At 44.6% G+C, this 144,179-nt stretch overlaps 1 protein-coding gene across 2 annotated transcripts; it reads right to left on the minus strand.

Annotated features, from left to right (window-relative positions):
- Nucleotides 1-27,670: 27,670 nt before the first annotated feature.
- Nucleotides 27,671-84,313, minus strand: PDZD4 (PDZ domain containing 4). Of its 2 annotated transcripts, XM_030192421.1 has the most exons (9): nt 84,228-84,313; nt 62,429-62,519; nt 59,908-60,006; nt 55,547-55,609; nt 55,296-55,397; nt 54,832-54,942; nt 35,785-35,826; nt 30,674-30,687; nt 27,671-29,210 (listed from the first exon to the last, which is right to left on the minus strand). In XM_030192421.1, exons 1-9 carry the CDS (start codon nt 84,299-84,301, stop codon nt 27,671-27,673), a joined length of 2,136 nt encoding a protein of 711 aa, XP_030048281.1. In that variant the 5' UTR covers nt 84,302-84,313. The 2 variants fall into 2 exon arrangements, with proteins under 2 accessions (XP_030048281.1, XP_030048280.1); XM_030192420.1 differs by lacking the exons at nt 30,674-30,687; nt 35,785-35,826 and adding an exon at nt 35,285-35,290 and having other exon boundaries at nt 27,671-29,254.
- Between the last annotated feature and the right edge of the window lie 59,866 nt (nt 84,314-144,179).

Raw genomic sequence — 144,179 nt, forward strand, 5'->3', positions numbered from 1 at the left:
CTGGAAGAAAGTGTGTGAAAAAAGACTGAAAAACAAATGTGGACTAGCAACAGATGAGCAAGTAGGAAGAGTACAGCTCCCTGACAAGCACCCAAGTTGGGGAGGAAAGAGGGGCAAGAGTGAAAAGGGAATGGGGATCAGAATGGAAGTGCTAAACTCTGCGTGCCAGCCAACAACATTTACTGAATGTTCCCTCAGTCTGGAACGTACCTCGATGTTCATTGTGGTAGGACCCACATTATGGAACACCCTCCCTCTCATTATGTAGGAAGCCTCCCTTTATTTAAAGTTTTGTTAAAGACACATTTATTTTGACTAGTTTTTAATACATAAAACAATGTCTTGTTTGGTCGAGTGGACCTCTGTTAATTGCAGGGTTCTGTGGAGCACAACAAGCTTGATGTATCTTTAATCTTCCTTCAACATATTGTATATCTAGTTTCTCCTTTGGGTACTATTGTAATGTTAACCGTTGTGATGGCTTGGCTTTAGGTGGTTAATCAAATAAATGCAACCTTGAATCTTGTATATGACTTTGTGTTTTATACTTATGTATGTATTTTGTAATTCACTCTGGACAGTACAACTGCTGTTGTTACAATTAATGTTACAGTTCTAATATAATATTTAAGAATAGAGGGAATTGCTCAGAGCATGTGGTCGCAACATGTGCTGTTTCTAAGTTTTAAGATATATTTTGATTCTATTCTCCACCAATTACCTATAGGGTAATAAGGTTTACAATTGCAAGAATAAGGGGGAATTAAATATTATATTTGTGAAATTACATTAACCTGCACTGCAAGGTTTAAAAACATGTGCTCGGAACATAAAAGACCATATATTCAACTTTAAAAAGGTTTATTTACAATACAGGTAATGTAATAATGTTACAAACGAGATGCAGCATTAAAGGATCTTGGTACAGGAGAAATTTGCTACAAGATAACAGATCTGAATCATAAATCATAAGTTAACTTACAAAATCTTTGTTGCAGAAGGTCACAGTTTAGGAATTCTTACAGCAGCCATTGATGGAGGAGGGGAAGAGAAGAGCAGAGCGAAGTGTCTCTAGAGGAGCATGCTCCTGGCTTTTATAATGTCTCTAGGAGCACTGAGCAGGGTTGCCAGGTGGAAAACTTTTTCCCCAACCAAAACCAGCCCAAAACCCGCCCAAAGTCAAACCCCGCCCCTGACCCCCCCACCCCCATCAACCCCGCCCCCGCTGTCATGAACCCCACCCCTGCCGTCATCGGCCCCGCCTCCCCGTCACCGGCCCCGCCCAGAACATCACTAACCCCGCCCAAAATGTCACTAACCCCGCCCAAAATGCCACTAGCCCCGCCCCCGTGGCCCGAAAAACCACTAAAAAAACCGCCGAAAGACCCCAAAACAAGCCCAAAAAACCGCAACCTGCCGCGGGCAAAAATTTCCCACGGCGGGTCGCGGAAAACCGCCCAATTGAGCGGGAAAACCGCCCACCTGGCAACACTGGCACTGAGTCCTGAGTGATTTGCAAAGGATCATGGTCCTGGGGGCACTGAATCCTGGGTAACTTGCAAAGGAGCATGGTCCTAGGTGCACTGAATCCTGGGTAACTTGCAAAGGATCATGGTCCTATGTCTGCTGACAAATGGTTTATTGTAGCAAAAGGCTTCCTGTTTATGTTTCATTCTGAGTCTTTTGTCTTTAATAGGTGGAGTTTCACAAACCCAGTCTCTGTGTCTGCTGCTCACTCTTTGATCTTTTGTTGTGTTGATATTCACACCCAGCCAGGATCTTTTAGAAGGATCTTTCAGGTGGGAGGAGAAGAGGAACTCTCTCTTTGAAGCAGTTTTCTTATTTGTGTCTGAATGGTCTTTTGTTAGGGGGGAAAGGGGGAGGTGGAAGCCAGACCAGTTGATCTGCTTCTGTCTCAATAAGTCTTTAAACCTGTATTTTTATATTGGTATCTGATCCAGCAAAATAAACTGATATCCTGCTACATATTTCAATAATTCTGACAGTTAAACTCATATCATGCTACACTGTAACAGAATAATAATTTTTTTATATATAATCTCTATTAGGCATACTTTTGTAAATAAATACATTTGCCTGCCTTAAGTGCTAAAATGTCTTGCTGTTGCTCTGGCTCTAAACAAGAACAGCCAAATAGTTCCATGCCAGGAAAAGGAAAAGGGATTTTATTCTTAGAATTTCCTAAGCCCTTCCAAAACTAGGGGCCTTTGACCTATATCAGACCTCAGAGCCCTAAACCAGTGTTTCCCAAGATAGTCCTGGAGTAAGTACCCCATTACTTGTTGGGTTTTCAGGATACCCTCCATGAATATGAATAAAAAAAAATTGTATACAATGGAGGCAGTGCATGTGCATCAATTTCATGCAAATTCTTGTGGATGTCCTGAAAACCTGACTGGCAAGATTGTACTACAGGACCGACTTGTGAAACATTGCCCTAAACAAGTTTCTACACAAAGGAAAACAAATTCAAAATGGTCCATGATACTGCAACCGCTAGACAAAGCACTGGCTTTGCTCTCCTGACCCTTAAGGATGCAAATACACACATAATGATATACCCAGTTCCTGAGATCATTTTCATATCTCACTACTGACAGAATAAAGGATCTATTATCTTTGGTGGGCAAAGTATTCCACAGTCAAACAATCACAACTCATTGTGACTTCAGAATGCTGGAGTGCATGTTGTCTCTATGACACAGTTGCACATAAGACAATCCCAGTGGAACCAGTCTTTCCAAAGCAACTTTGCTTTACTGGAAGCTTGAAAATTGACAAGGAATTCTCTATTGTATGTAGGACCCTCAGCTTTTTCCTGTTGTGTTTTTAAAGATCCCAGGTGTGCTTGTTGCCAGTCAAGGTATGCATAAGCAAGGGTGTGTTATTTTTGCTTAAATAAAATTGGAATTAGTTTTGGAGATTATTTGGCTTTTTCTATAGAATCATACGGGTCTATATTCAGCCTGTTGTAGTCAGATTTTTGGAAATGCTGTGGAAATCTTTGGGCAGATTTAGGGCCAATATTACTACTGCTGAATATCTGGGTCTTTGGCGGGCCTTGGAGGGTACCGCCGATATTAAGTTGCGGTACCCAGATACCTATCCAGATGAGTTAGGACTGCTTTTTATATGGTCCTGCTTGCCCAGGGAGTTACCCAGACACTGGCACTGAATATCAACAATGCCTAGATAACTACTGGGACTGCTTATACCAGATGTGTCCAACCTCAGTCCTTGAGGGACACAACCCAACTGGACTTTCAGGTTTTCCCCAATGAATATGTATCCAATCCATAAACACTGGGCTAATCATTCAAAGAAATTATTCTAAATAACATACAATCCACAAAAGAGCATTGAACAATTATTAATTGAAGAATTATTAATAAAAATGTTATTTGTTATTTTATTAAGCAATAAAAACCCTAATCAAACAGTCAGCAAACTAGCTGGATCATCTGATTCCCCTGTTGCAAATGTAGCTCCGTGCACAGTAGTCCTAACTAATAAAGAAGCTAACAATCCATATGCAACGCTCAGATGGAGTTAGATCAATGTCCCATAACCTGACAAGCTGCTAAACAGTGAACCTTCCAAATGCAGTTGTATGCTATATGTAGTTCACCATCTCTGCTGAGTATAGTGGTTCACGTTCTTACCAAATACTATTTCAAGACGAGTTTTTTTCTCAATTTTAAGGTTTAAGGTTAAGGTCAGTGTGCCATATAGAATTGAATGCCTTTTAAAGTCAGTAAAATATAGAAATATTCTCCCCAAGGGGATGCAGTATTTTTTTTTTAACGTTTGTTAATCGTCATCTGTAAGTTAAAGATGTGGGCAGATGTGGTTTAGTGCTTGGAGAAGAATCCAATTTGACTTCTGTGCAGGCTTTTGATTTTAGAAACTGTAGGACCGTTGAAGAATATTACTTTTTTATTATCTTGATTTCACTGATATTTACCGTTAACACAAATCTCTCTCCCATTATTCAGGTTAATGGTATCCTTATGTAATAAATCTCTCTAACCATGTTTTAGGGAAATAGCCAGAATTAGGTTAAATAGTTTTATGAGTGCTTCCTGCTGTATTTGAGTATTTCATTTAGAATCCCATTAGGTTAATGTGCTTTCTGACGCTGTTTTTCTGAAGGCGCTCCTTTATTTCCTTTATTATTACAGAAGCATCATAGCAGTGTTTTATAATTTTTAGTATTCTTTCTGATGCTTAATTTCCCTTGGGTGTGTTTTTGATCTTGTGTGAAATCTTCAGGTTTGACCACTGTATAGAGGTGCTGGATTTTACCAACCAGATTGCTAAATCAGGCTTGGGTTTGGTTTAAGCCTCTTCCACATGTTCCAGAAGGAATTATTTTCTATGACCTCCTCAACAGCATCTTCCACCTCCCCCCCCCCCCCCCCACCAACCATGTATTCTATCTTATCCCCTGTCATGTGGTCTCATGGAGGGTTAATATTATAAAGGGTGTCTAGGCTGTATGTTGCCCTTATTTTATAAAGGTAACATATGCGCCTATGTGCCTTTATGCATTAATCCCACAGGAAACAGGAAAACACATTTAGATCTGCTCAGAAGCAGGGGCAAATGGCCTCACTTTGCACACATGGGTATGTTTTTTAATAACATATGCACCTATCTCACAACACTACACAAGCTCCATCTGACCTTTCCCCCCAAGTATTTCTGTAAAAGTACACACTACACCTCAGTAGCATACTTTTATGTGTTTATGCATCTGAGCAATTTTATAAGTGTCCATTTATGCACATAAAACACTGTTTTATATGCAAAAAATGACTTAAAAATTATCCCCTAAGAATATAAAAATAGGTGCTTCCTAAATCTTCCTTAAGGGGCTCTGGCTTCAGGCAAATTAAAGAATTTCCCCACTTTTACGCTTAGGCTTTTAGCCTATTTTCTAAAGGAAAATGTTTTTATAGCTGCTCAAACGTTTTCTGGACGTGACCCCCATGTTTGTGGCAGCAGTGACACCTGTGGCCCTGCCAAGGTGCATCATATATAGTGCTCGCTCATTGACCCACAGATAGGGAAGCGTTGGCATATCAGAGGGAAAAAAATCAGTGCATGCATTTGTCTCCTTTAGTTCAGGATGGAACTTCTTACTCCATTCATTATCAAATCAGGATCTTTTAGATGTGTTAGGTTTGCTGATTTTGTAGTTAGAGGTTCTCTTGATGCTCTTTGAAGATTGCATTTATGTTTATTACTTCTCAGTGCCCTCTGGAGGGTGAGTATAGCGTTTCATTAGGAAAGTGGCTATTTTGTTGTGTCCATATATACTTTGTGGGCTGTTTGTGAAGATTTGGAGGTAGGAACTTGAGTGCTGGTATTTGCTTTGATTTATTGAAGTATGAAATCATTTTGCTGGGGGTCACTGTTTGATAGGTAAGATTGGGGTCTGATAGTCAAAGCATTCTTTCTTTGATATCTAGGTGCGTTATAGCAAACTTGGTGTACTCAGGTAGAAGTAGATCTGCCCAGGGAATCCCCTGTGCTCTGCCTTTGATGATATACAGTCCTAGGCTGCCTAGGCATTAGGGCTGTCCTACCATTTGAAACAGGGAATGTCAAAAACCTGGGTGATATTCAGCCTTTGGCAGTCAGCCCTTTTTTAATACTGACTAGCGCAGGCCATCCCCAGATACTGATGCTAAATATTTGGGAAATTGGGCAACCACTGGCACTTATTCAGTTTATGGTGATAGACCAGTACCTGGATAACTGCCTGACTAGCAGACTGAAAATCTCTGCTATCTTGGATAACTCCAGCTGTGCCCATACTCCACCCCCGAACTGCCCTGGCACTAACTGGATAGCAGATATTCGGCAGCACTAGCTCCTGCCCAGTTAACTCATTCTGAATACTGACCCCAGAATACCTAATTTTATTTCATTTTTGAAAGTAAGTGAAAGAACAATGAACAAAATGGTTGTTTAATGTTTTGTTTCATGTGGCTTCCGTTTTAAATAAAATGTGGCTGCACCCTGCAGGTTTTCCCTGCCCCTACCTCTCTACATACTCTGTATCCTGTATAGTGTGGCCCATGGGCCTTCTATGGGTAAGGAATGGGAGAATAGCCTAGTGATCAGAGCAGCGGGTTGAGAACCAGGCAAGTCAGCATTAAATTGTGACCTTGGGCAAGTCACTTAACCCTCCATTGCCTTAGGTACAAAATTAGATTGTGAGCCCTATGGGGACAAAAAAAAAATACCTACTGTACCTGAATGTAACTTGCCTTGAACTACAACTGAAAAAGGCATAAGCCAATGCAAATAAAGGAAAGACACTTACCTGTAGAGATGGTGTTCTCTGAGGACAGCAGACCGCTTATTCACACATGTGGGTGACATCATCCGACACATCCTCGGTGCGGACGCTGATTCGCTAGCACTAATCTAGCAGTGTCCCACCATGCATGCATTGGTGCTTTCCTGCCTAACGTCGAGCGCAGGTCCTTCAGTCAGGTGAAAAGCATAAAAAGTACAATTAAAAACAACTCCTTGAGGAGGTGGGAGGGTATGTGTGAATAAACGGCCTGTTGTCCTTGGAAAATACCAGCTACAGACAAGTATCTTTGCTTTCTCCAAGGACAAACAGGCCATGCTATTCCCACATGTGAGAATCCCTAGCTACCAGGCTCACCGAACACAAGAAAGCTAGGATAATGGAGTCTTGAAATGTCGAGACTGTAATGTCAATAAACCTGAAACTATATACATACTAGCTGTAGGTGCAGCCTGGAACAGAACAAAACAGGGCCTTGGAGGCTGGAGTTGGATTCTAGACACCGGACAAATTCTGCAGAACTGCCTGTCCAAACCGACTGTCACGTCAGGTGTCCTGATCCAAATAGTAGTGGAATGTGAACATATGGACCGAAGACTATGTTGCAGCCTTGCAAATTTCCTCTATGGAGGCTGATCTCAAGTGAGCAACTGACATAGCCAGGGCTCTGACATTGTGAGCCATGACATGACCCTCAAGAGTCAGCCCAGCCTGGGCATAAGCAAAGGAGATGCAGTCTGCTATCCAATTTGAAAATGTGCATTTGTCGATGGCCAACCCCAATTTGTTGGGGTCAAAAGAAACAAAAGCTGGGTGGACTGTATGGGCTGTAGTCCGCTTCAGATAGAAAGCTAAGGCACGCTTGCAGTCTAAAGTATGTAGTACACTTTTGCCAGGATGGGCATGAGGTCTGGGGGGAAAATGTTGGAAGAAAACTGAATAGTTAAGATGAAATTCCGACACAATCTTAGGAAGGAACACGGGTGCATGCACAGAACTACTCTGTTGTGATGGAACTTAACGTATGGTGGGTGAGCTGAAGTGACTGCCACCAGAAACACAACTTTCCAGGTCAAAAACTTCAGATGGCAGGTATCCAGAGACTCAAAAAGAGCTTTCATCAGCTGGATAAGGACTTTGTTGAGATCCCATGGCATAACCAAAGGTCTAGTAGGGGGCTTTATCAACAACAAACCTCTCATGAAGTGAACAATTAATGGCTGCACAGAGATAGACTCACCCCCTACACACTGATGATATTTGCCAACTGCACTAAGATGAATCCTTATAGAGTTGGTTTTCAAGCCAGACTCAGAGGTGCAGGAGGTATTCAAGTGGATTTATGTAGGTCAAGAGAAGGGATTGGCCAGAGAAGGGCTTGAGCCAACTTCGGTGGGATGCGAATGACATCAGGTTCCCCATGGCTTGAGACCATTGGGAAATTGAGGTCCACTGGTCCGCTCTCAAATGCAGCCGTGACATGGGAGTGACATGCACTGTGGAAGCCATTTGGCCCATCAACCTCAACAGTTGCCGAGTTGAAACCTGCTGGCTGCTGCAGATCTGTGAGGCAAGCGCTACCTAGGTATCTGCTCTCGCTAGAGGAAGGAAGGCCCAAGCCTCTGCCATGTTTAGCAGAGCTCCTATGTACTCCAATTGTCATACTGGATGAAAATGGGACGGGATAATTTATAACAAACCTCAGTAGTTCTAGCACCTGAATAGACATCCGCACTGACTCATTTGCCTCCTCCTCAACTATGTTCTTGACAAGCCAATCATCCAGGTAAGGAAACACATACATTCCCAGTCTGCGTAAATACGCTGCGACTACTGCCAGGCACTTGGTGAAAACTCTGAGGGCATATGCTAGGCAAAATGGCAGAATGCGATACTGAAAGTGGCTTTTTCCTATTCGAAATTTGAGATACCTTCTGTGACTGGGAAGTATCAGATTGTGGGTAAAAGCACTGAGAGCATAGCCAATCGTTTCATGAATGAGAAACAGGAGGGTGCCCAGGGAAATCATCCTGAACTTCTCTTTTACCAGAAATTTGTTCAGGGTCCTTAGGTCTAAGATGGGTGGGATGCCCCCTGTTTTCTTGGTCACAAGGAAGTACCTGGAATAGAACCCCTGCTCTTCTTCCCATGGTGAAATGATTTCAACCAATCTGGCCTGCAGAAGGGCAGAGATTTCCTCTACAAGTACTTGCTTGTGCAGAGAGCTGATGTAAGACACTCTCGGTGGGCAATTTAGAGGTCATTGATGCCAATTCAGGGCGTACCAGCGACAGACTATTTGAAGAACCCACTGTTCGGAGGTTATAAAGGGCCATGTGTTGGTAAAAAGTTAGCCTCTTTCTGACTGGTAGACCATCCAGTACAGATACACTTTAGGTGGCTATGCTCAAAACTCATGCACTGCTTTGACTGGGAAACCGGCTGGGACTTCTGAGGGCAGGGCTGGCGAGGTCTGGGACGCTGGCCCTGAGTCACCTGAGTGGACCGGGCTGAGGGCTGGTATCTACTCCTTTGAGAGTAGTAGGACCTGCGTTTCTGCCAGTCAAAAATCTTTTTGTGGAAGAAGATGCAGATGCAGGCTGCTGAGAGGGAGTGTGGATTGTGTCCGTATGTTTCTTAATGAGGTCAGTGACCTCGTCGACTTTCTCTCTAACTAAGTGGTCTCCTTAGCATGGCACATCCACTAACCTCTCTTGAACAGCTTGTTCCAGGTCAGAGACATGCAGCCATGAGAGTCTGCGCTCTACCCCCATACCAGAGAGTTTGGATGCAACATCAAAGCTGTCATAAGCACCCCTGGCCAAATAATGCCTACACTCCATCTCTTTATTGGCCAACTGGCGAAGCTCGGCGGCCTGCTCCACAGGGAGAGAATCCTCCAGACTTAGTGTACCATTAACCAAAGACTCGTGTAGAGCTGGTAGGACTGGATGCGAGCAATGAGCATCGAGGCCTGAAAAGTTTTCCTCCCAAATGAGTCCAAGGTTCTGGCCTCTCACCTGTGGGTGCCGAGACATAAGACCAAGAGCTCTTGGCTCGTTTGAGAGTGGATTCAACTACCAAAGAGTGGTGAGGCAGCTGGGTCATCTTGAATCTGGGAGCCTTCTGGATACGGTACTGTGTATCCACCTTCTCAGGTTCTACCTGCACTGAGAGGGGAGATTCCCAATTCCTCATCAGTGCATCCTTAAGGATAGGGTGCAATGGTACGGTGACCTCTTGCTTAGGAGGAGACATAGCCGCAGCCATCTCCCGTACAAAAACAGTGAAAGACAGCACCTTTGGAGATTTTCATCTCTCTTGAGGAGGTGAAGGATCAGATGGTATTACTACTACTTAGCATTTCTATAGCGCTACAAGGCGTACACAGCGCTGCACAAACATAGAAGAAAGACAGTCCCTGCTCAAAGAGCTTACAATCTTTATTCCATATGACTCCTCCAAGAAGTAATGTGGATCTGCATCTGATTCCCTTGAGCAGTCCCAGACTCTTCTTTCTGTTGAGGTTCAGGAGACTGGGTCTGCACCGGCCTCGATCGTGGAAAGGCGTCCATGCTCCAAGGAGTGTCGAGGGAAGCTTCCTCCCCTATGTCAGAGGGTGTTCTGCCTGTTCAGGGCATGGCTCCGGCACCCTGCAAGGTACCAGTGTCTATGATCTGGGCACCGGCATCGATGGAGCCTTGGAGAGGGCCTGGGGCTGCTTTGCTGCGGATGCAAGCACCCTTGATGCCAAAGCAATTGCGCCAGCTCTTCTCGGAGAATGCTCCGGAACCACTCATCTAGGGCAGACCTGAGCAAAGGCATGGGAGCTGGGACAGAGACAGTCTGCGAAGTCATCAATGTCAAACAGGGGGTGGGGACCTGGCCACTCAATGACTGGCACACCAGCACCAGTTCTACAGAGAGGGAGCGCTCCTCTTGATGCCAGAGCTTCTCGGGTATTGGAGTATCCGATGCCCTAGTACTCCTGGCACCGTGCATTGAGGAAGACCAATGCTTATGCTTCTTGGGCTTCCCCCGATGCATAGTCTCGATCCCCCGGTGCTGAAGAGGATGACGCCGAATCTGAGTGTCTTCCTGGTGTCGGGTCCAATGCTGACTGGTTCTGGAGCCTGGTGTCCAGGCAAGTTGAGATCCACTCGATGCCATGTGTTTTCTGGTGTTGAGGCTGCCATGGAGGTCGATGCTGGTGCCAAAGATGATGGTCTGGCCTTCGAAGAGCCAAAAAGTCATTCCTTTTGAGCCAGTCGCACTCTCTGTGTTCTAGCCTGCATATTAACACAAAGATCACATTTCTTGGACATTAAAAAAGAATTGCGGCTAACAATACAGCCACTTGCAAAAAATAAAGGAAACCAAAAAAATGCCAAAAAACTAAGGGAACTATGAGGAAAAAGAAAAAAAAAAAATATATATAAAGAATTACCCACACAGGAAGGCACTCGCAAAAGTGAAGAGAGGACCACATGAACACGTCCTTTCAGCTCCGCAGGAAAAAAGAGACTATGGGATCCGCACTCGACCGTTGGGCGGGAAGGCACCAACTCATGCACAGTGGGACGCTGTTAGAATTTTCCCTAGTGCTAGTGAGTCTCATCCACCCAGCTCTCCCTGTTTCTCACCTAAACTACCCCTCCCTCTTCTTGTGAGACTTCCATTGGAATGCTTTTGTACTTATATATTCTGATATTTGTCAACATTTGCTTGTTTACGTTCTGAAGAATGGTTACCTTCGAAAGCTAATCAAAAGATGTATTAAGTTAGTCCAATAAAAAAGGTATCATCTTATCTTCTTTTCTATGTTTTGATTCATTTCTATTTACTACCATTAAAAGTGGACTACCACACCACTTTACTCTAATGCTAGTGAATCAGCGTCCACACCGGGGTGCCACTGGATGACATCACCAACATGTGGGAATAGCATGGCCTGCTTGTCCTCAGGGAAATACATAAATAAATAAAATGGTATTTCTTGTATGGCAGAATATGCCATATACAATCCGCTATATAAGAAAATTGCACTGGCCACTAGTGCCATTTTGAAAACTAGAAACAAATATTCAACAACATATCTGGTTACGTCCCTAGCACTGAATATACTACTACTACTGCTACTTGACATTTCTAGAGTGCTACTAGGGTTACGCAGCGCTGTACAGTTTAACAAAAAGGACAGTCCCTGCTCAAAGGAGCTTACAATCTAAAGGACAAAATGACAAGTTGGTGTAGCCTGTTAAAATTGTCCTATGACTTACCCAGCTAATTTTAGGCCAATTTTTCTGATCAAACTTAATTTAATAACTTTAGCTGGATAGCTGTAAACATCAGAGCTATGTGGTTAAAATTTGACCACATTCCCAGTATATCTATCGTTCTTCTCAGATTTAACCAGTTAACTTTTGTCTGGGTAACAAGCTGTCTGGACAAAAGGTAACCATTGTGCAGGGCAGGAAATTCAAACTGTATCCATTCAGACTTGGGATAACTCCTGAAGTTACTCAAACAAATCTTTTGAATGTTGGGCCTTATTTTATGTGTTTTCTAGATTCATCTGTAGGGCCTGTGATTTCAGTAAGGGTCTAAAAGATTTAGGTTCTCTAGCAAACCTCCTGGGGTAGGAGGTAAAGGGGGTAATTCTATCTAAGTGCCCCTATTCTAAAAAGGAGAGAAATGCTAGTATTTTATCAACGAAAGTAAGCACCCACATGTGAAATATTTGCCTATAATTTAGACACCTCGTATGAGGAAAGGCTAAAGAGGTTAGGACTCTTCAGCTTGGAAAAGAGACAGATGTGGGCGGATATGATTGAGGTCTACAAAATCCTGAGCGGTGTAGAATGAGTAAATCAAATTTTTACTCGTTCCAAAAGTACAAAGACTAGGGGACACTCAAGGAAGTTACACGGAAATACTTTTAAAACAAATAGGAGGAAATATTTTTCACTCAATGAATAGTTAAGTTCTGGAGCTCTTTGCCAGAGGATGTAGTAACAGCGGTTAGTGTATCTGGGTTTAAAAAATGTTTGGACAGATTCCTGGAGGAAACGTCCATAGTCTGCTATTGAGACAGACATTAGAAGCAACTGCTTGCCCTGGGATTTGTAGTGTGGAGTGTTGTCACAATTTGGATTTCTGCCATGTACTTGTGACCTGGCTTGGCCACTGTTTGGAAAACAGGATACTGGGCTAGATGGACCATTGGTCCGACCCGGTATGGCTACTCTTATGTTCTTATGCCTAAATGCCAGAAATATGCACATAACTTATAGTATCCTCTGCCTATATGTATGCCCATCTGTCAAATACATGTTATGTACATAAGTATTGCCATACTGTCACAGACCAAAGGTCCATCAAGCCCAGCATCCTGTTTCCAACAGTGGCCAATCCAGGTCACAAATACCAGGCAAAATCCCCAAAAGTACAAGACATTTTATTTTGCTTATCCCAGAAATAAGCAGTGGATTTTCCCCAAGTCCATTTTAATAATGGTCTATGGACTTTTCCTTTAGGAAGCCGTCCAAACCGTTTTAAAATCCCGTTCAGCTAACCGCCAAATATCACATTTGTCTAAAACCTCCTTTCTCCTGTTTTGTCAGCTTCGAGCCATCCATCACTTTTTCAGCCACAGTGATTACCATGCTCTTCTCTCATTCTTTAGTTCGTCTTTGACTATTGTAACATCCTTTATACAGGTCTACCCCTGTCATCACTGAAAAAACTACACTCTTCAATTCACTGCAATTAGGTTACTATCAGGCTCATTTTCGAAAGAGATGGCCATCCATCTTCCGACATAAATCGGAACATGGACGTCCATCTCTCAGACACGTGCAAATTGGTATAATCGAAACCCGATTTTGGACATCTCCAACTGCAGTCGCAAGGATGTTCAAATCTTTGGGGTGCGTATCGGAGGCATGGTGAAGGTGGGACTTGGGCGTGCCTAAGACTTGGACGTCTTTGAGCCATAATAAAAAAAAGCAGGGACGTCCTAAAGTAAAACTTGGATGTTTTCACCCGGACGTGTTTTTTTTACGAATAAGGCACAAAAAGGTGCCCAAAATAACCAAATGACCACCGAAGGGAATCGGGGATGACCTCCCGTTACTTCCTCAGTGGTCACTAACCCCCTCCCACCCTCAAAAAACATCTTTCAAAAATATTTTGTGCCAGCCTCAGATGTCATACTCAGGTCCATGACAGCACATGCAGGTCCCTGGAGCAGTTTTAGTGGGTGCAGTGCACTTCAGACAGGCGGACCCAGGCCCATCCCCCCTACCTATTACACTTGTGGTGGTAAATGTGAGCCCTCCAAAACCCACCACAAACCACTGTACCCACATCTAGGTGCCCCCCTTCATCCCTAAGGACTATGGTAGTGGTGTACAGTTGTGGGGAGTGGGTTTTGGGGGGGTCAGCACATAAGGTAAGGGAGCTATGCACCTGGGAGCTTCTTCTGAAGTCCACTGCAGTGCCCCCTAGGGTGCCCAGTTGGTGTCCTGGCATGTCAGGGGGACCAGTGCACTACTGTTGGCTCCTCCCACGTCCAAATGGCTTGCATTTGGATGTTTCAGACATGGACGTCTTTGGTTTCGAAAATCGCCGAAAGTCAAAGACGTCCATGTCTAAGGATCTCCAAATCCAAGGAATTCATTGGTATTTTCAAAACGAAAGATGGACGCCCATCTTTTTTCGAAAATACGGTTTCCCCGCCCCCGGATTTGGACGTTTTACAAAGACGTCCAAATCCCAACTTGGACGTTTCTTTCGAAAATGCCCCCTATGTCATGCTTGCTGTTCAGACCACACCACCTCCCTCCTAAAACAACATCACTGGTTACCCTTTGAACAATGTATAATCTTCAAAATAGCTACCCTAACATTTAAGGCCCTTCGATTTGGCCTTCCTATCTTGCCTGCCTTACTATCCCTTATTCTCCCGTTCAGACACTCTAAATGACTACCGCTTGGTCCTTCCCGGTCCTAAAGTAGCACACTATCAGGCTTTTTTTCGAAAGAGATGAGCACCCATATTTCGACACAAATCGGAAGATGGGCATCCTCACAGGGTCGCCCAAATCGGCATAATCGAAAGCCAATTTTGGGCGTCCTCAACTGCTTTCCGTTGCGGGGACGACCAAAGTTCACGGGGGTTTTGTCGGAAGCATAGCGAAGGCGGGACTGGGGCGTGCTCAACACATGGGCGTCCTCGGACGATAATGGAAAAAAGAAGTGCGTCCCTGACAAACACTTGGACGATTTTACTTGGTCCTTTTTTTTTCATGACCAAGCCACAAAAATGTGCCTTAAATGACCAGATGACCACCAGAGGGAATCAGGGATGACCTCCCCTTACTCCTCCAGTGGTCACTAACCCCCTCCCACCCTAAAAAAATTAAAAAAAATTTTTTTTTCCAGCCTCAAATATCATACCCAGCTCCATGACAGCAGTATGCAGGTCCCTGGAGCAGTTTTAGTGGGTACTGCAGTGCACTTCAGGCAGGCGGACCCAGGCCCATCCCCCCTACCTATTACACGTGGTGGTAAATGTGAGCCCTCCAAAACCCACCACAAACCACTGTATCCACATCTAGGTGCCCCCCGTCATCCCTAAGGACTATGGTAGTGGTGTACAGTTGTGTGGAGTGGGTTTTGGGGGGGTCAGCACACAAGGTAAGGGAGCTTTGCACCTGGGAGCTTCTTCTGAAGTCCACTGCAGTGCCCCCTAGGGTGCCTGGTTGGTGACCTGGCATGTCAGGGGGACCAGTGCACTACGAATGCTGGCTCCTCCCATGACCAAATGGCTTGGATTTGGTCATTTCCGAGATGGGTGTCCTCGGTTTCCATTATCGCCGAAAATCGGACAAAGGGGAGTCGGTTGATATTGTGTATCTGGATTTTCAAAAGGCGTTTGACAAAGTACCTCATGAATGGCTACAGAGGAAATTGGAGGGTCATGGGATAGGAGGAAATGTCCTATTGTGGATTAAAAACTGGTTTAAAGATAGGAAATAGAGAGTGGGGTTAAATGGGCAGTATTCACAATGGAGAAGGGTAGTTAGTGGGGTTCCTCAGGGGTCTGTGCTAGGACCGCTGCTTTTTAACATATTTATAAATGATCTAGAGATGGGAGTAATTAGCGAGGTAATTAAATTTGCTGATGACACAAAGTTATTCAAAGTCATTAACTCGCGACAGGATTGTGAAAAATTACAGAAGGACCTTATGAGACTGGGAGACTAAATGGCAGATGACATTTAATGTGAGCAAGTGCAAGGTGATGCATGTGGGAAAAAAGAACCCGAATTATAGCTACGTCATGCAAGGATCCACGTTAGGAGTTACAGACCAAGAAAGGGATCTTGGTGTCGTCGTCGATAATACACTGAAACCTTCTGCTCAGTGTGCTGCTGCAGCTAGGAAAGCGAATAGAATGTTGGGTATTATTAGGAAAGGTATGGAAAACAGGTGTGAGGATGTTCTGCCGTTGTATCGCTCCATGGTGCGACCGCACGTTGAGTACTGTGTTCAATTATTTATTACATTTGTACCCTACGCTTTCCCACACAATGCAGGCTCAATGCGGCTTACATAGTAATTTGAAATACAAAGTTAAGAATAGAATTTTCAATAAAACAGTAGTAAAACAATGTAAAGTCGGGCTTAATAGTGTATGATAAGTTGAGCTAGATAATATATGACTAGGATAAAAGAGGGTAGACAGGATAGGATAGTGTAATTTGGGAGAAAAGGGGTACAGATGGATAAAATTAAGGAGAGATGGAAAGAGAAGAATGGGAGGTTGGTATTTAAGTCAGAATAGAATTGGGAGTGGAGGTTGGCGAGATTAGGTTGGGGCATTAGGGTAGGCTTGCTTAAAGAGAGGAGCTTTCAGCATTTTTCTAGGGCAAGAAGTCGTTTATTAATCGGATTGGTCTGGGTAGAGCGTTCCAAAGCTGGCTGCCCAAAAAGGAGAAACTGGATGCGTAGTAGGTCTTGTATTTAATTCCTCTACAATTGAGAAGGTGTAGGTTAAGATAAGTCTATGAAGAAATAGATCTGCTTCTAGCAGGGAGGTCATGTATAGAATGTTTGTACATTTGGGAAGCTTGCCAGGTGCCCTTGGCCTGGATTGGCCGCTGTCATGGACTGGATGCTGGGCTCGATGGACCTTTGGTCTTTTCCCAGTGTGGCATTACTTATGTACTTATGACCTAAATGTTGAGATTTGGGTGTCCCCCCCTCTTCGCGGGGACCCTCAGGAAAACTTGGGCACCCCGTTCGATTATGCCCCTCCACGTATCAACTAGACACAGTGCGTTCTTCTTCCTTGCCCCCTGACACATGGAACCACCTTTCCCCCTTCACTCTGAGACTTCTCTAAAGGCTAGGCATTTTAGATAGGCTTTCAGTTGGTCGGATTGATCAGAAGTTCTGGATTCTTCAGCAAGAGACCTTTTCTCCCTTTTGTCTCTCTTTCTTCTTATCTATTTTGGTGTGACTGTTGAGCTTTACTGTCTGAAAATGGAGTTCCTTTCCCTTTTCTAATATTTAGCTTGTACACCGCTCTGTACTGCCCTGTCAGCTAGAGTGGTCTAGCAAGTCGAAATAAACTATTAACTATTTATGTGTCTACTCGGCAAGTAAACGTTAGTGCCTACAGAATTACCCCCACAGTGATAAGGTTATCTGCACATGGCAGGCATTGGCTCTCTAAGTTATTATTATAGTTTCAGTCTTGGGATGATAAATGATGTAGAAGTTATATATGTCATTTCACACTCCCTCCATTCTGGTTTTTTTTCTTATTCTATTTACTGTAACAGTTGAGAGATTAATATATTGATTTAATTACTACCTTAGGTCCTCCTGATTCCAGATTCCAATAGTTTAAAGTTTGGATCAGAATGCCAAAGTCAAGCTCTTCTTCAGTCAATGAAAAGGCTCAAATAATTTCCCCACGGAGGGTGGGGGTGGGTTCCCCCCCCCCCCCCCCCCACACACATAATTGTTAATTGGATGTCAGAAAGGTGAAGATGTACGCAGTGAGTCTACCCAGTTTGACGTTATCTGACCCTCCTCCTCCCCCCTCTCTCCCCTCCCCCTTTGCGCTTTTAAATGTGGTTAAAGTATTCTCTGGTCTCTATTGCATATATAGACCGACCCCTCTCTCCACCCTCCTTTATCTCCTCAGGCTCAGTGACACAGTGTAAATGTTCTAATTTTATCAAGTGGGTCCAAGCAACAGAAGCCGATCAGCCAATCAGCACTCTTTCCGGCCTGCGCTTCTTTTATCCCTCTGCCTAATTTAGTGGTTGCTAGGCGGCGGCGTACTTAGTTTGGCCTCGTCACTGGGCTGGGAGAAGAATCAATGTATGTCACTCTGCTGTGCCGTCAATAAGAGAGGTTGGGGGGGCGGGGGCGGGGGAGAGAGAGGCACTGGCAGTCCAACCGTCACTGTATTACCGTACACGGAAATGCTGTGTCCTTCTCGCATATCTTTTTTTCCTTCATCTTTATTCTGTGTCTCCGCATTACTCTTTCTGCTTTCTTTTGTTGTGCTTGGCTGCTGTGTTTTACCCTGAAGGAGGCTAGGAAGATAGGAGGAGGGTGGGTTGGGTGAGGGAAGAAGTACAGAAACACAAGCCCCTGTCTTCTTATAGAAAATCCTCCCACCCCGCCCCCGGCGTGGCTGCCGGCAAGTCAGAAGCTGCAGGGGCTGCATAGTTTCCATAGAAACAAGTGGAGGGATGGTTGCCCTGATTCTCATCATTAGAGGTAAAGCAGCAACAAGCCCAGCTGTGCCAAATAGCTCGAGGCTGTTGAAATCAAAGAGTGTGTGCATACTTGTGAGAGTTAGGCTACCTCATTCTATGTAGCCCACTGATTCCCAAACTTTTTACTATGGCAGAACCCCTGAAATATACTGAACAAACTTCATCGTCCTCATGTAACCATATATATGTTCCTACAAACAGATTTTACTGTACAGTCTAATTTCTAGAGGAACCCCTGAAGAGAGTTTGAGAAAGAAACCCTAGGATTACATGAAACTCAGTTTGGGAATCACTAGTGTAGCCACTGCTACCTGGGTAGGGTCTGGCGAATTCTGCTCTGTCACAGGCTCTCTGCAGGTCGATTCTCTGAACTCCAGTGCTGTAGGGATAAATGCTGAGAAATACACAGGGCCAAAAAATAACTTCCTAATGCTCAACACTAATATAACGCAAATTATATGTGCGCTGCTAGTGTAATATCACGCAAATTATACTTGTGCTGTTAGTGTTGAGCATTGGGATGCTAAGGGGAAGGAATGTGCCTGGTGCATGTGCACAAGAGCTGTGCAGTAAAAACATAAGAACATAAGCATTGCCATATGGGACAGACCGAAGGTCCTTCAAGCCCAGTATCCTGTTTCCAGCAGTGACCAATCCAGGTCACAAGTACCTAGCAAGATCCCAGTACAGAAAAACAGATTTTATGCTGCTTATCCTAGAAATATACGAACAAATATGAATGCAATTCTTTTTTATGAAGTGAAGTGGAGTCTCATATATTTGACACGAAAAGTTTTTTTCACTCAATGCGTGAATGACTAATTCGTGTATATTGTTTAATCATTGACTCGACCTCCACCAACCTTTACTTGTCACTGATTTATAACTTTTATCAGTCCAACTCTCACAATCTAATCATAATAAGCGAAATATGCACAGCACTTAGCTTTGGCAGGTTGGTGCACTCACAAACCCCGACAGGTCCCCGTTTCGTATTAACTTTATCAAGGGGGAGCCACCAATTCCGATAACTGCCTCAAATGCGTGTGCGTATATTCCTAGAAATAAGCAGTGGATTTTCTCAAATCCATCTTAATAATGGTATGGACTTTTGTTTTATGAAATTATCGAAACCTTTTTTAAACTCTGCTAAGCTAAGTGCTTTATTCACATTCTCTGGCAACGAATTTGAGTTTAATTACATGTTAAGTAAAGAAATATTTTTTACGGTTTGTTTTAAATTTACTATTTAGGAGCTTCATTGCATGCCCTCTAGTTCTAGAATTTTTGGAAAGAGTAAACAAGTGATTCACATCTACCCGTTCCACTCCACTCAGTATTTTATAGAACTCTATTATATCTCCCCTTAGCCCTGTTTTCTCCAAACTGAAGATCCCTAGCCTCTTTAGCCTTTTCTCATAGGGAAGTCATCTCATCCCCTTTGTCATTTCCATCGCCCTTCTCTTTACCTTTTCTAATTTCACTGTTTCTTTTTTTAGATGAGGTGATCAGAATTGCACACAGTATTCAAGGTGAGGTCACAGCATGGAGCGATACAAAGGCATTATAATGTTCTCATTTTTGTTTTTCATTCCTTTCCTAATAATTCCTAACATTCTGTTTTCTTTCTTAGCCACCGTTACACACTGAGCAGAAGGTTTCCTAATGTGGAGTCTTGCATCAGGTAGCTATAGTTTGGGTTCCTGTTTCCCACATGCATGATTTTGCACTTGCTCAGATTAAACACCATCTGCCATTTGGATGTCCAGTCTCTCAGTCTTGTAAGGTCCTTTTGCAATTTTTCATAATCCTCTTGTGATTTAACAACTTTGAATAACTTTATGCCATCAGCAAATGTAATTACCTCACTAGTTACTCCCATCTCTAGATCATTTATAAATATGTTAAAAAGCAATGGTCTCAGCACAAAACTCTGGGGAATCCCACTTCTCCATTGAGAACACTGACCATTTAACCCTACTCTCTGTATTCTATCCTTTAACCAGTTTTTAATCCACAATAGGACATTACCTCCTAGCTTATGACTTTCTAATTTCCTTAGAAGTCTTTCGTGAGGTACTTTGTCAAATGCCTTTTGAAAATCCAGATACACAATATCAATCAGCTCACCTTTATCCACATGTTTATTCACCCCTTCAGAGATGGGTGCAATATTTCCCTTGACTAAATCCATGTTGGCTTTGTCTCATTAATCCATTCTTATACTGTATATATACTAGTAAAAAAGGCCCATTTCTCAAAGAAATGAAACGGGCGCTGGCAAGGTTTTCCTCGAAGTGTGTATGTTTGAGAGAGTGTGTGTGAGTGACTGTGAGAGAGAGAGAGAGAGAGAGAGAGAGAGTGAATGTGTGAGTGTGTGTGTATGACAGAGAGAGAGTGAGACCGGGTGTGACTGTGTCTGTGAGAGAGAGAGTGTGTGTGTGTGAGAATGAGAGTGTGTGCCAGGGTCGTCCCCTCCCTCCCTCCGAGTTCCAGGGTCATTCCCCCCCTCTCTCCCTCTGAGTTTCAGGGTTGTCCCCCCTTCCCTTCCTCCCTCTGAGTTCCAGGGTCCTTCCTCCCTCCGAGTTCCAGGGTCGTCCCCACCCTCCCTCCCTCCGAGTTTCAGGTTCCCTCCTCTCTCCCAGTTCTAGGGTCCCCCCTCCCTCCCAGTTGCATGGTCGTCCCTCCCTTCCAGTTCTATGCCTCCTCCATACGAATTTTAAAATTCAGACAGGTCTCTGCCGAGGTGCTGGGGGGGGGGGGAGGTGCTAATCGCTGTGAACCTAACGACACACTGCTTCTCCTGTCCACCAGCTGACAGGCAACGGCGGGAGGGGGGATTTACGCAGCCATGGGCACTCACCAGGATAAACTTCACCTCCTGGTCTTGTGTCTGTCCGTCATGCATGTAATGTGGCGTTGGCATACCCCTTCACTCTCACTGCTCCACCCTCCACGTCATCACGTTTTGACGCGAGGGCGGGGCAGAGAGAGATGGTGAGTCGGATGGTTACACACTTACGAACTCACGAACCCTTCACTGAAGCCACGGAATCAGCTTCAGAACGTTGAGGGTGCTTTTTATTACAGTAGATATATATATATATGCTCTGTAATTTTGTTCTTCATTTTATTTTATTTCTGCATTTGTATCCCACATTTTCCCACCTATGGGTAGGGTTCAATGTGGCTTACAAGAATCTGCAGTAAATAGTTTACAGTTTTTGTAAAACCAAGAAACTTGGTTAACAGTTAGTGTTGAATTAGGTTACAAGAGTCTGAAGTAAATTGGTTACAGTTTTTGTAAAACAATAATAGTGTGGACTGACGTCAGGCTCACCAGTCTATAATTTCCCAGATCACCTCTGGAACCCTTTTTAAATATTGGATTATATTGGCCACCCTCCAATCTTCTGGAACCATGTTTGATTTTAAAGATAAATTACATATTACTAACAATAGCTCTGCAAGTTCATTTTTCAATTCTATCAGAACTCTGAGATGTATACCATCTGGTCCAGGCGATTTGCTACTCTTCAGTTTGTCAAATTGCTCCTTTACATCTTCCAGATTTACAGAGATTTGTTTCAGTTTCTCTGACTCATGAGCATTGAATACCATTTCTAGCACTGGTATCTCTCCCACATATTTCTCGGTGAAAACCGAAGCAAAGAATTCATTTAATCTCTCTGCTGTAGCCTTGTCTTCCTGAGTGCCCCTTTAACCCCTCAGTCATCTAGCAATCCAACTGATTCTTTTACTGGCTTCTTGCTTCTAATATATCTTAAAACGTTTTATTATATGTTTTTGCATCCAATGCAATCTTCTTTTCAAAGTCTCTCTTTTATTTCTTTATCAGCGCTTTGTATTTGATTTGCCATTCCTTATGCTGTTTCCTATTATTTTTAGTCGGATCCTTCTACCATTTTCTGAAGAATTTTCTTTTAGCTCTAACAGCTTCCTTCACCTCACTTTTCATCCAGTTGGCCATCCTTCCTCTTTTTTAATACATGAGATATTTCTAGTCTGGGCTTCCAAGATGGTATTCTTGAATAGCACCCACACCTGATGTAAATTTTTTATCTTTGCAGCTGCTTCTCATAAGTTTTTTTTAAACCATTTTCATGTTATAGTCTCCTTTTTGAAAGTTAAATGTTAACATTTTGGATTTCCTGTGTGTACTTACTCCAGAGATTATAACAAATCTGATCATGTTATGATCATTTTTATCAAGTGGCCCCAGCACCATTACCTCCTGCACCAGATCATGTGCTCCACTAAAGACAAAGTCTAGAGTTGTTCTCCCTCTTGTTGGTTTCTAAACCAGCTGTTCCATAAAGCAGTCCTTGATTTCATCAAGGAATATTACCTCCCTAGCATGCCCTGATGTTACATTTACCCAGTCAATACTGAGGTATTTGAAATCTCCCATTATTATTGTGCTCCCCAGTTTGTTAGCCTCTCTAATTTCTGATAACATTTCTCCATTTGTCTGTTCATCCTTGCCAGGCATACAGTAGTCACTCCTATCACTATCCTTTCCCCCTTTTCACATGGAATTTCTATCCATAGGGATTCCAAGATATGTTTTGTGTCCTGCAGAAGTTTTAGTCTATTCAAGGCCCTCCTTGACATATAATCCTACCCCTCCACCAATTCAATCCACCTTATCACTGCAATATAATTTGTACCCTGGTATGACAGTGTCCCAGTGGTTATCTTCCTTCCACCAGGTCTCAGAGATGCCTATTATATCCATCTTTTCATTTAGTGCAACACATTCTAATTCTCCCATCTTATTTCTCAGGCTTCTGGCATTTGCTTACAGACATTTCAAACACTTACTACAGTTTTTACAGGTCTGTCATTATTATTCCATGCTAGTGCAAAAATCTAAACAGACTATCAGCTTTACTAAGATAGATTTGACCTTTTTACACCTCTCTACCAAATTAAACAAGTTGTCTCAGTGGCATCAGCTAGCCTGAGATAGTAGACAGATGCCTTACCTGGACCAACTTACTTGGCATTGATGACCACTGATTTGCAAAGAATATTTGGAGAATTGTCAATGGTCACCCCAAATGTCCTTATTCAAGAGACTCAATATAAAATACTATATAGGATGTTCATAAGTAGGCAAAAGGGGAAGCAATGGGAGATGTGGGAGGACAATACTTGTAATAAGTATAAATTGTGTCCTGGGACACTCCTTTCTAGAGTGTCACACACTACAGCCTATTTGGTCCAAGGCAATAAAGCTGTTACACAAATACATTTTGAACGGCCATACAAGGTTTTGCTGATGGGTGATGGGGCCCCTTTGCATCAGAAGGTCTTGATGAAGCTACTTGTAGATTTTGGATACCTTATTAGTGAGGAAATGTATCCTTCAAGTCTGGGTAGTAGCTGATTCCCCATCTACTACCACATGGCTGAGTGTGATGTGAGAGTTGAATGAATGGGTGGGTAAAATGCATAGTCAAATGACAGTTGTATAGAAGAAAAAAATATCAAGCCCTTTGGAATCCCAGACACACTTCTTAAATATCCAGCTTTTTTTGTATTATTCTTGATGTAAAGGAAGACTAGAATGGGGAGGGAGATGAGAAGGGTGGGATAGGAGGGGGTTGCAGTAAAAGTGGGGAAAACCTGGATCCTTTTGCTTGAGATGATCACACCAAGGAGTGTCCTTTGACATGTCTCTATTTACATTTTGTTTTCACTGTTCTGTTTACTAATGTTACTACTGTCAATTATTATTCACTGTATCTTTAGCTCTCTGGTTGTACATTGGGATTTTTAATAAAGAAATTAAAAAAAAAAAGAAGCAAACAAACAAAAACAGTCACACACTCGCTTAGCAAAAACCAATCTAAGATTAAGTTTCCAGCATTAGGACAGTGTGTTTTTGTGCACTGTTTCTCCGAGAAGGGAGGGAATAGCTCATGACCTAATTTGCAGTAATCTGACTATATTTTAATTCTATTTGCAGCCATCTATGTTGTGCACGTTATTCCCTGCGTTAGTGCCCTCTGAGCATGCCAAGCACGCTAACACCAGCACCAATCCGGCACTAATCGCCTCTAGCACTGGAGTTAGGTTTGAAGCATCAGCCTCTGAGTGACCAGCATTTTATTTTCATGTGCCTCAACTGTTATCCTTGGTTCTGTGACTGACTATGTGTGACCTCCAGAAGTTACTGTACATCACTATATCTCAGCTCTAATCCCAGGCTTTGCCACTGACGATTGTCACTTTCACTCCCTGTGCTTTAATTCCTGGCTCTCTGTGACCTCAAGGAGTCATTTTGAGGATAATTCTTCAAGGGGTGCCTAGATTTAGGCACTAGGAAAGCACCTATTCTATAAAGAAAGTAGGTGCCTACTTTTCTGTACAGAATACTAGCATAAGCCATTTTATGTGTGCCTACTTAGCAGGTGCAGATTTTTATACCAGCCATAGAGCTTGTGTAAATGATCACACCTAGATTGCAAAAGAATACACAGAGATTATAAGGACCATGTGCTTAGCTCATGCTTTGCTCAGTCTGTGCCCATGTGAATATTCACCTACAAAGTACACACCGTGGCATCTTAGCACATACAGGATACCATAAAGCCAGAAAGTGATCATGTATGTGTATAAGTGTGCACATACATGCATAAATTACTAGATTAGTGGCATAAATATGCTGTCTTGCTGCCTAAAATAGATGGCTTCTTATAGAATTACCCCCTTTATGACCCTGTGCTTCAGCTCTAATTCACAACTCTGTCACTGGCTCTGTGTTTGAGTTTAGGGGAGTCTCAACTTTAATCCCTGACTCTGTCACTGACCGTGTGTAAACTTGGGGGAGTCACTTTGTGTCCCTGTGCAGCAGCTCTAATCCCCAGCTCTGTTACTGACTCTTTGCGTGTGACCTTAGGAGTCACTTTATCTTCCTCTGCTTCAGGTCTAATTCCAAACTTTGTCACCGACTTTCTGTGTATTTCACCTTGGGTAAATCACTTCATCTCTGTAGCCCAGTAGAAACTGCTTCCAATTGAGCTGGAGGTCCACAGAGGGAACTGATGGATGAAAACTGGAAAAAAATGTAAGAAGGTGCTTCCCTGAAGCTTGATCTTTATACCAGCTTAGTGTCTATATGCACCCAGGTTTCCCTGCAAGAGGTTTAAGAAATAGTGACTGTCAGCCAAGGAATATTTTAATACTCCTTCTGTAGAGTGGTTTCAGCAGTTCCACACTTAAAGGTCATTTTGCTTTGCCTTACACGGGAAAGTTAATGAGCCCTTGTACCTTTGTAGGTACAGACAGGATTAAGGGACATTTTTTTCTGAGTAAGCAAAACCCATAATTACTAAAACTTGTTTTGTCACAGAAACTGTAAAGTATATCCTGTCCATTGCAGGTATTCCATTGAGCCAGACTCAGAATCTTCCCTTTCTAAATTTTGATGAAGGAAAAGGATACAAGAGCACACACCAGTGGAAAGGCCATACCTTTCCCACACAGGCATATTTACATCCAACCTAGCACAAAGACAAATTTTGTTGATGCAAATGCAACAAAGGGTTCATTGCCTGGATCAAAGAGAAAACAAAATCTATATCTATATATGTTGTGGAAAAGAAGATTCAGAAGACATACATTTACCACATCTACCATATTGAAACAACATGGCAGATAATCATGGAGACAGACTGAGATGTGACACCCCTTTTTAGGTGTTCTCATACAAAGGAAAATAGGAATGGCTTATATAGAGGCTGTTCATCTGTGAACTTGTAGTGGGAGATGAACTGCCAAACAGAATGTGTCAATAGTTCTGAGTTTACTTTTGAGAACTTAAGACTTCAGTATTCTAACCAAGTGCTTATCAACTCAATGCTTGAGGCACACCTAGTCCCATCAGGTTTTTAGGATATCCACAATGAATATTCATGAGATAGATTTACATGCCAAGGGGGCAGGGCATGCAAATTTATCTCATGCATATTCATTGTAGGTATCCTGAAAACCTGATGGGACTAAGTGTGCCTCAAGGACTGGATTGAGAAGCACTGTTCTAACTGAAAAGTTTGTTGGATCAGGGCTTCTCAACCCAGTCCTCAGGGCACACTCAGCCAGTTGGGTTTTCAGGATATCCACAATGAATATGCATGAGATAGATTTGCATATCAAGGTAATGCATGCAGATCTCTCTCATGCATATTTATTGTGCATATCCTGAAAATATATACTGGCTGGAAATGCCAGAGGACTGAGATATATTATTGGCTTCCATTTTGTGGAGTTTTGCTTTTTCATATTCCATTTGCAATAGCATGCTCTGTAACATTTTTGTACACATAAAAACCTGTCAGTATACAGGGAAAATGAACTAATGCATGGTCTGTTCTTTAGTTTGTCTTTAAAAGAGGCTATATACAAGAACACCATACATGTGTACTCTTAGTGCAATGATTCTGAACCATTTCCCAGAGGCACATTTAGCCAATTGGGTTTTCAGGGTTACCATAATGAATATGCATGAGATACATTTATTAGAGATCCACTGTATGCATATCTATCTCATGCATATTCATTGTGGTAATTCTAAGAAACTGACTAGCTAGGTGTTGCTCCAGGAGAGGATTGAGAAGCACTGTCTTACTTGGAGTACCCTTTCAACTGTATGTTAACTATTCCTTAAATAATTGGATGTGGGAGCTTCTTAACCCCTGCACGCCACATCATGTTAGTCTTTACATTAAAATGGAAAGAAAGAAAAATATCTAAGTATGTATGGATATTCCCCCATCTTCACCCCTCCCATCCCTCCCTACAAACCCCAAACCCTCAGCAGCAATGATCAGACAAAATTAATTAGAAAAAAAATCTGACATCTATATTGCAAGCACCAACAAAAACCCAAAATCAACAGCTAAAAGGACAACTGTGCTGAGCTGTGAAATCTCCTAATGGAGAGTCTAAAGTCTTAGGCATTTAGCGCAATGCTCAAGAAAGTCCCAATGTATCTGATGACAAGTCTTCTTTTAGGCAGAAGAGCATTAACAAGTAATGGGAAGTGGCAGCGAAGGAGAAAGAGGAAAAGAAAGGGTCTTACATATGCCACCCATCTTTTGCAGTCTATGACTGCTGGACTGCTATTGTTGACAGTCTTGAATATTGTGCTTAGAGACTAACCTTCCCACCCCAATCCAATCTTCCTTTTGTTCGTTCAGTGAGCACCATCCTCTATGAGTCAATGGGAAATCCAAAAGGGATTCTTGCAAACCAGTTCCAGATGGGAGGGTCTCACCTGACAGCTTTATTTAAATTCTAAAAAAGTTGAAAATCTAGGCCCTGACAAAGTTTATTTGTGAGTTACAGCTTGTAAGTTGAACTGATATGCCCTTCCACTCTCTGGCATTCAGAAAGGCGTTAAGATGGTGGAACAATGAACATTCACTTCTGACATTCCTTAAAGGTAATGATCTTCTGTGCCTCAGCTTGGGTGGAAGGTCCAGACAACTCACACAGTAGTCACTGAGAGAAGAGGGTTGTAGATCCTCTTGCCATCAGCCGACCGGCTGCCATGAGCCAGCATCTCCTGGATGGTAATCCAGTTGTCCAGGATCTTCCTATTGCGCTTTTTCATGGTCTTGCGGTGGCTGAGACTGATGATACTGAGCTCTGGCTTGCCCTCTGCACCTTGTTGCTCCCTCAAGCAGTCCAGACGACTCTGCATCATGAATTCCCGCCGTTTCCGCTGCTCCCGCGCCCGCATCAGGTGTCGTTTACGTTCTTCCTTGCTCCAGTAGCGCCCCATCTTCATCTCACTCACCGCGTCATCATCAGTAGTCATTCCACTTCTCTCCTCTTTGATTTTCATGGCTCGAGCCTTAAGAAGGCGGTCCCGGACAGGTCGCTTGGCTACATACCGTGTGCCATCACTGCGCACCTTTACTTTCCATTCCATGCGAGGCTCAGGCTGTGGGGGAACTTTAGAAGTGCTCAGAGAGTCTTTGCACATGCTGACCAAACTCATGGGAGCCTGTTCCAGGTCCTCCAGAGACTGCTGGTGTGCTAGCTGCAGACAGCTCTGGTAGCGCTCACCCAACTGGCCTTGCCCATTGGTGGAACGGTGGCGCCTAGACAAGTAAGGGCTCGCCTCCCTGCTTGCCCGTTCTAGGGCTCCTGCATGGGCTACTTTGGGGCTGCGACGAATCCGCTCTTCAGAGTGCCGGCGTCCTTCCCCATCTCCACGGGAGATCGAGCAGCGGAATTTGGCTGGACTCCCCTCAGGGCTCCCTGGGTATGGGAGTGAGGCCTTTTGTGGAGCCCAGTTGAGATTTGTGTTTGAGATGGCTCTTTCTGGGCTGTGGCGAAAGATGGTGTCAGTCACTCTCCTAAGTGGACTCTCTGGTGTGGGTTCTGTTACTAGTGGGGTGCTGCGGCAGCTCTCCCCAGTGTTATAGGCACTGGTGCTGTCCCGATCAGACCTCTCTGGCAGCTCAGTGATGTCAGAGAGCTCATGTGCTTGTGGGCCTCCAGCTGTGCTACCCCCAAAGTCATACAGGCCTTCCTCCTCTAACAGCCAGGCCTTCATACAGCGCTCTCGCAACTGCTGCATCTTTTGTGCTCGCAAGATGTTGCGGCACTTGAACTCTAGGTGGCGCAGCTCCTCCTCCAGCATGGCTACCTCATGGCCCAAGCTCTCATTACGGTTCACATCAAGGGCTCGGCCTCGGCGGAACAGGGATCCCAGCTCATTGCCGTTCTCCAGATGGCATTTGATCTCCAGAAGCTCACGGTAGCGCTCATATGCCTCATCAGTCAGTCCAGCATCAGCAGCCAGCAGCGAATCCATGCTAAAATGGAAATCACGACTCTGCAATGCCTCTCCACCACCACCCTTGAGGTGGAGCCGACGCTGGCTGCCGGGTGTGTTGGTAGCATTGGTAGTGCTAGCACTGGTGGGGTCATCACCCAGCAGATCATGCTCAGAGCTCTCCTCATTACGTGTGCTCTCATCTGTCCGTCCCACACCGCTGTCCAGCTCCTGGCTGTTGCTCAATGCTGTCATTGCACCATGCAGTCCCTGGTCATCCTCACCCTAAAAGATAGAAGGAAACAGGGTTTAGAATACTGAGACATACTTGCCACTCTGGGAACAACTATAATTATATTAAAATGTATACTGGATGACTTCTGACACAATTTAATATCTGTCTGGTTCATGTTGCATGAGTGTTTATGACCTTACAGCCAAGAGGGAACACATATGTGAAATCCTCTCTACATCTCCCCTTTTCCAGGATTTACTGGAGGGGAAGGGAAAGTATGAGTTGGGAGAGATTAACTGAGTCTTACTTTTCTTCTGACAGTATCTTGGCCTGAAGCCTGCAAAGCTGTAGTACTTTGCTCTCACAACCCAAGGAGGCAAGCAGATGAAGTTGGTAATGATTACAGAAAAGATGCCACCTTGAAAATGAAGTTGCAGTAGTAATGAGCTGAGGAGGGGGGACTATGTGGCTTCTCAGGACAGTTACTGTCTTGCTGCTGTTTGCTAGCCTTTCTCTAAGTGATAGACATGTCAGAAATAATGAGCAGAAGCAGGGAATGTGGAATGATGGTTCTCCATGGACAAGCAGGATGAGTCAGCCACACACTGGTGACGTCAGCTGATGAACCCAGAAGTGGATTATGCTCTCCCAGAGCTCAGAGGAAAACCTTTGAAAGGCTCCCTCTGAGCATGCATTACTTGCCCACTATATAAGTCCCTGCATGGCCCTTCCCTTCCAGTTTACCTCATCCACCTGGCTTCACGGACAGATCTATCTGCTCTTCTTTCTATGACCATGTCGGACCCTTCACAAAAAGATCACAGCGCAACCAAGGGGTTCAAGAATTGCCCCAGATGCAAGAAGAAAATGAGCATGACCGACGCCCATGAGGTGTGCGTCCGAAGCCTGAGCATGGCTCACCTCATGGCCACCTGCCCCCTGTGCCTCCAGATGTCACCCTGGGCCCACAAGCACTGACTGCATGCGCTGAAGGACTTCCTCATTGAGAAAACAAAGGAACTCCCAGCCAAGACCCTGAAGAAGAAGAAGGGAAAAAGAGCCCTGGCCCTCTCTCAAGGCCAGGAGCAACCATCCACCTCAGCCACTGCCATGACGCTCCCTCCCGACTCAAATGGGGGCTGAGACTGGCTTGGACCACCCCCTCCCTGAAACATCCCAGCGCCAACCCAAACTCATGTGGGACAAGAGTCAGACCTGCATTCCACAGCGGCTCCTGCATCAATGCCAGCCCCAACCTGGCACTCTGAAGCTGTGTCATTATCTGGGCCAACTCCTGCTCTCACACTTCCCATGCAGACACTGCTTCAGGCTTCTCTCTCGCAGGCCACAGCTCCCAGGCTGATGCTGACTCCGACTCACAGCCAGTGTGATGCGGCCTCAGTCCTGCTTCCGATGGCAGCTCCAGAACCACGGATCCCCAAGATAGCAACGCCCTCAAACATGTGAACTGCAGCACCGGCCCCTGCATCAGGAGACAATCATATACAAAAGATCATCCTGCAGCTGCATGGCCCGGATCGACCTCCCATGCTGCTAAAGACCGACGCTCTAGCACACCCTCTGGAACTGATGACTCCGCCCACAAAGGGCCAACCCACACCAGCAACCCAAGGCTTGGTAAGGGTAAGAGGAGACAATCCCCTTCAGCTCACCAGAGCACCCCCAGGTACTCTGAGTGAAAAAAACGCTGCAGAACTACCTCCTCCTCTTCCTCCTCACCACTGTCACTGCAGGGCCCCTCAGGAGCCATCCCTACCAGGCCCACCGGTAATGGGAGCACCACACTCAGGATTCCAGGAAGTCACAACCTTTCCACCAACCACACCAGCAGCTTCGTAATCTCTTTAGCCAGCTCATTACACAGCTCTCCTTCCTGTCCACAGCTTCACAACCGCACCTGGGACTCACAAACCATGTGGACCCCTTGCTGACAGTGCCAAGAGCTCCTGAAGGGGTATCCCCCTGACAACCATCTTCCTCGGAGGACTACCCCTCAGACCAGGAGAGCAAAGCATCCACCTTGGACTGTTCAGCCTCAGATGGGGAGGACCTCCACTTTACCACAGCCCAGGACTGGTCGGGCATCCTCACTGATCCGACCCCCCCAAACACCGCAACAGGCCTCATCTCCAGAGGATTTAACCTATTGGAAGTTCCTCCAAAAGGTAGCAACCAACCTCGCACTCGCTCCAGCTGAGACCCTGGACCAGCACAATGAGACATACCAAAATCCGGGATGGCGATGCCAGTCTACAAGCTCCTCTTGGACTACCGAGATAAAATCTGGCAGACTCCATTCCTGGGGTCTGCCGTATCATAGAGACTAGACCTCAAGTACCAAGTCCTCGCCTGCCCTGGCTTTGACAAGCCGCAACTCCCTCACCAATCCGTTATTGTGGAATCTGCCCTGAAAAACTCCACAACCCACACCAGTGACCCCCCCCTCCCCAGGAAAGGATCTGAAATTCCTGGACACCATTGGCAAGAAAGTGTACCATGGAACCATGCTGAATACCAAAATCAACTCCCACCTCTTCCAACTTATCCTCTACAATGATGCACTCAGAAAGAGAATTGAGACGACCCTGTCCTCCCTTCTACTGGACACAAAAACCCACTTCTCTACCATCCTCTGAGATATGGAAGAAGAGGGAAAACACATGATCAGAGCGGCCTTCGGTGCCTTTGAAACCTTTCCCCGGACAGCTGGAGTCGCCACAGCAGCAAGACGCATGGCATGGCTTGGGGCCTCTGGACTCCACGAGGATACACATGAACGCCTTGCTGACGCCCTTGCTCGGGGGAGAATCTATTCGGGGATAAAATCAGAGACAGTTAACACCATGAAAGACCACTGCACCACCTTGCAAACTCTACTGACGGTCTGGTATGGCCCACCCCATCACGAAGACAACAAACCAGACATTACCACACACACACACAATGTGAGGCATTAAGACAGCCCCTCAAAGTAGCACTCCAGCCACTAGAAACCTCAAGCCTACAATACAACCTACCAACAAAGGCAACATCCAAGGGAACGAAAGCACCAGAAACCAAACCCCGCCACAACTTCAAAAGGGGGCTCCAACTTTTGACTCCAGACTGGCAGTATCCCCACCAGTGGGTGGCCGCCTCTCCCTCTTCATCGAATTCTGGAGACAGATAATGACAGACAAGTGGGTCTTCAGCATCATATGACATGGGTACCGGATCAGATTCCACTCCCTCCCAGCACCCAGGCCTCCACCCAGACGCCAGACCCTGGAGCCTCTGACCCATCTCATTTGCAAGGAGACCAGGCCCTCCTCCAAGTGGAAGCCATCAAGCCTGTTCACCCAGAGGAGCTCAACCAAGGGTTCTACTCTCGCTATTTCCTTATCCTAAAGACAGGTGGATTCATACCCATCCTGGACCTCCTAGACCTCAACAAATGCATCCTGAGGGAAAAGTTCTGAATGCACTCATTGGGAACCATCCTCCCTCTGATCTGGAAGAACGATTGGCTATCCTCCCTGGACCTCCAGGACGCATACACTCACATTCTAATCCACAAATCCCACAAGAAGTTTCTACGTTTCGTTGTCTTGAGCCAACACTGCCAATACTGAGTCCTCTCTTTTGGCTCTCCTTTGCATCAAGTGTGTGGCAGTGGTAGCAAAATCTGCACACAACGCAGCATGGTCTTCCTACTCTACCTGGGAGGACAAGCAATATCACACTTAGCACAGTGCATCGCAGCCTCCAAAAGGGTGTTGGCACGGACCCACCTGTGTCTTCTAGGACACTTGGCAGCATCAATTCATGTTGTACCCTAGCAAGCTATACAAGTAACCACTCCAGTGGTACTGCCAGAGAAGATGGAACCAGCACAACCAGCCACTGTCCCATCTAATCACCAATCTTCTCACGAGGTTTTCAGGTGGTGGCGAAACCACAACACCTACAAAGGCAAATCCCTCCAACAACCTCAACACCAGCTCACAGTCACCACAGATGCCTTCAAGCTTGGATGGGGAGCCCACCTCCTCCACCTCCAAACCAAAGACACCTGGCCCCCCTCTGAAACAAAACACCACATCAACCTACTGGAGCTTGGATACATTGGGAATGCACTCTGGGCCTTCTCTCCCTGGATCTCCAGTAAAACCATCCTGCTCTGAACAGACAACTAGGTTGCCATTTTATATCAACAAACAGGGTGGCATGGGCTTCTGGTCCCTTTGCAGGGAAGCATGCAGGATCTGGACATTTGCCCTCTCCAAACAGTGCCTCCTACAAGCCATCTACCTGCCAGGACTCCACAACACACTGGTGGACAGCCTCAGCCAGAAGCTAGATTTCCATATAATGGTCCCATCCAGTGGCGTAGCCACAGGTGGGCCTGGGTGGGCATAGGCCCACCCACTTTAGGCTCAGGCCCACCCATAAGTAGCACAACTCTGATGTGGCTGGCGAGCCTCAAGCCTTGTCAGCAGAAGACTCCCAGCATCTCTCCCTCCCCTCCTCCAAAGGCATTTTGGCATCTGTCAACCACCCAACCTCTCTGTACCTTTTCAGTTTTTCAATGTTTCGCAAACAGCGACTCATACCCGCAGCTCGTGCCAGTTCAGAGCCTTCCCTCTGATGTAACTTCCTGTTTCCATGATAGTGGTACCAGGTCAGAGGGAAGGCTCTGGACTGGTGAGAGCAGCGGGTATGAGTCACTGTTTGCTGACAGTGAAGCACTGAAGATTTGAAAAAGTATGAAGGGAAGGAGGGGAGGGTGTAATTGAGAAATTATTGGTCGCCTGGGGGGGGGGGGGTTGTGGAGGGAGAGATGCTGGATGGGATTTTTATGCCCACCCACTTTAGGCTCAGGCCCACCCAAAATTGGGAGTCTGGCTACGCCCCTGGTCCCATCACCCGGTGATTGCACAGCAGCTGTTCCGCAGGTGGCGCACTCCAGCAGTGGATTTCTTTGCCAGTGAAGCCAATGCAAAGTGCACACTATTCTGCTCCAAATGGCCCTCACAGCTCAGACTGAGCCATAACGCCTTTGTGACTCACAGGAGATCATCCAGAAGGCCACCATCATCCTCACTGTGCCCTACTGGCCCAGACAAGTATAGTTTCCCTTCCTGCAATGCCAGGCAACAACACCATCGGTACGCCTACCGAGCCAACCAGACCTCATCACTTAGGACCAAGGTACCACACTACACCCTGACCTGAGGACCCTGGCCCTCTTGGTGTGGATGTTGAAAGGCTAACCCTGGCCCCATTCCACATGTCCCCAGATGTCACGGAGGTCTTACTTGCAGCCAGGCGGCCCTCTACCAGAAAATCCTACGCTCTCAAGTGGAAAAGATTTCAGATCTGGTGTACCGCCATGAGGGTAAACCCTTTCTCATGCCCCAACCTGCAGGCCTCAAACCTGCCTCAATCACAGTACACTTGAGCGCCATCTCCAGTTTCCATGACAGAGGAGGAAGGCCTAGCCTTTCCCAACAAAGCCTCTGCGCACCAGCAATGGGCCATGGCCATCTCACTGGCCAACCAGCACTCGGCCTCTGCAGAGCGATAACCTGGTCCTCCATACACACTTTCACGAGACACTACTGTTTGGACCACCCTCTACAGACGACAAACGAGTTTGGCCTAACAGTCCTCAGGCAGTTACCACATTGGGGGGGCCCCACAAGACCCAGGGACACTGACCTGAGCTACCAGCCTGCCCCGAAGTAAGACATTTTGTTATTTCTTTCCCCTTTGTGTTCTTTCCCCTTGCCAAGCGCATGTTGACTGACCAGCCAGTTTGGTACTGTTCCTCTTGGTGGCATTAGTGCTGTACACTTCTTTGCCACATGGGTTAGAGCCTAGTTTATCATTTTGGTACTGTTATATTCTAAGTTGTCATATTGGTACTATATAAAAAAAATGCACATTCTTTTGTTTGGTTAATAAAGTGCAGCACCCGTTTTTCATTGTTTGGTTAATAAAGTTCAGCAAAAACTAGAGCTCGATGCCTTGCTTGATACTTTCTCTGCCCCCGCAGGCTCATCCTACCTCACCAGGACACCGGGCTCTCAAAGGAGCCCTTCCTATGGGCAAAAAATTACATCAGGCCCCTTCTCACCCCTCAGCTGGAGAGTCACCAGTGTGTGGCTGACTCATCCTGCTTATCCATGGAGAAAGTGAAGTTACATACCTGTATTGGGGGTTCTCCGTGGACAGCAGGATAAGTCAACCACACAGACCCTCCCTCCTCTCCTACAGATGAGTCTGTGGGACCAAGCTGGAGACACCTGGAAGGGAAGGGGCCAAGCAGGAACTTATATAGTGGGTGTGCTCAGAGGGAGCCTTCCAAAGGTTTCCCTCTGAGCTCTGGGAGAGCATAATCCACTTCTGGGTCCATTGGATGATGTCACCAGCGTGTGGCTGACTTATCCTGCTGTCCACGGAGAACCCCTGTTACAGGTACGTAACTTCATTTACTGTCACTGCTATATTGTACTGCTAACTCTGTTTTTTCTGTTTCAGACCTGAATGACATTCTCTTTCTATCTACCTCCCTCGCCCTCTTTTCTGTACCTTTCTCTTCTTCTCTACCTGTTCCCATCTTTCCACCTCCCTTTATGTCTATATGCACAGCCCCCAGTTTCCTGCGGCAGCTCTGATGTGGATTCTACAGAAAGACAATTCTGCATCAATTATACATAGACTGCCATGTTAAAAAATTTATTTTACTTTATACAAATACACAGGTCAATTAGCAGTGCATATCTTCAGTGCTACTATACAGATAGGTGACGACACTGAATATATGGATAATGTGGACAGTGCCATTGGCTATTCTTACTGCTAATTAGTTTAATTCAGGACAGCCATTTTTCTGGCTTAAACTGCCTAGCTCTATGTGACCCTCTCTGGGAACACATGATTAAAGTCACATCATGTTTTCCCATAGACAGTCACATATTGCCGCTATATATATAGCTGGGTATTCTGCCCTACCTCTGTCCTAGTACTATCTAGACCCCTGATGGCGAACCTATGACACGCGTGTCAGTACTGACACGCTTAGCCATTTTCGGTGACACGCGGCCGCATGTGGCCGCATACAGAGAAGCAGCGGAGTTCCTTGCTGACACCCGGGGTGGATCGCCGATGCGCCCCCCCCCCCCCCGGTGCAGCGCAACCTCCTCCCCCCCGGCGAAATCACCCCCCCCCGGTGCATGTTTACCCACTGGGGGGGTGCCGTGTGCGCTCCTATTGGCTCCCTCCCTGCTGCTCCCTCTGCCCCGGCTCCTGCACGGCCGTTAGGGGATCTTTGACCTCACTTCCGGCCGGCGGAGCAGAGAGCAGCGGAATGCCGTGGGGGACGCATCTCTGAGGGCCCTGTGATCACCATTACCAGCAACCATCATCCAATCTACTGTTCTGGGGTGTCGTGGATTTGTAATTGACCATCATTACTGAGATAGGTGAGGGGGAGGCTGGGAGAGGCGAGGGCATGTGCTATGGGTGCCGTTTCCCGCCATTAGAAATAGCGGCAGCCATCTTAATTTACATAAGGTGGTCAGTTAGGCTAGTTAACCCCTAATTGCCTGCAGGGCTAACAGGCTATCTATAATTCTATCTTCTGTCTCTGCTCCCCTGATGGAGAACCCAAAAAATAAAAAACCAAGGTTAAGTAAAGGAAGTGGTAGTAGCAGTAGCCGACCCTTTCAAGAGACATGGACCGAGATGTATGGCATTATAGAAAAAAATGGCAGATCATTTTGCGTTCTATGTACTGAAACGGTAGTAAGCAGAACGTGGAATATAAATAGACATTTTGAAACTAATCATTCCCAGCTCTTGAAAAAAAGTGAGGATGAAAGGAAGGAATACATTTCCAGGCAGCTACACTTTTATAAGAGCCAATCTAAGTCCATCCTTAAATTTGTAAAAGGTTCTACAAATTTAACATCTGCAAGTTTGAGCATTGCTCACTCCATAGCTCAGCATGGAAAAGCACTCAGTGAGGGAGAATTTATTAAAGAAACTCTCCTAAGATGTGCACCAGTTCTATTTCACGATATGCAGAATAAAGATGCAATTATTAAGAGAATATCTGAGTTACCACTCAGTAGAAATATCATAAAAGACCGAATAATGAGACTGAACACAAATGTACAACATCAATTAAAGAGAGACATAAGTAATTGTAAATATTTTTCGATCTCTCTTGATGAAACTACTGATGTCACATCACATGCTCAGTTGGCCATTATTGGTCGATATTCTGATGGTCTCACAATGAGAGAAGAGTTGATAAAGTTAGTATCAGTGCCAACAAGTACATCAGGAAGCGAAATATGTAAGGTTGTTATACAAACATTCCGTGACCTAAGCATTGATATCTCTAAAGTTGTGTCAGTGACGACAGACGGGGCACCAAACATGGTGGGGAAAAAAGTTGGATTTGTCAAATTGTTTACGGAAGCTATTGGACATCCGACTGTGCCTTTTCATTGTATTATCCATCAGGAGGCTTTATTTGCCAAGGCAGGATTCACCGACTTAAACGACTTAATGTCAGTTGTTACAAAAATAGTTAATTTAATAGCTGCTCTCCCCCTTCACAAGCGAGAATTTTCTGCACTTTTACTGGAGGTTGATTCCACCTACAGTGGACTGCTGATGTACAATAATGTAAGATGGCTGAGCCGAGGCAAAGTTCTTGAGCGCTTTGTGGAGTGCTTTGAAGAAATTAAGGTATTTCTTGAGGATAAGGATCTGGGAAACTTTCCTCAGCTCAATGATGATAAGTGGGTCAACACCCTGATGTTTTTTACAGATCTCTCTGTTCATATTAATGAACTGAACTTAAAGTTACAAGGTTTTGGCAAAAGTATTGACGTTATGTTTGGATACATAAAAGCTTTTGAAAGTAAACTTAAAATTTTCAAGCGAGATGTAGAAACTAAAACTTATAAGTATTTTCCTCGAGTAACAAAAGTATTTTGAGAAGGCCAGTGCAGCTATACAAAATGAAATGGAACCCTTGCATATAAAGTACCAGCATGTTTTAGACTCGTTACTTGACCAATTCAGTGATAGATTTAATCAATTTAGAAGCCTAGAACAGACCATGAAAATAATTAAGTATCCTGATGTAGTAGTCTACAGTAGTTTGGAATTAAATGGTTTCCAATGGATGCAAATTGATGATTTGGAGATGCAACTTGTAGAATTTCAAGACAGCATCTGGGCTCAGGTGTTTGTCGACTTGAGGTCAAAGCTTGAGAATCTGGAAAGGTGCCGCTTGGAGAATCAAGAGGAGTGCCACTACGAACAGGAAATTTGGAGTGCTTGGAACCGATTACCAGACACTTTTAGCACCCTGAAAAATATAGCAATGGCTTTACTCACAATTTTTCCCTCTACGTACTTTTGTGAAACCTTATTCTCAGCGTTAAATAATATCAAAACCAACAAAAGAAACAGATTGACAGATGAAGTTAGTAGCGCTTGCTTGGGCTTGAAGTGTACAAAATACCAACCTTCAATTGAAGATTTAGCCAATGAAATTCAGCAACAAAAAAGTCACTAATAGGCAGATTAGTTAAAGAATTCCCCCTCCCCCTCACTTATCTTAGTTCACGGCACCCCACACAAGTTAAATAATATCAAGACCAACAAAAGAAACCGACTGACAGATGAACAAAGAAGTCACTAAGTAGGTAAGTTAAATAATTAGTTTTTGGTTTATTAAATACAGTTTTATATTACAATTATACATTTTTGTTATTTAAACTATAAATATCGCGAAATTATGGTTTTTTTCTCGAAGTGACACACCACCCGAGTTATGCTCGGTTTTTTGGCGAATTTTGACACACCAAGCTCAAAAGGTTGCCCATCACTGATCTAGACAGTGACATGGCAGTTAGATTTGCAGCAGCATTGTCAGGAGAGCGCCATTTAAAATCTATAGATAGGGACCGCTAAATGTATAAGCCCCTTGGACCTGAAAATCTTTTGCTAATCTTTTGCCAGCCTGAAAATTCTCAGAGTTACAATCAACTGAAATCTCACACTGGAAAGCCAAGTGAAAGCCACAACAAAGAAAATGTTTAACTCAATGTGGAAGCTCAAACGAGTGAAACCTTTCTTCCCGAGGGAAATATTTCGCAACTTAGTACAATCCATGGTACTAAACCATCTAGATTACTGCAACGGTATCTACGTGGGATGTAAAGAACAAATCATAAAGAAACTCCAAACTGCTCAAAACACAACAGCCAGGCTTATATTCGGAAAAACAAGATTCAAAAGCGCCAAACCTTTACCAGAAAAACTACACTTCTATGTATGTTACACTGGCTCCCAATCAAAGAACGTATTGCGTTCAAAATCTGCACCCTGGTTCACAAGATCATCTACGGCAATGCCCCGGGATACATGATAGACCTCATAGACCTACCAACCAAAAATAAAACGAAATCAACACGAACATACCTAAATCTCCACTACCCAAGCTGCAAAGGACTTAAATACAAATCAACCTATGCATCCAGCTTCTCTTATGTAAGTACACAACTATGGAACGTGCTTCCGACCGCTGTGAAAACAACATACGACCTCTTAATCTTCCAGAAACTCCTAAAGACTTACCTGTTCAAAAAGGCATACTCAAACGAGTCAACCTAAATGCCTAACCCCGCAACACAACAATATAAATGTTCATATTGGACATAACCTACTCTTCCCCTTGACCCCCAATATGTCTATCAATTCTGATCACTAGTCTGTTATAACCTCACTTTGTATCTGTTCATACAACTGCCACTACCAGGGCCAGTCTTAGCAAGTGCGGGGCCCTGTGCAGACCAATTTGGTGGGGCCCCATCCTAGCCCCTCCCCACCCTAGCTCCGCCCCATTGATAAGATTATTCCATTTTTAGAAAATTTTTTATTTATGAAATTTCAAATAAAGACAAATGAAGCTAAATTGTACCACTTGTACAAAAAAACTGATTGAAATAATAAGCACAATGCTATCATGAATTCCCCCTCCCCAGAAATTCAGTTCAAGTCCACTACAATTAGTAGTTCCAATTCTCATACACGCACCACTTTAGCTAACCTCTTGATCTTTTCCTGTTACTGCCCTTCATAAAACACTGAATTTTGACTTAATCACTGATGGGAGAATAATAGACTACTGTAATAGTATTTACCTTTAAAATGGCGCAAAAGGGGTTTGAAACTTCCTTCTTCCATATAAGAAAAGCTATCATCATACCTGGCTTGCCGTTGAATGGCAGTGGCACAAACTTGCTCCAGCTCGAGCTCCACTTGACTGTCTTTATTTATTTTTAAGTCCCACTCACTCGCACACTGGCTCACCTCCGACCAGGCTCCAGACAGCTTTCCCGCTCAGTGACTCCCGCCCGCCAAACAGGAAATACCTCATCAGAAGGCGGGACTGAGCGGGAAGTGAAACGGGGTGAGCCGTCACTGCAACTCTCTGTCGGGAGCCGGGGCCGTCGCGCTGGCGCTGCAACTGTCGGGGTCCAGGGAGGCTGCTGACAGCGGGCTCAGCAGAGGGTGGGCACCGTGCCGCAACGTGGCTGGAGCAGAGCGGCGGTGGCCGAGCAGGATCATGATGCGGTCATCTGAGCGGGAGTCGGCCGGAGTGAGGCAGAGTTGAGGCGCACTGTGCGGGGCCCCCCTAAGCACGGGGCCCTTTGCGGCCGCCTTGGTCACCTCTGCCTAAGACCGGCCCTGGCCACTACGGCACTATGTAAGCCACATTGAGCCTGCAAATAGGTGGGAAAATGTGGGATACAAATGCAACAAATAAATAAATAACATCTTTTTTATGTATCTTAATTTATTGTCTTCTCTTTTTTAGTTGTTTTTATTTTTGAGTAGGGGTAAAGGGATCACACTGATTGCTTCAGAGAAGGAAGAAGGAGGGTATGGACAAGAAGACAGGCAAGATCAGTGATGGTAAGGGTATGATTGGGCATACAAAGAGGAGCAGACATGATCAGAGACTGGGCAGGGAAAAGGGAGATGGAGTTGCAGGATCTGGAACGAGAGATTTGAGACTGGAGAGGGGAGCTAGAGGAGAGGATCAGAGGAAGGGTGAGATGAAGAGGGGTAGGAAGGGATCATAGTAACATAGTACATGACGGCAGATAAAGACCTGTACGGTCCATCCAGTCTGCCCAATAAGATAAACTCATTTTACATGGTATGTGTTACTTTATATGTATACCCGAGTTTGATTTGTCCTTGCATTTCTCAGGGCACAGACTGTAGAAGGGTTTCAATTCAGTATTTGTAGGTTATTAATTCCTTCTGCCTGTTGGACAAGCTTTTCATCCTGCTTTAGGGTCCATGCAAGGAGCAGTCAGCCTCTAAGTTTCTGTAGGCTCATTGGATTAAGGCACACATTGAAGCAGCTTACATCATTAAAGTGGCCCTTGGGGGCCTCAATGCCCATTCAACTTATGCACAGAGACACTGAAGGACATCTGTAAAGCAGTGACATGATTGTTCCTACACTCATTTGTGAAGCACTACAAGATTGATGTTTTGGCCAAGGGTGATGCAGCCTTTGGCAGAGCGGTAATTCAGGGAGCCTTGTCTTCCCCCACCTAATAGGATATTGTTTGGATACATCCTGCTTATCTGGACTGGTCTAGCAGAGATGAAAAAGAAGAAGAAATGTATTCTTGTTAATATACTTTCTTGAGTCCTGGTAGACCAGTCCAGGATCCACCTTGGCTGACAACAGCATATGAGATCCTCTCAGGCTATCTTTGATTTCCCCTTTGTCAACGAGAGTACATATTCAGACATGTTTAGATTTAAATTTCAAGTTACATTAAATTCTGCAGTGCTTATATGGGACAGTGGATCTAGCTCTGCTGTGGCATCGGCACACTGGAGCCTTCCTGACTGCCTCAATATCTCTACCTCTATCTGCTGGTCAAGAAGGGATATAGGCTGCTTGCTTGGACTGGTCTAGCAGGACTAAAGTAAAAAGGAAATTAACAGGTAAGAATAAATTCCATCCTAACTGTTCCACCCCACTTAAGATTTTATTGACTTCTATCATATCCCTGAACTCTCGTCATCTCCAAGCTGAAAAGTCCTAACATGTTTAGCCTTTATTTATAAGGGAGGTGTTCTATCCACTTTATTATTTTTGTTGTCATTCTCTGAACCTTTTCTAGTTCCACTATATTCTTTTTGAGATGGGAATGATTGAAACTGCATACACCAGTCAGGTGTGATCACAGATTCATAATGATTTTCTCAGGTTTGTTCTCTATTCCTTGTCGAAAAATCCCTAATATTTTATTTGCTTTTTTTGGCATTCGTGGCATACTAAGCTGAAAATTTCAATGTACAGTCCTCATTGGCTCCAAGATCTTTACTTGTGACGCCTAACATAGAGCTCAGCATTTTGTACCTGCAGTTGGGATTATGTTTCTCTATGTGGATCACTTTGCACTTGTCCACATTAAATTTAATTTGCCATTTAGATGTCCAGTCACCTCACAAGATCTCTCTGCAAATTCTTGCAAAACTTTGCATTGTAATAACGGAATAATTTGGTGACATGTGCAAATTTGATCACTCCACTTGTCACTTCTGTCTCCAGATCATTTATGAATATGTTGGACAGCACTCCACTACTGGCCCTCTTCTATATGGATAACTGACCATTTAGTCCTACTTTCTGTTTCCTATCTTTCAGCCAGTTTATAATCCACAAAGGGCATTGCTTCCTATCCCATGACACTGATTTCCTAAGAAGTCTCTGATTAGGGACTTTATCAACTGCTGTCTGAAAATACAAATACACTATATCAACTTGCTTGTCTTTATCCACTTGTTTGTTTATACTTTAAAAATATCTATGCTGATGTATTCTCATTAAGCCTTGTTCTCTGAGGACAAGCAGGCTTTCTTATTCTCACATTTGGGTTCCTGGTGTGGATGCTGACTAGTGAGTACAGTAGAAAATTCTAGCAGCATCCCACCATGCATGCGCCGGTGACTTCCAGTCTGATGTGTGAGCGTGGGTCCTCCAATCTTCTTTCTGCAGAGCTGAGAGGATGAATTTGCATGTGCTTTTAAAAATGCAGGTGAGAACTCAGCAGGTGCTCAAATGGAGCATTTGTTTTGGCTCCTCGAAGGCCAGAACATTAAATTTAGCACTGGGGGCATCGACCTCCATGGCTGCTTTCACTTCAGCATCCACTGGGAATGCACCAGCATTGAATGGGTTTCCACCTGCTTCGACACTAGGTGCTGGTAACAGGCCCCAGGATCAGTGAGCATCAGAACTGACACCAAGGATGCGCACGGATTCGGCGACGTCCTCATTGGCACCTGGGGATCGAAGCTCTGTGCATCGGGGGAAGCCCAAGAGGAGCATTGGGACATCGGATCCTCTGATACCCAAGAAGTGCCAGGGCCTGGAGGAGCATTACCCCTTCTTAGAAGAGGTGCCAGTGTGCAAGTCATCGAGTCATCACCACCGGTGCAGCACTGACATCTTCTCAGGCTGCTTCTACCTGGCTTTTGCCGATGCCCACCTTTGATGAGCAGTTCCACAGCATGCTCTGAGAAGAACTGGTGCAGTTGGTGCAGAGGGCTCCCATTTTGGCATAGAGAGCACTTGTACCACCAGTAGAACAGCCCCAGGTCCTCTCTGAGGTTATATTTTTATTTGTTTATTTATTTATTTGCACATTTATACCCCACATTTTTCCCACAGTTTGCAGGCTCAAAGTGGCTTACAATGTACTGATAGCCTATCGCCAGATCAGAGGTGATACGGTTACAATTAAATTAGATAGAATAGAAGAAACAGGGAAAGAAGAAAATAGGGAAAGGATAAAAGAGTCTAAAATGGTCCGAAGAAATGTTGTTAGGATGGACTTCAGGTTATATGATGACTCCTAGAAGTAGGCTGAACCTCTAATTCGACTGGACACACCAAGATGACCTTGCATGATGGAGATGGAGCTGAAATCTGCTTCTTTCATCCGTCCACTCCTGCTCCCATGGCAACTGGCGCAGTGACCCACTCACCCTCCGACATCTTCAATGATAAACAGCTGGATGAAAAGTGGCAGCCAACAATCAGTCGATTGGACTGCTGTCACTGAATATGCAGATCTAACTCAGTTGGTAGTAACCAGTGTTTTAAAAATGCTGATTTCACGGGCTGAATATTGCCTACTGTTCATCGTCCTTCAAAGTTGAATCTAGCCAGACACCCAGACTACGAATTGAAGACTGTTGGGGGTGTAAAAAGGGCTGTCTCATACACTCATGGTACTGTGGGCTTTTCTGTGTTCAATTTAAGGAGATGTGACAACATCCAATTTGAAATTCTTTGAAAGCACAGATCCATGTATGTAGTTGTTGATAGCTCATCCAGTGTACTTGTTAGAGGGAAGATTATTTTCACACCAACCAAGGTCACAAGGAGTCTCAGTGGAATTTGAAACAGGCTTCCCCAGTTTTCAGCCTGCGGCTCTAACCATAAGGCCACTGCTCTTAATGTCTGTTTCCTTCTGAATCTTCAGCTCCTCAACGTCAATGTTGGGGCAGGCAGTACCCCCTTCTACATCAGGGGAGGAAGCTTCTCCGGAGTCTGAGGGTAGGACTGCACCTCTAGGCTCTTCATCTGATTGGGACTTCCCATGGGAGTCAGATGAGGATCCACATTACTTCTCAGAGGAAGAGTCATATGGAATTCCATCTGATCCCTCTCCTCCTCAAGAGAGATGAAAATCTCCACCTGAGGTGCTCTCTTTCACCAGTTTTGTGAGAGAGATAGATGCGGCCATCCCATTTAAGTTGGAGACGGAGAAGGAGGCCAGAGCAAAGAAGTCTGTTCTGGGCTATAAGTCTCCTCCTAAGGAAGGGGTCACTGTACCACTGCACCCTATCCTTAAGGATGCACTGTTAAAGAACTGAGAATCTCCCCTCACAATGCAGGTTGCATCCAAGAAGGTGGATATGTAGTATTGTACCCAGAAAACTCCCAGATTCAAGAAGGCACAATTGCCACACATCTCCATGGTGGTCAAATCTGCTCTCAAATGGGCCAAAAGTTCTTGGTTTCATGTCTTGGTGCCCCCGGGACGAGAGGCCAGAACTTTGGATTTGTTTGGGAGGAAGACATTTCAGGCCTCAATGCTCGTTGCCCACATCCAGTCCTACCAGTTCTACACGAGCCTTTACCTGGAGTCTTTGGTGAACAGTACACCAAGTCTGGCGAACTCTTTCCCTTCGGAGCAGGCTGCAGAGCTTCACCAGCTGGCCAACAAACAGATGGAGTGTAGGCATTACCTGGTCAGGGGCTCCTGTGATACTTTTGATGTGCGTCCAGACTCTGTGGCATGAGTGTGGGGATGTGCAGACTCTCATGGCCGCCTGTATCTGGCCTGGAACCTGGGGCACATATTGTGCCGTGGGGACAACTTGTTTGGAGAGAAAGTGGAAGAGGTCGCTGACCTCATTAAGAAACATACGGATACTATACACACTGTCTCTCAGCATCCTCCATCTGCATCTTCTTCAACAAAAAGATTTTCAACTGGGTCTAGGCAACGTTCCTACTACTCTCAAAGGCGTAGCTTCCCACCACCTGCTCACTCCACTCAAGCGACTCAGACCCAGTATCCCAGGTCAAGCCAGCCCCGTCCTCAGAAGTCCAAGCCAGTTCCCCAGTCAAAGCAGGGCACAGGCTTTTGACTGGCTCCAGAAGAGCATAGCCGTTCAAAAAGTATCAGTCCTGGATGGCCTACCGGTTGGAAGGAGGCTCACTTTTTATCAGCACAGATGGCCCCTTGTAACCTCCCAATGGTAGGTTCTTCAAATAGTCCATCTCGGGTACGCACTAAATTGGTATCAGAGATCTCCAAATTGCCCACCAAGAGTGTCTTTCATAGTTCTCAGCATAAACAGGTATTTGCAGAGGAAGTCTCCAACCTACTACAGGCCCAATCGGTCAAACCTGTACCACCAGGGGAAGAAGGGAAGGGATTCTATTCCAGGTACTTTCTTGTGACCAAAAAAAATGATTGGATATCAGCCCTGAACAAATTACTAGTCAAGGAAAAGTTCAAGATGCTTTCCCTGAGCACCCTTCTTCCTCTAATTCAGAAAAACGACTGGCTATGCTCTCTGGACTTGAACAATGCCTATACCCACATTTTAATACTTCCAAGTCACAGGAAGTATCTCAGATTTTGAGTGGGGAAATGTCACTACTGGTATCGTGTTCTGCCTTTTGGCCTAGTGTCTGCCCCCAGAGTTTTCACCAAGTGTCTGGCGGTAGTTGCAGAGTATCTAAGTAGACTGGGGGTATATGTGTTTCCCTACCTAGACGATTGATTGGTCAAGAGTGTATCTCAGGAAGGAGCCAAAAAGTCAATAAGGATGATTGGGTTTGTCATCAATTACACCAAGTCCCACCTGCACCCATTTTGCAAATTGGATTACATAGGAGCCCTGCTAGATACAGCGCAGACTGGCCTCAACCATGCATGTTGCTCCCATGGAATGTTGCCACTTGAGAGTGGCCCAGTGATCTCAGGTGACAGGGAACCTAACAGATGTCATTTCTATACCACCAGAACTGGCACATGCCCTTCTCTGGTGGACAATTCAGTTCAATTTAACTCTGGGACTTCCATTCCAAATTCCACCACCTCTGAAGGTGTTGACAATGGATGTATCCAATGTGGGCTGGTGGGGGGGCTCATATAGATGGGCTTCATACTCAGGGCTGGTGATCCACTCTGGAGGTTCAGTACCACATCAGTCTCCTCAAGCTCAGGGCCATTTGGAACACTCTAAAGGCTTTCAGAGATTGATCCAAATTGTTCTCACTCAGAGAACCAGGTTGCGATGCTCTATGTCAACAAGCAGAGGAGTACGGGGTTCTTGTGTCAGGAAGCAGTGGGCATATGGTAGTGGGCTTTATTTCACGGTATGGACCTCCATGTTACTTATCTACCAGGCAAGAACAACTGCCTGGTAGACAGATTGAGCAGGATATTGCAACCACACGAGTGGACTCTAAACATGATTATAGCCCGGAAGATCTTCTGTGAGAGGGACATTTCCTAGGTGGATCTTGTTCGCTTCATGAGAAGTTTGTTGCTCACAAAGCCCCCTACCAAACCTCCCACTGTGTCATGAGATCTCAACATAGTCCTCACCCAGCTGATGAAAGCTCCTTTTGAGTCTCTGAATTTCTGTCATCTGATTTGACCTGGAAAGTTGTGTTTCTGGTGGTGGTCATTTCAGTTCGCAGAGTCAGCAAGCTTCAGGCCTTAGTAGCTGATACACCTTACACTAAGTTTCACTTCAGTTCACAGTCAGTGAGCTCCAGGCTAAAATTTCATCACAACAGAGTGGTCCTCTGCAAGCACCTTAAGTTCCTTCCTAATGTAGTTTTGGAGTTCCATCTTAACCAGTCAATTGTTCTGCCAACATTTTTCCCCAAACCACAGGCCCAACCTGGCGAAAGTGTACTGCATACTTTAGACTGCAAGCGAGCCTTAGCCTTTTATCTAGAGCAGACTCATGTCCATAGACAGTCCACTCAATGTTTTGTTTCTTTTGACCCCCTATAGGTTAGGGGTGGCCATCGGAAAATGCACACTTGCAAATTGGATAGCAGATTGCATCTCCTTTACTTATGCCCAAGCTGGGCTGACTCTTGTGGGACATGTCATGGTTTGCAATGTGAGAGCCATGGCTGCGTCGGTAGCCCACTTGAAATCAGCTTCCATAGAGGAGATTAGCAAGGCTGTGAGGTGGTCCTCAGTTCACACATTCACTTTCCACTACTGTTTGGATCAGGATACCCAATGCGACAGTCAGTTCAGACAGGCAATTCTGCAGAATTTGTTTGGTGTCTAGAATCCAAGGCCCTGTGTTGTTCTGTTCCAGGCTGCACTTACACAGCTAGTCCTACTATATAAATGATGAGTGACCGACATGCCATGCATGCGCAGAACGTCACAGGTCTCTCCCCACGTTGTTACCAACCGCCCGGGATCGCCGCCCCGCCCCGCCCCTGCCCCGCCGAAGTCACTACCACTTCCAAGTTCCCCCCTGAAGTCGCCGCCAGCCCCCTCCACCTGGGCCAGGTCCTCTCCATTGAACTCCCAGCGCCTGACCTCCGAAAGCGCAGCAGACAGCGCCAGATCGCCTCCATTCGCCCTTCCTTCCCTCCCCGGGTCCCGCCCTCAACGAAGTTACGTTACACGAGGGCGGGACACAGGGAGGGAAGGAAAGGCGAAGGGAGGCGATCTGGCACTGCCTGCTGCGCTTTCGGAGGTCAGACACTGTGAGTTTAATGGAGAGGGCCTGGCCCGGGTGGAGAGGGGCTGGCGGCGACTTCAGGGGGGAACTTGGAAGCAGTAGCTACGTCGGCAGGGCGGGGGTGGGGATCCCGGGTGGTTGGTAACAACGTGAGGAGAGACCTGTGACGTGCCGCAGCAAACTCGGAGAGAGGGGTGGGGAGCCTGGGCCCTAGAGGGAGGGGGCCCTGGAACTCGGAGGGAGGGAGGGGCCCCTGGAACTCGGAGGGAGGGGTGGGAGCCCTGGAACTCGGAGGGGAAGGGAGCCCAGGCCCTGGAGGGAGGGGGCCCTGGAATTCGGAGGGAGGGAGGGGCCCCTGGAACTCGGAGGGGAGGGAGGGGCCCCTGGAACTCGGAGGAAGGGGGAGGGTTCCTGCGCTGGAACTCAGAGGGAGGGGCCCTTGAACTCAGGGGGAGGGAGGAGCCCTGGAACTCGGAGGGAGGGAGGGAGGAGCAGCCTCAAACTGGGGCAAGAGAGGGGACCTGGAACTCGGAGGGAGGATCAGAGGCATGTCTGTCTCTCACTCTCACACACACACACACACACACACACACACACACACACACACACACACACACACTCACTCTCTCTCTCTCTGAACTCACTCTCACACTCTCTCTTTATCAAAGACACACACACACACTTTTTCGCTATCTCTCTCTGAACTCACTCTCACACTCTCTCTCTTTCACATAGACACTGTTACGATTGTGGCTGTGACCTCTCCCAGACTTACCTTATTCTGGTGTTCAGCTTCTGTGCTGGCTTCTGTTTCTTCTTTCTGTGTTGCTAGAGCTGGCTCTGTGTCTGTGGGCTGGCTGCTCCCAGCATGAGTCTAATTGCTTTACTATACTGCAGCTGTGTGTGTTACCTGAGCTAGCTGCCTCTGTGTGCTGGTTGCTTCCAGCGTGGCTCTAATTGCTCTGCTATACTGCAGCTGTGGAGGTTAAGCCTGAGTTAGCTCTAGCTCTGTTTCAGTATGCTGCCTGCCTGTGTCTGGTAGTGGTGACATCATCAGGCAGGGCCTTGATAAGGAAGTGGTGTTCTTCCCTTCAGGGCCTTTGCAACGTTTGCTTAGTTGTTTGCTTTAGGTCCAGGTTAGTGGTAGTGCAGTGTGCACTTTTGATCTGTGTTAGCTTCCCTGCTTTTCCCTTGTGGCTCCCCTGCTTTCCCTTTTGGTGCTTTAGAAGCACTACTGTGTTTTGGTGCTTTAGGAAGCACTTCTGTGTTTGGTGCTTTAGAAGCACTTTTGGCTTATGTGTTTAGCTTTCCTGCTTTTTCCTGGTGGTTCCCCTGCTTTCCCTTTGGGTGCTTTAGAAGCACTTCTGTGTTTGGGGCTTTGGAAGCTCTGTTGTGTTTAGTACTTTGGAAGCACTGCTGTCTTCTGTGTTTAGCTTCCCTGTTTTTCCCTTTTGGCTCCCCTGTCTTCCCTTTTAGTGCTAGGAGCTCTGCTGGTAGTTTGGTGCTTAGGAGCACCATAGTTAGTTTAGGGTTGTAGAGCTGTTGTGCTTAGTGCTTAGGAGCACCTGTGCTAGTTTATGTGTTTAGGTTCCCTGCTCTTTCCCTGTGGCTCCCCTGCTTTTCCTAGTGGTGCTATTGGTAGCACTTCTGTTAGTATAGGGCTTAGGAAGTCCTTTTGTTGGTTTATTGTTAGGAACACTTTTGTTGGCTTCTGTTTTGAGTTCTTCTGTTGGTTAGGGCTTGGAGCACTTATGTCAGTTTAGGATTTAGGAGTACTGCTGTTTCCAGCTTGTTCTAGTCCTGGTCCCTGTGTCATCTGGTATCCGGTAAGTCCTGCCGGCCACTCGAACCCAGGGGCTCAACCCTTGGGGGGCAGTGGCTAAGTGCAGGTGAAGCTGTACGGACCAGTCCAGTGTGCTCCAGTCCAGGGTGCTCCAGTCCAGTGTGTTCTGGTCCGGTGTGTTTCAGTCCAGGGTGTTCCGGTCTGGTGTGTTCCAGTCCGGTGTGTTCCAGTCCAGTGTTCCAGTCTGGTGTGTTCCAGTCCAGTGTTCCAGTCCTCTCCTTCTCCAAGGACAAGCAGGACATCCATATTACCACAGATGGATGATGTCACCAACAGAGCCCCCAGAACAGATGCTGCCCAGTGTTTTAAATTTTCTAGAAATTTTTGGCAGCCCTGATTGTGAACAGGGCTAAATTAACATTATATTGGACCCTAGGCAAACATATATTTGTGCCCCCCCCCCCCCCCAAACCAGGGACCCATCCTCCACCATCATTTCATCTCTCCATAAGTAGCAGGGAAAAGTGCAGAGCCTAACTGTGGGTACAATAGCAGTAATAGTTTGTGAGTGAGCATGGGGACTATGAAAGCATATGCTTTGAATGGAGAGGCTTACGGAAACAGGAGGGCGGGACCAGAGCTGAGAGAGAAGGGAAGGCTGAAGCGCTGAGCCTGCTCACCTTTCACTGCTGCCGCCGGGACCCCGAGGTAAGATGACTTTAAATTCTGGGCGGCACGCAGGAAGGCAAGGGCAGAGGACTGCTGGGGGAGAAGAGGTCGGGCTGGGGTCGGACTGGCAATCGGAGGAGAGGGGGGGCCCTGGAACTCGGAGGAGAGAGAGAGAGGGGGCTTGGAGGAGAGGGAAGGAGGGGGGCCTGGAACTCGGAGGAGAGGGAGGGGTTAAGGATCCTGAAGACAGGAAATTGGAATCTTCCCTGAAAATGTATTTTGAAGTGGCGGCGTTGTGTATGCAAGCTTCCGTGTCTGCGGTTCCTATGCGGCCACAGTGTGCCTTTCCTGGGTGCAGAAAGCAGCCTCCACGGAGGAGCTGGTTGAGACTTTGCCTTCGCTCAAGGCAGGCCTCATTTTTCTGGCAGGTTTGCTTTATTACCTTCTTCTATCCTCGGCGAAGGAGGTCTCTCTTTCAGTAACGGCTCATAGCTGGTTGTGGCTTCATCACTGGTCTGCAGATATGGCTTCTAAATCTCATCTGGCATGTTTACCGTTCAGAGGCAAGCTTCCTTTTGGTGAGGATTTGGACAAGATTGTCAAGGACCTGGGGGATTCTAAAGGCCATCGTTTGCCTGAGGATAAGCCCAGATCCAGTCCTCGTTCGGGCTCCTCTCGGACCCGATTCAGGGAGACCCACCAGTATTGTCTGGGCAGGTCTGGAGCATTCGCGAAGCCGTGATTCCCTCAGAAGCAGCAGCCATTTTGTGGGGACTGCCACCCCGGCGGCGCTTCTTTGAGACTGGCCGCTGGAGCTCATACCCAATGATGGGGCCTTGGCCCATCTCCCATCTTTGATAGGGGGACGGCTGTTCCTTTTCCTGGGAGAATGGGCCAGGAACGTCAGACGAGTGGGTCTTGGAAGTCATTCGGGACGGATACAAGCTAGAATTTTATCAGACCCTGGCAGAGTTTTTCGTGGAGTCTCCTTGCAAAGCTCCTCGAAAGGTAGCGGCGGTCAGCTTTTTGTTTCTTTTGACTCAGGAAGAAGGTAGGTATTGGTAAAAACACTTTATCCAATTGGCTAGCAGACTGCAGGCAGGGCTGACTCTGGAGGGTCATGTCATGGCTCACATTGTCAGAGCCATGGCTGTGTTGGTAACCCACTTGAGGTCAGCCTCCATTTAGGAGATTTGTAGAACTGTGATGTGGTCTTCTTTCCACCCATTCACATGTCACTACTGCCTCAACCAGGATTCCCAACATGACTGCTGGTTTGGTCAGACTGTTCTGCAGAATTTGTTCAGGGTCTAGAATCCAAATCCCCTCTCCTAGGCCTGCTTCATTTTTTTGAAGGCATGAATAAACATGTGGATAAAGGTGAGCCAGTTGATGTAGTATATCTAGATTTTCAGAAAGCCTTTGACGAAGGCCCTCATCAGAGACTCCTGAGAAATTTAAAAAGCCATGGGATAGGAAGCAATGCTCTGTTGTGGATTAGGAACTGGATAATGGATAGAAAATAGAGGTTGGGGTTAAATGGTCATTTTTCTTAGTGGAGGAAGGTGAATGGAGGAGTGCTGCAAAGATCTGTACTGGGACCGATGCCATTTAACATATTTATAAATGATCTGGAAATTGGATTGACGAGTGAGGTGATTAAATTTGCAGATGACACAACATTATTCAAAGTTAACACATACGGACTGTGAAAAATTGCAGGAAGACTTTAGGAAATTGGAAGACTGGGCATCCAAATGGGAAATGAAAGGAGTCAGCACCAAAGAAAAAAAATCTAGGTGTCATCGTAGACAATACTCTGAAATCTTCTGCCCAGTGTGCAGCGATAGCCAAAAAAGTAAACAGGATGCTAGGAATTATTAATAAAGGGATGGAAAATAAGACTGAGTATATTATAATGCCTCTGTATCACTCCATGGTGTGATTTCACCTTGAGTATTGCTTGCTATTCTGGTAGTCCTATCCCAAAAAAGATATAGTGGAATTAGAAAAGGTTCATAGAAGGGTAACCAAAATGATAAAGGGGATGGATCTCTTCTCATATGAGGAAAGGCTAAAGAGGTTAGGGCTCTTTAGTTTGAAAAAGAGATGGCTAAGGAGGGATATGATAGAGGTCTGCAAAGTTCTAAGTGGTGTAGAACGGAAAAAAAGTGAATCAATTTTTTACTCTTTCAAGAAGTACAAACACTAGGGGACACTCAATGAGGTACATGGTAATATTTTTAAAATGAATAGGAGGAAATATGTTTTTACTCAATGAATAATTAAGCTCTGGAACTTGTTGCCAGAGGTTGTGGTTCAAGCAGTTAGCATATCTGGGTTTAAAAAAAGGTTTGGACAAGTTCCTGGAGGAAATGTCCATATTGAGATAGACATGGGGAAGCCACTGTTTGCCCTGGGATCAGTAGCATGGAATCTTGCTACTATTTGGGATTCTGTCAGGTACTTGTGACTTGGATTGGTCACTGTCAGAAGCAGAATACTGGGCTAGATGGACCATCGGTCTGCCCCAGTATGGCTATTCTTATGTTCAGTTCTGTTCCAGGCTGTATCTACACAGGTTTTGCCTGTTGCAAGCCACTATTGACTGCTGTTTGTTGTTTTCAGTAAGTCTTTTAGCTAAGGATTCCCATCTGTTGTAATATGGATGTCCTGCTTGTTCTCAGAGAAAGCAAAGTTACTCGCCTGTAGCAGATGTTCTCTGAGGACATCAGGACATATATTAAATTCAATGAATTAATTACATTATTTATTGGGATTTATTTACCACCTTTATGAAGAGATTCACATACCATTCCACCTCCTCCAGGAGTTGTATTCTCTAAACTTTTGTATTCAACTGCTGGTCCTGTGCGATTCAGGCAGGTGGGAAGGCACACATGCATGTGCGTTCAAAGCTACCAAAGGCTTCTAGAAAACATACAATGCTAGGCAGCATCCCCACGAGGGGCTCCATTACTGACATCACCCATTTGTAATAAAATGTGTCCTGCTATCCTTGGAAAATACCTTTTGGATGTGAGTAACTTTGCTTTCTTATTTCCATTCCTTCCCTGCTAATCCTCATCCTCTCAGCAGTAAACTGGCCAGCAGTAGGAGGAGGAGAGCAGTGAACATCCTTGTTTGCAACTCAGTGCAACTCAGAGTTTGAACTGCAGTAGACACCATAGTGCCCTGTGATTCAAACCCCTTGGAATACAGAGCAGACAAGTGTGTACACCTGCATAGGGGCTTGGCTAGGCCACTTACTGCTTCACTGGTACTGGATCCTGTTTGACTATGGAATTTCACAGCAAGTGTCAATGTAGCCTTTTCTGTGTAATCATCAAAGACCTGTCAATATCTGTCCCCATCTATATCTTTATATTTCTCTGCCCCTCTCATCCTTTATCAGTTCTTCTTTTTCTAGATTGCCAAATCTGAATCACATTCTTCTCTGCTGTGCCTGAAGCATTCTCTGTCTGTCCCTATTTGTACCTTTAGGGTTTTCCACTGCAGTGTCTTGTCTTTTTCTTTATCCATCCATCTTTCTTTCCTCTGTGTTTTTCTTTATATTCTCTTTCTTACTAGGTTTCCACAGCTAAATCAGTCTCTTTCTATCTTCCTGTCCATCTCTTGATGTGTTCTTACCAGCTAAAGGCCTGAAATCTCTTTCTTAGCCCCAAAACCTTGGAGGGTGAAGAGAAAAGGAAACAGGAGGGCCTTTAGCTGGTGAGATATTGGCTCAGCTGTAACAGGATTTCCCCTTGCTTCTGTAGTTCTGCTCGTAAATTCGTTGCACTGTACCTGCCGGTGGGAGGGGGATAGTAGCTTTCGTGCCCGCAGCTCTTCCTCATTTTCTGAGCCGAAGTCATCCAAAAAGTCATCTCGGTCACTGTCCTTCCAACGTTTGCTGAGCTGATGGGGAAAGGAAGAGGACTATCATAACTCTTAAGTGCTTTGTGGAGTAGCTTAGAGGCTGACCAATTTCAGTTTTAGCTTTGGTTTTAGTGCTAAAACCAACCCAAAACCCTAATTCTGTCCTTTTTTGGTTTTGCCCAAAAATACAAGTATAAGTCACTTAACCCTCTATTGCCCCAGGTATAAACCTAGATTGGGAACCCACTAGGGACAGAGAAAGAACCAGTATATAATATGTAAATCGCTTTGGTTGTACTACAGAAAGACGGTATATAAAGAATCTAATAAACATAAACATAATCACCTCCTATGCCAGCCTGAAGATTTAGAGACTGTAGTGGGAGCCTCACCTCTGTCTCTGCCCGGGCCACCAGCAGAGAAATATTAGTGCTGTCCTCCTGTGTTAATATGGCCACTGCCTCTTCACGGTTCTGTACCTCCATGCCATTGATCTGTGAAGGATAAGGGACTGTTATTTAAAGATCCCACAACAGTCGAGTTCTTGGATTGGAAAGTTGGGGATTCAAAGGGATTAATTGGAGTGACTTATAGCCTACTCATTGTACAGGTTACCTGGACTCATTTTCAAAATCTGCCCTACCTGCACAATGCGGTCACCTTCTCGGATCCGACCATCTTTTCCTGCAATGCTGTTGGGGTTCACCTGCAGAGATATGAGAAGGGACACAGTCAGTGGAGACAAATGGCTAGGGATAGGGCATTCCTGACAGTGCAAGAATGACTTCATGAGTGCATGGGCGTAGACTGGGGGGTGAGGGGGGGCAATGCCCCCCCAAACGACGACGACTGGCACCAGTAGAAAAAAAAAAAAACAGGCACGCGCTCGTCTCTGTCTGCTTCGCTTCCCTGCCCTCTCTGTCTGCCTCCCGCCCGAAAGGAAATGACATCAGAGGAAGGCGGGACGCAGACAGAGAGGGCAGGGAAGCGAAGTGGACGGAGACGAGCGTGCCTGTCTACACCTCTCTTCCTCCCTCCCTCCGGCGCAGGCAGCAGTCTTCTTCAGCTTTTCTGTGTTCCTGGCAGCGGTAGCGACGTACACGCTGCCTTCGGCTCTGCCCCGAAGCCTTCTCTTCAAGTTCCTGTTCCCGCATAGGTGGGAACAGGAACTTGAAGAGAAGGCTTCCGGGGCAGACCGAAGGCAGCGTGTACATCGCTACCGCTGCCAGGAACACAGAAAAGCTGAAGAAGACTGTTGCCTGCGCCGGAGGGAGGGAGGAAGAGAGGGTGTAAACGGAGTCATGATCCTGGACCTCACGGGGGGGGGGGGGGGGGCAGCAGAGGGAAGATGGATGGAACTGGGAGGGGTGGGGAGCAGAGGGAAGATGGATGGGACTGGGAGGGGTGGGGAGCAGAGGGAAGGAGCAAGAGATGGATGGGACTGGGAGAGGAGGTGAGCAGAGGGAACGAGCAAGAGATGGATGGGACTGGGAGAGGAGGTGAGCAGAGGGAAGGAGCAGGAGATGGATGGGACTGGGAGAGGAGGTGAGCAGAGGGAAGGAGCAGGAGATGGATGGGACTGGGAGGGGTGGGGAGCAGAGGGAAGGAGCAGGAGATGGATGGGACTGGGAGGGGTGGGGAGCAGAGGGAAGGAGCAGGAGATGGATGGGACTGGGAGGGATGGGGAGCAGAGGGAAGGAGCAGGAGATGGATGGGACTGGGAGGAGTGGGGAGCAGAGGGAAGGAGCAAGAGATGGATGGGACTGGGAGGGGTGGGGAGCAGAGGGAAGGAGCAGGAGATGGATGGGACTGGGAGGGGTGGGGAGCAGAGGGAAGGAGCAGGAGATGGATGGGACTGGGAGGGGTGGGGAGCAGAGGGAAGGAGCAGGAGATGGATGGGACTGGGAGGAGTGGGGAGCAGAGGGAAGGAGCAAGAGATGGATGGGACTGGGAGGGGTGGGGAGCAGAGGGAAGGAGCAGGAGATGGATGGGACTGGGAGGGGGGGGGAGCAGAGGGAAGGAGCAGGAGATGGATGGGACTGGGAGGGGTGGGGAGCAGAGGGAAGGAGCAGGAGATGGATGGGACTGGGAGGGTGGGGAGCAGAGGGAAGCCTACTGGAAAGAAGACACTGCATAAAACAGAAGACACTGGGACCAAAGCGAATAGAAAAACTAAATGATCAGACAACAAAGGTAGAAAAAAGTATTTTATTCAGAATGTATTAATTGAAATATGTCAGCTTTTTGAAATGTGCATCTGTGATATTTTGCCTGTAAATTTCAATTTTTCTGGTATTGCTGCATGCTGAGTCTGACTTCTTGAGTTAACTTTCCAGTTCAGTATTTTGCCTTCATACTTTTTTATTTCTAGTTCCTTGTGTCATGTCTGTTGTGTCATGTGTTTTTCATGTGTGATTAAGGTGCAGTATTCTGCTAGCGTGTAGTATTTGCAGCCCTTTTTGTTTTGCTTTTTTTCACGAGGTAGTGTATTGGTGTTTTAGAGCCTGGTGTAATTACAGTTCTGCCTTTTCACGCATAAGGTTGTAGCTCATCCTGTCCTTGGAATTAGTGCTGTTATGGTTTAGTAAGGTTATGATTGTGTTTTTGCACAAGTTTGTGTATAGTGTTTTGCAGTGGAGAGATTGTGTGTTGGCCTTACTGAGGTGGCACCAAAACATCAGAAAGGGTGTAGAGCCTAAATCATGACACACTACCTCTTGAAGGATCTACATATAGAGCCTATGCATTTCTAAGGTCAACACTGGTATGGTATGGGAAAGGAGGTGGGGAAATACTACTGCAGATGAAGAGGGAGTGCTGGGTAAGGAGGAAAGAAGGAAGGAAGGAAGGAAGGAAGGAAGGAAGGAAGGGATATCTCATACATATTCATTATGGTTATTCCCCAAAAAAGCCAGCTCTTTTTCCCTTCCTTCCTCCATATTAGCATATTCATTTGCAAATGTATATATGCAAATGAATATGCTAATATGCTCCGCCCCATCCTTTGCCCCCCCCCCACCCCCAAATGAAACAGTCAAACTATGCCTATGAATGAGTGCCTGTAGATACATTTACTGGATATTGATTGGGACATCCCAGCTTTAGTGTCATCTAGAAGTAGGGAGATTCGGGATTCCCTCCAAGGAAATTTCTTCAGACAGCTGGTAAAAGAACCCACATAGGCAATACACTAGGTGGTTACAAGAAGGGAGAATGCTTCTGATATTGTAGCGAGTGGTCACCTAGGATCCAATGATCTCTGGATGGCGTGGTTCAGTATTAGGACATAGATAGGGATGGTTCATTCAAAAGCAAGAGTTCTAGATTTAAAGAAAACTAAATTTGTCAAGATGTGAATATACCTCAAGGACTCATTAGATGGATTAAAGTATCTAAAGGAAGTGGAAAAGCAGTACACAAAACTGAATGGTAAGGGCAGCAAACCTAACTGCTAGGAAAGTAAATAAAAGAAAAAGGAATAAGAGTAGTTATAGTTTTAGAAAAAAGTATCCAAAAAAGTAAGTCAAGAAAGCAAAGATGCAAATGGAAGAGAAAATAGCTAATACATTAAGGGCTAATACATTTTATTCCTATGGGCCCTGCTGCAGATAACTTGAGCTAAGCTTTCATAAAAGATCCCCGAAATTGGAGTGGGGGGAAAGACTTTATTAATGATAGGAGGAAGTGCAAAAGTAGCACTGTGAGACTCAAAGGTGAAGGGAAGGAATATGTAGAAGCTAATGAGGATACAGTGGAATTGCAGTGGAATTGCTTGGGGAGAGAATCCAAGATGGTATCAGGACTAGATGCTTGCCTGGGTTGCTCTCAGCATTGCTGGAATTTTGAGGCTTTCTTTTTTGTTAAATTTGGTTTAGCTGTGATGAGTAAACAGAAAGGAAAAACCTGTATGACTAATCTAGGCATTTTACTTGCCAGTCAATTTTCTATTCTTCAATTTCCAGTCCCATTGGATGAATACTGAGTTGCTGAGAACATTCTCGCCTCAGGGTAGACTCCCTGGAAATTATGAAAAAAATGTTCTAGTGAAGCTTGAGGAACTGGCTAAAGTGTGGCAACTAAGATTTAATACCAAAAAAAGGCAGTCACTCATTTGAGCTGTAAAAAATTAAGTGAGCAGAAAAGAAGAATGGGAACTGGGGTGATCATATCTGATAATCTTAAGGTGGCCAAGCAAGGATCGTGTTTAATGTGTGTCTGTACAGTGTTGTGTACATCCAGTAGTATTGTGTAAATTATTATTATTAGTAGTAGTGGTGAAGAATAATGTTTTAAAACAAAATGGTTTTGAAAGGGGAGGGATGATACAAGCATGCATACACACAGGCCATGGACTTTCACCCTTGCCAACAAACCCAGAAGTGGGGAATGAAAGAAGGCTGGACAAACCACAGGTTCAATAGATAAAATTTATTGAGTAAAAACAATGCTCAAGACTCGACATAGCACTGTGTTTCGGCACAAAAAGTGCCTGCCTCAGCTGAAGAATTAGACTCGCACCTCTATCGGAGAGATTTGTATTCACGCTATACCAGGTACTTTGATCCTATCGGAGTATTAAGTGTGCTTTGCCATATGTTTCTCTACAGTGCATCAGTCAAATATGCACGGTCTTTTTAACCCATTAGTGCCCAACGTTTCCATATGGGAACAAATCAATTTGTTCCCATATGGCTTATTATGGGAACATTGGGCACGGATGGGTTAAAGACCACTCCATCATTCCCATTCAGCTGCACAATCTCATTTTCATTTTCATATCATCAGACTCCTGAGACAGGCACTTTTTGTGCTGAAATACAGTGCTGTGTCGAGTCTCAAGCATTGTTTTTATGCAATAAATTTTATCTGTTGAACCTGTGGTTTGTCCAGTATTCCTTCATTCCCCACTTCTGGTTTTGTTGCCACTGTTTTTGTGGGACTTTTTGTGTTCAGTTACCGTTTGGTTCCTTCACCCTTGCCACTACAGCAGTCTCAGGTTCATACCTCCCCAATGTATATCCCCAAGTCCTCTTCATCATCGGTGCGATAGCAGACAGTTAGGCCCAGCTTGTCCTGGTGGCTGGGTTTGTACAGTTCCACCTCCTGAGGGGGAGAGAAGCCATAAGGTACATAGACACACACATTTAGCTATGTGCTGGGAGCTAGGGATGTGACAGGGAAGGGCCACAGAGCTCTCTGAACCCAAATCAGGGTCCTCACTGTCAAAATATGAGGGCAACTGAATCATGGGGGGGGGGGGGGGGGGGGGGATGGGTAAAAAAGCAGAAGCAGAAACAAAATAAGAGCCCTCTTTACCATCTACTTTCACTGAGGTGGAAAGGGAGCATTTAATACAATGGTTTTCAGATTTGGAGATGTAGCCCAGTCATGGTCCTGTTTCCACACCCGATTTGGTTGTTTTGCAGAAATGGGAGGAATGCTTTATTGTACATGGGGAAGTGCTATGCTGTTCCCTATACACTATTCTTACTACCATGCTATTCTCATAGTGATGGCTGAGAGGCATGCGAGTATAGGCACCACATGGCTCATAGTGCCTGAGAGCAATGTGCAATGAGGATTCTACAGAAGAATGGAAAGAATGAGCAGTGGAGGCTGGGTAAGGAGGTATGAGAGTGATCTGTGGGTGCTGGAGGATGAGGAGACTAAGAGTGACTAATGAATGCTGGCAAAAGAGTTTGAGAGTGAGCAATGGGGTTAGAAAGAGAAAGTGAGCAGTAGGAGCTCTGAAAGGAAGGGGAGTGAGAATGAGTGGTCAGTGGAAGGTGAGGAAGGAAGAGAAGTGAGAGTGAGTGGGTTCTGAGGAAGGGAAGTGTGAGTGAGCAGTCTGTGGAAATTAGGGGAGGAAGGAGAGAGAGTGAGTGATCAGTGGAAGATGGGAAGTGAGAGTGAGAAGTCTGTGGAAGGTGGGGAAGGATGGAGAGTGAGAGTGAGTGGGAAGTGAGGAAGGAATAGGAGTGAGCGAGCAGTAAATGGGAGGTAGGAAAGTAGGGAAGGTGAGTGAGTGGTCAGTCAGAAGTAGGGAAGAAGAGAGTGAGAATGAACAGTAGGTGGGGGGTGGGGAGGGAATGGGAGTAAGAGTAGGCAACAGTGGGCAATGGGCTATTGAATGGAATAGAGTGAGGGAATAAACCTGGTATGTGACTAGCAGATCTGATCCCATTTTGATCAGATGTGAAGGCTCACCTGTTCCATGAAGGGGGTAATTTTATGACCCTATTTTCCAAAAGTGTATTTATAGTTGTTTATTAAATTATCCTGGGGTATACACCAGTAGTGTAGCCAGACCACCAATTTTGGGTAGGCCTGAGCTCAAAGTGGGTGGCATAAATTTTCTTTTTACTCCCATTCTGCCCCAGCTCAAAATATAAATACCTTAGCTGGCGAGGATCCCCAAGCCCTGCCAGCTAAGGACCGCCTCCTCTGCTGGCCAGAATTCGTACCAAGCTCAGCAGGGGCAATGTCACTGAGCTGACTGACGCCGACACTTGCAAAACAGCATATCTGCTTTGCCAGTGTCAGTGTGGGTGCACTGCTGCTGGGTGGACCTGAGCACAAAATGGGTGGTCCCCTGTTCATAAGTACATAAGTACATAAGTAGTGCCATACTGGGAAAGACCAAAGGTCCATCTAGCCCAGCATCCTGTCACCGACAGTGGCCAATCCAGGTCAAGGGCACCTGGCACGCTCCCCAAACGTAAAAACATTCCAGACAAGTTGTACCTAAAAATGAGGAATTTTTCCAGTCCATTTAATAGCGGTCTATGGACTTGTCCTTTAGGAATCTATCTAACCCCTTTTTAAACTCCGTCAAGCTAACCGCCCGTACCACGTTCTCCGGCAATGAATTCCAGAGTCTAATTACACGTTGGGTGAAGAAAAATTTTCTCCGATTCGTTTTAAATTCACCTGGGCCCAACCATGGCTACACCACATTTAAAGTATGTGCTGCCAACACACAACACACACTTTTATGTGATATATATGCTGTCATAAAATTACAATCTAAATGTAAGTAGAACAGCCTGATCTTTTTATTTGACCATATTTAAAACTTGTGTTTAGAATGGTTTACAGGTAACATCAATGTCTAGTTTCAGTTATTTGGTGGGAAGTGACTATAACCAGCAGCTATTGTCTTTCAGCTTTATTTCATAATAACTCTAGGCAGAAAGTATTATTGCTTAGGTCATGGGGATTAAGAACTATTTTTGCTAAAGAATATTACTGCGTGAACATGTTTTATTTACCATAGCCCCAATGATATGCAATGGGACCCATTTAATGCAGTTAGCTTGCGTTTACACTATAGTGCACTTTAGCAAATTAAGCCCCAAATATTTTTTATGTTCCACTGGATGGAAATGAAACGTGAAAAGCACTGGTTTAATTGGGCAGGAATTGTCTCCATCACCCTGACTGTGCCAGCAGAGGATGGGGATAACCTGCATGAGCAGGTTTTGATTATACAGGGGGGAGGGGTTACAGCACAGCCTTCCCTTACCTCGTATTCCAGCTCGTCTGTCCTGTCCACCTCTGGTTGCACTCCTTCCAGGTACTCACTTGGATCATAAAACTCCTGGCCAATGGGGGGGCTGTGAAAGACAAAACACCAGCAGAAAAAGGGGGCAGTCTCTCCCACCTTTCTCTCCTCACACCCTCCCCTTGCCCTCTCTCTCTCCAACTTCTTTCTTATTCACTCTTTGCCTATGTGTCTCACCCTTTCTATCAGATTCAGTAAAACACATGCACATATATTAAACACAAGGTAAAAGATATACAATGGATTACATAGAACAAGTTTGAAATGTGTAAAAGTAGTGCCAATTTCAAGACTGTATCTACAGAAACCTTGATGATTGTCACTACTGCTTATGTTTATTTATTTGGATTTGCTCGCACCTTTTTATCAAGGTGGTGCTAATTCAAACCTTTTTTTTAAAAATTAAATTCAAGAAATTTTATTAGCATGAAAGTTTCCCTTTTGCAAGTTTCCCTGTGTTCTCTCCTTGTTTACCTATCAGTCCTTTCTTTTTTCATTTTAACTTCCAGGTTAAGGAAACTTTAGTAGCATAATGGTCTGTATGTCTACATATTACTTTTGCAAGCGATTAAATAAACAATAAAAAATAGTACTAATAATAAGAGTAAAATAAAATTATGATGTACAGGAGAGAACTACCAAAAACAGTTCCCATGTTCTGATAATGCTTAGCTTGATCTCTGTCAGATTAAGCTTCTGATCTGGTGGCAGATAGTACATACCTCTCTCTACCATTGTCTGCTCCCTCCCCTTTCGCTAATGATAATGTAACCATTCAAGTAGTAGTGGTGATGGATCTGCTCTCCTAGACCCCAGAAAAATCTCAAAAGTCTCTCTGGATATGATCCGGGATTCCTATATTGGTGTAGTGTTTCTTCTTGCTTCAGTCTCGATCATCTGCTTAAACCAACTAGATAGGACAGATAGCTCTCTGATAACTTGAAACAAAGAAAAAGACAGAAAAGCACCAAAGCCAGGGGAAAAATGATTGCTAACACAATACGGCCAACTAAGACCCCAACACATTTAAGACCAGCAAAAATGCTGACATAAAGGGCTCATCTACAACAACCAAAGCAAAAAAACAAAACTTAAACCTCTAGAAAAAACCATCCCAACAGGCTTAAGAGTAACTCTGGGTATTGGGGTATTGCCAGTGATCAACACAAAAGCACTAGGAGTGTTACCCCAAGGATCTCCCCCATGCACCTGCAGGGTCATGGGAGAATCATTCCTCGCCTGTAGAACTCACCAAAGACCAGTTTCTTCAGTCTCGTAAGTCAAAACTAGAGCATAGCATTGATGTCATAAGAATAGCCAAGCTGGGTCAGACCAATGGTCCATCTAGCCCAGTATCCTGTTTCCAACAGTGGCCAAGCCAGGTCACAAGTACCTGGCAGAAACCCAAATAGTAGCAACATTCTACGCTACCAAACCCAGGGAAAGCAATAGCTTCTCCATGTCTGTCTCAATAGCACACTACAGACTTTTCCTCCAGGAACTTGTTCAAATCTTGTTTAAACCCAGATACGCTAACCGCTGTTACTGTATCCTCCAGCAAAGAGTTCTGGAGCTTAACAATTCGTTGAATGAAAACATATTTCCTCCTATTTGTTTTAAAAGTATTTCCATGTAACTTCATTAAGAGCCCCAAGTTTTTTGTACTTTTTGAAAGAGTAAAAAATCGATTCACTTCTACTCGTTCTACACCACTCAGAATTTTGTAGACCTCAATCATATCTCCCCTCAGCCATCTTTTTTCCAAGCTGAAGAGCCCTAACCTCTTTAACCTTTCCTCATAGGAGTTCCATTCCCTTTATCATTTTGGCCACTCTTCTTTGAATCTTTTCTAATTCCACTATTTCTTTTTTGAGATTTGGCGACCAGAACTGAATGCAATACTCAAGGTGAGTTGCAACATGGAGCAATACAGATGCATTATAGTATTCTTAGTCTTATTTACCATGCCTTTCCTAATAATTCCTAGCATCCTGTTTGCTTTTTTGTCTGCCAGGGCACACTGGGCAGAAGATTTCAGCGTATTGTTTACAACGACACCTAGATCTTTTCTTGGGTGCTGACCCCCAAGGTGGACCCTAGCATCAGGTAACTATGATTTGGATTATTCTTCCCAATGTGCATCACTTTGCATTTGTCTACATTAACGGACCCACAGATTTCCTCGCAGGTTTTCTGCTTCTGATGAACCTGAAAAAGTTGTTACTGTGAGTTTTTGCCTCTGTGGCAAGTTTCTCTTCAAATTCTCTTTTAACCTTCTGTATCAATGCTTTCATCTAACTTGCCAGTGCTTGTGTTGCTTCTTATTTTCTTCATTTGTGCCCTTTTTCCATTCTTTGAAGGACATTATTTTGGCTCTAACAGCCTCTTTCACTTCACCCTGTAACCATGCTGGCTGTTGTTTTCTCTTCTTTCCACCTTTGTAAATAGGTGGAATGCATCTGGTCTGGGCTTCCAAGATGATATATATTTTTTAAAATCATATTTATTGATTCCAACACATCAACACAACAAGAGCAAGAAATGCAATACAGAATAAATGTTTTCAGGAAAAACTAAACCGCTCTTACCCCAATCCCCCTAAAACCCCACTCCCACCCCTTGTTCCTGAATATCCAAGTCATATCAGAGGAATATCTATGCTGTTTCTAGTTAAGTAAATGGCTGTGAGCTACTGTTGTAAGAGAGTCCGTGGTGGCTCTCTTATACTAGTAAGGCTCACAGTGCCTCTAAAATTGCCTCCCATGTGGTACATCCATGTCAGCAGACAAACACCTCTCCATGGTTGCAAGTTGTATCATCAATGACCTCCACTGGCTCAAGGTGGTATTTTTAAACAATGTCCTAACCTTTGCAGCTGATCCTTTTAGCTTCTTTTTAACCATTTTCCTCCTATCATAGTCACACTTTTGAAAATTAAATGCTATTATAGTAGATTTCCTTTGTGGCTTCATTCCAGATAGTAGCTCAAACTTGATTATGTTATGATCACTGTTTCCCAGCGGAGCCAACACCATTACCTCTTGTACTATGCCTTGCACTCCACCAAGGACTGGATCTAAAATGGCTGCCAGTCATTTATTACATCTAGGAATTTTATCTCCCTGGCACTTCCTGATGTAACATTTATCCAGTCAATATTGGGGTAATTGAAATCACTCAAAACATAACCACTTCTACAGTAGTACTCTGTATCAGAAGGTTTGCCCAAATAGTACAAATGGAGAAAAAAAAGACCTCAGTAGATAAAAGGAGACACACCTTTTCGTAAGACAAGCGTTCAATATATAGGTGGCTCACAATAATCATCTTATATAATAATTCTCACCTCCAATGTTCTGAAGCTGCCTGGGACCGTGGATCCCTTGGAGGTGGTGAGCTTCCGTCTGTAGATCAGTGACGTCACAATGACACTGCTGAGAGAATCCAATAGCAAACAATGACCCAGGCAGGGGGAGGAGTAGGGAAACACGCTTCGGTGTTTCCCTACTCCTCCCCCTGCCTAGGAATCAGCTGTCAGTGCCCCCCCTAGGCACATCACCCAAGCCCCTCCCCTGCCTAGGAATCAGCTGTTAGTGCCCCCCCCGGCGCATCACCCAAGTCCCTACTCCCCCTCGGTGCATCACCAAAGCCCCTCCCCCCTGGCACATCACCCAAGCCCCTCCCCCCGCTTACTCCCCCTCCAGTCACCCATGTGCAGTGACCCTACCCTCCCCCACTCGGCGCATCACCAAACCCCCATGGCGCATCACCCAAACCCCTACCCCCCGCCCCCGGGCACATCAATCCCCTCGTCACCCGCAACCCCCGATAGTAATGCTGTCCGGCCGCTGCTGCTTCTCCTGTTGAGCAGCAGTGGCCGGTACAAAAAGAAAAAATCCGAAAAAAAAACAACCTGAAAAACGCGGCTCCGTAGACAGCCATCGGGCATTGGCTGTCGTCTCTGCAGCCGCTCCTCCTCTCCCCTGCATGTCACTTCCCCTGGAGGAAGACCCCGGAGGAGCGCAGCAACGTCAGAGGGGAGAGGAGGACCGGCTGCAGAGATGACAGCCAATGCCAGATGGCTGTCTACGGAGCCGCGTTTTTCAGGTTGTAATTTTTTTTTTGTTTTTTTCTTTTTGTACCGGCCGCTGCTGCTCAACAGGAGAAGCAGCAGCAGCCGGACACTGTTACTATTGGGGGTTACGGGTAGCGAGGGGGGTGATGTGCCCGGGGGGGGGGGGGTAGGGCTTGGGTGATGCGCCGGGGGGAGGGGCTTGGGTGATGCGCCGAGGGGGGGGGCAGGGGGGAGGGGAGGGTCGCTGGACATGGGTGGCTGGAGGGGGAGAAAGAGGGGGGGGGGCTTGGAATGATTTACAAATTTAACAATTATTCCTTCTCATTATAATACTTTACTAACAACTGTATGATTACCAAAAACACACTAAAAAAAAACCCCATTGCTAGCGCCCGTTTCCTTCAAAACAGAAACGGGCCTTTTTTACTAGTCAGTCATAAAAAACTCCATTGATATATGGACCCAAAACAGTCCTTTATATAGCAAAAACACTTACTGATACAGAATAAGATTTGGAAATTATACAAAATTCTCAGTTGCCACATGCATGTTATCTTATCTTGGAATAACAAAAGTGCCACTTCAATCCTGGTATAATCCAATGTTGCCACTTAATCCCTATTGGATTATACTAGGATTGAAGTGACACTTCTGTTATTCCAAGATAAGTACTGTGTGATAACATGCATGTAGCAACTGAGAATTTTGTGTAATTTCCAAATCTTATTCTGTATCTGTAACTGTTTTTGCTATATAAAGGACTGTTTTGGTCCATATATTACTGGAGTTTTTTTTTATAACTGATGATTGTTGTGAGCCACCTATATATTGAAGGCTTGCCTTACGAATAGGTGTGTCTCCTTTTGTCTACTGAGGTCTTTTTTTCTCCACTTTGTACTATTTGGGCAATCCTTCTGATACAGAGTACTATTGTAGAAGTGGTTATTTTTTGAGTGAGGTTAGAATTCTACAGATTCCTTGTGTTAGTGGTAATTATTATGATGTTGCTCAGTTTGCCAGCTTTCCTAATTTCTGTAAACATTTCTTCATCTGTGTGTTCATTCTGTCCTGGCAGATGGTAGTACAGCCCTACAAGAATATTCCTACCTTTCACACATAGAATTTCTATCCATGAAGATTCCATGCTGCTATCTGTTTCATGTAGAATGTTTATGTTGTTTGACTCAATTCCCTCTAACATATAGCATAGCCCCCTTCAATATGATCCCCTCTATCATTGCAATATAATTTGTACCCTGTTAACATAGTGTCCCATTGATTGTTCTCCTTCCACCATGTCTCTGAGATGCCTATTATTTCTACCTCATCATTTAGTGCTATATACACTAACTCTCCCATCTTATTTTTTAAGCTGCTAGCATTTTTATGCAAGCACTTCAAATTGTGCACTTTCCTTGCATCTACAAGCTGCTTAAAAGTTTGATGGGGATAATGTGAATCCTTTACCTTGTTCTCTCCTTAAGCACACCTGGCTTTCTTTCACCATTGTTGAAACCTCTCTGTTGGGATTCCCTAAATGTCCTGTTTCAATAGTATCCTTCAAGGATACCCCACACCGAACCATGCACTCCTGGACCACTGATGGCTTCCCCCACCCCATTTAATTTAAAAGCCGCTCTATCTCCTTTTTAAAAATTAGCGCCAGCAGCCTGCTTCCATCCCGTTTAAGGTGGAGATCATCTTTTTGGAACAGGTTTCCCCTTTCCTAGAATATTGCCCAGTTCCTAACAAATCTAAATCCTTCATCTCTGCCCCATCATCTCAACCATGCATTGAGACTTTGGAGCTCTGCCTGGCTCTTGGGTCCTGTGTATGGAATGGGGAGCATTTCTGAAAATGCTACTCTAGAGGATCTGGACTTCAGCTTTCTACCAAAGAGCCTAAATTTGGCTTCCAGAATCTCCCTCCCATATTTTCCTATGTCATTGGTACCCACATGTACCAAGACAGCTGGCTCCTCCCCAGCACTATCTAAAATCCTATCTAGGTGATGCATGAGGTCTGACACATTCGCACCAGGCAGGTAAGTGGCTAGATGATCCTCACATCCACCAGCCACCCAGCTATCTACATGACTAATAATCAACTCACTAACTACAATAGCTGTCCTAACCCTTCCTGCTTGGGCAGAAGTTCTTGCAGACATATACTTGGTGCACGAGGATAGTGCATCCCCTGGTGGGTGGGTCCTGTCTACAGGTGTACTCCCTACTTCACCAGGGTGATGATCTCCTTTTAGGATACCTCCCTTCTCCAAGGCAACACAGGGGCTGCCAGACTGGATGTGGGACTTCTGTTGAAAGTTCCTGTAGGTCTCCTCTATTCACCTCTCTGTCTCCCTCAGCAGAGAACGGACTTGTTCTCTGAGAGCTAGGAGCTCTTTGCATTGGGCACACACATATAACCTCTCCCCAACCGGGAGATAATCATACATGTGACACTCAATACAAAAGACTAGATGGCACCCCTCTCGCTGCTTGGCTGCTGTCTGCATCTTAGTAATATTGAGTTGTTTAATAATTTAAAACTTGCTGAGGTACTAAGGATATTAGACTAATATAAGAGAGCCTTTAGATTATATGGTATATTGGGTGATTTATTTTGTGTTTGCTTCTTAGAAAGTATTGAAATGTAATTAAAACTCTGTAAGAGGACTCCTCTCTTGTTATCCTAATTAGAATAACTGACTATAAATGAAGACTATAAGGGGTCCTTTTACTAAGGCACACTAATATTTTTAGCGTGTGCTAAAATTTAGCATGTGCTAAACGCTAGAGACACCCATAGGAATATATGGGTGTCTCTAGCATTTAGCGTGCACTAAAACTTAGCATGCCTTTGTAAAAGACCCCCTAAATGAAGAGTTGTGCTAGGGATGGGTGGGAATGAAGACTGAATTAGGTCCTGCTGTGCCTTCTAGAGGCTATCTGTTAATGTTGTAGGCTGTGGCAAAAAGTTCAAGTTTTAAAACTGTAGGAAAAAGGGTTTTATACTATGGAAACTAAGCTGTGCTGGAAATGAAAGTTGAAACTCTAAACTGGGGTATCCTGTGTCTATCAGCTCTGTGTTCCTTTATTTGAACTGGCTAGGCTGTGCTGCAAACTAAAATTAAAACTATAAACTGGGGTTTCCTGTGACTATCAGCTCTGTTCTACACTAATGCTATGGCAAACTCTAAAATAGTCCCTTAACTGCTAGCCTATGGAAGTGTAATAGAGACTTTAAATGTCACTTTCTCCTTCCTCAATAGGGTGACACTCCCAGTCTGTTCAAATAACACAGCCATGGCTGCAATGGCAGCCTCTAGTCTTGGCCCCCTCTCACAACATCAGAGCATCCTCAGAGCTGGAAACAGTTAATCATATTGTAGCCGGGTTTAAAGTTCCAATGAGAAAAAATCTTTACACAGAAAGGCACAATAAAGTGGCATATCTCATCAAGTGGAAACTGTAAACATTACAGAATTGCTGTACTGGAAAAGCTGTGGGATCATGACCCTAATAGAATTATGAAAAAGGAAGAGGTTATGATCACCTGGGACATTCTCACTCCAAGTGATAAAAAGCTTGATGCTGGGATGTTATAGTAAAGGAGAAATGCAACAACAGCCTCAATAGTAGTCAGTGCCAAGTGATTATTCTGTGCATTGAGTGGAGAAAAAGAGATTTTCAGGTACCAAGTAATGCAGTTGGACCAAGTAAATGTAGCAGAAAGGTACAGAAATATTTTCTATCGTATTGAGTGCTGTAGGATTAATCTAAGGGAATTTTCAAACATAACTTGGTATGTTGCCTACATGTTATATTTTTGGAACTCCTGAAGGAGCTCTTTTTGGCATGATGCAAGTACTGTGTGACACTGTGAATGTTAGCAAATTTAAATTTAAGAGATTGAGATCATATTCCACATAGCCTTGAATACTGTCATGGTATGCACAAAAACTAACACATTTGGAGATATTGTCCCCGAGGGTTCACAGGAAGCATAGAAAAAAACTGGTAAAATAGACATATGTAGATTCTGTAAGGAAGAGCTTGAAATGGTTATTCATATTGTAGCTGGCTGCAAAGTTCTGATGGGAGAAAATGTATATAGAGACAGGCACAACAAGGTGGCACATCTCATCTACTGGAAACTTTGTAAACATTATAATAAAAGCATTAGAATCATGACCCTAAGAGAATTATGGAAAACTAGTAAAAAAGGCCCGTTTCTGTCAGAAATGAAACGGGTGCTAGCAAGGTTTTCCTCGGAGTGTATGTTTGAGAGAGAGAGTGTGTGTGAGAGATGGAGTGTGTGTGTCACAGAGAGAATGAGAGAGAGAGAGAGAGAGACAGACAGACAGACAGACAGACAGAGTGTGTACGTGTTTGTGTGAGAGAGAGAGTGTGTGGATATAAACAGTTGTTTTGACATTACATAAAATTAATTCTAGCAATTGGAAATCTATCCCTTATCAAAGAAAACATCTAAACAGAAAATGCTCAAGTCCTCAAATATAGGGATGAAGTGCACAAGCCAGAGGTGAGGCATATTTAAGATATGTACTAACTTTAGTCAGCTTTGTTTTCAACCTGACCAAAGTGGGCAGCAAAAAGCTCAAGTAACATTTAGCTTCACTTTGTAGGATGTCCAGAGCAGCTGTAAGTGGGCTGATGACACGGCAGCACCCACCCAGAAAAGTTAAGCCACTCCCAAAGCTGTGCTCAATTCATTCAGCAGGCTATTTGAGTTCATGTTTTTGTCAACAATGGAATCAATTTTCTCAACACCATAGAAGAAACAATTCCACTATGTTGCATTAGGAACGATCAGCTGCATATTGAATTTTTCTTGTAAAATAGCTGCCCAAGCACTTCAACTTGTCATGTTCCATAATGCTGCACACTTGGCCACTGAGCATTGAAAAAAAAAATCTTCATGTATGCTGTATCATTACAAGCATCTTCCAAGTCATTAACAGCTGCTGAGTGTAGAGTGTGCATCATATCGTTAGTGTGGTGGCAAACATTACTTCTCTTCTGCTGTATCACAACCATCAAGATTTTCCTGTATTTGTAAAAATAGTCTCTTCTGATTCAGATTGAGGATTGAGAACAAGCCATGATCAGCTGAGTCATCCAAAAACAAACTGAAGGTTTTGACAAAGTTAGATCCATTGGCTGTGATGATCATTGTCACCTTGGCTGCCAGATTATATTTATTGTGGATAGTCTCAAGAGTTGACACTATTGGGCTTATTTTCGAAAGAGAAGGGCACCCATCTTTCGACACAATTCGGGAGATGGGCGTCCTTCTCCTAGGGTCGCCCAAATTGGCTTAATCAAAAGCCGATTTTGGGCGCCCTGAACTGCTTTCTGTCGCAGGGATGACCAAAGTTCCCGGGGGCGTGTCGGAAGCATAACGAAGGTGGGACTGCGGCGTGCTTAACACATGGGCGTCCTCGGCCGATAATGGAAAAAAGAAGGGCGTTCCTGACGAACACTTGGCCGACTTTACTAGGTCCTTTTTTTATGACCAAGCCACAAAAATGTGCCCTAAATGACCAGATGACCACCAGAGGGAATTGGGGATGACCTCCCCCTACTCCCCCAGTGGTCACTAACCCCCTCCCACCCTAAAAAAAAAAGTTAAAATATTTTTTCCAGCCTCTATGCCAGCCTCAATATCATACCCAGCTCCATGACAGCAGTATGCAGGTCCCTGGAGCAGTTTTAGTGGGTACTGTAGTGCACTTTAGGCAGGCAGACCCAGGCCCATCCCCCCTACCTATTAAACTTGTGGTGGTAAATGTGAGCCCTCCAAAACCCACCACAAACCCACTGTACCCACATGTAGGTGCCCCCTTCATCCCTAAGGGCTATGGTAGTGGTGTACAGTTGTGGGGAGTGGGTTTTTGGGGGCTCAGCACACAAGGTAAGGGAGCTATGCACCTGGGAGCTTTTTCTGAAGTCCACTGCAGTGCCCCCTAGGGTGCCTGGTTGGTGTCCTGGCATGTCAGGGGGACCAGTGCACTACGAATACTGGCTCTTCCCACGACCAAAGGGCTTGGATTTGGTCGTTTCTGAGATGGGCGTCCTCGGGTTCCATTATCGCCGAAAATCGGGGACGACCAACTCTAAGGACGACCATATCTAAGGTTGACCGAAATGTGGAGATTTGTGCATCCCTGACTGTATTATCGAAACGAAAGATGGTCGCCCATCTTGTTTCAATAATATGGGTTTCCCCGCCCCTTCGTGGGACATCCTGCGAGGACGCCCTCACGAAAACTTGGGCACCACGTTCGATTATGCCCCTCCACAAGATCATAAATGTGTCGCCTCTTTACATGCTGACATGTAAAAGCAACAGAGTGGCACTATGGAGAAGTTTTGTCTAACCAATGAACAGTCGCAACGAAGAAACAGTGATTATGACTTGTCCAGATTTCGGCATTTGTGAAAACATATGGTGTTTTGCTCAAATGAGCTGTCAGGGTTTCTTTCGTTTTGCCAAATTTATCCTCAAGATGTTCAACCAGAGTTTTCTGACTCATAACCATCTCGCTGGTTGCAGCCCACTGACGAGCTTAATGAAAGCTGGCTGCTCGACAGTGCTGAATGCCTGTATATCTCTCTATGACAAAGTTCATAATGAGGTCATCCACTCAAATCTGCAACACTTTGATGTCATGTTTAAAATCAACTGAACAAAATTTTGTTTCTTTGCTGGCATTTACACCACTTCACTCTTAGGTTTGTGGCTAACCAGACATAACTTGCACCTAACTGTTATATTTTTTGCTTACTAAATAAAAAAAAATGACATAAACAGAGTGCTTTAACATTGAAGACCCAGCCACCTTTATCACCTCATGCTGCATGTTTGAAAAATTTAACTCAAAAGGAAGTTTGCCAGAAAACGGAAGCAGTCCAATAGCATAGTGACACATATAAAATCAGATAGGTGTGGATCTCCATGTTTCATAAACATGCCACATTTTGTAAAAACTAACTAAGCATCCACACCTCATTGCAGTCCATTTTCACATTTGAAAAACAAAGTCCAATTTTCGGAGAATGCGAGACATAGATGGCAAAGATTGTTGTTTCCAAAACTGTGCCAATGCCAGTTTTCCAGCTGTAAACAAGTGAATTGCCAGCTTATATTGGTCCACCTTATTCTTCAAAGGCTTGAAGTGTAATAAACAATATTCTGCCCGTTGAGGGTGAGGTTTGTGTATTATTTGTTGTACCAGATCCAAATTAGATGTCCAGTAGAGTTGAACATTAGGGCAAATCTGCCAGATGTGATGAAAGGTTCCATGACTTTCACAGTCTTTCCAATAATGATCAAAGGCCTGAGGATACATCTGGAGTAACTACTCAGGAGTATAATACCAGTGGTAAAAAATGTAAAAACCATTTTCAATTAGGTTACTAGCTAGAGAGACTTTATACAGATGCAGGGCCGTGCTAACCTGGTAAGCAGGGTAAGCACGGCAGGGGGGGCGCCTACCTTCCAGGGCGCTGCAGCCGCCGCCGGCCGAGTCAGTGATGTGTGTTCTAAAATTAAAAAATAAACCTCTCTTGCGTTGGCGCCTATGTGCATGCGCGATGCGCTGCTGCCTTCCCGTGCGCAGCAGCGCTCGTTCGTCTGTTTGGCACCACCCCCAGCCAGCTCTTCCACGAGAACTGGGTGTTGCTGCCGCCGCCGCGTTGGAGTGCTGCTGTTGAGAGAGGAGAGCCAGCAGCCTGGAAAGGAGGTATGGAGATCCTCTAAGGTTGTTGTTATGGCAGTTAAAGAATGGGAGATCGACCTGGGATTGCATTGGTAGGGGTGGGGGGGGGGGAGGACAACTGAAAATTGACATGATATTGCAGGGGGGGGGGGGGGGGGGGGAGATGAGATGTGAAGATGATCTGGCATTGCAGTGGGATGGATTTGATTGTGACCTAGCATTATAGAGATAGAAGAGATGGCATTGCAGATGAAAAGAAGACCTAGAATTGTAAGAGAAAGTGAGAGGAAGGAAGTTGGAACAGTGACCTTAAATTGAAGGTGGAAGGGATGTGAAGAGATGACCTGGAATTGCAGGGGCAGGAATGGGAAAGTGGAACATGGCCTGACACTGTAGGGAGAGGGAATGGAAAGGGGATGTGGAAGTATAGAGGGAAAGTGGCTTGAATTACATGGGAAATGGGAGCATAACGGTATAGTGACTGATGGGATAGGCTTGGTTGACCAGTATAGGCCTATTCTTTAAGCCTGCAGAGAAAGCAACTCTGCATGTATTTGGCCAATGGCTGTGGTTTCTTGAGGAAGACCAGCACCTTAGTAAACATTTTAATTTTTCCTCACAACATGCTGAAGTCCTGTTATTTTCAAGCTGATTGCATTTACATGATTCACTTCTAAAATGCTGAATGCTTGTTCCTTTTCCAATTTAAAACAAGTTGTATTCATTTGAACACTTGGCAGCACATCTCAATATTATTTATATAATATCCCTAATTAGTCTGCTGTTTACCTTTGGTGCTAGTCCCAAAATGAAAGATATTCTCTCCATCCCCCCCCCCCCCCCCAAATAAGCAGCAGAGCAGTTATCTATGAATGCAATAAGCAGGATACCTATGGGGCAATAGTTAAAGCCATTTATCCAGATCATGGCTTCTGTGGATGTTCTGTGGCATTATTTAGATAATGCTGACAAATATCTTTACACATCACCTTGGTACTACCTGGATAGTGTCAAGGTGGAGCTTGGGCAGTGATAAGAATTATCTGGCAAACAGCACTATTCAATCAGCTAATTGAATATCTACATAAAGCAGCATTTTCATTTTACTATTTTTCCATCTGGATAGCAGCCAGTGCTAAATAAAATGCTGGCCACCCTGGTTGAACATTGATCCGTTAGTATTTAGGCTTATAATTGTACTGTTGAAGTTTTATATTTTATGGTATTTATTTTTATTTTTTTATTATTTTTATTTATTGCATTTGTACCCCACATTATCCCACCTTTTTGCAGGCTCAATGTGGCTTACAGAGTGTTGTTATGATGCAGTCATTACATGATTTTAAATACATAAGCTGAAAGTAAATGAATTAGATGCAAGGTCATTATAAGATTTTAAATACATAAGCTGGAAGTAGATGAATTAGATACAAGGTGCTAGAAAGGTGTTGTGCGAGGCGTTTTTGATGCATCTGAGTGATTTGAGGAATAATTTATTAATGATGTCTTTCGTAGGCTTTGTTGAAGAAGTGTGTCTTCAAAGATTTGCGAAAGCTGGTTAGATTGTGCATATTTTTCAGGGTCATGAGTAATGCGTTCCAGATCTGTGTTCTTTTATACGCAAAAGTAGTAGCGTATGACTGTATTTAATTCCTTTGCAGCTGGGGAAGTTTAGATTGAGGAATTTGTGGGCCGATCTTTTGGCGTTCTAGGTGGTAGGTCCACTAGGTTTAACATGTAAAGTGGGGCGTCTGCGTGGATGATTTTGTGGACGGTTGTGCAGATCTTGAACTCGATTCGTTCCTTGAGTGGTATCTGTTATACCATGTTTATTTCCTCATCAATAAAAACATAAAGCTAAGTGGTTGTAAACCCTTTATTTGTTCAGCAATCCCACAAAGATGCACTCCATCTTTCAGCTCCTATTTCCTTTGCATCTTGTGCCAAACCGGGGAGGGGGGCGCCAACTGATAGTCTGCAGGGGGGCACCAGAGACCCTTGGCACGGCCCTGTACAGATGTTTAAATCCCTACTCTCAACAGTCTGAAGTATAAGTAATGTTTAAGTCAGCTTCCCACTTAGATATATACTTTTGTAAAGGGGTATGGTACATTAATAAGGCCAAATAAAAGTGAGAAATACTGCCCTCTGCCTCCCCCCACCTCCTCTCGTAGCTCTTTCCAGCAGTTTCCTCCAAGCTTAAGTCTCCCCAAGCCTTACGATAAATAAACCCTCTAACAGGCCTACAGTGGAACAGCTCTCTCACCTCCAGGCCATATTTGTCTGGAAGGCCCGAGAAGGAGATAAATTCACCATCCTCCCAGAATTCAGGGTACATGAGACATTGGACGCCCATCTGTTTTACACCATGTCCCCAGTTCCTGGAAGAGTGAAGCATATTGCACTGCAGTCTGCAGATGATAAAAGTCAGTCTGGGAAAAATTTAGTTTGAATCATGCATCAAGTAGCCAGGGGATGACCTATACCCAATGGCACCCTCCAAATTTGTGGCAAAAAGGTCTTTCTTTGGCAACCAGGATACTGCCCATATTGGAAGTGTACCTATCCAGGCTTGCTCCCATCGTATCCATTTTTTGGGTACCAGTGATCCATTCTGCCAGGACCCTTAACTGAGCTGCCTGATAATAAAGCATAACGTTCGTGACACCTATACCCTCCTTAAGTAATGGCTGAAAAAGTATGGTTCTACCCACCCTTGGTAGACATTTCCTCCAAATATAGGCAACAATCTTTTGATTTAGCTGCAAGAAAAAACACTTAGGAATAGGTAGAGGAAGTGCCAAAAACAAATACAAATGGTTAGGCAAAATCATTTTTATTGCCTGAATTTGACCCATCCATGATACTGTGAGACCCTCTTATCTGTCCAACTCCTCCAATAACTCCTGGAGCTTAGAGGGAAAATTCACTTGATACAAACCCTCTAAAGTGGCAGTAATATCCCAAGATATTTAAGAGACCTCCGCACCCAGGGGAACAAAAAGCTTTGCTTCAAGCAAGTTACCTCTGGTTCCAATATGTTAAGGTTCAGGATCTCTGATTTATTTATATTAACTTTGAAGCTGGACACCTCTCCATAGTGTGTCAGCACTGCAGTGATCCGCTGAAGGGATGGTGCTGGATCAGTTAGAGTAAGGAGAATGTCATCAGCAAATAACATGATCTTGTACTCATACTCCCCTAATCCCCATATCAACACTTATCCTTTGGGCCAAGAGTTATATTGAAAAAGCAAAGAGTAGTGGAGATACTGCATAGCCCTGGTGCGTGCCATGATGTAATTCAAAAGGTTTAAAAGGAAAGGGGATTTGATATACCACCTTTCTATGGTTATAATCAAAGTGGTTTACATATTATATACAAGTACTTATTTTGTACCTGGGGTAATAGAGAGTTAAGTGACTTGACCAGAGTCACAAGGAGCTGCAGTGGGAATTGAACCCAGTTCCCCTGATTCTCAGGCCACTGCACTAACCATTAAGTTATTCCTCCACTTCAAGGGCCATTAATCTTTAATCTTCCCATGGGACACCTATACAACAAGCATACTCAGGAAAAGTAGCAATCTGCTATGCCCATTTTTTTCAACACTGAAAACATGAAGGGCCAATACACTCTGTCAAAGGCCTTTTCAACATCAATTGACAGCAATAACATGGGCGTACAGTTCATCTGGGCCTGCTGTATCAAATGGAGCAAACACCTAATATTATCAAATGTTTGCCTTCCCAAGATGAATCTCACTTGATCCTCCTCATGGATCAGCCTGGGCAGAACGTTTTGAAGCCTGTGCGCTATGATTTTTTGTAAAAATGTTGTAATCAATATCAAGCAATGAAATTGGCCTATAAGACCCACAGTAAGATGGGTTCTTTCCTGGCTTCAATAGGACCGTCACTGCTGCAAGACATCAGGAGTAAGGCAACTCAGTGGCCTCAACAAATGTAGTAAATACTTAAGCAGTAAGGGAGCCAAGAACCTACCATAGGTTTTATAAAACTTGTTAGTAAACCCATCTAAGCCTGGGGCCTTGTTGTGAGGGAGGATCTTAATAGCCCATTGAATCTCCTCAAGCTCCACCAGTCTGGATAATTTTTCCACCTCCCCAGGTGTTAATTTAGGAAGGCTTATCGCTACTAGATAAGCCAATATATCAGCCTGGTTAGGCACATGATCCAGTCTGTACAGAGTATCATAAAATCAAGAGAACTCAGCCTGTATCTGTTCGGTCATGGTGCACACCTCCCCACTTTCATCTATAATAGAAAATATATGATTGCGTTAGGCATGTTTAAGTTTATCTGCCAGCAATCTACTAGCACAGTTTCCAAATTCAAAGTGCTTTTGCTGGATTCTTTGAAGCCTATCTGATATTTCAGCCATTTGTAACTCATTAAGTGCCAGGAGCAGAGTGTGTAAGCGTTCTGTGCAAGATAGGTCAGATTTGTCCCTCTTATGGACTTCTAGCTGGGCAATTTGGTCATGAAGGGGGCGCTCCTGAGCTAAATGGTGCTTTTTAAAATAATATATACAGTTATTTCATTACATTTGCATGAAAGTAATCATTACAGTTACTCATTACTTTTAAAAGTAATATATTACTGCCCAACACTGACCATCAACATGTGAAAGTTGACAAGCACACGTCAGTGGAATACGTAGGAGCACATGTAGGCCTCCCTCCCTCCCCACCCCAAGCAAGGGCCTTCTTACCCAAAAACCTCATTCATACATTGAAAATGTAAGTGTTGCACCCATTTGTTTTCAGCTTACACTATCTCCAATTTATTGTGGGACATGACAGTAAGAGTTGATGTCATCCCCTTTGTAAAGCTACACATGAGGGAGCTGCAATGACATTTAAAGTTTCAGAGGGACAAACACAGGCAGTTAATGTTGCATTGGATCACCCTAGACATCATCATTTGATGCTATAATTGTGACAAGTGCATGAAAATCCTTCAGCAAGGGTGCACCTTCCAACTGCCTCCTGACTATGAATGCATTCATCACAGGTTGGGGAGCCATCTCCTTCACCTTTGCATGCAGGAGAAGTCCCTCCATATCAATCCTCTCGAGCTTCTTGCCATCTTTATACCTTTTAGGCATTCAGAAAATGAACTCAAGTGAAGGTGCTGCTTATCTGTACCAACATCACAGTTACCATATTTTATATCCACAGCCAGGGTGGTTCTGGCTCTTGAAAGCTATGCAACAAAAAGGTTCGAAATATGGAGCCTTGTAATTTCCAAGCAATCAAAGCCAAATAGTGGAGAAGTTCAGCTCCACCTGGATCCCCACAAGTCTTCCTAAACTTGGAAACAACCTTCAGTCTAATTGAAAAGAAGGTATTCCCTACCACAGACATCATTGAATCCCAGCAAATTGCAAAACACCCAGTCTTTTCTTCCAGTAGACCAGCTGTGAATAGATTGATCTCACGGTATGGAAAATGCATCTGATGCCAAAGTCTCTTTTATGTCTTCTTGCCCATCCTGCTCATATCCCAGACCATTCAGAAAATCATCAGAAACTCAGTCCATGGAATTCTAATAGCACCTTATTGACCTCATCAAGTTTGGTTCCCATGATTTGCTTCACTGATGAAGGATGAATCCATATGAGTCTACTTTTCAAAATAATTGGGGGTGCTAAACTCAATGAAATTACCCCTCCCTGGACACAGTCAAGAGTTTGATTAATATTGGGGGTGCTGAAGCACCCATAGAGCTGGCTTCTATGGATAAACCTAGTCACCTAGGGAGTCACTGCTCCCATCTGGCACAGCTGGGAGTTAGTCTATTTCATTCCAACTTGAAATTCATAGCCCTCATGATATACATTTTGAGCAGTACCTAATCTCCTCACTCCCTTTTATCCAGAAGGTCCAGGACATACTATTAGCAGCCAGGAGGCCATCAACCAGAAAGTGATACCACTTCCAAATGGCCTTACTTTACCCAGTGGTGCCAGGGAAGCATAAAAGACCAGTTTTGATGACCTATTCCAGATCTCCTGTCATACCTCCTTCAACCAATCTAACACAAATTGAAAACAAACTCTATACAGGCCCTCAGTGCTATAGCAGCTTACCATGACCATGAAGAAGTGGGGGTTCTGTCGCCACAAACTTTCTGATTTATAGATTTATGAGAGACTTGTAGAACACAAACCAGCTCATTTTTGAAGGAGATCACTGGCCATCTTCTGACACAAATCAGGAGATGGCTGGCGATCTCCTGAACCCGGCCAAATCGGTATAATCAAAAGCCGATTTTGGCTGGCACCAACTGCTTTCCGTCGCGGAGCCAGCCAAACTTCAAGGGGGCATTTCAGTAGGGTAGCGAAGGCGAGATGGGGGTGGGATGGGGGCGTGCTTTGAGATGGCCGGCTTCGCCTGATAATGGAAAAAAGAAAGCCGACCTTGACGAGCATTTCGCCGGCTTCACTTGGCCCCTTTTTTTTCAGGACCAAGCTTCAAAAGGGTGCCCCAACTGACCAAATGACCAACGGAGGGAATCGGGGATGACCTCCCCTTACTCCCTCAGTGGTCACCAACCTCCTCCCACCCAAAATAAAATATTTTTTTGCCAGCCTCTATGCCAGCCTCAAATGTCATACCCAGCTCCCTGACAGCAGTATGCAGGTCCCTGGAGCAGTATTTAGTGGGTGCAGTGCACTTCAGGCAGGTGGACCCAGGCCCATTCCCCCCTACCTGTTACACCTGTGGTGGTAAATGTTAAGCCCTTCAAAACCCCTCAAAACCCACTGTACCCACATGTAGGTGCCCCCCTTCACCTCTAAGGGCTATGGTAATGGTGCACAATTGTGGGGAGTGGGTTTTGGGGGGGATTTGGGGGGCTCAGTACCCAAGGTAAGGGAGGTATGCATCTGAGAGGAATTTCTGAAGTCCAATGCAGTGCCTCCTAGGGTGCCCAGTTGGTGTCCTGGCATGTCAGGGGGACCAGTGCACTACAAATGCTGGCCCCTCCCACGACCAAATGCCTTGGATTTGGACGGGTTTGAGATTGCCGGCCTCGGATTCCATTATCGGCGAAAACCGTTGCCGGCCATCTCAAACCCAGCCATCTCTGACATTTGGCCAGCCCCAACCGTATTATTGAAACCAAAGATGGCCGGCCATCTTTTTCGATAATACGGTTCGGGACTGCTCTTTGCGGCGCTGGCCAAATAGATGGCCGGCCATCTATTTGGCTGGCGCCGTTTGATTATGCTCCTCCACGTCCCCACTTCAACCTCATTCAGTATGGGACCTTAACATGATTTTTACATGTCTCATGAAGACCCCCTTTGAGCTATATGTACTAAATAATGCACATTACTTGTGCTATACCCAATTCTGTCTGAACCAAGTAGAACTTTGCACTTATCCAAAATTTCTACTGAAGGTAGCCTCTGATTTTCACATCAACCAGTCTATTGTACTACCAGTCTTCATTCAAGAACCACATATGTGCTGAAACAATTCTTCATATTCTGCACTTCAAATGAGCCTTTCTAAATCATTTGATCTCAACAGGCACCTGTCAGCAAATGTGCTATCTCCAAGTCCACTTTTTTCAGGCTACATTTAAAACTTAAATGCTGTCCAGATATGATCTTTTAACCATTGCTTATAGTCAACAAACTTCTGTGCCTATTGACTAGATTATAAGCTCTATAGAAGAAGGGCTCTTTCTTGTATGTGCTTGTACAGTGCTGCATAGTCTTGTAGCACCAAATAAATGATTAATAATACTAGTTGTAATAATCTATTGATGTACTGAATATTCGTATTCGATTCGATTCAACCCCTAATTGTTCATCAGATTCATTATTTGTATTCAACCAAATAGTGATTTAAATTCGAATACGAATAATCAGGTGCTCTACTGTGCTAAATCCTACAGAAATAAACACGTGATCTCTGATTTCACATTGCTTCTTTTAATATTTGTTATGTTAAAAAATTCAATGCCCATTATTCGTATTCGGTATTCGTATTCAGCCAAATAATATTTTTCATTATTTGTATTCAGCCACATAGTAAAATATGCTATATGGTACAGCTTTAATTTATAGCACAGAAGGGACCACATCATCATTGGCTGTTTCCATTATAGAAGTGGCTCCACTCTCAGCAGCTATTGTAAATGTGCTTTTGCTTCCACCCCAAAGATAAAGTGGCCACAGGCTGGTCAGTCTAGGTTTTATCCCATTTTATTCATTGTTTTGTAATTCCAATTTTCACATTGATTTCTCTAGGAAAATCAGAGCTACAAAACCATACATGCAATAGGACAAAACCAGAACTGGCTCAGCCTCTTTGCCTGACCCAGGGTGAGGTGGCAACTCTATCCAGGAATAACTGGTAGAGTGGTAATATTTTATTTTGGGAATTTCTCCCTGTGTCCCCTTTAGAGGCATCTACAGTTGTCTGTTTATTACTAGTATTTCTGTACCGCAAGATTAGTAATAAACACATAGAGGGGCATTTCTGAAAGGGACTTCCACGTTTCGATTTGGACGTCCTTGCAAAACGCCCCGATCCAGGGGCGTGGAAACCCGTATTTTCGAAACAAGATGGATGTCCATCTTTCGATTCAAAAATACCATCATGGACGTCCAAATCCTTAAATTTAGTCGTCCTTAGAGATGGACATCCCTAGACATGGTCGTCTCTGATTTTCAGCTATTTTCGAAACCGAGGATGTCCATCTCAGAAATGACCAAATGCAAGCCATTTGGTCATGGGAGGAGCCAGCATTTGTAGTTCACTGGTCCCCCTGACATGCCAGGACACCAACCAGGCACCCTAGGGGGCACTGCAGTGGACTTCATAAATTGCTCCCAGGTACATAGCTCCCTTACTTTGTGTGCTGAGCCTCCCAACCCCCCCCCCCAAAACCCACTACCCACAACTGTACACCACTAACATAGCCCTTATGGGTGAAGGGGGCACCTAGGTGTGGGTACAGTGGGTGTCTGGTGGGTTTTGGAGGGCTCGCTGTTTCCTCCACAAACGTAACAGGTGGGGGGGGGGGGGGGCCTGGGTCCGCCTGTCTGAAGTGCACTCACCCTCTAAAACTGCTCCAGGGACCTGCATACTGCTGTCATGGACCTGAGTATGACATCTGAGGCTGGCTTACAGGCTGGCACAAAGTATTTTGAAAGATGTTTTTTGAGGATGGGAGGGGGTTAGTGACCACTGGGGGAGTAACGGGAGGTTATCCCCGATTCTCTCCAGTGGTCATCTGGTCAGTTCGGGCAACTTTTTATGCCTTAGTCGTAATAAAAACGGGTCCGGGTGAAAACGTCCAAGTGCTTGTCAGGGACGTCCTTCTTTTTTCCATTATGGGTCAAGGACGTCCAAGTGTTAGGCACGCCCAAGTCCTGCCTTCGCTATGCCTCCAACACGCCCCCATGAACTTTGACTGTCCCTGCGACGGAGTGCAGTTGGGGACGTCTAAAATCGGCTTTTGATTATACCGATTTGGACGACCCTGGGAGAAGGACGTCCATCTTCTGATTTATGTTGAAAGATAGGCATCCTTCTCTTTCGAAAATGAGCCTTCACTACCTTGTCCTTGAGCTGGTCTTATTTCTATATCAGCATCTCTCTCACAGATTACAGGTACTAAACTCATTCATTAGAGGTGAAAAGAAATAAACTGAAGATGACTTTAGCAGCTTTGTTAATTTTAACATTTGTACTGAGCAGAATTAGGGGATTTTTATTGTTCTAACTTCTAAGAGCAATTTTAAAACAAGGTACATTTCCCTACTTCATACATGATAAGCGTGTTTTAATTGTCCTATAATGCAAGAAGCAATTTAGCTTCATGTGAAAAAATGCAGGACTGAGAGGTAGACAAGGAGCCATCTTAATACCATAAAACATGCATCTTTTATATACTCACAGCTCAGAGAGCACATAGGGCTCCAGGGCAAGGGTGGGTGGAGAAGGGGGCTGGACCTTGCCCAAGGCCATCATCTGTTCAAAGCTGATGTCTGTCTGGGTCCCACTGTCCACAAGCTGCAGGTCATGGGGGGATGAGCCTCCACCTCGAATGCGGGGACTGCGCCGCAACACCTGTATCAGCAAAGGGTCCCTTGATGCACGCAGAGTTTCCAGTGTTTGATCTTGTGGCAGTTCTCGCCCATTCACCTGGGGGGGAAAAAACAAGGCAGGCTCATATATGGCACATTCTAATTCCCTTTTCACACAATACAGCAATGCCCGCTCCACTCAAAAATCTCCAGTCCTGCAGCTCTCTGGGATACTCATACATTAAAAATGCACTTTATTTTTCTCTGCATCTGTGTAAATAACCAATGTCATAATTTAGGTGATTTTGACTTTTATGTGTACAAAGGATGGAGAGAAAACAATATTACAAAGGAAAAATGACCACTGCAAACGAGTTGGGAAAGCATATGAAACATGGCTCATGGAAATTTTCTAACCTAATGGTGTGTTTATGTGTATGTATTATCTAGTTTGTTTGTATTTGTGTATGTGTATGTATCTGTGTTGTCTCTGACCTGGATGTGAGTGAGGGTTAGATGATTTAAATCATGGCTACAGAGTTGGAAGCAATTTTGGGTGGACTCAGAGTTAGTAAAAATGTACTAACTCTGACTCCAGTTTCAAAATAAATTTACCATATATTATGATTTTTTAAATCATTTAATACCTATATATACATATCTTTGTCCTGGATCTAGTTATATTTACCAGTACTTTAGATAGAGAGCAATAAATTTAAAGCCTAATATCAGCAGGAGTTGGAGTCAGACTGTAGAAAAATAGAGGAGCTGGAATCAAAGTTGAAGGTTTGGTGTACTGACTCCACAGCCCTGATTTAAATACAGCAGTTCGTAAACATTCCTTTGGTTTTGAAAGAACAATAAAATGAAACCAAGTGTGATAATCTGGCCGATATTCAAAGTGGTTTAAGCAGGCAGGATCTTCTCCTGCCTGGATAAATCGCTTATCATCACCTCAGTGGTAATATTCAGCAGCACGTAACCAGACAGTGCCACTGAATATCTCCACAGGCTGCTTCAGAAAAAGGTGGGCCGATCAGGGGCGGTGTTGGGGACGAGCTGGGAGTTGTGTGGGTGTCAGGTTCTCAAAAGCTGTCCTAAATTCACCTGTCTAGCTATGTTGGCCCTGGCACTGAATATCGGCTGGGAGTTTCATAACTGGTTTTGAATGTCAAAAGTGTTACCGATCCCTCTTCTGCCCCCCAAATTAACAGTACTACCCCCTTCCAGAATGAGCCCTCCCCACCCCCAATCCCCCTAAGGTCTAGGTAGGCCCCCTTGGGCCTACCTGTATTCCTGGTGCTCCTAGTGGGAACGTTGAGAGCAGGAGAGATGGCCCTTGCTCCTACCCCTTGAGGCTGCCATTGGCAAATGACTGCCATGACCTCTTGCAGCAGCCTTGTGGTACTACACTGAATATCTAGGGCTAATCTAGTCACCGATGATCAGAGTTTAAAAAATATGCAGACCTAACCATTAGATATCACTGTCAACAGATTTCAAAGGATAGATTGTACAGTTGAATCACAGGGTGCCCCTGTCCCATAGCAACAAGTATTGTCATGCTTCTTCACCAGTGGTTGGTAGTACACATAGCAAACATAACAAACTGCACAGCTGAGTTACTAGTTGTCACTTTACATAGCAGTCAAATAGAAAAACTATACAATTCAGTCACTAGCTTTCACAATAGAATTTACAGAAACAACCCAAACAAACAATTAAATATACATCTGAATCACCAAAGGCCAGCCAGCAGGGAAAGGCAGTATTGAGTGATGCGTGTTTGTGTGTAAGACGCCAAGGGTGGCCCATCCCAAAGCTGGAGATTTACCACCGCTATGCTGGAGATTGAAAGCCAATGAGTGAGGTTTTTCTGTGGGCTCCAGTCGTGTCTAAAACCAGTTCTGGCAGAAGCACATTCCAAAAATGTTTTCCACCTTTGTCTTATTGCCTGAGTCTCCTTATCCATTTGGCACTCTTTTTCTTGCCATGTCCATCCATCTTATCTCTGTGTCTCTATCCTACCCAGCATCACCCCTGTGTCCTTGCCCCTGACTTCCCACCATATTGAGCATCTCCCATCTCTGTGTCCCTATTCTTGCCCTATCCAACATAACTTTTCTGTGTTTATGTTTTTTATGTTTATTAAAAACTTGATAAACCGCTCACCTTTACCAGACCAGAGCAGTTTACAAAACAAATTCCAAAATCAAATAAAGAAAAAGAAAAGAACTCCATGAAAAAAAGACAGACCTAATACACACTCCCAAGATTACATTCAATCATTCAACATTTAATTAAAAAGAGAACAAGTATAGGGTATAAAACAGAGGACATGCCAGACTTCCCTACACTCAGGGCTACAGATTAAAAGCAAGCTTAAATAAATGGGTCTTTAATAGAGTCTTAAACCTTTTATAATTGACTTTTGCATGGATTTCTTTTGGCAAGTCATTCCAAAGAATTGGAGCCAGCCAAAAGAAAGCCCTTTCCCTTGTGACTGCCCAATTGCTCTAGAAAGGGAGAGAGCACTGACATCCTGTAATCCTGTGGTGATTTAAGACATCTTCCAGGTGTGTACAGTATTGTCCACCTACTTAAATACAATGGCTCTTGCTCTCATAACGATTCATGTGCTATACAAAGGATCTTAAATCTACTCCTAAAAGGTATGGACAGCTAATGATATTGAATGAACAATGGGGTGACTGGATTGCTGTAATGCACTCTACACTGGTCTGACTACAAAGGGTCTGACTACAAGGGTAGTAGATTGTATGCAGTTGAAAGGAGCTAACATTTTAGTGTTTACTTCTAAGATTTTATATTTCAATCATTTTTATTGAGCATATATAAACAAAACAATAACTTCCAATATCCATTAACACACAGCAGCATCTCTCCTTCCCACCCTCCCTCCCCCCAACTCCTCTCACCCCCCCTTCACCCAACATCAATAGCTGTACTCAGTTTTACCAATCAATGCTTTCTCTCTAGCCTATGGCTACAAGTTCAATAAATGCCCTCTAGCAGCTGCGGGGTTAAGGATCTCCCAAAAGGGAGACCACCTATGTTAAAATCTCCAGACCCTGGCGGGGGTCGAGTTACTTCTAAGATTTAAACATTGTTTTATGTTACACACTGCCAGGAGCATTTTATCATGTAACCCTGGTCTCCACCACAAGTTCTGTGCACTGGCTAAGTTCTCAGGTTGGGTACCCGAATCAGGGCCACAAGCAAAAGTTCTGTTAACATGAGCTGGGCGTAGGCTGGGGTCGGGTTTGGTCCCAGTAGGCCGTAGGGTTTCAAGCAACTTTCTTTATTATTTTTCTAATAGCTTATGAGCAAATTGACTTCACACACTCCAAAGAAACTCTCCACTCCAGGATTTGTAGTACATGCAACAACTTTACTGGAACGCTGCAACAAGCAGATGTCCAAACTTCATATTTTTCTTTTAGCAAACAGTTCACGTTATTGGTAGTGGTTTTTATAACAGTCCGAGACTATTGGTAAAGAGTTTAAAAGCTGAATTGATAATCTCTTGCAAAATCCTAGGGTATTTACATATGTACAATATCATCCAATCCTCCAATACCCATCCTTAATACTGGCAGAACAATCCAAGGCTGTGGCTTCCCACTCCTTTTGCAGCAAGCTGGGCTTTTACCTAGCCACTGGACCCACTCAGGATCGGACCTCCTTGTCTGTCCTCTATCTCCAAAGGTGCACTTGCATGAGCTGCTGCCTCTGGCACTGAACAGGCTTCTTCCTGCTCTGCTTCCAGGGGGTTTATCCTTTCTAGCTAGGGTCTGGGTTTACTCGGACATGTCCTTTTTTTGAGGACACCACTGGGTGTCCGGGCGAGTTTTGCCAGCCTACCTGTTTGTCCAGGTTTGTGGGCAGGTTGGCTAGTGGGCGGGCAGGCTGGCAGGCAGGCTTCAGGGTGCCATCCTCTCCTGGCAGTGAGCCATCAGCGGCAGCGCCGGAAAGGAAAGAGGAGGCTCTTTCCTGCCCTGAAGAGGCCACTAGACCACCAGGCACGATAAGGTACGGGTCGGGATGGGATGGGATGGGAGGGAATTGGATATAGATGGAGTCATGTGGGTGGGGGGAGGGAGCTGTAAAAAAAAGGTGGGTGGAGGGAGGCTGAAAAAAGATTGGGGAGGGGACATACATGGGGGAAGAGGGAGGGAAAAGAGGTAAATATATAGAAGGGGATGGAGAGAAGAGGGGGATATGCTGCTCATGGATGGGAGGGAAAAGAAAGAGAGACATACTCATGAAATGTACATGTCTAAGCATTTCATTCGCATGTCATGTTCATTTTGTATTTAGCATGAAAGAAAATGCATTTCTGTTACTTTACCAGTATTTTCGCTGCTTACAGAATCTGGCTTTCTTGGTGGGGGGGTCAAGGTGACACTGCAGCTCGTGGGCGTGGTGGAGGCATGACAGGGTACATGACAGGGGCAGAGCTGGGACATGACAGGGGATGTGGCGGGGCTAGGCTGAATTTTATTTTGTGTCCTCTTTTTTGTCATGGCAAATATGGTAACCCTATTTCTACCCACCTGGAGGTTTCCTCTCAGTTACTGCTCTTGTTAACAGAAACTACCTCTTCTTTCAGCCTTAGGTTATTGGGCCTATCAGGATACCCTCTCGCCTCACGGGCCCTGGCAGGGGTGAAGGGAACCAAAGGCCATGTGCTCTCAACACTACAACTTTTATAACATTTATAGACCAATGATCAGAAGCAAACACAGGCGCTTGAGGCTGTTAGCGCCATACTAGCGCCTGCTTTTGCTACCACCCAATGATCAGAGCTCCTGAGCTCATGAAACAATGCGCTTGAGGGCTCTGAACGCAACTAGCATGCATATGCATGCAAAACAAGGCTCTTACTGCAAGTAGCATGCAAATGCATGCTAAACCTATTCATCCTCAATGATCAGTGACCAGCGCACCAAAGATTGGCCCACTGGCCGCGGCAAAACCTATGCCAGCTTGCAGCTGGCATTAAGATTTGCAGACCATTGGGGAGGAATGATGAGCTCTGTCCAGCATGCATTTGCATGCTAGCAGGCCCCCAATCCCTCCAATGCAGCAGCCCCCTGCAGGAACCCCGACCCAACCTTCCCGGGGGCTGGATGTTCGGCGGACTCCAGTCCCCCTGACCCCCCCTACACAGGTTTAGGGGAGGCTGGAGATCTGGTGGGTCTCCAGCCCCCCCTAACCCCCCCAGCATTCCTTGGATGTCCCTGGTGGCCCAGTGGGCCATGGTTCAATCCCCCCCCACCTGGTGGTCTAGCAGCCCTTCCCCACCCCCTTACCTTTAGTTGGAGGATGGAGGTGGCCTACCTCCTCTTCCATCAGCACCGCCTCAAAAATGGCAGCGCCCAGCCCTGCCCAGTGCACCCAATGGACCACCAGGGACATCTGAGGGATACTGGGGGGGGTTAGTGGGGTCTGGAGACCCCTGGATCTCCACCCCCTGAACTTGTGTCGGGGTTAGAGGTCTGGAGACCCCTTGGATCTCCAGCCCCCCGAACTTGTGGGGGGGGGGGGGTCGGGGGACTCCAGCCCCTGTTTCACTTGGCTCGTGGTGGGGGTAGTTGGGGTCTGGTGGTCCCATGGACCTCCAGCCCCTGTGTTTGACAGGTCTGGGCTTTTGACAGGCCATACCTGTCAAACAAGTGCGTAGGATTGTGAGCTTCCGCATTTCTACCCTATGATCAGAGAGAATTGCGTGCTTACATTTGCATGCAATTATCTCTGATCATAGGGGCGGTAAAGCACTGTTCCAGCGCTATTTTTAGAGCATACTTTGTCACAGCTCTCTCATCACTCTGTTGTAGAAGCTGCCTTAAAGATCAAAAACATTCACTAATGCATCAATGGGTAAGGACTTGGTAGACAAGAAAGTCTACATAGTTTGGTAAATGGTCATGGATTTGATATACTGTCTTTCTGTGCAACAACTAAAGTGGTTTACATATATATATATAATATGCAGATACTTCGTCTGTAGTGGGATGTCAGTCCAAAGTTTTGAACCTGGGGCAGTAGACGGTTAAGTGACTTGTCCAGGGTCACAAGGAGCTGCAGTGGGAATCAAACCCAGTTCCCCAGCTTTCAGCCTATTGGGTTAATCATTAGGCTACTCCTCCACTCTGCATTATGTCTTGTCAGCTTCAAATGCAACACTATCATCATACCACCTTACAACGCACAAGGGACATTTGGATATTATTTACATTACTGAAGTAAGGGGCCAGGAATCTGATGCTGTTCTGCTTCAACAATGTTGTCCCCCTGGTTAAACATGGGAAGTGCAAGTAAGAGACAACAGGAAAGGTGGGGGTGTGAAGTTTATATATAGGAGCTAGCTTAATTTTTCTTGCTTTCTGTCCATATATGACTCATGAATGGAAATGATTATTTTGACTTCATCTTTATTTTTCTTATGTTTGGTTTATTGTCCTCCAAGACAGTTATATGAGAAATAGGGGTGGGCGTTTAGTGCACTATCAATGCAATTATTAAAATTTTTTTTTTAGCTATGATAAAATTTTTTAATCATCATCATAATTTGTAACTCCTGTCTGTTGCCCAGCATTGCTTTCTGTCCCCTACCTATCCTATTTCATGTTGGCATAGCATAACAGAGGGCGTCAGTTGCAAGTAGCATGTGAGAATCACTGCTGGAGACCCTATGAAGAGCCAGTATCAGACTTGTACCAAGTAGAGTGCTGCTGAGCCCGGTACTCAGACCAGGTTCTGCTTGGCAGCCAAACAACCCCAGGTTTCACCTGCACTGACCGCCATTCCCCAGAGGTTGAGCCCCTAGGTGCGGGTGGCCTGCATGATTTACGAGACGGAGCAGGAAGCAGGGTGGTGAACGTAACGGCCAGACAGGCAGCAGGCAAGAAAGTGATACAGGTACAGGCAAAGTCAATAGGCAGGCAGCAGTCAAAGGAGTAATCCAGGAACAGGCAATGTCAACAGGCAGGCAGCAGGCAGGGGAGTAATCCAGGTAGAGGCAATGTCAATAGGCAAACAACAGGCAAGAGAGTAATCCAGGCACAGGTAAAGTCAATAAGCAGGTCAAGAGAGTAATCCAGGTACAGGCAAAGTCAGTAGGTAGGCAGGAGACAAGAGAGTAATCCAGGTACAGGCAAAGTCAGCAACGAGGGACAAAGTAGAGAAGAAACACACTACTGAGCAAGTAACACCTACCAAAGTAGAAGCGGAAGCATGGAGTCCAGGAAGAGCTCAGCTGATAAAGTGCTGGCGTCTGACATCAGCAGGGACCAGCAGGGAGAAGGAGCATAGCCATAGGACAAGAGCAGGGGAAGGAGGAACCGGAAGACCAATAGGAGAGAACCAAGGGAAGCCAGGCAGAGAGAGAGCAGACTCAGGTGCGTGGAAGCAAAGCAATCAAGGAGCCTGGAAGCCAGGCAGAGAGAGAGAGAGAGAGAGAGAGCAGAGCCAGGTCATGGAAGCAAAGCAATCAAGCAAGCAGCCTGCAGCCAGAGAAGAACTACACACACATGGCTCAGGGCTGTGCCAGTCAAGTGTGCATGTCGACGGGACCCCGCGTAGCCCGAGGACGCTGCTTGCGTTGAGGTAGGGGACATGACAGCTAGATAAATGTTAAGGTAAATGTGGAGGGGGGGGGGGGGTGCTGGACTTGTGTACTAGAGGAGGGGTCAGCAGTAGGAGAGATGAGAAATGGGTGTCTGTGTGACAGGGGTAACAGGTTTATTTTTGATTAAAATGTTTATTTGTTGCCCACCCCTAATTGAATATCATGTTGTAAAGGATAATCAGTCACACTGAGCATTTCTTCAAAAGGATGTTTGGATCAACATTCAAAAAAAAAAATTGAAAAGCATGTGTCCAAAATGCATGCTATGATTAATCACGATTAATTGTGCAATTAAAATTTTTTTACTCACGCTTAATTGCGATTCAAATTTTGCAGCAGTGCCCACCCCTAATGAGAACTACGCTTTATTCTTGGAGATTTTAAAATGCATATAGGTCAGTGCCCTATATCCGCTGTTTGTTCTGATTTTTCTAACCTCTATGGATGCTATGGGCTTTAAGCAACTTGTTAACTAACCTATACATATAGAAGGAAATATTTTTAATTTAATTTTCAAATGGAAAGCTCTACAAGTTTATAATATATCAGTAATTACAATTGTTCCTGTCTCTTGGTCTGATCATGCCACTTATAAACTTCTCTCAGTCTTGCTGCAGCATTCTGAATTAACTGAAGCTGGTGCAAGCCCTCTGCAGTCAGACCAATGTAGAGTGCATTACAGTAAACCAGCCTTGATGTTATCATGGCATGAACCACTGTGACAAGACTTGCCTTCTCAATGTATTTATTTATTTAAAAATTCTTGTATCCTGCACTATCTACAAATTTAGGCAGCTTACAGCAAAAACATATATAGTAACACATAAACAGACCTGTAACAAAGCACAAAAATAAAAATACAGCTGTGAAAATGCTGTTCCCCAGATACAAATGCTGCAAGAACAACTAATCAAGCATAAGCCTGCTGAAAGAGATGTGCCTTAAGCTGTTTCCTGAAAACAAGAAATGCTGATATTGTATAAATCTGGTAAGGCATTTCAAAAAAATCAGTCCAGCAACCATAAATACAGACACGATAAACGTCAAGCTTGATGTGTCTAAAAGAAGGCACTTCAAGCAATCCTTTACTTGTGGAACATAATGAATGTGCAGGAAGCAATACAAACTGGACCCTCATCGTGTATAGAGAGAGACAGAACAGTTGTCACAGATGATAGAAGCAGCTCCTGAAGGACATGTCTATTTTTTTTCACCTCCTGTTATGTCTTTTTAGATGTTTTGTAGTGCATTGTGTTAACTATGTCATAATTTGTACTGTTATTTGAATATTTTTTTCTGCTGAAATAGGCAATAGACAATGTCCAGATTATTCACCTTGGGTGAATTTCTTCAAAAAGGCAGTAAATACATCCTAATAAAATAAATTAGTGAGGTGGAACAATTATTTAGTAGATTCTCTAAATCAGATAGCACCTTCACACAGTAACAAACAATGAAGATTGAATATAAGCACCCTGGTTTACTCAAGATTTGAGAAAACAGAAGAGGGCAGTATGGGCTGCTGAGCAATGCTGGAGGAAAATTTCCATCAAAGATTTGTTGGTTTTGAGATTCTTATTGGCTCAATATGGATCTCATATTGATAATTCAAGGACCCCAAGTGGGTGCTGAGCATCCCCAGTGTTGAGCAAACTCCTTTATTGTGTTCAGGGAATGGTGTGTTTGGCACCCCCAATCAAATTTTCAAATGTTGGTGCCTATGCAAAAATCTCTTATTTCACAAGAAAAATGAATAATTCACTGAACCGAACTGTGCAGCTGTTTCTGTGGTTAATTCCTGGATGTAAAAAGATAAAAAGGCATTTCTCACGAAATGCCTAGCATCCACCTGGGGCTAATCTTACAGCCACTTAGAGGGTTTATCCCCAGCACAGCTCAGGTCCACCTGCACCTGAGGCATGTGCTCTACACTAGGTCCCAACCGCCTCTGGGCGAGTCTCCTGCTCTCATGGTGTTCTCGGTGATTTCTAGGTTAGTGGGGCCACACTCCCAGTGGTCTCACAGTTCCTAGAAAGCACTCACAGACCCAACACACAAACCACCAAAATTCTTAGTCCAGACAAGCAGATGCAATAAACTAAAAAAAGGTTTATTTGTCATAAAAATATTGAACAGTGAACCATAAAAACGGATTGAACAAAACAGCACACAATAACAGGTAACTGAATATGGATCAATTATAAAACTACCTAAACATTTGTTCACTACCTGAATAGTGCCTGGAGAGTACATGAAATATAGCTGCTCACAGGTTATGGAATATAACTACTCACAGGGTCTCAGTGAAGAGATCGTTCTCTCTTCCCTCCCAATCTGAGACTGGGGGAAAAGCCAGTATATCCTGACTGAATTTGAGCTCTTGGACCAATCAGAGCCCAGGACAGCAAATTTTAAAAGTAGCCAGCCACATCACTGCAGGTTATTTTCTCTCTGCTTGCTAACTAGAAGGAACAGTCATTTCTCTGTAACAGCTTTAAACTAAACATGTACCATCTGCTGGCCAAACTAGAGAAATACACTTCAAGAAAACAATTCAAGTTACAGGCTTAAAACCCACTGTTTTGTCACAGCATTAAATTCTTATTCTTTTACTGCAAAAGAATTTGCTGCTATTATTGCTGATTAGCACTTTTTCCAGTTTCTTTGGCAATGTCACCCATTCCCCCACTTCTGATAAGGAAAATGATTGTGTCCTGTGGTCTGATTTCTCTATATTAACCCCTGTAGACTCAATCCATGTTCTGAATTCTGTTAATTCCAAGGTTTATTTATTGGACAGCTGCTCCCTTTCTAAATTAAAAGCTATGAATGATTATATTGCTTCAATTTTGGCAAAGCTTGTGAATATATCACTTAAAAACATGCTACGTTCTATCACAGTTAAAAGAACTGCAGTTGTTTGCTCTGTTAATAAAAATGAGTGATGGTGATAAAACTGATCCTACAAATTTTCATTGAATTTCCTCTCGACCATTTCTGGACAAGATATTGGAGAAGGCAGTATTGTATTAATTACTAGACCTTCCTGATTCTCATCATATATTAGACTCCCATCAGCGTGGATTCAGAAAGTTTCATAGTACTGAAACTTCATTAGTCTTGACTGTCAATGTTATACAGCAAGGGTTTGAAAAGGGTGAGAAATTCATTTTGGTTAAGCTAAATATTAATGCTGCCTTTGATACTCTGAATCATGATATCATGCTCAGTAGACCGATGGACGGATTGGAGGAAGGGTTATTCAATGGTTCTGATCCTATCTGAATGTTTGAAGACTTTTCTACTGAATGTTATTCCCTAGCTACAAGGGTTCTACAAGGATCAATACTTTCTGCAATTGTGTTAACACATATATGTTTCCTATCTGTGCTCTATTGAAAGAGCTCAACATGGTCCACAGATTACATGTGGATGTTTTATTTATTTTTTCTCTTTTAAGAACTACATTGATGCTGCATTTAAGAAAGTATAGTTTAACATGCTGAAGATTCAGAACTGGATCTTGTGTAACAGCTGACAATGAATTTGGCAAGAAAACAGATGGGTCAATATTCAGCCAGCAGTGGCCAGTGGATTTTTAAACGCTGACCATCGCGGGCTAAATTGGCCCCAAATATTCAGTGCTGAGCCATGTCCAGCCACTGGCACTAAATATCCAGGCTTAATTATCCTTGTGGTGGCTGCCGGGGTTTATGCAGGTCTGATAATCAGCCGAGGCTTGCAAAAGACAGCTATGTGGGTCCTGAATGAGTACTGGCCAAGACCCATATACATTTTTAAAAAAAGCCACAGGTCTGGCAGCCCTCCCAACCTCAAAGAAAATAGAAAACCGTTCGAGCCCCATCCTCACCTCATCTAGCGGCAGCCATGAGCTACTTCAGTACTGCAGTACTTAAGTACCATGAGGCTGCTGCTAGAAGCTGCGGTAGCCTTTTTCAAGAGGAGGCAGTGCCAGGCAGGACCGACTGGGCAATGCACCTGCTTGATTTTATCCTAGACCACCAAGGACATCTCCAGGTAGGCCTGGGGGGGGGGGAACTATGGCAGGTTTCTATTTTCTTTGGTGGTGGGAGGGGGGACCATCAGATCTGATGTGAGTTTAACAGGGCACTGGCCTATATTCAGACCGACACCTGGTTAAACTTGATGCATAAAATTAGATCAGCCATTTTTCTGACCTAACTTTATGCATTTACCTTAGTGATCTGAATATTGGCGTTAACTGGCTAGGGCAGTGCTCCACTCAGTCTCTTCCCTCAGACTACCCTTAACCTTCTGCAGTTAGGGGTTGGCTGTTGGCTGTTTAAGTGCTGCTGAATATTGCTGGTTAGCCTTGACCAAGTGATTTAAACGGCCAGGAGCCTCCCCTGGCTGTTTAAATCACTTTGAATATCAGGCCCAGAAATTCTAGTGTGTAGTAGAATGCTACAATCAGTATTGCTTGTCATCCTTAATGTTGCTCACGCGTCTGTCCCACTGAGGACATCAATGAAAAGTCTTGGAGTAATATTAGACTCTCCCCTTTCAACAAAATACTGAGTGAAATAGAATAGGTAGATGTGAATCATTTGTTTACTCTTTCCAAAAAATACAGGTAGTAAATTTAAAACAAATCGGAGAAAATATTTCTTCACTCAGTGTATCAATGTGGGCTGTTATTTTATCACTAACTTGTGCTATTTTAGCAGAGATTCAATTTAATGCGATGAGACCTAGAGGGGCATAATCGAAAGGGGCGCCAAAGTTTTCCTGAGGATGTCCTCGCAGGACATCCCGGCAAAGGGGTGGGGAAACCCGTATTATCGAAACAAGATGGGCGTCCATCTTTTGTTTCGATAGTACGGTCGGGGACGCCCAAATGGCATTTAGGTCGTCCGTAGAGATGGTCGTCCTTAGAGATGGTTGTTTCTGATTTTCGGCGATAATGGAAACTAAGGATGCTCATCTTAGAAATGACCAATTGCAAGCCCTTTGGTCGTGGAAGGAGCCAGCATTCGTAGTGCACTGGTCCCTCTGACATGCCAGGACACCAACCGGGCAACCTAGAGGGCACTGCAGTGGACTTCAGAAATTGCTCCCAGGTACATAGCTCCCTTACCTTGTGTGCTGAGCCCCCCCAAAACCCACTACCCACCACTGTACACCACTACCATAGCCCTTACAGGTGAAGGGGGGCACCTAGATGTGGGTACAGTGGGTTTGTGGTAGGTTTTGAAGGGCTCACATTTACCATCACAAGTGTAACAGGTGGGGGGGGGGGGGGGGATGGGCCTTGGTCCGCCTGCCTGAAGTGCACTGCACCCACTAAAACTGCTCCAGGGACCTGCATACTGCTGTTATGGAGCTAGGTATGATATTTGAGGCTGGCAAAAAATATTTAAAAACATTTTTTGAGGGTGGGAGGGGGTTAGTGACCACTGGGGGAGTAAGGGGAGGTTATCCCCGATTCACTCCGGTGGTCATCTGGTCATTTCAGGCACCTTTTCGTGGCTTGGTCGTAAGAAAAAAAGGACCAACTAAAGTCATCCAAGTGCTCGTCAGGGACGCCCTTTTTTTTCCATTATGGGTCGAGGATGCCCATGTGTTAGGCACGCCCAAGACCTGCCTTCGCTATGCTTCCGACACGCTCCCGGGAGCTTTGGTCATCCCCGCGATGGAAAGCAGTTGGGGACGCCCAAAATCGGCTTTCGATTATGCCGATTTGGGCGACCCTGGGAGAAGGATGCCCATCTCCCAATTTGTGTCGAAAGATGGGCGTCCTTCTCTTTCGAAAATAAGCCTGCTAGTTACTAATAATTGGGATTAATGGTAAAATAGCACATCTCAATGGCAGCCCATATTGATAACTTCCCCCCTAAATCATTAAGCCAAGAATCTCTTCAGCATCTGTCCTAGAAAGTACATTTCCTCTTAGCTATCACCTCAGCCATACGAGTGAGTTACAAGCCCTCATCCATCACTACCTATACTCAATTCTTCCTCGCCTGGATGTTGTTCTTGATCCATCATTGAGCATGAGAGAGTATGTCAACAAGGTAACTAGTACCATCTTCATGAAATTGAAGATAACTAGACGTCTGCAGGACTTTTTGTCAATTGTCAACTGAGAATTTTAGATTAGTAATCCAAAGTATTATGATGCCCTTGTTTGATTATTGTAATATATCTTAGGTTGAGTTCCTAAACAGATATTAAGAGCTTTACAGAGAGAGCAAAATGCTACTGCTCGAATTTTGTTTGAATTGAGTCAATTTAATCATATTACACCAGTACTGATGAAGTTACACTGGTTGCCTATAGATGCACTGAGCAGTTGTGCAGCTGCCAACTCTTCCAGTCCCCTGCCCTGGAACAGGAAGTTGAAGGGCAGGAGAACGGCAGAGCCGACAGCTGTACGACTGCTCAGTACACCCCTTACTGCTTGGCTGGAGGGAGGGCGGGGGGGGGGGGGGGTAACATGCCTGGAGGGGGAGCTCTGCCCCGAGTGGCAACCAGGTTAGGTACGTCACTGAAGTAAAGTAAAGTAAAGTAATGATAAGTGGTAGTAGTGGTAGTAGTGGCACTCAGGGCTCACAACAAGGAATTAAGGGAGTTAATGCTCTTAATCTTCTATTTATTATTTTTGCCTTTAAAGTAAAAAAAAAAAAAAACAGAAAAGAAAAACTTCCATGGCTTCCCTTGCCAATTCAAATATCTGTACAGTCTTGACTCGCCACAGGCGTAAATAGTCCTGATCCAACACGGGGCTGTATTTCAGCATAAAGCCTTCCTCAGGGGTCAATCAAATTAGGTACTGAAAGGTGTAGCTTTACAGAATACCAGGCTAAAGGTGGATACAGGAAGTGAGCTACAGACTGACAGAAATCTGGTCAAGATGCTGAGGATATGTGAAACAAACTTCAACTTGATACGTTCACTTGAGACGTTGCACATCATTCTACTGACAGTACATTTTGGCGGTCTTTGAAGTTTGTTTCGCATATCCTCGGCATCTTGACCAGATTTCTGTTAGTCTGTAGCTCACTTCCAGTATTCACATTTAGCCTGATGTTCTGAGTCAGGACTATTTACACCTGTGGCAGGTCAATACTGTATAGCTATTTGAATTATAACAAAGAATAAAGAGTTTTTAGAAGCTTGGACTTCACTTTTGTCTGATTCATCTTGGAACATTTCACTTCTACCTGTTTTTGGTCCTGTTTGACTTCCTGTGGAAGCTTCATGTCCCCCTATAACATATATGTCTGTTTTTAAATCAAGTTACTATCAGTGCAGTTATATAATCCATTTTTGCATGCAAAATGCTGTTATATGCATGTAAAAGGTCTCTTATTAAAGTAGGTTGTGGTAACAACAGCGAAGGCAGGCCTGGAGCCAGGACAAACTGGAGCCACACAACAGGTGCAGGTAAAAGAAAATACTGTTTGCTAAAAATATCAAATAGGGATCCTGTTCCATTCACAGGTGGAGGAGAGAAAATGAACACAAAAAATGTTCTTTAAATATAACAAGATTCTCCAGTGGCCTGCTCCTGCAGGGCCACAGCGTACATTACTGTCTCAGCACAGCAGTACACTCTACTTGTCTCTGGCTTGGTTCGCCAGAGTTACCAATATAGTCTCTAGCAGTGTTGCCAGGTACTCGGCCCTGAAACCCGCCCAAAAAGTTCACACCCCCACCCCCGCCGTCATCAACCCTGCCCCGCCGTCATCAACCCTGCCCCACCGTCATCAACCCCGCCCCCGCCGTCATCGACTCCGCCTCCGCCGTAATCGACCCCGCCTCTCCCGTCATCGGCCACGCCTCCTCCGTCACTGGCCCCCGCCCAAAACGTCACTAGCCCCGCCCAAAATGTCACTAGCCCCGCCCAAACCGGCCCGAAAAACCGCACAAAAACCACCCAAAAAACCCAAAGCCAGGGGCGGAGCTTATATACATAATTGTCTGATAACACAGAGAAAAAAAAAAAAAATAAAATAATCACAATTAATATCTTTTATTAAATTTAGATATTAGATATGTATCATATGTCAAAGAATAAAGTGGTTGCTCAAAGCATATACTAACCACAATCGCTCAACTGCAAAACACTATGCACAACTTTGTGCAAAAACACACTCAGAACCTTACTGTACCATAGGTCCACTTACACTGGACAGAACCTAATACACCAATAAACCACCCATACGGAAAATGCAGACCATCAACAATATGAAACAAGGGATCATATCATCACAATTCTCATGTAGAGCCACAAAACACCCTAATTCATGTTTAATGTGGGATAAAATGCCATAAATAAGTAAATAAATATAAACTTTTAATGTTGAGCACCTGATTCTCAAAGTGGACATATTTCCAAACACTATATTGAAAATAAAATGATATTTTCTACCTTTTTGTCTGGTGAGTTTTTCTGATCATGCTGGCCCAGTATGATTCTGCTGCTATCTGTCCTCAGTGCAGGTCAGGAAGTCATCCTTGTTAAATATCTCCCTGACAACCCAGGACACCTCCAGCCAACCCCCCCCCCCCCCCCCCCACTCTCCCAGCAGTAAGGTAAACAAACCATAAACCAATTTCTACAACTGGGCAAGGCTAGAGGGCTTTCACTGCAGCTCCTGCTGTGAGGATGGAGGTAAATCAACAATTTAAACCCCTCAGAGCACAGCAGGGGAGGCTTAGCCTGTCCAAGCCTCTTATACCGGGCGCCTATGATTAAAATCCACTTGACTATAGCAGTTGTACTTCACACATAGGTGGTGGAGGCAAATACAGTTGGATGTCATTGCTTCCTCTGGGCCTCCTTAACCTAGCTCTGCCCTGAGCTTTTATACTTCTTAGTTCTTGCTCTCTTGGCTCCACTCCTCCCATGTCATTTCCCCCAGTTCAACCATGCCTATTTGAACGCCTGTCATGTCAGGATTCACCTCCCAAGACAAAAAGTCAGCATTTGCATGCTTCTGGCCCACCCGATGTCGCATCTCAAAATTGAAGGGCCAGAGGCTGAGGAACCACTGCATGATGCATGCAATAGACTCCTTGTGGCTAGCCATCCTATGAGGAGCAGGAAGTGTCAACCCAGCAAATAATTCTGATAAATCAAAGGCACAGATATTCTCTCAGAATCTAGAATTCTTGCTATAAGATCAGATTTTACCAGCAGGTATGCAAGTCCAAATTGCTCACTCTTTGAAGAGTCTAGGGATTCATTATTGATGACCAATTGGGTTTTCAGCTTCAAATTTTATTATTTTCAGAGCCGGCACAACCCGGTAAGCGTGGCAGGGGGTGCCGATCTCTGAGGGGCGCCCAAAACTATTCCAAGCCATGCTTACTGGATTACTCCAGGCTACTCTGTTCTCCCTCTGATTTCCTTATCTGACCCATCCCCATACAGTCCTGTCTCCCTCCTTGTCATCCAGCATCTCTTTCTCTCTCCTTGCCCCCCACCCCGGCACCTTTCTCTGTCTCTCCCTTCTCGTGTTTTCTGCCAGCTGTCTAAGCTTCCTCTGTGCCACTGCAAGGGCAGCAGTAGCAATGTAAGCAGGCTGCTTCAGCAGCCCCGTAGACCTTCCATCATTGCCATGTCCCGCTCCTGAAGCAACTTCTATTTCCTCAAGGGCGGGACGCGGTAGAGGGAAGGTTTCCGGGGCTGCTGAAGCAGCCACTGCCATGACACAGAGGAAGTTTTGACAGCTGGCAGGAAAGGAGAAGGGAGAGACAGAGAAAGGTGCCAGGGAGAAGGAAGGGGCAAGGAAAAAGGGGTAGCTGCTGGTGTTGAGGGAGGGCAAGGAGTAGGTGCTGGCATTAGGGGGGGCAAGGAGAGAGGAGTAGGTGCTGGTATTGAGGGGGGACATGCTGCATTGATGGGGGGGGGGGCAATTTATAGGTTGCAGAGGGGCACCAGAAACCCTAACATCAGCCCTGATTAATTTATTCAAAAGTGCTTCTAAAAGATGTGGAGTTGTATTCTTTAGTTTTTAAAATGACCGAGGAACCCACGCTCGTGCATCAGGCAGGAAGGCAACAGCTTATGCGTGGTGGGACGCTGTGAGAAAGTTCTAAGTTAGTATTGTTAGTCAGCATCCACACTAGTCTCCGTCAGCTGATGTCATCCAGCTGTGAGAATACTTGGCCTGCTGTCCCTGGAGAACACCTGCTACAGGTAACTTCGCATTATATGCACAGTGGTGATAGTCAAGTGCTACAGATATTGCAATTTAATGTAGGCCTGCATTATGGGGGCAATTCTATAACTGGGTGCCATAAATTAGGCACATAGCTGCAGCGTGTTGACCACTGCGCCAAGATTCTTTTATTGAATATTAGCATAAGTCAGCATCTACATGCCTATATTTAGCTGTGCCCAATTAAGCCAAGTCAATAACAGGCATACATGCATGTGCCTAAATGCAACACTTTTAACATGTAACTTACAGTATGCTGTAAGTTATGTGTGTAAATGTTGGTACTATCCATGCCCCTCCTCTGTGAGCACCCCCTGCATTTACGCACTGAGTTGTGTGCATCATTTATAGACTAGCGACTAGCACTGAGCACACACCTAACGCAGGCTTACATTTAGGTGCCAAATTATAGAATGAGGGTGGGACCAGTACCTGTAAAATGAAACTGTAAACCCCTTAGGTCTAAGCGGTATATAAATATTTGAATGAATGAATGTGTATGTTCAGCACCACTGCCTATCCATATAGTGATGATGAATGTATTTTTCCACGCCTGTCGGCTGAGGTTTGAAAAAACAAATGTGAATGCTGTTTCCCCTGCTGAAAACTGTCCCATCTCTTGTCAAGTGGCCCCACCACCCTGTCCTCTTGCACAAGGTCCTGCAATCCACTTAGATCTAAAATAGTTCTCCCTCTTTTATAGCATTTAGACTTGACCTCCCTAGCATGCGCTTTCCTTCTTCAGCTGGCTTGTTTCTGTAGTATCTGTATTAAATTTAGACCAGGATGAGCTAAACAAAATCTCAGAGAGGTGTGTGTGCCTGTCTGAGGGAGGAAGGCGAGAGAGGGCTGTTTCTTCACAAGCTCCCTGTGTGCTTGCTCACACCTTGCAAGCATTTATTTCATTTTTGCCTCAGCAGATGTAAGAACTTTGCTTTTCTCTCTTCCTGGCTTACTCTTTTTGCCTGTGGCAGTATGTCAGTGGAGCATTTCCATGGCAACTGGCAGGCTAGGAGAGGAGGAGTTGAGAGGATGTGGAGGGGGGGGGGGGGGGGAGGCAGAGCAAGTGGTGAATTCAGAGAAGAAGAATTAAAAAAAGAAATCAGGTCTCCTTTAAAACAGGACATATGCTGATTTCAGCCTGAGAAAATGACAGTTCTTCTATAATTTAACTGTCAATAAATCCTATGAAACCAGCCCTGCACTTTTGCCCGTTGTTGCTCAATCAATAAGCAGGTAAATAAAGAATCAGCACATCAAAGCCTCTGCCTGTCTCTCACCCCTACCCACACACCAGAAATCTCTGAAGGCATGTTCCATGAGGCCGCAGGGTCTGGTAATTTCTCGGTGATGGGGCTCTTCATCTTCCAAGGGGTAATAAATATCCACTCTCTCTTCTCCTGCCACTTCTAATTACGTTAGCGGTTATTAAAACATTCCCCTGGCCAGAAGCTACTTGCTGCCATCTCTTCATTTCATTAGGAGCAGGGGTTGAGAGAAGATGGAGAAGGAATGAACAGCTGGTTGGTACAGATGAGATCTGCCTCACTGGAGACCCAGGGAAAAGAGAACAGAGAGATGGTGGTGCTACCGTGTTTCCCCGAAAATAAGACACTGTCTTATATTAATTTTTGCCCCCCAAAATGCGCTAGGTCTTATTTTCAGGGGCTGTCTTATTTTTCGGAGAAACATCGGGGTTGGCCCGCCCGCCCTCCGTCACTCCCGGAACTAACCTTAAACACCTCCTTTCACCTTCGCAGCAAGCAGCAGCAGGGCAGGCCACTCCTTCCTTCCATGTCCCACCCTCTCCTGACGTAACGTCCACGAGGGCGGGGCACAGAAGGAAGGAGAGGCCTGCCCTGCTGCTGCTTGCTGCGAAGGTGAAAGGAGGCGTTTAAGGTTAGTTCCGGGAGCGATGGAGGGTGGGTGGAGGGGGGGCCCGGCGACCTTGGGTGGGGGGGCGGCCCGGGGGTGGCCTTGTCCGGCTCTCAGCGGCCCTGCTTTCAAACAAAAATTTGCTAGGTCTTACTTTCGGGGGAGGCCTTATATCTACCAATTCAGGAAAACCTCTACTAGGTCTTATTTTCGGGGGATGTCTTACTTTCGGGGAAACAGGATACCATTCACATCCCCATTCTCTGGATGCGTCACTATAACTGGCTGTACCTCAGCTCTAATTCCCAGCAATGTCACTGACCGTCTGTGTGTGACTTTGGGGAGCTACTTTATATCCCCACACCTCAGTTCTTTGGCTCTGTCACTGATTCTGTGTGTGACTTTAGGGGAGTCACTTTATATCCCTGTGTTTCAGTTCTACCCCTTGGCTCTGTCACTGATCCTGTGTGTGAACTTGGTGCAATCACTTTATATCCCCATATCTCAGTTCTTTGGCTCTGTCACTGATTCTGTGTGTGACTTTAGGGGAGTCACTTTATATCCCTGTGTTTCAGTTCTATCCCTTGGCTCTGTCACAGATCCTGTGTGTGAACTTGGTGCAATCACTTTATATCCCCATGCCTCAGTTCTAATTCCTGGCTCTGTCACTGTGTGGGACTTTGGTACAGTCATTTTATATCCTTGTGCCTCATTTTTACTCCCTGACTCTGTCACTGACTCTGTGTATAGCTATGGTGGACTCATTTATATCCCTTTGCCTTGGTTATGATTCCTGGCTCTGACTCTGTGTATGACCTCAGGAGAATCACTTTATATCCCTGTGCCTCAGTTCTAATCCCGAGTTCTGCCACTGACTCTCTATGTGTGAATTTAGGAAAGTCACCTTATGTCACTGTGCCTCAGTTCTAATCCTCAGCTGTATCACTGACTGTGTGTATGACCTCAGGGGAGTCACTTTATATCCTTGTGCCTTGGCTCTGAATCCATGGTCTTAAAGACGCAGGAAACTGTCAAAGTAGTTAAAAAAGATGACAAGAAATATGGCATCCTAGCAATTACAGTAAAATAAAATTGTAGTGTACAGAACAGAAAATAGTGGGGAGAATTCTAGGATTTTGGTGGTATTCGGTAGCATAGGAGCCAACTTTCCAAAATTATTGGGGGTGCTAAGCCCAATGGAAATAACCCCTTCCTGGACACATACATGGAATTTTCTCAATACTGGGGGTGCTCAAACACCCACAGCACCCACAGAGCTGGCTCCTATGTTCGGTAGTGTCTTGTCAAATTATGTTTCTGAAATATTTTGCTGCTGTAGCTACTGTTTCCCCTCAGGATTATGTCGTGATTTTTCCTGCTTGGTCTTTTGCAGGAAGCTTTTATGTTCTCTGTTAGCTCTGGGAAATGTGCTTCTCTGATTTTCTATTTTCAGCAGTGAAGTCTAATTCTCTCTGTGTATGCATTCTGGAGGTGCATGCATGCTTGCTCCACCTGTACATTGCTCTAGGATCTAGTTTGCACCCAAGATCCTGCCCAAGTACAAATAATCAGCACTGATGCATGGAATATTACATCTCCATAAGAGTGAGGGGAGGCATGGATGTGTTATTTATTTCCAGGGAAGGGCTAGCAAAGATAGAAATGAGAAATGATGCATAGTACCGCTCTGTCATCAGCCCTCCCACCCCCTTCATGGGACAGTTACAAATGAGCCCAATATACCCCAAGGTCTCTGCTTGCAACCCCTGCCTCCTACATGGCTGCTTCACGTGATCACAGGGGTTGAAGGCGAAGGCTTTTTCCCATGCCATTACACTTTATTGAACCGCTTTCCAATCTTAAAAGTGCTAGCGCCTCATTAATCTGAAGAGGGGAGGTGAAGGGTCTCCCCTCCTTCTCACCTATTCCCTTATTTATGGAATGAGCTGTGACAGCAGAAATTTGTAGGAGTTCCTGTGGATCTCATTATTCCACAGTGTAATTCCCCTGTATCCAGAGCAGATTCCTGGGAGCTCCTGAGGATCTGAGAGGCAGTTTAAATTTTGTCTTTTTAGATTCTTGGGAGCTCCTATGAGAGAGATAGGGTTATCTCCCCTGCCTGATTTTGGGTGCCAAATTGAGAGCCAGATGCACTAAAGTCATCGTTAGAGCCGTTCCCTACCGAATTCCATAGCGAATCGATAGGGAACGGCTATGCATCAAGGAAAGGGAATGCAATCCTTTAGATTGTAAGCTCTTTTGAGCAGGGACGGTCCTTCCCTGTGTTAAACTTGTACAGCGCTGCGTAACCCTGGCAGCGCTATAGAAATGCTAAGTAGTAGTAGTAGTAGTAGCAGCAAATGAGCTACTCGTTGTAGCTCACTTGCATTCTCTATTCCATCGTAAAACAGTCGGCCAATCGGCTGGCTGAGCATGCGCAGAGCAGCAAAGCGTTATGTTGGCTGCTCTGCGCATGAAGACGCCGCGCCGCTCACCCCCCTGCAGCAATAATAAAAACAAAAGTGCAGTTGAGGCCGGCCATTGAAAAAGCCATCCATTTTCGGCGTCATTCACTTCGCAATAATAAAAAATGTCTTTTTTGGCCGTGCTTCACTCAGCTGAGAGATTTGGAAGTCTCTGAGTCAATCACAGTGCATTTGCAGAGGTGAATGACGCCGAAAACGGACGGCTTTTTTTGATGGCTGGCCAACTGCTTTATTATTGCGGGGGGGGGGGGGGGGGGGAGGGGCGGAATGGCTGGCTTTTTCGATGGCCGGCCTCAACTGCACTTTTGTTTTTATTATTGCGGCGGGGGGGGGGGGGGCGGAATGACTTTTATAGCGGTTTTTCATCAGTTTTCAATCCCGCGCAGCCCCAACGAGAGGTACAGACCTCTCGTTAGAGTTTCCAGCGTTAAGACAATGGGAAAAGCTTAGTGCATCTCATTACAATAGGGTTTCTACACAATTTGCTCATCTGCATTCCGTTTTCGTTAGCTGCTACTGTCATCGTAAAATGGCTTTTAGTGCATGCCAGGGTTCACTACTTGCTCGTTAATGGCTCGTTAGGTTTAGTGCATCTGGCCCTGAGTCTCCTGCTCCTATATAATGCTGATTTCTGGGAGCTCTTGCAGGATTTCATTGTGCAGAAGATGGCAATTCTGACATTTAAAAATACACATGTAACCTGAGTCTTGCCACCACTAGCTCAGTTCCCCTCCGTGGGGGGGGGGGGGGGGGAGAGGGGAGGGGGGGCTCAGACACCCCCAGCAGACCCGGGTCACATGGCAACACTTTTTTTTCCTCCTTCACATTCTCTCTCCAATTCACACAGCTACAAACATCCCCATCCAAGCTTGGGCATGGGACAGGGCTGGAATAGAAATCCAAACAGCGATGGGGAATTAATTGGGGCTTCTCAAAGGTACTTTGCCAGTGGGGGAGCAAGCGTCTTCACTCCTGCTCCAAAGACCACACTGTACTCCAAAGATTTGATTTTATGCAAATTCAACTATACTGAACTTCTTGCAACAGGCAGGTAAACTTCTTTGTAACTCCTTATTTATACCTGGCATTAGCTTTAAGTGATTCTTCCATTCAATGGAGACCATATACCACAATCTCAGTCACTTCTCCAAAATCTCCAATAGGAATCTTAATTATGTACATATTTCCAGCCTCTCCTGTCCATTACCTGTCCCTTTGGGCAATCAATAATCCAAGGTTGCTCCTGATAATCTTGATCACAATCTGGTTCTCCTTCAGGCACAGACCCATTTTGCTGTCCTCCCTCCAGTAATGCACTTCTCAGAGCTGCACCCTGGCCTTGAACAGGCTTCCCATTTTTAGTTCCTGCTTCCAGGCTGGGTTCGTCTTACCCACTGGGAGCACCACACTCTTTCTCAATTGCTACTATTTGGGTAGCTACTACTCCTTTATTCAGCCTTGGCTTATTCTGCCTATCCAGGACCCCCCTCTCCTCCAAGGGTTCTGGCAGAGGTACATGCAACCAAAGACCCTGCATACAGTGCAACACTCATAAGTATCACATTCCTTGATACCTCCCCCCACCCGTGCCATTCACCATCTCATAACAATTTCTTTCTGCAACTGACTCCTTAAGCACATCCCCTGAGCCGAATCGCCATCCACCCATAAACACACCTCCTCCCCTCCCCTCCCCCCCCAAAAGAAACCTCTGGAGAGTTCTTGCATGTTCCAGCTTTTAGTAATACCTACTTTAATGGGGTATTGCACAGTTTGAAAAGCATTTGACTTGTCAGCAGGGCCTTTTCTGAGACTAGTAGAAGATGGCTTCCATCTGCTCATTATAGTAGGACAATGAGAAAACTAGGATTTCACACCCTCCTTCTGCTCTTAAGGTGAAGCAGCAGAAGCCATGGTCATGAAGAATGGTGAGGGCAAGCTTGTAAAGTGTTGCATTTATAGAGGTGGAGTAATACAGAGGTATATCTCAAGTTTAAGTGGGTGTTTTAAACTTGTGCATTTGGGATTTGTCAGGTATAGCAGTGGCATAGTGTATGTAGGGGGCAGTTGTGAAGACTGGATGAACTATTTGCTTTGTATCCTGCTATCGTTGCTTTGTTTCCAATCCTAGTTCTGTATAATGAGGACCTGTTCTTGCAATAAATGGTTCAAGTAACCCTTCTGCTGATAAACCAATTGGGAGAATGGGCGTGCAAGTGGCAGATGAAGTTCAATGTTGACAAGTGCAAAGTAATGCATGTGGGTAAGAGGAACCCGAATTATAGCTACGTCTTGCAAGGTTCCGCGTTAGGAGTTACGGATCAAGAAAGGGATCTGGGTGTCGTCGTCGATGATACGCTGAAACCTTCTGCTCAGTGTGCTGCTGCGGCTAGGAAAGCGAATAGAATGTTGGGTGTTATTAGGAAGGGTATGGAGTCCAGGTGTGCGGATGTTATAATGCCGTTGTATCGCTCCATGGTGCGACCGCACCTGGAGTATTGTGTTCAGTACTGGTCTCCGTATCTCAAAAAAGATATAGTAGAATTGGAAAAGGTACAGCGAAGGGCGACGAAAATGATAGTGGGGATGGGACGACTTTCCTACGAAGAGAGGCTGAGAAGGCTAGGGCTTTTCAGCTTGGAGAAGAGACGGCTGAGGGGAGATATGATAGAAGTGTATAAAATAATGAGTGGAATGGATCGGGTGGATGTGAAGCGACTGTTCACGCTATCCAAAAATACTAGGACTAGAGGGCATGAGTTGAAGCTACAGTGTGGTAAATTTAAAACGAATCGGAGAAAATTTTTCTTCACCCAACGTGTAATTAGACTCTGGAATTCGTTGCCGGAGAACGTGGTACGGGCGGTTAGCTTGACGGAGTTTAAAAAGGGGTTAGATAGATTCCTAAAGGACAAGTCCATAGACCGCTATTAAATGGACTTGGAAAAATTCCGCATTTTTAGGTATAACTTGTCTGGAATGTTTTTACGTTTGGGGAGCGTGCCAGGTGCCCTTGACCTGGATTGGCCACTGTCGGTGACAGGATGCTGGGCTAGATGGACCTTTGGTCTTTCCCAGTATGGCACTACTTATGTACTTATGTACTTATGATGCCTCGGATTAGCACTGATCTGTAGTCTAGCTTACGCCTACTTTGCTTTATTGATTAGAAATCTACACAGACCCCATTATCTGGAAGTTCTGGACCACACACACCTCCAGTTGATGTCAGGAAGTAGATAGTCACTGCCAAACTGGAAGGGTCTAGACTGGCATGGGTGACTTAGTTTAGATCAGGGCTGTCATGCTTGGGGTTTCTTCGCCTGGCAGTACTCTCTATCCCCTCTCTTTCCCTCCATGGCTGCTATTTCCATGCTAGGGATCAGCACATTGGGCAGTATGCAAGAAAGAGATTTCTTTAAAACAAATTCTAGAGTATGGAGAAAGAGAGGGCCTGGACAAGGAGAGGAAGGCAAAGAAGGAGAAAGAGAGAAGGAAGAAAGAGAAATAATAACCTTCACAGCCTGTTTAAATCCCCTAGTAAAACCATTTTTTAAATTATTCAGTAGCATCATTCTACTAATCCTCCTGTATGGGAATAAGATCCAGAGTCCATCACTGACCCACAATACAACTACAAAAGAAGATAGATCCCCAGTAGAAACTGCACCTACACTTCTGAAAATAAGATACATCAAGTCACATTGAGCCTGCAAATAGGTGGGAAAATGTGGGATACAAATGCAATAAATAAATAAATAAATACAAATCTAGAGAAGTAGTCTCAAGAGAAAATATGAATAAATTATTTACCAGATGGGTGGTGAAGCCTGGAATAGCCCTTCAGAATTTAAACATATTTGGGCTGGGCTGGCCATACCACTAGGCAGACTAAGCATCTGCCTATGGCATCGTTCCTTAGTAGCTCTAAAACAAAGTGAAAATGGCCAGAGTAGGGTCTTGAGTAGACGCATGTACTCAAAGCCTGCCACATCTCATCTCTTAGAACATTCAGAGGGAGTAGGACTTTAGAACACATCTGCTCAAGGCCTCGCATTGGCTGCTTTTGCTTTGTTTTAGAGTGTGTCTGGTGGAACATGGTGGTAGCAGCAGCATCAGTAGCTACAGTGCTGGCATGGGTAAAAATAGAAGATGGGAGAAACTGAATACTTAGGAGCTGAGGTAAGGAAGGGGATAGACTGGACACCTGAAGGATAGGGAAGGGAAGGGAAGGGGAAGTGTTGGATATTTGAGTGGTACATAAGTACATAAGCATCGCCATGCTGGGACAGACCAAGGGCCCATCGAGCCCAGCACCCTGTCACCGACAGCGGCCAAAAGAACAAGCAATTTGTCCTGCCCATCCTAGAAATACTGTATTCCCTTGTCCATTCAATAACATTCTATGGCTTTTTCCTCCAGGAAGCTGTCCAACCCTTTTTTGAAGTCCGCTAAGTTAACTGCCTTAACCACCTTTTCCAGCAGCGAATTCCAGGGTTTAACTACGCGTTGAGTGAAGAAAAAGTTCCTCCGATTCGTTTTAAATTTACTACACTGCAGCTTCATCGCATGCCCCCTTGTCCTAGTATTTTTGGAAAGCGTAAACAGATGCTCCACATCGACCTGTTCCATTCCACTCATTATCTTATAGACCTCTATCATATCTCCTCTCAGCCGCCTTTTCTCCAAGCTGAAGAGCCCCAGCCTCTTCAGACTATCCTGATAGGGAAGCCATCCCATCCCCTGTATCATCTTTGTCGCCCTTCTCTGCACCTTTTCTAATTCCATTATGTCTTTTTTGAGGTGCGGCGACCAGAATTGAACACAATACTCGAGGTGCGGTTGCACCATGGAGCGATACAATGGCAGATTAATATCCTTATTTTTGTTTTCCATCCCTTTCCTAATGATACCCAACATTCTATTTGCTTTCCTAGCCGCAGCAGCACATTGAGCAGATGTTTTCAACGTATCATCAACGACGACACCTAGATCTCTTTCTCGGTCCGTGACTCCTAACGCTGAACCTTGCATGACGTAGTTATATCTTGGGTTCCTCTTTCCCACATGCATCACTTTGCACTTGTTCACATTAAACGTCATCTGCCATTTAGACGTCTAGTCTCCCAGTCTCGTAAGGTCCTCTTGTAGTTTTTCACAATCTTCCCGAGATTTGACTACTTTGAATAACTTTGTGTCATCGGCAAATTTGATTACCTCACTAGTTACCCCCATCTCTAGGTCATTTATGAATATGTTAAAAAGCAGAGGTCCCAGCACCAATCCCTGAGGGACCCCGCTAACTACCCTTCTCCATTGCGAATATTGACCTTTTAGTCCTACTCTCAACCAGTTTTTAATCCACAGTAAGACACTACCTCCAATCCAATGTCCCTCTAATTTTCTCTATAGTCTTTCATGAGGGACCTTATCAAACGCCTTCTGAAAATCCAGATACACAATATCAACCGGCTCACCTTTGTCCACATGTTTGTTTACCCCTTCAAAGAAATGCAGCAGATTGGTGAGGCAAGACTTCCCTTCACTTAATCCATGTTGACTTTGTCCCATTAGTCCATGCTTTTGAACGTGCTCTGTAATTTTGTTCTTGATTATAGTCTCTACCATTTTGCCCGGCACCGACGTCAGACTCACCGGTTTATAATTTCCCGGGGCTCCTCTGAAACCTTTTTTAAATATCGGCATTACATTGGCCACCCTCCAATCTTCCGGTACCACGCTCGATTTTAAGGATAAATTGCTCATTTTTTAGTTCTATCAGTACCCTAGGGTGAATACCATCCGGTCCAGGAGATTTGCTACTCTTCAGTTTGCAGAACTGCTCCATTACGTCTTCCAGATTTACAGATATTTCAATAAGTTTTTCTGCTCTTCAGCTATGAATACCCTGTCTGGCACTGGTACCCCACCCAAATCTTCCTTGGTGAAGACCAAAGCAAAGAACTCATTTAGTTTTTCTGCTATTTCTTTGTCTTCCTTGATCGCCTCTTTTACATCCCGGTCATCCAGCGGGCCAACCAATTCTTTTGCCAGTTTCCTGCTTTTAATGTATCTAAAAAATTTTTTACTATCAGTTTCCGCCTCTAATGCTATCTTTTTTCAAAATCCCTCTTTGTAGAGGAGGGTAGAGAAGGGAAAACAGATTCTGGACACCTAAGGGGTGGTGGTTGTAGGAAAGGAAAGGGGAGATGCCAGATATCTGGGAGGTGGTGGTATTAGGGAAGGAAAGAGAATATACAATGGGAGGGGAGTGGTTGGTAGGTAGGGAAAGTAAGATGTTGGACACCTGGAGGGGTGATAGAGAATGGAAGGGGAGATACTGGATTATGGAGGGGTAGGGAAGGGGAGATGCTGGACACGAGGGGAGTAGGGATGGGGGAGATGATAGAATGGGGTTGAAGGGCCTTCAGCTTCCCCTAGATATAAAGGGTTGGCCAGGCTGAGATAGAAACAGGTTAAGAGTGTAATGCAAGGGCAGTTTGTGGAGGATGCGAGGGCTATGTGCAGAGACTCACTGTGGGATTTCATGTGGGATCCTATTTGTGGACATATTTGCATAAGTTGGTAGGGGCAAAAAGTGGGACCATGTACAAAAAAATACCTGCGTGGTATAAGTGAAGGCCCTTGGGGGGGGGGGGGGGGGGGGGAGCAGGGCAAAACCACTGGATCAAACCCCCCCAACTCCCAGCTGTTCTTCAGGCAGCCTTATTTGTCTGCATTCTTCCTGCTATTTGGCATATTTGCTAGAGCAGAGCTGGGATGCGGTAGTACTCAAGGTACCTGATTCTTGCCTGCTCAGTTGCATCGAAACATGGATTACCAAAAGGAGGCTTTCCACCCTATAACTATAGCACTGCCAAGGAACAAGAGAAAGATAGCACCAAATATCTCAGAAGCACATCAGGAATTGTTTGAAGAAACAGACCCTAGAATCCCTTTATAGAAAGACGATGGAATCAAAGCAAAATTTTGAGGAGAGGAGCAGTGTAACCTGCTCATAGTGGCAGGTACAACCTGGCCACTTTGTTGGGCAGATTGGATAGACCATGTGGGTATTTATCTACTCGTATGTAACGCAAATGGAGTGACTGCAATTATATATATTATGTGTTGGGAGGTTCACTTAATTATGGAGGAAAAAGGTCTCAAAATACCAGTTTGCCCATATATATGAGTATATCATAAGGCATATCTTAGGCTGAACTCATCATCGACCTAAAAAACCTATTTAAATACCTTGGAAACTAGGTAATAGGAAATAGGAAGCCATTTTGTATAAACTGTTGGTCTTGCTGTACACAGAGAGACACATCAGTAAATGTGTTGGAGAGTTGATTATGCTATAAAATAGTAAGTTTAAATTTTGGGCTTTGACTTACTTTGTTTTTTAGGCACGTCTATGTCCCTCCCTTGAGAAAGCGGTGGAGCGAAACGGGTCCCCATCAAGAGATAAGAAAATAGACATGAGACCATCCAGCACACAAAAGCTAAGTCAAAGAAAATTTCTTTTTGTGAAAAGTCATTTGAATAAAATTGAAGGAGGTTTTTTAGGTCGATGATGAGTTCAGCCTAAGATATGCCTTATGATATACTCATACATATGGGCAAACTGGTATTTTGAGACCTTTTTCCTCCATAATTAAGTGAACCTCCCAACACATAATATATATAATTGCAGTCACTCCATTTGCGTTACATACAAGTAATATCTGCAATTTAGGATGTTTAATTTGAAGTAATCTTTGGTATTTATCTACTGTCATTTACTTCAGTACATTACTAAATTGGAGCTATTATGGCTGACAGCAAGATGGAAATGACCCTTTCCAGCTGCATAAACAATTACGTAAGTTTACTGGAGATGTAGCTGAGAAGCTATCAAAGGTAGAAGGAAAGCTAGGAAATATCAGTGTAAGAATGCAGAAGCAAGTGCAGAATCTGTAGAGTTAACAACAGATTATCCAGGCCTTGACTAAATGGAACCTTATACTGGGGAATAAAGCAGAAACTGGAGAATTTGAGGGGGCGCAGTCAAGATGGCCACGTGAGTAAGCGCTTCTCTTGTGAAGATCTACACTACTGTTGAATTGTTTTCCTTAGAGACCGAAATGCCCCATACCAAGAGTAAGGGAGTGGTAAAGTCGAGTGCCTCTGCCGGCCGAGTGTCCACTCCTCTACAGCAGTCCATAAAGAGATACGTTATTAACCTACTTTGAGGATCCAGAGTTGAAGAGCCCATTAGCCCCCTTAGCCCCCTTAGCAGAGGAGGGCTGGGAGACTAGGCCTAGATCTATCATTTTCTCCTCTGGTTTGCCTCCCACCCCCACCTGCCTCGTGGAAGCGAAGAATCAGGTTGTGGTAGTGGCATCTATGGAAGGCGTTGTCGCTCCACCAACAGAGAAAACCCTTCTTCAGATTGATGTATCTTCCGGAGTTCCATCTGGAAGTGGAGTCGAGTTTTTGGTTCCCTCAGAGGGAGTAATGCTTGAAGGCGTATGGAGGGTGACATGGTAACATAGTAGATGGTGGCAGATAAAGACCTGTACGGTCCATCCAGTCTGTCCAACAAGATAAACTCATTACATATGGTATGTATACCTGTTCTTGATTTATCTTTGTCATTTTTAGGGCATATACTGTAGAAGTCAGCCCGGCACTGGCCTTGTTCTAAAATTTCTGAAGTACAGACCATAGAAGTCAACCCAGCACTGGTTTTCCTACTTAATCTCCCCTAAGCTTCTTTGGATCTGATCCTTCTAAACAGGATTCCTTTGTATTTGTTCCATGCATTTCTGAATTCTGTTATCATTTTCATCTCGAAAATGGAGTCCTAAAACCATAACTGAATTGTCATCACTTGTATGTGAAATAGATATTTTGTCAGAGAATATTGAGACTGTTAAAACAGACTTTTCAATGCAGATTCAGCATGTTAGAGAAGAAGTAAAGACAGTTCAAGAAGTTATGTCTGCATTGATTCAAGATAATTTTTTAATTCATAGAAGACTGGAATATTGTGAGAACTTTAATCGCAGATTAAATTTGCAAATTCTGAATTTTCCAAAATTTCTGGGTTTTACACTGGGAGATGCCTTTAAAAAATATTTATGTAAGATTTTGAAATACTCTTCAGAACATATTCTACCTTTGACAAATTTATTATTTGCTTTCTGTTTCACCTAAAAATAACCTGAGTAGTGGAACCCTGATTGAGGATGATAAGGTTAACATAGTTCAGATTGAAGTTTTGCATAATGTGGGAACAGAAGAAATGGTTCCTGACCTAACAGATTTGACTGCCTTTCTTGAGCAAACAACAAATGAAGTGACTGATAGATCAAGCTTATTAGTGGTTTAGTATTTGTGCAAGATTTGCAGGCCCTGATGCAGCTATATTTCAAGAAATCTAAGTACCTTTTTATGGTCAGAAAATATGGTTGTATCCTGATGTTTCAAAAAAGACACAAGAAAGGTGTAAAGGTTTTTTGGTACTTAGACAACAAGTTAAGGATATGCTGTATCATTTTTATTATAGTAACATAGTAACATAGTAGATGATGGCAGAAAAAGACCTGCACGGTCCATCCAGTCTGCCCAACAAGATAACTCATATTTGCTACTTTTTGTGTATACCCTACTTTGATTTGTACCTGTGCTCTTCAGGGCACAGACCGTATAAGTCTGCCCAGCACTATCCCCGCCTCCCAACCACCAGCCCCGCCTCCCAACCACCGGCTCTGGCACAGACCGTATAAGTCTGCCCAGCACTATCCTCGCCTCCCAACCACCAGCCCCGCCTCCCAACCACTGGCTCTGGCACAGACCGTATAAGTCTGCCCAGCACTATCCCCGCCTCCCAACCACCAGTCCCGCTTCCCACCACCGGCTCTGGCACAGACCGTATAAGTCTGTCCAGCACTATCCCCGCCTCCCAACCACCAGCCCCGCCTTGCAAGGATATTATCATATCCTTGCAAGTGTTTGATAACATACCTTGGTGTTAAATGTGTTTCTTATGAACCATCTCAGTTGAAGGCTTTTCTGGACATAAAACAGATTTCCATAGGTCAGAATAAGAGCAAGTGAAGTCCAGGCCAAAGTATCAGCCTGCCTGTCTGACATTGCTGCCTGGATGTCTCAGCGCCATCTGAAACTAAACATGACCAAGACTGAGCTTCTCATCTTTCCCCCTAAACCAACCTCTCCTCCTCCCCCATTCTCTATTTCTGTGGATAACACTCTCATCCTTCCTGTCTCATCAGCTCGTAACCTAGGGGTCATCTTCGACTCCTCCCTCTCCTTCTCTGCACATATTCAGCAGACTGCTAAAACCTGTCGTTTCTTTCTCTATAATATCAGCAAAATTCGCCCTTTCCTTTCTGAGCACACTACCAGAACCCTCATCCACGCTCTTATCACCTCTCGCTTAGACTATTGCAACTTGCTTCTCACAGGCCTCCCCACTTAGCCATCTCTCTCCTCTTCAATCTGTTCAAAATTCTGCTGCATGACTAATATTCCAGCAGGGGCGTTATGCTCATATTAGCCCTCTCCTCAAGTCACTTCACTGGCTTCCTATCCGTTTCCGCATACAATTCAAACTCCTCTTATTGACCTATAAGTGCATTCACTCTGCAGCTCCTCAGTACCTCTCTACTCTCATCTCTCCCTACATTCCTCCCAGGGAACTCCGTTCACTGGGTAAATCTCTCTTATCTGCACCCTTCTCCTCCACTGCTAACTCCAGACTCCGTTGCTTTTATCTTGCTGCACCATATGCCTGGTATAGACTTCCTGAGCCCATACGTCAAGCTCCATCTCTGGCCGTCTTTAAATCTAAGCTAAAAGCACACCTTTTTGATGCTGTTTTTAACTCCTAACCAGGGGCGTATCTGGACTCCGGCGGTAGGGGGGGCCAGAGCCAGAGGGAGGGGGCACATTTTAGCCCCCCCCGCCGCCACCGACCCCCCCCCGCCATTGTCAGAGCCCCCACCGCCACCAATGACTCTCTCCACCCCCCTCCCGCTGCCAACCCTCCCCCGCTGCCGTTGCTTACCTTTGCTGGCGGGGGGCCCCAACCCCCGCCAGCCGAGGTCCGCTTCCACCTGCCGCTGCCTTAAAAACTACTTCTTCAGCCGGCGGGGGACCCCAAACCCCCGCCAGCTGCCCCGAGGTGTTTAAAGTTCATCTTCGGCCTCCGTGGCCATGCTGCTGTTGATAGGAGCTGTTGAATCCACTTTGGAGTCTGACGTCGCAGCACGTTGGGGTCCCCCGCCAGCAAAAGTAAGCAACGGCAGCGGGGGAGGGTTGATGGCGGTAGGGGGGTCCAGGGCAAAATCTGCGGGGGCCCAGGCCCCTGAGGCCCCACGCAGATACGCCCCTGCTCCTAACCCTTGTTCACTTGTTCAGAACCCTTATTTTATCCTCCTCACCTTAATATTCCCTTATCTTTTGTTTGTTCTGTCTGTCCTAATTAGATTGTAAGCTCTGTCGAGCAGGGACTGTCTCTTCATGTTACTACTACTACTACTACTATTTAGCATTTCTATAGCGCTACAAGGCGTACGCAGCGCTGCACAAACATAGAAGAAAGACAGTCCCTGCTCAAAGAGCTTACAATCTAATAGACAAAAAAAATAAATAAAGTAAGCAAATCAAATCAATTAATGTGAACGGGAAGGAAGAGAGGAGGGTAGGTGGAGGCGAGTGGTTACAAGTGGTTATGAGTCAAAAGCAATGTTAAAGAGGTGGGCTTTCAGTCTAGATTTAAAGATGGCCAAAGATGGGGCAAGACGTAGGGGCTCAGGAAGTTTATTCCAGGCGTAGGGTGCAACGAGACAGAAGGCGCGAAGTCTGGAGTTGGCAGTAGTGGAGAAGGGAACAGATAAGAAGGATTTATCCAGGGAACGGAGTGCACGGGAAGGGGTGTAGGGAAGGACGAGTGTGGAGAGATACTGGGGAGCAGCAGAGTGAGTACATTTATAGGTTAGTAGAAGAAGTTTGAACAGGATGCGAAAACGGAGAGGGAGCCAGTGAAGGGTCTTGAGGAGAGGGGTAGTAGGAGTAAAGCGACCCTGGCGGAAGACGAGATGGGCAGCAGAGTTTTGAACCGACTGGAGAGGAGAGAGGAGACTAAGTGGGAGGCCAGCAAGAAGCAGATTGCAGTAGTCTAAACGAGAGGTGACAAGGGTGTGGATGAGGGTTTTGGTAGAGTGCTCGGAAAGAAAGGGGCGGATTTTACGGATGTTGTAAAGAAAGAAACGGCAGATACTTGTGAATTGGATTGGCCACTGTTGGAAACAGGACACTGGGCTAGATGGACCACCGGTCTGACCCAGTATGGCTACTCTTAAGTTCTTAAGGGAAAAATGGATAGTGCAAAGTATGGGCAGATCCTGGAGGAAAACCTGTTCCAGTCTGCCGTAGACCTGGGAGCGGGGAGAAGATTCACCTAATCTTAAGCACAAAGCAAAAGCAACAAAGAGCAGCTCAGCAAGAAAAAAATGAATGTCCTTGAGTGGCCAAGTCAAACCCTAGGCCTAAATCCAGTAGAAAATCCGTGGCAAAACTTGAAACTGGCAGCCCATAGAAATCCACAGCCAGCTTGAAACAGCCCGAGCTATTCTGCCACAAACTGCACCATCCTGCTGTGCAAAGTTGGTAGACATTTATCAAGTGTACAGCGCTGCGTACGTCTAGTAGCACTTTAGAAATGATAAGTAGTAGTAGTATAAATGTAATAGAGGTAGGACGTCATGGAAAACATATTCTATTTATTCATTTGTTCCTCTTTTGTATCTCCTATATGGATTTACCCTGCCCCCACAGTTTGTGATCTAATGAAGAGCTTTTCTTTCCTAATTGACAGGTTGATAGAACTGTGTGTTCAAATTTCTTCTTATGCTCTGTTTTGCTTTCCACAAGTGTAACGTTGCTTTTGTAAATTGTTTGAAATTTATAAATAAAAAAAAAACTGGAGAATTTGACCTGTTACAATCATTCTTGAACTTTCCCTGTTCTAAACTAATTTCATCTCTGGAATTCCTTGCCAGAGAATGTGGTAAAAGCAGTTAACTTAGCGAGGTTTAAAAAAGGTTTGGATAGTTTTCTAAAAGAAAAGTACATAAGCCATTATTAAGATGAATTTGGGAAAAACCCACTGCTTATTTCTAGGATAAGCAGCACAAAATGTATTGTACTGTTTTGGGATCTTGCCAGGTACTTGTAACCTGGATTGGGCACTGTTGGAAACAGGATGCTGGGCTTGATGGACTTTTGGTTTGTCCCAGTATGTCAACACTTATGTACTTGAAAAACGTTTTCTTTCTTTTTTTTTTTTTTTTTTTGAGATATTGCATTTGGATCTTCTCTTTCTTCCAGCAATCTCCATGGTCCATTATATTCCAGGCTCTGTGAAGCAGCTTGTAGAAGAAGAGAATTTTGCTTTTCTTGATAACAGATTTATCTGCCTGATTGCAGTTTTCTGTAGAGGAGACTAATACTAGAGCAACACTGGCAGGCTCCTTCTCTTTGGTTTCTGAGCATGACAAAATATTATATTTTGGAGTTAGTTATTTTATGGCATCAGATTTCTGTCTTCAGTGATGATTCTGGTAAGACGTGGAAGTTAAGGAAGGGAGTTTTTATCCCATTATTCCAGGGCTTTTGACCCTTGGAATGGGGTTCATGTTGTATGGGTCAATATTCAAATGGATTTAATTAGACTCCTGCCTGATTAAACCCCACTGAGCTAGCTGACAGCAGATAATCAGCAGTACTTAACTGGATAGTGTCACTTACAGGCTTATTTTCGAAAGACAAGGACGCCCATCTTTCGACACAAATCGGAAGATGGGCGTCCTTCTCCCAGGGTCACCCAAATTGGCATAATCGAAAGCCAATTTTGGGCGTCCTCAACTGCTTTCCATTGCGGGGACGACCAAAGTTCCCGGGGGCGTGTCGGAAGCGTAGCAAAGGCGGGACTGGGGCGTGCTTAACACATGGGCATCCTCGGCCAATAATGGAAAAAAGAAGGGCGTCCCTGACGAACACTTGGCTGACTTTACTTGGTCCATTTTTTCTTGCAACCAAGCCTTAAAAAGGTGCCCGAACTGTCCAGATGACCACCGGAGGGAATTGGGGATGATCTCCCCTTACTCCCCCAGTGGTCACTAACCCCCTCCCATCCTAAAATAAGAAACTTTAAAAATATTTTTCGCCAACCTCTATGCCAGCCTCAAATGTCATGCCCAGCTCCCTGACAGCAGTATGCAGGTCCCTCAAGCAGTTTTAGTGGGTACTGCAGTGCACTTCAGGCAGGCAGACCCAGGCCCCCCTTCAAAACCCACCACAAACCCACAGTAGCCACATGTAGGTGCCCCCCTTCACCCCTTAGGGCTATGGTAGTGTTGTACAGTTGTGGGGAGTGGGTTTTGGGGGGGTTGGGAGGCTCAGCACACAAGGTAAGGGAGATATGCACCTGGGAGCTTTTTCTGAAGTCCACTGCAGTGCCCCCTAGGGTGCCCAGTTGGTGTCCTGGCATGTGAGGGGGACCAGTGCACTACGAATGCTGGCTCCTCCCACAACCAAATGGCTTGGATTTGGTTGTTTCTGAGATGGGCGTTCTCAGTTTCCATTATCGCCGAAAACTGGGGACGACCATCTCTAAGGATGACCATCTCTAAGGTTGACCTAAATGTTGAGATTTGGGCATCCTCGACCGTATTTTCGAAATGAAAGATGGACGCCCATCTTGTTTCGATAATACGGGTTTCCCCGCCCCTTCGAGGGGACATCCTGCGAGGATGCCCTCAGGAAATCTTGGGCGCCCCGTTCGATTATGCCCCTCTTAGTCTCACTGTTAACTGGTCATCCTTAACTCACTAGGTTAGGGGCGGTCGGGGGTGGAGTTTGAGCAAGCTGCAACCTAGCTGGTTAGTGGCGATAATCAGTTTGCTATCTGTGGATATAGTTGGGACAGCAAAACTGCTGTCCTAACTTTATCAGTCAAGTTAATCATGCAGTATTGGCATACAGGCTGATCAAATGTTGGTTTTAATATGATCTTCAGTGTCTAATTCGTCCCGAAATCTAGTGCATTTTTGACTAAAACTGAATCCCCCCTCCCCTCATGACCAGACCACTCAATGCCTGCTGGCCTCCCACCACCCAATGCCTGCTGCTCTCTCTGGACTTGCCTTTAGAAGCCCTGGTGGTCTAGTGGCCTCTTTGGGGCAGGAGCAATCCCCAGTCGCCCCTGCCCATGCCGGTTGCAATCTCAAAATGGCTGCTGCAGTCTCCCATGGCAGTCATTTTGACTGAGGAACCAGCATGGGCAGGAGCAAATGGAGATCGCTCCTACCCTGAAGAGGGCACTAGACCACCAGGACTTCTAAAAGGTAGGCCCGGGGAGGGCATTTGGGTGGTGGTAAGGTGGAGCTTGTGGTCAGGGGTGGACTGCCTGGGGGGGACCTACTGTCTACTGGGGAAGGCTGACAGTTTTGGCTTCAGTTTTGACCGAGTGGCAAATTTTGACCACAGATTCAGTTTCAGTCGTCCTCTATATTGACCGGTAACTGGTTAACTTCTAGGTGACCGCAGATACCTGGATATTCAGTGACAGGAGCTGAGCATGTCCCAGCATTGAATATCTGGGCTTATTCACATCCAGGGGCTGAATATCAGGCCTGTTGATTCTTTTAAAATGTCTAATCAAATTCAAAGGGAAAGAATACATTTTCTGGGATCCAGTTCAACTGCAGGAATTTGTTTGGGGACAGCAGGGAGCCTAAGAGGCCTAATGGAACTCAATGTATGGAGGCCAGTTTAGGGGGTACCAAATGTTTATGGGCCAGATGTGGAAAGTGTCTTTTTCCTCCCTTTTTGTTGGTAATTCTGTCTGTTCTGCTGCTCTCTCATTTGCAGGCAGATGATCAAAAGCAAACGCCGGCGCTAGAGGCTATTAGCGCCATACTAGTGCCGGCGTTTGCTACCGCCCCATGATCAGACCCCTCGAACGCGTGAAACAACACGCTTGAGGGCTCTTAGCACAAGTAGCATGCAAATGCATGCTAAACAGAGCTGTTAGTGCAAGTAGCTTGCAAATGCATGCTAATCAGTGCTTAACGCATTCATCCCCAATGATCAGCGACCAGCGCGCCAAAGATTGGGTTGCTGGCTGCGACAAACCCTACGCCAGCTCCGAGCTGATCATTGGGGAGGAATGGTGAGCCCTGTCCAGCCCCCATTCCCCCCTACAGCAAACCTGCCAGCGAAGGCAATTGAGGACGTCCAAAATTTTGACGTTTCTGTAACGGGGCAGTTGAGGACGTCCAAATTTTGGACGTTTCTGCAATGGGCAGTTAAGGACATCCAAAATTGGATGTTTCTATGAGAAAGACGTCTTTGTCATAGAAACATCCAATTTTGGACGTCCTTAACTGCCCATTGCAGAAACGTCCAAATTTTGGATGTCCTCAACTGCCCTGTCGCTATACCTCCGACAACCCCTTGAAATTTGGCCGTCCCTGCAACAGGGCAGTTGAGGACGTCCATCTTCCGATTTAAAGATGGGCGTCCTTCTCTTTTCATTGGTCTCCAGCCCAGACCTGTCAAACAAGTGCGGGAGGATTGTGCTGACTGCATGCTCAGGCACAATTCTCCCGCACTTCTACCCCATGATCAGAGATAATTGCGCTGCTTAAATTTGCATGCATTATCTCTGATCATAGGTCTAATAGCGCCCCGCGCTGTTCCAGCGCTATTTTAGAGCGCTGTTTGGAACAGCATGGGGCTTTTGATCATCTGCGTGTTGGAGACATGGAAAGTCAGTTTGTTCATTTAAGTTTTTAAAAAGGGTTTTTCAGATAATTTTGCCTGGAGGTATTGACATCTTTTCGTATGAGATGCATAGATTGTATTCCCTTACTGTAATCTGTCTTTGAAATTTTGTAACAAATTACAAATTAAAATAAAGACAGCAAAACTGAATTGGATAAGGAGTGATATGTGACAAGCAGTCATACATTAGCGGGTTCAGAATTAATATATTTTGTGTGGTTTATGCAGTGCTTTTTTTGAGGGGGTACTTGGGGGTACTGAGTACCGGCACCTTTTCCATTGTCTGCTAAAATTGACCCATGGACCCCAAGTTTTAATGAAAGAGCTCAGGTTCTACACAACAATTCTGCCTTGTCATAGATTCTGTGACTGGTTGCAGGGGGCCTGGCTATTGTGGGGTGGGTCCCTCAGTGATAACCCCACCCCTGAAGGGTGGCCTAGCATTTGAGTACCGGCACCTTTTTCGTTAGAAAATATGCACTGGATTTATGACTAGTGGTTTAAAACAAAGTAGCTCTGCGAAGATTAGAAAGTCGGTAGCGAAGGACTGGACACCAAGAGCGGAGGCAGTGACTCCCAAAGTTCTGGCTTATCTTTCCTCTGTACCATCCAGCACAAGTCTCCTCATCCTCCCCTCTCATTAGCCTAGGAAGGCCAGGGAATGGAATTGAGAACATAGAGGTGAGGAAGTCAGAAATTTATTTATTTATTTATTGCATTTGTATCCCACATTTTCCCACCTCTTTGCAGGCTCAATGTGGCTTACAATACATCACGAACAGTGGAAATATATAAGAAAATAGACATTTAGTATTGCAAAAAATCTTGGGTAAACATGATAATGATAAAGCATGATAGTAGTATAACAAGCAAGTATCGTAAGGCAGTACTGGATATATGTGTAGGAGTTCACATTTGTTGATCTTTACTACTACTACTTAGCATTTCTATAGCACTGCCAGGGTTACGCAGCGCTGTACAAGTTTAAACATGGGGAAGGACAGTCCCTGCTCAAGAGAGCTTGATCTTTGTGGTATGCCTTGTTAAAGAGATGGGTCTTCAATCTTCTTCTGCTTCTGCTCACCCCTCTCCGCTTCTTCCCTTTTCATGCTCTCTTCTCTTACCACTGTCCTTGCTCTATTGTATTGGTCTCTGTTCTTTTTCCCTTTCTTGTTCCTTTCTCTTTGCTCCCCTTCACAGCTCTCTCCAGTGGTGCGTATAAAGAACAGTCTGTGCTGAGTGGGTTGTGTAGGCAGCAGGAGAAAGCCACTGAGCCACATGAGCTGGGAACAAGCAGCAGTGCACTTGGAAGCATTTTTTTTCCCTTTCCGCAGCTGCTACCATTCTATAACTCACCTGGTTTTGGCTTTTTACACATAGAGAATTGGGAAAAAAGGGGAGGACAGAGTGACTGCTATGCCAGTATGCAAAGGCTGGGTCCATATTAAAGGAGCCAGCTCACCAGTGCTGCAGCTATGCCTCTTCTTCTACTACTATTACTTATCACTTCTATAGTGCTACTAGACGTGCTGCCTTCCACTCTGTGTGGATATGAACACCATGGGGCCCCAAGCTTAGGGACCTGTGGTTGTATCAGTTGTCTGTAATGACCTGTTCCTCGCCAAATCCAAAGGTCATTACTCCATCCTCATTCTCCTCGACCTATCCGCCGCTTTTGACACTGTCAATCACAACTTACTTGTTGACACAATGTCCTCTTTTGGGTTCCAGGGCTCTGTCCTCTCCTGGTTCTCCTCTTATCTCTCCAATCGTACCTTCAGAGTACACTCTCATGGTTCTTCCTCCACCCCTATCCCGCTCTCTGTTGGAGTCCCTCAGGGTTCTGTCCTTGGACCCCTTCTTTTCTCTATCTACACCTCTTCCCTGGGCTCCCTGATCTCGTCTCATGGCTTCCAGTATCATCTTTATGCTGACGACACCCAGCTTTATCTCTCCACACCTGACATCACTGCGGAAACCCAGGCCAAAGTATCGGCCTGCTTATCCGACATTGCTGCCTGGATGTCCAACCGCCACCTGAAACTGAACATGGCCAAGACCGAACTTCTTGTCTTCCCACCCAAACCCACTTCTCCTCTACCTCCACTCTCTATCTCGGTTGATAACACCCTCATTGTCCCCGTCTCATCTGCCCGCAACCTTGGTGTCATCTTCGACTCCTCCCTCTCCTTCTCTGCGCATATCCAGCAGATAGCCAAGACCAGTCGCTTCTTCCTCTATAACATTAGCAAAATCCGCCCTTTCCTCTCTGAGCACACCACCCGAACTCTCATCCACTCTCTCGTTACCTCTCGCCTTGACTACTGCAACCTACTCCTCACTGGTCTCCCACTTAGCCACCTATCCCCCCCCTTCAGTCCATTCAGAACTCTGCTGCACATCTTATCTTCCGCCTGAACCGATACACTCATATCACCCCTCTCCTCAAGTCACTTCATTGGCTTCCGATCAGGTACCGCATTCAATTCAAGCTTCTGCTACTAACCTACAAATGTACTCGATCTGCAGCCCCTCCTTACCTCTCAACCCTCATCTCCCCTTACGTTCCTACCCGTTACCTCCGCTCTCAAGACAAATCCCTCCTTTCAGTACCCTTCTCCACCACCGCCAACTCCAGGCTCCGCCCTTTCTGCCTCGCCTCACCCCAGGCGTGGAACAAACTCCCCGAGCCCATATGCCAGGTCCCCTCCCTGCCCATCTTCAAATCTCTGCTTAAAGCCCACCTCTTCAATGTCGCCTTCGGCACCTAACCTCTACACCTCTACCCAGGAAATCTAGACTGCCCCAACTTGACATTTTGTTCTTTAGATTGTAAGCTCCTTTAAGCAGGGACCGTCCTTCTTTGTTTATTTTGTACAGTGCTGCATAACCCTAGTAGCGCTCTAGAAATGTTAAGTAGTAGTAGTAGTAGTACCTGTGTACAAATGGATTTGGAGTTGGATTACCTTGGCTGTAATGCATATAAGTACATAAGTAATGCCACACTGGGAAAAGACCAAGGGTCCATCGAGCCCAGCATCCTGTCCACGACAGCGGCCAATCCAGGCCAAGGGCACCTGGCGAGCTTCCCAAACGTACAAACATTCTATACATGTTATTCCTGGAACTGTGGATTTTTCCCAAGTCCATTTAGTAGTGGTTTATGGACTTGTTCTTTAGGAAACCGTCTAACCCCTTTTTAAACTCTGCTAAGCTAACCGCCTTCACCACGTTCTCCGGCAATGAATTCCAGAGTTTAATTACGCATTGGGTGAAGAAAAATTTTCTCCGATTTGTTTTAAATTTACTACACTGTAGTTTCATCGCATGCCCCCTAGTCCTAGTATTTTTGGAAAGCGTGAACAGACGCTTCACATCCACCTGTTCCACTCCACTCATTATTTTATATACCTCTATCATGAGCACGGTGGGAACAGTCTGGAGGTGGCTGGTAAGCAGAACACATGCCAGTCTGATTACAGAGGGAGAAGGGGACAGGGTGTCTCTTTAGAAACAAAAGGCAAACTCACTGGGAGGAGGTCATTAATGCTCATCAAAGTGGCTGTTTCTCTGCTAATATGTTTTACTAACTGGATTACATATGCACAGCTTGAAGCAGGAGAGGGAGGGAGCAATGGCACAATACTAAGAATCACAGCTGAGCAATGAGAGGGGGCCTGAGAGTGTGACTGGAGTCTGAACAGCAGAATCTAATAAACATTAACATAACACCTGCCTCACTATCTTTTGTGCTCCCATTATGGGGAATGAAGAAGGCTGCAGATATGCATACACCCTATGTGCTGGTATTTCTCATGTGCTCAGCATCAGAAACATTGTAAAGAGAAAAGTTGAATCAGGGCCACATTTAGGCAATGTGAATGGTCCAACTGCATCAATTCCTGCAGTTGGAGGGGCCCCACGGTGATTGCATCTGTAGTGCCCCTGTAATGCAGTGTTGGTGGTGGCAGATGAAAAAAGGACAGTGTGGGGCTGCTAGAACAGAAGAATGAAGCAACAGACGAGGACAGAAGAGGAAGAGCCACAGTACTGGCGAGCAGGCTGCTTTGTGGATCCAACATTTGTCCCTTGGGATGGGAGATTAGGAGACAGGATGACGCTGTCAAGGTTGTACCAGTAACCTAAAAAAGGACAGCTCGTAGAAATCAAATTGCCTCACCCAGTGACCTATCCACTCTGTCCACTTGAAATTCCAAAGTGCAACCAACATCAGCTCTCCTCTGATTTTGCCCATTTTGTCTTTTACCTGAACCCTCAATCCTTTATCTATCACTGTGGGAGAGGGGAGATATGATAGATAAGACAGACATTTAAATACCTACGCAGCATAAATTCAGAGGAGGCGAGCCTCTTTCAATTGAAAGGAAGCTGTGGAACGAAGGGGCTTAGGATGAAGGTGAAAGGAAGGTGAATTCGTGGAATGGCCTCCTGGTGGAAGAGGTGGAGACGAAAACAGTATCTGAATTCAAGAAGGATCTCTAAGGGACTGATTGGGAGAGTAGATGATATGGATAGCAGACTGGATAGGCCATATGGTCTTTATTGGCCTACATGTTTCTCTGTTTCCATGTCTGAAGCATACCCCAAATTAGTCAGAAGGGCTGTCCTCCATCACCTCTGCTGGTAGGCCATTTATAGCCTTATCTTCAGCATTGATTTTTACGAGAGCACAGTCTTGCTATCACTCCCATCTCCTTCACCTCTGTGCCAGGGGCATAGTCAGCCCTCCAATGTTGGGGGTGCACAGGGGTGGACTTGGGGGACAGTACATTCCTCTCTCCCTCTCTACCTTTCCCCCACATACACGTGCTAACCATTTCTTTGCTGGTGGGGATTCCAAGGCCCCACGAGCCAAATAAATACAATGCCTCTGCTCCCCTTCTTCTCAGCTGCTTCCTTCCTGCAGATGTTGGCAGCACTGGGACTTCTCTGAACATGTGCGAGAAGTCCCAGTGATGCCAACGTCTGCAGGAAGCAAGCAGCCAAAAACGAGGGAAGAGGAGGCACAGTATTTATTTGGCTGGCGGGGCTTCAGCATCCCTGCAAGCAAAGGTACAAGGGTATTGCAGTTCTGGAGGGGGCCTGAGCCCAAAGTGGGGGGGGGGGGGGGGGGGGGGGGACAAGCCCCAATGCCCCCTTGTGGCTACACCACTGCTCTGTGCACTTGGTACTCTGTCCCATTCCCTTGCCTTCCCTAAGACAGAGAGGCAGAAGGAACAGGAGATTCTGAGCTTAACTACTTTTCTGACTGCTAGGCAGGTACAAGTAATTTAATTACTTTAATTTAATTAAAGACAAAATCCAGATGGTTGCACAGAAGCACTGATAAAGCTAAGAACAGTGTTGCTTTGCTCTGCCTACATCCCTGCTTAACTGGTGCCCTCCCCCATACCCTAGATTTGGATTCAGCTCATGCCTTTTCAGTAGTAGCTGAAGGTGAGTTGCATTCAGGTACAGTGGGTATTTCCCTGAGGGCTTACAATTTAAGTTTGTACATGAGGCAACAAAAATGTTAAATGATTTGCCCAAGATCACAAAGAACATTGGTGGGATCTGAAGCATAAATTTCCCAGTTCTCAGTCCACTGTTCTCAATATTGGACCACTCCTCCAATATGAGGACTGCTTGAACAGAATGATAAAATTAGTTCTTACCTGATAATTTTCGTTCTATTGGTCCCAACAGATCAATCCAGAGACTTGTGGGTTATGTCCCTCTATAAGTGGAGATAGAGACAACTTCAGAGGTTTACTATATGTGGTCATGTGCAGCCACCTTAACCTTAGTATTGTCAATACCAAAGCAGTGGAAGAGGAAATCCAGCAATAAGTCCTATCATGCCTACATAAAGCTCATGTAGGCTCCTCAACCACTCTTATGGGAGGGTAACAACAGAAGATTTCCTATTTGTTAAAAAAAAATTTTTCTTTGGTTGTAGCCAAAAATCAAATGAAATAATCTGATGAAACTGAAGCAACTAGAAAAAAACGCTCAACCCAGAACAACAAAGGGTGGGCCTCTGGATTGATCTGTTGGGAGTAATGGAAAGAAAGTTATCAGGAAACGACTAATTTTACCTTCCATAGCATCCACAGATCAATCCAGAGACTTGTGGGATACACCAAAGCAGTCCTCAAGTGGGGTGGGATACTACAACCTCAGCAGACTGGAGCGATGCTCCACAGGCCACGGCCAAACGTGCTGCCTCGTCAAGTCTGGAAAGCCAAGCGCTGCCACATCAAGCCTGCAATGCCTAGCAAGGGAAGGACAGCAGACCAAGTAGGTGATCTGCAAAAGCCATCCACGGCGGGATAGAGGACCAAGTGACAAAACTGCAAAAGGCAGCCATGGAAGTTAGACGGGACTTGAAAATGGAAGTCAACTGTGCTCTAGAAGAAAACACTGCCACCCGCAATGGGAGAGACTGTCCCATATGGAGGCCAACCGAAGAAATTCTCTCAGCCAACGGCCACCGCAGCTCTTGAAACCAGATCCCCTCTCTTGCAACCAGCAAGAGGACAGCATGAGACTATGTCGGGAGGCATTTTTGCTCAGTGGGTCAGGAATCTGATGATCCCATGTCTCGTAAGGAGGAGTCGCTTTCCTGTATACCTATGGCTCTCCAGGTTCTGAATATGCCTGCTTCTGATCATGCCACCGCTGCATCTGCCAATCTTAAAATGACGAGCACTAGAAGACTGTTTCAGTCTTTTGCAGTGCATGAGGCTATACAGGAAGTCACTTCTGCTCAGTGGATCACCCCAGACATTGCCCAGCTACAGTCCTAAGGTCCCGAGCAAAGCATGAAGCAAAAATCTGACCAATGGAATGTACTGGTCACTTCCAAAAAGTATAGGAGTACATGGTGAATGTCCAAGAAACGAACGAAGGTTGAATGGGATGGAAGGCAGAAAACACCTTATGAAGAAAAGACAGGACTGTACGCCCCATCACCCCTTCAGGGGAAATCCAGAGGATCTTGAATGGATGAAATCGGGAGTTCTGAAACCCTGCTTGGACTGAACCTGGATCACTGAAGAAAACTAGGCTGCCCTGGATGATAGTCCTGGTGTCTTTAAAGACGAGGGTGAGCCTGACCCGACCAAAAGAACGTGTAGACATGTCCTCAGGAAGACACTGAGTCTATGAGTCACCTAGATCTTCTGCCAACTTCACTGAGTCCTCAAACAAGTACTTGCACTGAAAAAGGAGCTGAACCAGCTGCCGTTTGAAGCTGCATCTGCTGCCCAGCGACGCAACCGCATCCAACGAAAGGATGTGATCGCCAAAGACGTCTGCTTATTCGACACATGAAACAAATCATAGAACAAACTGTCAACTAAGCTGGTCTCGACTCCACATCTGGCAAGTGAGGAGGAGGTCGACTGTCTGCCTTCTGGAAGGGATCCGATATCTGTTGCTGCCAGCTACGGCATGTCCTAGCAGCCTACGAGCTGCAGATTGCTACCTCCAGAGAAAGAGAGCTTCTGAAATGTCAACGGAAGGTTGTGTTGAAATCACCCGTTGAGACTAAGTTGGCTTGAAGGAAACCATATAGATGGGGACCAAAGCTGAGAAGGAACCCTTGAAGTGGTCTGATGTAGAATCAGGCCCATGGGGGAATGTCCAAGAAAGACCCTTGTGCCCATAACTTGAATATAAAACTTGCAATTTTGTTAACAGCATAACAGTAGTAAAAATGACCAAATATAAACATAAATACAATAAATGAGGTAAACTTGAGAACAGCAAATTAAAAGCTAATAATAGAACTACCGTGAAACAGTATCAAAAATATACACATTTAAGGGTCATGGATTTGCTATACTGCCTTTTTGCAGGTACAAAGCAGTTTACGTATATTATATGCAGGTACTTTTTCTGTCCCCATTGGACTTATAATCCAAGGGGCCCTTTTACAAGCTTGGCACGTGGCATTCTGGCCATACCACTGCGCTCTCAGGGGAGCTCGGCGGTTGTTCTGATTCCTACCGTGTGCCATTTCTGGCACTAGAAAATATTTTAAAATCCTCTAGCGCCAGGGGTGTGCCCTGCGATTATCAGGCAGCACCATGTGTAAATGGCTGTACCTAAATTTTGGTCACTTGGATGGTACTACATGTATTCTATAAACTGCGCCTAATAGAATACATGTAGGTGTGTTTTCCTTCCGCATTGATTTTTGTGGCGGCAAATATAGAATCAGGTCCTATTTGTGTATGCACAGTAGTGCATACGTGTGTGCACTATCAGGACAGAGTGTGCCCTCTGTTAGAAAGAATGTGTACTCCTCTGATATCCTGCACATTATCAATGACACATTGACAAACCAAATTTTTGGATTTTGTTTCTGTCACTTTGGGCAGAATATGACACAAAACAACGGGGGAAATTCTATAATTTTTCAAATGAATGCACATCTCTATTTATTATTAGCACTCCTGGTAGGAAAAGTGCTTAGCGAAATGTGGAGGGGCATTTTCAGTATGACATCTCAATCCAACTTTGGACATTTTGCTGAAAAAGATCTAGAAATCAAGTGGTGAACATGGCCATTTTCGAAGCAGAAAAAGGTCTAACCTTTTGTTTTGAAAATGGTCCTTTCCTAGACAGTTTTAATGTTTTGTGCTCAGTGTGGTTTTCTTTTGTGACCATTTTTGAAAAGAGCGCACAAAAACAAGCCATTGGGACGTCTGGGGGGGGGGGGGGGGCAGTATTCTTAGTAGAATGGCACCACAGACATCCCAGCAGAGCAGTGGGACAACTTAGCGGCACTGCAGTGGACTTCACATAAAAGGTCTCAGGTACACATGTCACCGTTAGCCCCTTATATTGTATGGGGTGCCTTCCAAAACCCACCAAAACCCTACCTTACACAACTGTAAACCACTACAATAGCCCTTATGTCTGTAGGTGTCACCTATATGTGGGTACAGTAGGTTTTTGGTGGGCTTTGGAAAGCTCAAATTTTCCACCACAAGTGTAAGAGTTAGAGTGGGATATGGGCCTGGGTCTCCTTCTCTACAGTGCAGTGCACTGACCACTAGGCTTCTCCAGGGGCCTGCTTGCTGCTCTAATAGGACTTGCCATAACATCTGAAGCAGTCATAGAGGCTGATATGTACTGTTTCTTTCTTTTTTTTTTTTAATTCTTTATTTATCATTTTCATTAATTTACAAGAATATATCTTGAACAAGTAAAGCAGTTTAACAGGTTACAGGCAATTTTCTCTAAAGAAAAAATTAAATAAGGAAATTATAGATTATCAACTTGTATTAGACCCCAAATTGAAGGGGCTGGACCTTAGTACTACTCAGGAGATTAGTTTCAAATATCTTTCAAAAATAAGAGGTAAAGGCTTAACAGTATATACCGCGCTTTTACTTTTTCATTAGTCTCTTTTTCCAAGGCTAATCAGACCTACTAAACTCCAACATAAATTATAAAACCTTTTTCTGTATAATAAACTGTTTCAAGTGCTCAGAAACAAAAAATACATATTTAACCCCTAAATATTTCACATTGCATTTACATGGATAATTGAGATTAAAAGAGGCTCCCAAGGCTAATGTTGCAGATCTTAATGCCAAAAACTCTTTCCTTCTAGCCTGAGTCTGTTTAGTGACATCTGGAAAGACTAGTACTTTTTTCCCATAAAATGGGGTTTGTAAATGCTTTAATGCAGTTTTTCTAACCAGTTCCAGGTCCTGTTGAAAAATAAAGGATACTAAAAGAGTTTGTCTTTCAGTTTTTTCAGTCAAGGATGATTCTAATAATTCCGAAACATTTAAATCAGGTTCTGTTTGTAATAGTTCTTGGGGGCCATCTTTCAATTTTCTTGCTGGCAAATAATATACTTTATTGAGTGGAGGTATTTTATCTTCTGTAAATTTCAAATTTTCCATCAAATATCGTTTGAAAATATCCAAAGGAGAATAAACTATTCTTGGAAAATTCAACAAACGCAAATTGAGCCTCCTGTTGTAGTTTTCAAAATACTCCAATCTGGTATGAATCAATGTATTATCTTGTATAAGCTTTGCTGAAACTTCTTTCATTTTTACATTTTCATCAGATAAATGTTTCATTCTTTCTGAGACTTCATTTTTCATTGTTATAAGGTCTTTTGACAAAATCTGAACGTTACTCACAAGAGAGTCAATCTTGCTAGTTGAGGTTAAGACCGTCTGAAGTGTCTCCCATATAGCCTCGAGTGATACCCGCACTTTCTGGGCCTTAGATGAAACACAGGCTTCGATTGGGGAAATCGCTATGGGGCCCAGTTGACTCGCCGCTTCGCCGTCATCGCGGTTTTGCGGGTCGCCTCCATAATCGGCCCCAGTCCGTTGTGGCGGTTGAGATCGCGTTGGAGGGGACAACAAAATATCCTGTCCCAAGAGGTCAGCCTCTCCTGGCGCTGTGAACTCAGCGGGACCTCCAAACGCCGTCGTCGCGGTTCTCGCGAGAAAACTATCGAGCGTCTGCTGGGTAGGTGTAGAAGTTAGAGCTGCCTGGGCCGCTGCTCTAACAAACGCCTTTCTCTTTGTATGCGGCATATTTCTTTAGAGGTAAAACAATTTTTTTAGGTAATAGAGAAAGGGTTTGTACTCCTGCTGACTACTCGATGTTACTCGCGAGGTGATGTTGCTGCCGCCATCTTGCTCCGCCCCCGACCCCCTGTACTGTTTCTTTCACATCTTTGGAGGGAGGGATAGGGGTCAGTGACCACTGGGGGAGTAAGGTAGGGTCATGCCTGGCACCTTTTCATGACTTAGTTATTATTGAAACAGGTCCAGACCAAAACGTCCAACTTTTAGCCCTGGACGTTTTTGCTGTGTTCCATTATGGCAGAAAAATGTCCAAGTTGTGGGAATGCCCAAATCCCACCCCCAACATGCCCCTTAGTGACTTGGATACACTGCAGATGAACTGCATAGAAAAATGTTTTAAAAATGTGTTTTAAAAATAGCAATTTGAGCATTTTTGCAAGAAAAACACCCATTTGCTGCTTTTTGACATTTTTTGGACGTTTTTCTGTTTCAAAAAGGAACCCCACAACCTAATAACGGATCACCATATATATATATAAAAATACAAAATCAAAAGCCTAACACAAAGCAATATTAAAGGTTACAACTTTACAGTAAATAAACGATCCCAATTACAATTGTCATAAGAATAAAATCCATGTATAATAAAAGTCATTAGTCAATAAGATATTAAGAATATGTCCATAAACCACAGGCAGTAAGCCAATAAAAGAGCTAAGATTCAAAAGCAAATTTTTGAAAAAAAGTTTTAAACTGCTTCCAAAAGGAGAACAAATTTTTCTCTAACTATAATTCACTTATGTAGACCAGGTGTTTCTGAACCCAATCTTCAGGTCACATCAAGCCACTCTGCTTTTTAAGATATCCACAATGAATATGCATGCAATAGATTTGCTTACAGTGGAGGCAGTACAAGCAAATCTATCTCATTCATATTCATTGTGGGCATCTTGAAAACCCAACTATATAGGTTGTGTCCCAAGGACTGGATTTAGCACCCTTGACATACTAGACATTTCATCCAAAGGGACAGTGCTATGCAGCAAAATACACTGAACTGAATGAATACAATGAACTGAAATGAGGATGTCACCAACAGAAAATTGTCCTGTGACTTTAAGCTACAGGATAGGATCTAAGGTTGTAGTTGATCTTTTAACTGGATCCAAGGACATGCATGACTATACAAACCAAAAACAAAAATAAAGGGAGGAAAATCCAATACAGGTAGTGGATTCAAATAAAAAAACCCCCCTCAAAATCCTACAACTTTTAAAAATTCTTCAGAAGAAATGACATCAGAATAAATGTTGACATGGTCTTAGGACCTCTTATAGCCCACATTTGTCATTCTTCCACCACCTAACTAAATAGTTATGTTTATTACAAAATAATGGTAAAAAAACTTATTATATCAAATTCAGACAGTTATATAAAAATCAAAAAGAGTACGTATAAAACAATTCAGCGCTGAAACATATATTTCCACCCGATGCTAACGGACATGCAAGCTTTTTGGCAGACAGACTGCTTCCAGGGTTGACATGGACAATTGCTCTTTACCGGCTGTACCATGTGACAGTCTGTACCAGGTATTGGCAAAATTCACAATGTCCAAGGCGGTAAAATGCTAATCCTCAGCATAAGAATTTTTGAAAGTTGTGGGATGTTGAGGTTTTATCATTCATTTGAATCCACTACCTGTGAATTTTTCTGCCTTTATTTTTGTTCTTGTGTTGTACCGGATAGAAAGTTTGATTTTCCTCTTTATTGTGCTTTGACAATACGAACCAAGCATGATGTGGTCCCTAAGACTGACCACAATTAAAAATCGAGCAGCTGTGTCCTAAACCAGTGGTTCTCTCAACCCAGTCTTTGGGACACATATAGCCAGTCAGGTTATCAGGATATAAATATGCATGAGTTGAATTTGCATGTACTACTTTAACTGTATGCAAATCTTTCTCACGTATATTTCTTGTCGTTATCTCCAGAAAACCTGACTGGCAGAGTAGATCCTTTGGTCTGGTTGAGAACCCCTGCTCTAGACTAACTACAAATGCATATTTACTGCAATAGAGGCAGATAGAATATATGATTACATGGCTATAGTCCAAAAGGGCAACATGAAAGGAGCATGTGGAATTCAAGAGTACTTTATGCTAAATAAAGTCATTTTGACCAGCTGTCAGAAAAATCAAAACCTCAATGTAGCACAGATGGACTGTAAGAAAGTTTTTGATAGCATCCTACATTCTTGGATAATAAATTGCCTTGAAATGTACAAAATAAGCCCTGAATTGATTGAATACATTAAGTTTACAATGAAAATGTGGCAGACTACACGCCATCTGAATTATCAAGATGGACAATATGTCATTCCTAACATCGAGATGCAAGAACGAATATTTCAAGATTTCCTGTCACCTCTCTTGTTTTGTCTAACACTGAATTTGCTGAGTATTCTTATTAACTCATTGGGCTACAGTTTTAACCTTAATCCAGAAACATTAATGATCTACAGATAACAGCACATCTACTATTTTAGATAGCTTGAAGCTTTACAGCTCTTGTGATCAGTTAGTAAGGTTGGCCCAAGGGTATCTGACACCCTAGGAAAGCCATCAGCCACATACCTCCAATCCACCTATCACTGCCCAACATCGTCTCCTCCCTTCCCAACGGCCCACCCCAGATCTTTAGCATCTCCCCTTCCCTAATCTCTAGGTGTTTGGCATCTCTTTCCTTTCCTCCCCCTTCAAGGATTCCAGTATCCCCCCCTCTTCATCCCCCTAAATAAAACTGAAAATAGGAATTTGTGCAGAAAAACATATAATAAATATTTAAGGATCGATGAAGGTGCAACAATCCAGCATAAATCACTGAAAAAATAGATCAGAAGACTGAAGCTAACATTGAAAAGTGCGTTTACAGTGTAGAATAAGATATAAATAATCAATTAGGGGTGAATTCTAAATTTGGTGCCAAAAAAATCAGCACCAAAAAAAAGCACTATTCTATAAGCCATGCTTAAACTTAGGTACGGTTTATAGAATAGAGCTTATGCCTGGGACTCATGCCAAACTTTAGACATGGCCATTTGCACCAATTGAAACATGGTGCAAATGTACACGCCTAAACTGGGCGCATATCCTCCGTATTCTAGAACAATGCATGTCAATGCTAGGGAACACTCCCGTTCTGCCCATGACCCTCCCATTTCCGCACCCTTTTCTTTACTCATGAGTAAAACTTTTCATAAATGTACACGTGTAAGTTCCAATTAAGTCTAATTAGTACTACTACTACTAAACATTTCTAGAGCGCTACTAGGGTTACGCAGCGCTGTACAGTTTAACAAAGAAGGACAGTCCCTGCTCAAAGGAGCTTACAATCTAAAGGACGAAATGTCAAGTTTGGGCAGTCTAGATTTCCTGAATAGAAGTAAGGTGGTTAGGTGCCGAAGGCGACATTGAAGAGGTGGGCTTTGAGCAAGGATTTGAAGATGGGCAGGGAGGGGGCCTGGCGAATGGGCTCAGGGAGTTTATTCCAAGCATGGGGTGAGGCGAGGCAGAAAGGGCGGAGCCTGGAGTTGGCGGTGTTGGAGAAGGGTACTGAAAGGAGGGATTTGTCTTGAGAGCAGAGGTTACGGGTAGGAACGTAGGGGGAGATGAGGGTAGAGAGGTAAGGAGGGGCTGCAGATCGACTGCGTTTGTAGGTTAGTAGGAGAAGCTTGAACTGTATGCGGTACCTAATCGGAAGCCAGTGCCAATAATTGCTTGTTAAAAAGCCAGTTATTGGTGCTAATTAGCTCATTCAGTTAAATTGCTTGCGCAAATTGGGCACACACTCAAATTTGTGTATGCAATTTTTGGAGATATATATAGAATTAGGGGGGGGGGGGTTAACTTATAATCTCTACATTTTTATATAGCTTTGGAATCATAGATTGGCCCCAGAAAGATCTGAACCAACTGGATATAAAAACAAGAAATCTTTCCATGCCCCTCAGCTAATCTGTAAGAATCAATGTATGCCAAGAATTTGAACACCAAGAACTGAATGAGATATGCACCTCAGAGATATAGATTACACATACAGAGCAACTATCATAGGCTTCCAGGCATACGTAATAGCATCAGCAGACCCAAACACTCAAAAACTGTGGAAATATGAAAATAAATGACCAAAAATGATCTTTACGCTTCAATTTTGACAAGTGCTCTGAAGAACAGAAGGAATGAGTGAGAACCCACCAACATCCATGGGGAATGAAGCAATGGAATTTGAAAAAAAATTATTTAAAGAGCTGGACTAGCAAATGCACAGTAGGAAAGATGAAGAGTTACTTTAACACCAACATACAATGGAGAGGGTCAAAGTACACAGCACGAACAGTCCAGAAAAAAGCACAAAGGGCTCTCAAGAATGGAACCAGCAACTCTCAAGAATGGAACCAGCACACTTTATTGATGACCCGACATTGGCAGATTCAAGGGTTTAGGGGCAGCTACACTGCAGCTTCTCCAATCCCTGCCGCTCCAGGGAGCACGAAGATCACAAAACAAGCGGATTTTCACTGTGATGAACCATTTTATTGTAAGCAACAACTCTAGCGCTGATGGTTGATTGACCCCTGAGGCAGGTGTAGGTTTACACCGAAACACGGCCTGTGTCAGGTCATCGATAAAGTGTATCAGTTCCATTCTTGAGAGCCCTTTGTTCTTTTTTCTGGACTGAATTACTTTAAGAACCACACATAGGTGAAAATCTGATCTGGGAATGGTAAAAGAGGAAAGAATTTACATTTAAAGATGATAATCTGAGAACTGCAGCACGGGATAGTGTACTACAGACAAGCCTGCTGATATTTAAAACTCTTTAGCAAGCCAGGAACAGCTCCTGGCTGGTTAAATGGCAATATTGCCAGCATGCTGGGGGTGGGAACTACCCCCGGCGTGCCAGTGGTAATCGAGCAGTGCCACCTTAATTAGGATTTATGCACAGATTATATTCTATAATGATCTGTGTGTAAATCCTAATGTGCATAAATTTTGGGGGGGCGTGGCATGGGGCATTTCCAGGGTATTCCAAAATTTTACATGCATAAGTACAAAATTTGACCAAATCGCACCTAATTGCCGGCACCTAAAGGTAGGTGCAGTTTATGCCCTAAGCACTAGTCTGTAATGGACGTGTACACTTTATAGAATAGTGCTCAGTGTTTAAAATTTTCAGCACCAATTTTTAGGTGCCACTTATAGAATTTATCCCAATATGTCTATAAGCACCAACCCTACTCATTCTTTACCTCCAGGCATGTGTATGTATATATCCTTTGCAAATTATTGTAAATTACTCAGATATGTACTGTGGTAGATGGTATATCCAGTACTAAATAAACTTGGAAACTTGGATATATATTAAAGAAGATACAATGTTTTCTGAGTGCTTACTTTATACACATATACCCATGGGCAACTGTATAAGTGCCTTCTTGAGCATATAAAATGTGGGGGGGGGGTCATAAGAACATAAGAATAGCCATACTAGGTCAGATCAATGGTCCATGTAGCCCAGTATCCTATTTCCAGCAATGGCCAATCCAGGTCACAAGTATCTGGCAGAAACCCAAATAGTAGCAACATTCCATCCTACCAATCCCAGGACAAATAGTGGCTTCCTCTCATGTCTTTTCCTCCAGGAACTTTCCAAACCTTTTTAAAGCCCAGATACGCTAACTGCCGTTACCACATCTTCCGGCAAAGAGTTCCAGAGCTTAACTATTTGTTGAGTGAAACATATTTCCTCCTATTTGTTTTGAGAGTATTTCCATGTAACTTTTTTGAGTGTCCCCTAGTCTTTGTACTTGTGAAACGAGTAAAAAATCAATTTACTTCTACTCATTCTACACCACTCAGGATTTTGTAGACCTTAATCATATCCCTCCTCAGCTGTCTCTTTTCAAAGCTGAAGAGCCCTAACCTCTTTAGCCTTTCCTCATATGGGAAGAGGTCCATCCCTTTTATCATTTTGGTTGCTCTTCTTTGAACCTTTTCTAATTCCACTATATCTTTTTTGAGATATGGCAACCATGGATCTCCTCTATCGCCCAACATTCATATGAGCTCACTAGGCCAAACACCACATCAACTTGGATGTAAAGAGGCTGATATTCAGCCTGCAGGAGGCAGCCCGCCTAAGTGCCGTGATCGACACTAACCCCAGATATTCAATGCTGGGCTGTTTCCGATGATTGGCATTGAATATCCATTTTTTTTGACTAGCTCAAACATAACTGGCTATATCAATATTCAGCGCTGGCTGGTTAAGTTTATAGTGGTCAACGATAGGACTGCTATTTAGTGGCCACTAAACTTAGCTGGCCAGCGCTGAATATTGATAGTTATTACACGATATAGCCAGTTATGTTTTTGACATTAACTAGCAATAGTCAGCAGAGATAACCAGTTAATTTGCACTGAATATTAGCAGTTAGATGCCAAAACGCTATTTAATTGGTCAGTGGCCATTTCTAGCAGGTTAAATAGTGCTAAATATTGGCTGGAAAGTCTTTATATATACAGACAATATTACAGTTCTTCTTTTGATATTGTCCTCTGTAGCCGAAATATCCCAGAAGATAGTGGACTGTTTAAATTTACTTGAACAATGGATTCAGGCTCACTATCTGAAATTAAACAAGGATAAGACAAAGCTTCTGTTAATAGGACAAGATGACAATATATGGAATGCTAATGTATAAAAAGTAAATAATTCCAATTTCAAATTTGAATTTGAATTGCGCTTGAAAATCATAGGAGTTTTTCTGGCAAGTTCTCTAACAATGGATTATCAGGTGAATGTAGTGGTAACAAAAGTTTTTTGTTATTAAGAAAGCTACAAAGAATATGAGGTTATCTGGAATGCTCTACCTTCAGATTACTGTCTGGTGCAAAGCATAATATTGTCTCAGATTGACTATTGTGTTATTGTTTACCTAGGTTGTCAGAAAATTCTTTTGAAAAAGTTACAAACAGTACAAAATACAGTTGCTCAGTTTATTTTTTCCGCCCATAAAAATGACGGAGTATCTCCTATGTTTGAAAGACTTCGTTGGTTGCCAGTTGAGGCCAGTATACAATTTACATTGTGTACAATGATCTATATTACATGGATTTGCCCCGCAATACATGTTAGATTGGATTTGTTACTCAAGGAGTAGCAAGTCTAATATTTTACTTGATACCTTATCTTTACACTTTCCAATCCCTAGGGGAATCCATTTGAAAAGAATGCTTTCAATGGGATTCCCTTATCTAGCATCAACTGTTTGAAATGATTCCATATCAAACCAGGAAACTACAGAATTATTTGTTATTTAGAAAGTTACTAATATCTAGATGTTTGATGTTTTAGTTCTTAAAATTATTTGTGATGTTTATCTCAGAAGATGTCAGGCCTCTTGATCTCTGGAATCCACATAGGTATAGGCAGAATATAAGAATTTGTTTATAATTGTAATGGCTTTTTTTTTGTTCTACATGTTGAATCGTCTTCTAAAATTATCTTCAAAAAGACTTGACCATTCAAAGTCACACCCAGGTCAGTGACAGAACCTGGGATTAGAACTGAGGCAGATGGGAGATAAAGGCATATTGCTTCTTTCTCTATTGTAGTTTTCAAAGCTCATCTCTGTCACTGACTCTCTGTATGTGACCCTGGGCAAGTGCCTCAGCTCTAATCTCCAGCTCTGTCAGGTGTGACCATGGGGAATGAGTCTTAGCCTCAAGGGAAGGCTATAGTATGTCTGTTTGTATAGCGAATGAAAGGACAGGAAAGCGGTACTATACTAGTTTATCGCTATTGTTTCTCATTTTCAGACAATACAGAAACTGAGAAAAGTAAATAAACAGCTATGCTTTGGGGTATGAGTTCTTTTTAGATTCATCCACAGCAGCTGGTATGGGAGAATTTAAATGTTAGAAACCTACTGAAAATCATAGAAAAAGACAAGAAAATCTCCAACACAAATTAATATTTTATCTAGACATAAAGATCCACTGGATACCTTACCAAGCAATGTGACTCTTGTAGAAAGGAAATGTTGGTAGTGAACATAAGGAGGCAGTTGAGATCCATTTGCTAGAACACCCCTATGAGAGGTGCCACAATGAACCATTCCAGCTAATAAAGCAATGCTGCTCTGCTCACCTGTAACAGATGTTTTCTTTAGACAGCATGATTGATAAGGCACACAAACGGGGTGATACCATCTCATGGTGCTGGGTGGAACTGCTTGCTCAGACCTTTAGTACAAAGTTCTACTGCACACAGCGGTTTCCTCAGTTCTCAAGTTCAACCCAGTTAGCTCTCAGGAAGATGGGAGGGATTGTGTGCTACATCATTTTTGCTGTCTGTATAGAACACCTTTAAAGGTGAGCAACACTGCTTTTTCCGTTGATAAGCAGGATTGAGTTAGGCACACAACTCCCAAACGTTGACCTGCTCAGCAATATATTTGTAGCAGGACACCAAATGTGCCTTCCTACACATCTGCAGCAGGAACATTCAGGGTCCCTGCTCCAGTTTAGTGCTGAAAATAATGCAGGAGTGGTCAATGCCTCATCTTTTGGATGGAAGTATAAAATCTAGAAGTAAAGGAGGGTTTTAGGATTTTCTCTACCTGGAGAGGTCTAGTAAGGAAGATGTAATTTCTACACAGGGTGAGTTCCCTACTTTGGGGCCCATCAGAAGTCTTGGCTTCCTGCTCTAGGGTCTAAGGGGAGAAGAAGAAAGCATAGGTGTTGCCAGTCTGACTCACAGATATTCTCTGGGCTTGCTTACAGGAGTAATAAGAGGCTAGTTCCAACATAGGAAGATTCAGGGGTTGCCAGCTTTGTTCATAGCTGTTCCCTGAGGCACAGAGTAACTTAATGAGGAAAATGAATAGATCAGCGGTGAGATCTGTTTCTATCTTCAGAAGAGAAAAATAGAGATAAACTGCTGATAGCCTAAAGTCCTGATGGGCAAAGGATCAGAAGCTGGAGGGCGGTGGATGTGGTGAATGCCGAAGCCCTGTAAGAAAAAGGAGGTAGAGCCCACATCCTGGGTAAATACTGACCTGTTTATTCCAAGAGGAGGGAATCACTGGAGAGCACCGAGCCATAAAGTAAGCATGTGTGTGCTGGGGGGGGGGGGGGGGGGGGGGGGTGGACAGAGAGAAAGAGGTATCTTTGGAGCACATGGTAAGAGCTCTAGATAACAGGAGTGAGAAGAGTGAACACCAGGGCCTAACCTATGCACTAAAGCAGTGATTCTCAACCCAGTCTTCAGGGCACATCCAGCCAGTCAGATTTTCTAGACACCCACAATGAATATGCAGAAGACAGATTTGCACACACTGTTTCCTTAATATGCAAATCTATCTCCTGCATATTCATTGTGCATATCCTGACAATCTGACCTGCTGGATGTGCCCTGAGAACTATGTTGAGAAGCACTACCCTAAAGACTGAATATTACAAGGGAGATTATTTATAGAGGAGAGTGGCTGTTAACCATCCTGACAGAGAAAGAAGGCACATAAAAAAAAAAACTAGAGAGGTACAGAGTCCATCCAGTGGAGGAGTGAAAGAGATGACTGCAAACATAGCAGACAACACCTCATAGAGACCAAGAACTGCTGATGCTTGATATTTTTTTTGCAACTTTGTTTATACGGGCTGTTTTTCTCATCATTTTCCTATCCCTTTTTTTTTGTGGCACCTAGGAAGGATTAAATAAATTGGGGTTTTTATAGATTATGTATGGCAGCCTCCTTCTTTTTCTTTTTAATTGTCATTACTGTACCAGCCAGAAACTTGGGGCCCTTTTACTAAGCTGCACAGGTGCCTACGTACACCCAACATGCGTCAGTTTTGAGTTACTGCACAGCTACTGCGTGGCTCTTGCGGTAATTTCATTTTTGATGCGCGTCCGCTACTCGTGCCGGAAAATATTTTTCTTTTCTGGCGTGCGGGCGGTATTCGGCATTTTAGGAGCGTAGACCATTACCACCCAGATACCGTGTGAGACATTATCACTAGGTCAATGGCTGGTGGTAAGGTCCCAGACCCAAAATGGACGCGTGGCAATTTTCATTTTGCCGCACGTCCATTTTGGC

This window comes from Microcaecilia unicolor, chromosome 2, assembly GCF_901765095.1.
Source record: "Microcaecilia unicolor chromosome 2, aMicUni1.1, whole genome shotgun sequence".
In the NCBI taxonomy this organism is placed as follows: Eukaryota; Metazoa; Chordata; class Amphibia; order Gymnophiona; family Siphonopidae; genus Microcaecilia; species Microcaecilia unicolor.

Bases quoted from the DNA above. Each gene is read 5' to 3' on its own strand.
- PDZD4 (XM_030192421.1), bottom strand. From the start codon at position 84,301: ATGATGGCCTTGGGCAAGGTCCAGCCCCCTTCTCCACCCACCCTTGCC. The intron at 62,520-84,227 runs GTGAGTATATAA...TGTCTTTCACAG, and splicing joins CCCTATGTGCTCTCTGAGCT to CCCCCCCATTGGCCAGGAGT. The intron at 55,610-59,907 runs GTATGAACCTGA...ATATCTCTGCAG, and splicing joins TGGGGATATACATTGGGGAG to GTGAACCCCAACAGCATTGC.